We start from the raw sequence: 144,179 nt of genomic DNA on the forward strand, positions 1-144,179 counted from the left end.
ATTCCCCAGCGTCTGAAAATATTGGAGAATCTCAGCAAGTATGGCAGCCTCTGTCAGGAGAAAAACAGATAAAGTTTCGAATCTCGTGATCCTATATCTCAACTGAAAGCAACTGGGAAGTAATGTTATTTATATCAGGGTTGGCCGGATGTGTGAGGGGAAGGTTAGTTGAATGGATGGAGAAATGCCCAGCGAAAAAGAGAGAGAGAGAGAGAAAAAAATGAAAAGCAAACATAGGAACTGCTGATGATGAACCAGAAGGAAAATAACATGGGAGCTTATTCCAAAATTTCCCCTTTTCCCATATTCCTGAATAACATGTCAATTTAGATGTGTCCCTGTTTAAATTGAGTTATAATCCCTCTGTCTTTCTTCTATGAGTGTGATCATCAACTTCATCGGCAATACTGGTGCCGCCCTTATGGTTGCTGAGATACAAAGAAACGGAATGTAACATTGTCAACTGATTTTTTGGAGAAGGGGACTATAACAGTAGGGCAGTGCAGAGATGTAACTGTTTTGTTCTGCTAAGAACAGAAACATTTTCAACACGGAATTGGTGCAACATTTGTGTGAAAATTTGACTTGCTGCTGTCATTACAGATAAAGGGATGTTCTGTGGACTCTTTTCACGGGTTTGTGTTATCAGCTGCCGCGTCCATTCGGAGAGATGCAAGGGTGTGGTGACCACACTCTGGACGAGATATGAGCACTGCATTTACAAAGTGTTCTGCGTACATGGAAAACAAATGGAGTCGGGGTTACACAGAAGGGAAGCTCTGTACACAAGGAGGGGCAGGGCACTGCATGATGCTGCCAGGAATTTCCAGGAAAATTTGTCTAATCTGGACCCATTCCAAGTGTAAAATGTGAAACCAGCGTCTTTAAAAATGAGGTGGCCACTGAGCTGTGTCCCCTCCTTCAAACTCACAACAGAACTGTGCTGACACTCACCATGAAATGAACTGGATTGATTCTGGAAATTTCCAGGCAATAGTGGGTGACATATCCATCACAATGAAGTGTTTTGGATTAAGTCTGGAAATTTCCAGGCAGGAGCGAGTAACATATCCGGAGTGCAGTCCTCCGATATACCACTAGCTGATAGAAGCCACCTGCCTGCTGAGAGGAATACATTAGTTCTGCCTCCACAGAAGAAGGTGCAGAAACTAACTTCCAGAAATATTAGGGAACAGGGTCCCTAGTGAAAATCAGGGGCTGCACGAAATTAGAATTAATGAAGAATATGTCTTTGAAAACCTAATGGAATTGAATATTGGTATGTTGCTGGAACTGATGAGCGACATCCCCGAGTACTGAGGGGGTGGCAACAGAGATGGTGAAAGAATTACTGACAATTCGTCAAAGCTGGTGAAATACTGGAAAAGATCCTGCAGACTGGAAATCAGCTATTGTAAACCTAAACATTTAAAACAGGACGGAGAGGGCAAACATAAAATTAAATAGCTTGATGTCAGCTGTGAGAAAAATATTATAACCTTTTATAAGGAATGTGACATCAAGACACTTGGAAAATAATGATATGATTTGGTAGAGTCAGCAGAGATTCAGGAAAGGGAACGGATCTTTGATTATCCTGCTGTAGTTTGTGTAGATTGTCCGTTTTGATATCGAACATTGACAACCAGTGGGTGTAGAGGATTTGATTTTTCAGAAAACGTTTGACACGGTTGAATACTGGTGAGTAGGGAATGTTAGAGTCCATGGGTAGGTAAGGGTGGAACACACAGAATGGATCAAAAATTGGATAATTGGCAAAATGAAGAGAGTCATGTTTTCTCTGGGTGGAAGGCTAATGGGGTATCAGAAGGATCAGTGCTTGGGCAATAACTGTTCGCAAGGTATAACGTGATTGAATGGGAACAACAAATAAAATGATTTTCTTTTAAGTTTATTAAATGGTGAGATGTTAGGAAGTTCTGTTGTTGAAGAGGACCTGGATATCCTTGCTTATAAGTCACTAACACAATTCAGATGGGACGGTAAGTAATTATAACTGGAAATGATATCTGGTCTTTGATGCAAAATACTTGAGTATCGCAGTAAATATACCTTACTCAATGGTAGTGCTTTGTTGAAGGAGAATTTGGTGTATTGTGTACAGAATGAGTCTACTTCATAAATAATGATCGCCACGTCACCGAGACAGTGCAAACGAATTTCACCAGACTGAACTCTGGCATGATGGCACCATCAGGAGAGAGGGCGTTAACTATGTGGCTAACCTATCGCAATGTGAGAGAATACGAAGGTGAAACTTGACGGTTATGGACGGACACTCATTTTGTTCCAAGCAGCCGTTGATAAGGCGAGAAATTTCGTACTTTCCATTAGATTCTCGATTCCCAATAGTTTATGTGCCAGTGCATAGACCTCATTTCGATTAACAGAGAGGTACAGGCTCTGAATGAACTCTGAACATTGTAATGCACAGTTAGCGTGTGACCCTCCACTCAATGTTACATTGTCCATAATTCTGTCAGCAGCCACAATACATTCATTCTGAAACAGTTAGCCATTCCCCACCAGCTTCTGAATTCCAGAGAGAACATAGGTCTGCCATCTCTGCGATGGATGATGCCTTTGAGACTCGTTAAAAATGGTTTCATTCCCACTGCCAGAAAAGCATGCTAACAGAACACGGATGCACTACGAATAATGAAGCCACGAGGAATACCATGGAGCAGTCCATCTGTGCTGCTCCTGCTCCAGTTGTTTGTTATGCTGAAGCATCTCTGGCACTTTCTTGTTCCTGTGTTAGTGACTTGAGAAGCTGAATGGCCTCTTCCTGTTCCTTTGTAAGTGACTCCATGTGTAAAATGTTCACTTTCTGATCCTGTGTAAGTGATGTGTGGGCGTGAGCAGACTCCTTGTCTTACTGTGTAATGGCATGAGGGATTGAATGGGCTATCCCTCTTCTTGTCCAGTAGTTTTGATGGGCCGAATGACTTTACCATATTCCTGTGAAGCCAGATTGAGATAGTGAGTGAACTCCTCCATTTACTGTGGAAATGTGCAGCGCTGTCTCATGAATGTTACCGACAGTTTAACAACACAGGCTTGAACGTTGTCTCAGTCTTGTTGCACATGGACATCAGGAGGTCAGGGATGACGAAGCTTTCTGAATATTGTGTAAAGCACAGCGAATATCCCCATTTCTGATCGATGTGGACTCAAAGGGATGAATATCCTGCATCCTCACAGCAGGGATTCCCTGCTGAAAAACTGGGGATGCCTGGGCTGAGGTAGCTACTCTGACGATTTCCTGCAGAGATGTCCCACGGCTGAGATGATTGGTGCCGACCGATGGCAAACATATTCCATTGTGCTGTAGATGACTCCAAACACTGGAGAGTTTGCAATGGATTCTGAAGAAGTGCAATTTTGCTCAGGCTCCTTGATGTCATCCTCAGTTAAATACTGCCTTGATGTCAAGGGCAGTTGTTCTTTGCTGAGTCCTTGTATTCACCTCTATAGCTCATATCAATAGGTCATCGTATAGTAGCAGGCAGTGATTTCTTCAAACAAGGGGTGGTGAATGTCAGGAATTCTCTATCCCAGAGAGTTAGGGGAGCTATAGCAGGAGGTGGCCTCACACTGCACCTATGTAGCAAGTTGGAGGGTCTGAATGGAACATCAGAACAGGAGCAGGGTTAGATCGTTAGACACTATTAACCTTCTCCACCAGGCACTACGATTGTGGCGGATCAGGTTGTGGTCTCGGCCCCACTTTCCTGTCCAAATCCCATCGTCTGTGACTCACTTCTCTGTCAAATATTTAACTAACTCAGCTTTGGATAAATATGAAAAAGAGGTGCTACACACCTCTGGAGAAGCGAATTCCCACTCAAACTGTCCTTTAGAATTTCTCCTCATCTCCCTTACAGTGTCATGCAGCATGGAGTCCTGTCCACATAATTCAGACATTCCAATCTGATCTAGTTCCATTTGCCAGCATTAAGGCTATATTCCTCTAAGTCCTTCCTATTAATATGCATATCCAGATGTTTTTTAAATGTTGTAACTGTACCAGCCTCCATCACATTCGCTGAGAGCTCATTCCATACACACACTACAACATGCATGAAAGCATTGACCCTTTACTATCTTTCTCCTCTCACCTTAAGCCTTTGTCCTATAGCTTTGGACTCCCCTAACATGGGAAAAAAGACCCTGGCTATTCAGATTATCCATGTTCCTCATGATTTTATAAACCTCTATAATGTCACGCCTCAGCCTCCAATGCTCTAGAGTAAACAAGCCCCAGTCTATCCAGCCTCTCCCTGTAGCCTAATCCCTCCATGCCCAGCAATATCCTTATACATCTTTTCTGCATCCTCTCAATTTTAACAACATCCTGCCTATAGCAGAGCGAACTGAATTAAACACAGTATTCTAAATCTGACCTCACCAACATTCTGCCCAGTCGCAACACGATTCTCCAACTCGCATAGTCAATGCACTGATCAATAAAGGCAAGTATACCAAACCCCTCCTTCAACACCCTATCTACTTACGATTTCACTTTCAAGGATCAATGATCCTGCGCCCTTTTGTTCAACAACGCTCCCGAGGACCTCACCATTAATGGCATATGTCCTGCCCTATTTTACCTTACCAAAATGCAATACTTCACACTTATCTAAATTTAACTCCATCTGTCACTCCTTGGCCCAATGGCCCATCTGATCAAGGTCTCATCATACTCTGAGGTAAAACATGCTAGCAACAGCAACTCCAATTGTAATGTAATCTGTAAACATAATAAACAAGCAAATATTCATATTAAAATCATGTATATAAATAATGAAAAGCAGTGGATTCAGCACGGCTCCGTGTGGCACATCACTGGTCATAGGCCTCCAGTCTGAAAATCAGTCTTCTACCGCCCTTTGTCTCCTAGCTCCCCCTCATTTTGTAGCCATTTGGCTAGCTTATCTTGGATCTATTTATGACCTAACCGTACTAACTTGTCTGCTATGCGGAATCCTCTCGAACGCCTTGCTGAATCTTTATGGACAGCGTTTACCGCACTGCCATCAGTAATCTTCATTGTCAACTCTTCACAAAATGCAATCAACTTTGTTCGAAATGATTCCCCATGCAAAAAGCCATGTTGACTATCCTTCATTTGCTGTTGCATTTGCAAGTACATGTAAATCCTGCCCCTCTCAATGCTCTCCAACAACGTGCCCACCAATGACGTCAGGCTCACTGATCTATAGTTCAGGGTATTATTCCCTTTCCTCGTCCAACGCTTCCGCTGCTCATTGCAACTGTTAATGTAACCGGGTTGGTGATATGATCAATAGTATAGGTCTCAGAGCGTGTGAGGATTAGGAACGAGTCAGGCAGGATTCTTTAACCTGCTCAAATTAACAAGTTTATGACCGAAACAAAGTTACTCAAACTAGGATGGAAAGATGAATGACAAACAGTTTGACGATTGCAAATCTGTGCGTCGATGTTTCCCTCTTTAAAATACAGACACATGCACAGGTTTGATGACAAACTGAAAAATATAATCTCTGTAGAACGTTAATTTGGAAGAACTGTGCCCAAATATTAATTGAACTAACGACGAAAGGAAACATGAGGGATTGTTCCAAATATCATTCAGCTTATATAGCTATTCTGCTCTTACAAACTACTGGCAATGAGATTACTTCCTGGAACAGGTGGATTTAGCTGAATTGCCTTTACTTCAGGCCGTGGGGCGATTCCAATGAATCCTCGACAGGAATTCTCCATGAGTGGCATTGACGAATGAGGAGTTTTCAGCTCACACACATTGCTGGGAAGAGGAACACAGAGAGAGAGAGAGGGAGCAACAGGCTGTTCCTTCTCAGGAAGGATGCATTTTCTCCCTCTCTGAGTTGAATCACACAATAACAGTATCCGGACCCAAACTGGACCAAATGAAGTCTGTTTGAACGCTATCTGAACTATAGGACTCCAGCACACTCCCTGCTCCATGTAGGTACATCACTGTTGCTGCTGGACACCCAGCGATTCCTTTCGGAACAAATAGCGCCACGAGATTTGAAGATGTGTTTATCTGTTCCCGTATACTTTTATAATACAACTGGTAACATCTTCACAATATCTGTGTTTCAATGAATGCATCTTATTCTTAAAATAGCTCCCCAGTCTTATTGTCCCATAGAGGATAAAATATTCATCAGGTATTCACCAGCTCCAAAACTTATATGGTTAATAAGAACATTTGTCATTCTCAGGCCTAAACGTTTAATCATTCAATGCCTTCATCGGAAGAATGAGTAAAGAGAAACACCTTTGAAACACTTCAAAAGTAATTTGTTTTTCTCTTCAGGGGAATTACAACCATAGACAGTACGTCAGATGTGGTCTCAGCAACGGCCTGTACAGATGCAGTGAAACATCCTTAAGATCAGCCCCAACTCTCTTTGCAAGAAAAAGTATCATTTCATTTAATTTTCCAATCACGTGCTGCCTGTACAGACTAACTTCATGTGAATCCCTTTGTACCACGGAGTTCTGCATTCTGCCTCCAATTATATAATTTATGGTCGTTTTATGCTTTTTCCCAAACAGAAAGTTCCCATCACCCACAATGTACTGTTTTTATTTTGGCGAAGATTTACTCACTGCCCTCCCCTGTCTGTATTCCATTGCAGACGTCCTGCCTCCACATGAAATCTTGCTAAATGACTATCCTGGTGTATGTGCAAACTGAGCTCCAACCCACTCAGCCCCTTCATTCAAATCATTGTAAACTGTTGATGACCTCACATTGATTCCTGAGGAATTCTACTAGTTACAGCTTTCCAACCTGAAACTAAGTAATTATTTCTACTCTGTATTTACTGGTAGCGGACCAGGGCTCTCCTGTTCCTGTTTAACAGCCTAGAAAGGTTGCATGGCCTCCTGCTATACTGTGGAGCTGATTGTCGCTGATCATTTATTTCTGATCTCAGCGATCCTCCGTTCGGGCCATTTGTTGTCATACTTTCAATGATCCTGATCCCTGAGGGTTTAAAAGACGAGCACAGAATACAGATTAACATTTGAGGGAATCGCTATCCGGTCAAAAATGATGTCTTTCTGATGCAACGATAGAACAATCTGCAATGTCAGTCATGTGCTCAATTTTGATCTTCAGACACTGAGGGGGGGGGGGTGAGTTCCTATTAGCCTGATGAACATGCGTCCCCTTAACAACACAACCAATAATCTCCATTATTAATTTCATTTTTGGCTGTTGTGTTTAAAATTGCTGCAGTCACTACACATTAATGTAAGTGATTGTCTTTTAGAGGTGACCTTATTGAGGTTTATAAAATCATGAGGAGCATGGATAGGGTAAATAGGCAAGGTATTTTCTCTGAGGTAATTTAGTCCATAACTAGAGGGCATAGGTTTAGGGTGAGAGGGGACATATATAAAAGAGACCTAAGGGCAACTCTTTCATGCAGAGGGTGGTACGTGTTTGGAATGAGCTGCCAGAGGAAGTAGTGGAGGCTGGGACAATTGCAACATTTAAAAGGCATCTGGATGGGAATATGAATAGGAGGTGTTTGGAGGGATATGGCAGGTGGGACTAGATTGGATTGGGATATGTGGTCAGCATGGGTGTGTTGGACAGAAAGGTCTGTTTCCGTGCTGCACATCTCTCGGATTCTATGATTGTATCACCCAGTTTTCACTGTTTCTTGTGGATGAGAATACCATAGACTGCTCAACCCTAAGGAGATAAGAACATCCTTATCTCAATCTTAAATAGTAGAAACTCGAAATTTAGAAGTGTATGAACCTCACAGCAAGTCAGCCCCCCATTTTAAAAACGAGGGCACAAACAATAGGAAAGACATAGTCCATTCAGCCCCTCAAACCTTCCCCACATTCCCATTGACTCTGTTTAGGAAAGTATTCTTCAAAATCAGCCTTCACTTTTCTCTTGGGTAGACATTTCTCATAGTGTAAACCATAGAGCGTATGAAATTGGTGCAGAAATAGACTGTTTGCTCCATCAAGTATGATTTGCTGTTCAATCATGGCTAACATGTTTCTCAAATAAATTCTTCTGCCTTCTCACTGCAACCTTGATCCCCTTATCAATTAAAACGTATCCATCTCTGTCTTAAAGGCAGAACTGTGTCTCAGTCTCTATGTCTGTATACGTGTGTGTGTTTCAGCTTATTGGAAGGAGGCAGAGAGTTGTGGAGGATGGTTGTCTTTGGTTCAGGAGGCCTGTGACCAGCGGCATTCCACAGGGATTGGTACTGGATCCACTTTTGGTTGTCATTTATAGCAGTGACTTAGATGAGAATTTTGCAATGTATGTCGAGCAAGTTTACAGATGGCACCAAGTTTACTCATATATTGGAAAGTGAAGAAGGTTAAATAATATTACAGAGATTTTTTTTAATAGGATCAATGAACCATAGAAATTTACAGCACAGAAACTGACCCTTTAGTCAAACTCATTCTGGCCAACCAGATGTCATGAATCAACTTAGTTTCATTTTCCAGAATTTGTACCATATCCCTCTAAACCATTCCAATTCATGACCCCATCCAGATGCGTTTTAAATGTTGTAATTGTACCATCCTCCACCACTTCGTCTGGCAGCTCACTGCATACATAAACCATGTGTGAAAATGGTACACTTAGGACCCATTTAAATATTGGCCATCTCACCTTAATTCTATGTCCACTAGTTGTGGACTTCCTTACACTGGGGTAAAAACCCTGACTATTCACCCTATCCATGGTCTTCATGATTTTATAAACGAATAGAATGCGCAAATGTGACTCCAATCAACACGAATGGCTGTGTTTTCAGTAAACCTGGGGCCAAATTCTGAAATTCAATACTGAGTCCTCATCCTTCTTCATCACACCACAATTATAAAATTATTTTACCAACTTGTTCAGCAACATTATGAAACACCTATGTGGAATTTGTATCTAGACTTGCACAGTACACCAGTCCGTTTTGCACAGTGCTCCCTGCTGAACACATATCTCATCTGGGTTTATAGAACAATTGACTGCTGTCGTGTGCACTGTGTTCCGCTCTGGACTGATTGCAGGGTGGTGTTCAGCAGTACACTAGTCTGGTCTGCGCAGTGCTCCATGCCGAACAGATATCTCCTCTGGGTTTATGGTGTCTGGTCTGGTTCGCGGAGGTGGATTGAGAATGTGATATAACTAATCCTTTCAGTTGATATGGCAAAGCCTTTATTTTTGTTCTCATTCATGTGATTGGACCCTCCAAATTCTGATTCCTCCGGCCAGTCCCATTCTTCAGTTTACCTCCATCTTTCGCCAACATGTTGTCGACGAGTAATTGTCCAGTTTCAATGTGAATAACTGTTCTGTCTATTTCCGGGTCATTGGCATTGCTCACCCTGGAGCATCGGGATTCACCGCAATAAACCTCAGTAAGGTCACTCCCCAGAACCAATGCTCCATGTATCATAGCCCCAGTCCATTCATACTCTCCACGTAGCTCAACATCACTCGCCACCACCACCCTCCCCAAAACTGTCAATAAACTTGGAAATCTTTTCTGCACGGTTTCAAGTTTAACAACATAATTTCCGACAGCAGTGAGAACAGAATTAAAGGCAGTATTATAGAAGTGGCTGAACCTAGCGTGTCGGCAAAAGTGAATATTGCAGATGTGGGAGATTAAATTCGGGAGTGTGGTGCTGGAAAACAACAGCATGTCAGGCAGCATCTGAGGAGCAGGAAAACTGATATTTGCAGCTAAAACCCGATTCCTGATGAAGGACTTTTACCCAAAACGTCGAATTTTCCTGCTCATCGGATGCTGGCAGCCCTGCTGTGCTTTTCCAGCACCACACTCTGAACCCAGTGTATATCCCACATGGCCTCATTCTTCAAAGACAGCAATTTCCCCTCCCACATGGTGGACGATGCCATCCAGAGCATCTCATCCTCTTCCCGTATATCTGCCTTCAACTTTTACCCCTCCAAACTCAATAGGGAAAGAACACCCTGTTCCTGCCCTTCCATCCCACCAAGATACAACGCATTATCCTCCCACATTTGCGCTACCTACAAACAGACCCCACCACCAGGAATATATTTCCCTCCCCACCCCGATCTACATTCCATAAAAATCATTCCCTGCGCGGCTCCCTTGTCGGGTCCACGTCACCCACCAACCCACCCTCCATTCCTGGCATCTTCCCCTGCCACCGTAAGAATTGGGAGACCTGCATCCTCACCTCGGTCCGAGTCCACAATTGATCCCTCCACACCATTCAGAGTTTTACATGCACTTCTACACACGTCGCCTACAGTATCCATTGCTCCTGATGTCTCTCTACATTGGGGAGACAGGACGCCAATGTGTGGAACAAATCAGAGAATATCTCTGGGACACCCGCACCAACCAACCCCACCACCCCGTGGCTGAACACTAGAACTCCCCCTCCCACTCCATCATGGAAATGCAGGTCTTGGAGCTCCTCCACCACTCAGCTTCTGCCTTGGGACCCTGCAACCACATGGGATCAATGTGGATTTCACCAGTTTTCTCATTTCCGCTTCACCATCTTATCCCATATCCAATCTTCCAACTCAGCATCTCCCTTTTGACCGTCTTCCTTCCCACCTATCTACTCCGCCCTCCTCTCCGACATATCACCTCTAACCCCAACTTCATCTACCTACCACATTCTCAGCTACCTTCCCCCAACTCCATTCCCTTCTCATTTATCTCTTAGCATCTTTGGGCGACAAGCCCATTCCAGATGAAAAGCTTACACAACAAATGTCGATGCTCCTCTGATGCTGCCTGACCTGCTGTGATTTTCCAGCACCACATTCTCGACTCTGATCTCCAGCATCTGCAATCCTCACTTTCTCCCTTGATTTAGTGTATCCAGAAATTTCCCCACCAGACATCTTTTGCAGTTGGCCTGTTATTTTATCCCTGTCCCCTTTACAAACAGGGTGGGACACATACAGCCCTGCAATGCTCTGGCAATATTTCCACTTACACGGAAAAAGTAAAAAAAAATGGAAGATTTATTGTCCATCCGTCAGTAACCCTCATCCATTCCATCCAGACTGAGTAAATGTTCCCTTTTAGTGCGATATGAAATGTTATGGAAGGAAGGGGTTAACTGAAACTGTTTGTTCAGTGACTGTGATTAATGTCAGTCTCCATGTTTTGTAATTATCCCAGTGGAAGGTATCTTCCAATGATAAATGGGTTCCATTAAATGTGTTATGCCATAGTATGAGCGGGAGCATCACCGACAGCACTGAAAGGGAGCAGCAGCTCCAGAGAGAGTGGGAGGAGAGATCTGAAACCGAGAATATTTGACTGGAATGTTCCAACAATGGATCAGAATCCGAGAACATTCGACTGGAATGTTCCAACACTGTATCAGAATCTGAGAATATTGGACTGGAATGTCATAACAATGGATAGGAGTTTATCTGGTTATGTTTGGTCTCTTTCAACATATTATGATTGGTTATCATTGTCATCACGGATCTATTATGCTCTTCGTATTATTCAATATTTTTATTATCCTCTCCTGTCTATCGTTGGTGTCCCTGGTAAGTCTCAACGTCCAGACTTGTTTTTCTATAACCCAGTTATGACTGCATTACTGTTCTTTCATATAGTCTTCACTTCTTGCCACTATTATTGTTCATGTTGAGACTCCGAATCCAGATATTCACTCTGCAAACCGCTACTAACGGCACCATTGAACTTGTTCAATTGCTGTCTCCCTCCTTGCTTCTGGCAGTGTGACTCATGGGTCTCTACCTTGACCAGCTCATGTTCAGATGTGAACCATTGTCTCTCACTCTTGTTATCTAAATATTGGGAGCGTGGAGGTCATTGTCCTCTAATATCTTTATAAACTCCATTTCCTTCCTTGACAACCCTCTCATCCTGGCCAATCTCTTATTTTCATTCATTTGTGGGACTTGGGTGTTGCTGGCTAGCCAGCATTGATAGTCCATCTCTGTTTGCTCTTGAGAAGGTGATGGTGAGCTTCGAACTTAAATTGCTGCAGTACACATGCTGTGGGTTGCCCCACAATGCCATTAGGGAGGGCATTCCAGGATTCTCACCCAACAACTGTGAAGGCACAGCGATATATTTCCAAGTCAGAGTGGTAAGTGGCTTGGAGGGGAACTTGCAAGTGGTGGTTGAAACAGAAGAATCCACAACTTTGGTGATCCTTTTGGCCTTGAGCTGAGTTCTGACACCATTCCTTGACCATTATTAACTATAACTACTCACTGCTCCAGAATGTACTTCACAGGCTTAACCCAACTGCTGTTTGAACCTTGGGCTGTGAAATACAGGTTTAATGATGACAACATTTGCTGCTGACATTCTTGAGTTGAAACCTGCAGGAACAAACATGATTCGAACTCAGACCGAAATCGCGTCCATCTGTCCTTCATGTGTGCGCTCTAATCAATATCGCTATTGTGTGTGGCAATGCCATTATTTTCTCAAACACTTTCACTCATCTGTCCATGAAACTTCCCGCAATCTCTCTGTGTCGATTATCCAAATCCCTGCAAGTTGTTCATATTTAACCTGGTTTCCTTTAAGTGTATTTTCTCTCAAGCAATAATTTTCATATTCAACCACCCCAAATATACGCCCTCCCAACTCCAACCCCGCCCCCCACCCCAACACCCTTATACTGGTCCAATGGAGATAGAAATCTTTCCCTGCTGTGTGCATTTGATGCGTGTATCTATCCTATATGATAGTAAACGTTTGCAAATCTCCTCAAGATAGACAGATAATCCAGATTACTGAGCAATGCACTAGCATGGCCTGCTCAGCTCTCCATGTTGGTTTGTCATCTTGTCCCAGCTAATGTTGTTTGAAGTGTTCTGTGAAACCGATTCATAACTTGATGAAACAAACCATTTCAGCTGATCTGAAAGGAGGGCTTTCCTGAAGAAGGGCTTATGCCCGAAACGTCGATTCTCCTGTTCCTTGGATGCTGCCTGACTTGCTGTGCTTTTCCAGCAACACATTTTCAGCTGATCTGAAAATACCGTTATTCAATGTTCTCATTCATATAATTTCGTTCTCTAAAGGTTTCATCCTCCATTTAGTCCCACTGCCCTGTCTTTTTCTCCATATTTCCACAACATGTTCTCAGTTAATTAACTGTTTCTGTATTTAATGTGAATCTCTCTGTCCCTCTGTATCTTTCCCTGGCCTTGGTTTTTGGTTGAAAATGTGTTGGTGGAAAAGTGCAGCAAGCCAGGTAGCATCCAAGGAGCAGGAGAATCGACATTTCGGGCATGGGCCCTTCTTCAGGAAACTCATGCCTGAAACGTCTATTTTCCTGCTCCTTGGATGTTGCCTGACCTGCTGCGCTTTTCCAGCAACACATTTTCAGCTTTGATCTCCAGCATCTGCAGTCTTCACTTTCTCCCTGGTTTTTGGTTCCCGAGTGTATCGAGTGCTGGCATTGTTAAGCGCAGAATCAATGAATTGGTATGTGTCAGGTTGCTGTTCACTTCCCGGTGCATCCCATGTGGTGCTCCATGGACAAGGGGGTGGGGTGGGGTGTTGGGCTGTTGTTCACTTTCCGGTGTGTCCTATGTGCTGCTCCATGTTGGATAGGGATTTCAGCAGCTTTGACTCACGTCTTTGAATCTGCGCCTGTCCACTAAACTTCTGACTTCTGTATTTGTCCCTTTGAACTGATATGCAAGACTGAATGGCCTTGGACGTTTCTTTTTGTCAAGGGATGTGTTTATGGGATGTTAGTATTTTGGAATAGTTCATTAGTAGAAGGTACTGTATCTATTATTCTGTAACGATTTCCAGTAGTTAAGTTATTCTATATTCATCTTCTTTTTGTATATGTTATTATTAGAGTTTTTAAAATAAATTGTGTGTTGCTTTAGGCTGTGTGGTTTGACCAGCCACATCACATCTGTAACACTCATTTCGCATCTACCTTTACTATAAGACAAGGTTAGTATCCAGGCTCCCATCTTAAAGTATTTTAAGACAGTCTGGTCTGGTCCATAGCAAACTTTGCACTCTTGTCTGGTTCGAAATCGACAAGACCAAATTGGGTTCAGAATTAGAATCCCTACAGTATGGAAACAGGCCATTTGGCCCAACAAGTCCACACCAACCCTCTGTGAGAAAAGGAGATATAATTACAGCTGTGCCTTGGCATTTACATTTTGGTTGAAACACCATCAGAATTTTTGGAAATGGCTGGAATTCAATTGTAGATGAGGCAGCTTGAACACAAAAAGGAATTGAAACAGATTGAAATATGATTAAAAGTAAAATTAAAAGAAAAGTAGAGGACTAAGGAAGATAGAAAAATAAAGAAGAAAAGTAGAAAGAGGGAGAGAGTTTCAACTTCAAAAGTTAACAATTTGAGAGGAAAGTCGACTTAAAAGGCAGAGATGAAGGTAGATGGTACCTGACACGGGAGGATAGTGAGGTGGAGCAAATCTATGGCAGCTAAAGGTCTGATGTGGATCTGTTTAAAAACATCCAGTCATTGTCTACATTTGATGAGAGGGATGTAAAAGCCTTTTTAATTTCATTTGAGAAAATGGTTAAACGAATGCACTGACCAGTGACCATATGAATTTAGTTGATCCAAACAAAGCTGGTAGGTATAAGGAGTGAGGTATTTGCATCCCGATCGGAGGATGTATCTGACCAGTATGAGGGGGTGAAGAAAGCGATCTGAAGTGCAAATGAGTTTGTGCCAGAAGCCCACAGGCAGCGTTTTAGGAATCTAAAGTAGCGTCACTAGTTAAACGTACATTGAGTTTGAAAGAATCAAACAAAGTAATTTTGAAAGGTGGTTAAGGCTATTAAAAAGAGAACAACCTATGACACTCTTAGACAGAACCTTACTTTGGAGTAGTTCAAAAATTCACTTTCTGCAGTCGTGAGAACTCGTGTGGAAGAGCAGAGTTACAATGGCGAGATTAGAAGCTGAAATGGCTGATGATGATAAGATGATCCATGAGTGAAAGTTTGGCTTCTGTTAGGCATTGAGAAGAATATGCAAGATCTTCTTAAAACATATACCTGTGAGAGTAAAGTTTACTTGTGTAGGCCAGGAGTATCAGGTAAAGAGGTTACAGCATTGAGAGGTACAGAAGCATGTAATTAATTTATGCTGAGACATAAGGCGACTTGACATTGAGAAGGATTATTCGTGAGATACTATTTGCTCCTTTATGTAATGTTTGGTTGGAGTGTCCGGTGAAACCATCAACAGAAATATTCCACAATTGGGAAGGAGGCCTTGAGCTTGACGTTACAACATTTCAGCATTTAACTTGTTAATAACCTATCTGAGACAAATCGTTATACTGATCACAACACCTAAACATTTTTGGAGAAATTTAAGGAGAAACTTCCAGTCTGTTCATATAGCACTTATTATTGATGCCATCCAATTTGGAAGTTATACAGGTGACTGGACGAGAAACCGTGCTTGATGATAAGGTGTCAAGACTTGGATGAAGAAAGACAGAGGCGTTCTGTGGCAGGAGTAAACTGACTGAAATAGAATGGAGTTGTGAATGTTTGCATGGTTAGTGTCAATACAATATATAAATATTGTAGTCTACATTAACAGTAAGAAAATGGGTTTAAATGATGCTATCTGTGAATATTGAAGGGTCATTTTTTTGAAAGTGGAAGGTGTGACGATACTGTCACTTTAAAAAGGTTATTTTCTTGTGGGTTTTTTTGAAGAGAGGACTTAAATACAGAAATGCCGAACTGCTGTCTGAAATGGCAGAAGTAAATAACTCAGGAGGCCTTTAGGTTTTATTAAAATGGTGGGAACAATGGAAGGGCAGTGACAGCTCTCTCAGACCAGGTCTTCTCGTTTTGTTTTTAGCTGCACTAATCAGAAGCTGCTGGGCATCCCACAAGGGTTGCAGGTTTCACTACATGATCCCGAGCTGCTCTTCTCTCTGAAAACTCCCTTGAATTTGCTTCCTCCTGGATTGGAGAACTGCACATAAGATTCTGAGTTTGAATTTACCTTTTTGTCAAGGGGCATGTTTATGGGATGTTCCTGTATTAGAACAGTTAATTAGTAGAAGGTACTGTATCTATTGTTTGCGTAAGTGTTCCAGTAAAGAAGCTTTCCCCAATTGTTCATCTCTTTGAATGTGGTTTAACTAGAGCGTTTGAATGGATTGCATTTTGCGTAATGTTGAACGGGTTGACCAATCACAACACATCGGGAACATCCAATTTACATCTACGTTTAAAAAAATAAAAATATTTTGTGGTGGTCTGGCCTGGTACATAACACGTGCAACTGAGGGGCTTCTGACTGTCTCCTGTTATTGAAAAGTTCGTGATGGTGCTGGGCATAATTTGCTGGAGGTTGTGCTGTGAGCTGCCTCGGACATTCAGGGATACCCGAGGATTTTGTGATTCAACTCTGAATGGAGCATGGGGACTGTAATTACAGCATCTGGGCCTGCAACATGAACAACAAATGGTGCACAGGCTTCAGAGAGGGAAAGCTCTGAAACTACGGAGTGGGCGTGTGTAGGGAAAGGGATCTGCTGTATCCACTCCGAGTTTTCCAAGACCAGCTACCCAGGGGACACTTAACCCAGGAGCAGGGTGTGAGGGGACCCTGACTGAACAAGGAGCTGGTCACAAAGCGGTGTCACCTCCGTCAACACGACTTAAAGCTTCACACCAGGGGGAGGACGGTACTGCCAGTGGCTGTTAGTGTCACTGCTTCATTCAGCTTCTGTGATCCGGAACGTTTCAGGCAGGAGTGGATGACATATCCATCATCTCCCAGTATCTCAGCATAATGTCACCGTTCCGTGATGGAGGATCTATGTGGTGGATGAGGTGAATGTTTTCTCCTCAGCAGGGTGTATCCTTGTTTTCCCAATATAATGGGATTCCCGATGGTGTACATAGCTCTGTAGTGTCCCATGTCAATGGGGAGAGTTAGAAGAACTGAAGGAACTCTCACTTCATTAATGTTGCAGTGTGCCCATTCATCGTGTTGGTGAATACCCACTGTCCTGGCAGCAACCACAGCCTCTTTATTCAGAAACAGCCATTCCAATCGTCCTCGGATGTCCATTTGGAAAGAAAGGATGGAATCTCAGATAAAGGCCGTCCCCTTCGTACACGGCTCAAAACACCCTCCCCCTCACCACTCCGCACCACCCACCAACTGCATAAAAATATCCCATTTGCACTGACAGCATTGGTGCCACTGTGAACATCAGATGGATCAACACTTCCCATGTCTGAACGGGCCAGAGAGAAACCTCCAGAAAAAGCTGTTTCACTCAGCCCTGTAATCCCTCTCCACTACAGGATAATACTGCCTTATAAACTTCCTGAAACAGATTGCAAGTTGTATATTAAGTTATATTCCACATTGTAAACTATTATTCATTGACTTTACCTGTGTATATCAATTTTCAGACTCTCCACATTCTCTTGCTAACTTACTGTCTTGCCAACTCAATGTCATCACCAAGCTTAGTAGCAGTATATCTGTTCAACTCCTCCTGATCATTGATAGAGATTGTGAAGAGCTGAGGACTCAGCGCTGGTCACAGTGTGACTCCACTGGCTACGCTCTGTCGAACGGATTGAGACTGATGTATTCGGAGTGCCTGCTTCCTGTTTGATAACCAGTCCTCCCCCATTCCTTTGTAGCACTGTCGAAGGACTGAATAAGAACGAGGAGCATCAGTCTGCAATCCAGCCCCGCGAGCCTTCTCCGCCATTTAATACAATCATGGCTGATGTCAACGTGGCCTCAGTCCCACGTTCCTGGCCGCTCCCCTTATTCCATCATTTAATCAATGTCCCAGCACTCACTGCACTCCGAGACAGTGAATTACACAGATTCACAACCGTTTGAGAGAAGTAATTTGTCTTCACCCCGTTTTAAATCTGCTCTGCCTAATCCTAAAACTATGATCTCTTGTTCTAGTTTGCCCAACATGAGGAAATATCCACTCCACACCGACATTGACAATCACCTTTAACATCCTCCGGACCTCAATGAGGTTTCCTCTCATTTTTCTAAACTCCAGAGAGCATAGGTCTGAATTACTCAAACGATCTTCAAAAGACAAATTCATCTCTGGAATCAATCTAATGAACTTGTTCTGAACTGTCTTCATTGTAACTAAATCCCTCTGCAGTCAGGGCGCTAGAAGTGTACACAGAACGCCAGTTACAGTCTCACTAATACCTTGCAGAGTTGCAGCAATTCTTCCCTTCCTCTATATTCAATTCGATTAGAATTAAATGCTGAAATTTCACTTGCCTTTCTCATTCCCTGCTGTACCTGCATGTGGGCCTTCTGTGATATGTACAAGAACACCCCGATCCCTCTGCACGTAAGCACTCTGAAGTTGCTTTCCATTTCCATAACAAGTTTGATTCCTCTGATCGAAATGGATAATCCCATACTTATCTACATTAACTTTTATCTGCAAGATGTTGGCCCATTCAACTAAACTGTTCATGTCCATTTGTAAGTTTTCTACATCTTCATTGCATCAACCGACTTTGCCACCTGTTCTAGTATCAGCTGAAAATGTGGCTGTCAAATTTTCTTTCCCCTCATCCAAATAATACAATAGATGAGAAATTGTCGGGTCATGTTGTCTGAACTCAAAAGAATCCCAAAAGGTGCCAACCGTTAAACGAAACATCTATTCCATCTCTCTGTATTTTGTTGGCTCACTAGCCCTCTATCCAAGCGAATAACTTCCTCCCAAACTCACGTTCTCTTATTTGGCAGCTTAATATTTTGTGCAGCTCTTTAATAAATGCTTTCTCAAATATCAGATACTTTTCGCCTCCAGGATCCCTTTTGTCTACTTTGCTAGTCACATATTTAACGAACTCTAATAAATAAATTCTTTAAGAAACCATGCTGATTCTGATCTATTCCATTTTGACTTTGCAAATCTCGTGTTGTTAATTAATTAATAATTGATTCTCACAATTTCCCTTAATTCCCAACAATTTGCTCACTAATTTTATTCATGACTGAAAATGATTATCCTAATTCCTACACTTTCTGTAACCTCTACTTTCCCTTTCCAGTGTTCCTGTGGAACAGACACAAAGCTTTAAAAGATCTCCAATCGCTGTGTAAGAGGCATGAGTGTTTGAATGGAATAATTCTGTTCCTGGTTTACACACTCAATGCGCTGAGTGTTCACATCGTGTTCCTACATCAAAGTCTCAATGGACGGAACATCCTCATTTACATATTCAAGACCTGCTTCTCCTCCTTCTGATGATGCGTCAGGAGCTTGAGGGCTTGTGAAATCATCCTGTTGCTGTGTAACTTTTTGAGGAGCTGAAGGGTCTCTTCATATTCCTTCATAATAGGCTCATACTGAACAACACTTCCTGCTTCCCTGAAATGGGATCAAGGGAGTGATTGGTCTTCTCGTGTTCCCATATAACAGATACATGTGTGAATGAACTCTTCCTTTCCATAACACGTCTCAAATACTTTTACCACCTTCTCTAATTCTCATGCTGAATGACCTCTTCCAGTCTCTTCCAATTCCTGTGTTACAGACATGAGGAGGCTGAATGGGCTGGTCCTTTCGCTGTGAAACAGGATACCGGTGCTGCACAGCCTACTCTGGGTCCAGTGTTATAGGATCGAGGAGCTGTTAGGCCTCCTCCTGGAACTGTATATCAGGCTCCAGGGGCTGAATAGCCTCATCCTGTTCTAGTGTAACAGGGAGCAGGAGAATCGACGTTTCGGGCATGAGCCCTTCTTCAGGAATAAGGGGAGTGTGCCAAGCAGGCGAAGATAAAAGGTAGGGAGGAGAGACATGGGGGAGGGGCGTTGGAAATGCGACAGGTGGAAGGAGGTTAAGGTGAGGATGATAGGCGGAGTGGGGGTGGGGGCAGAGAGATCAGGAAGAAGACTGCAGATTAGGAAAGTGGTCCTGAGTTCGAGGGTTGGGACTGAGACAAGGTGGGGGGAGGTGAAATGAATAAACTGGAGAAATCTGAGTTCATCCCTTGTGGTTGGAGGGTTCCTCGGCGGAAGATGAGGGGCTCTTCCTCCAGCCGTCGTGTTGCTATGGTCTGGCGATTGAGGAGTCCAAGGACCTGCATGTCCTTGTTGGAGTAGGAGGGGGAGTTGAAGTGTTGAGCCACGGGGTGGTTGGGTTGGTTGGTCCGGGTGTCCCAGAGGTGTTCTATGAAATGTTCCACAAGTAGGCGGCCTGTCTCCCCCAATATAGAGGAGGCTACATCGGGTGCAGCGAATGCACGAAATGATGTGTGTGGAGTTGCAGGTGAATTTGTGGCGGATATGGAAGGATCCCTTGAGGCCTTGGAGGGAAGTGTGGGGGAAGGTGTGGGCGCAAGTTTTGCATTTCTTGCAGATGCAGGGGAAGGTGCCCGGAGTAGAGGTTGGGTTGGTGGGGAATGTGGACCTGACAAGGGAGTCTCGGAGGGAGTGGTCTTCTCGGAACGCTGATAGGGGAGGGGAGGGAAATATATCCCTGGTCGTAGGGTCCGTTTGGAGGTGGCAGAAATGACGACGGATGATATGATGTATATGGAGGTTGGTGGGCTGGTAGTTGAGCACCAGTGGGGTTCAGTCTTGGTGGCGATTGGAGGGGCGGGGCTCAAGGGCGGAGGAGCAGGAAGTGGAGGAGATGCGGTGGAGAGCATGGTCGATCACGTTTCGGGGGAAATTGCAGTCTTTGAAGAAGGAGGCTATCTGGGACTGGTATTGGAACTGGTCCTCCTGGGAGCAGATGCAGTGGAGACGAAGGAATTGGGAGTATGGGATGGCGATTTTACAGGAGGCAGGGTGGGAGGAGGTGTAGTCTAGGTAGCTGTGGAAGTCGTTCGGTTTATAGTAAATGTCCATGTTGATTCTGTCGCCCGAGATAGAAGTGGAGAGATCTAGGAAGGGGAGGGAGGAGTCTGAGATGGTCCAGGTAAATTTGAAGTCGGGTGGAAGGTGTAGGTAAAGTGGATGAACTGTTCAACCTCCTCGTGGGAGCATGAGGCAGCGCCGATACAGTCATCGATGTAGTGGAGGAAAAGGTGGGGGGTGGTGCCAATATAGCTGTGGAAGATGTACTGTTCCACATATTCTAAGAAGGGGCAGGCATATCTGGGGCCCATGCGGGTGCCCATTGCTACTCCTTTGGTTTGCAGGAAGTGGGAGGATTGGAAAGAGAAGTTGTTCAGAGTGAGGACCAGTTCAGTCCTCGAAGAAGGGTGTCAGGGGAAGGGTACTGCGAAATCACTCTGACGCCATTCACCACGCGGTCGCTGCAGCAACCGCCGCCGCGAAAAATGACGTCACTTCCGCTCCAACTGACTTTGCAGCCTCCGCGATCGCCGCCCAGACAACCGCATCCACGATCGTCAGGTAGACCATCGCCGACTGATTCGCGGCCTCCACGGGGTCCACGGCTATCGGGAACAACCCAGTTTCTGCCGTCGCCACTGCCACTTCGGCCCCGGGGTTGCCGTCGCCACAGCCTCTTCCGCCCCGGGGTTGCCGTCGCCGCAGCCACTTCCGCCCCCAGTTACATCACGCACATGCCCAACGACCACGCGGCATGCGTCTCCGCACCCACGCCGATCTCCGTCACTACGCCTAACCCCGCCCCCACGCCGATCTCCGTCCGCAACCTAACCCCGCCCCCACGCCGATATCCGTCCGCACGCCTAAACCCGCCCCCACGACTCACCCCACCACCGCCCAGATCTCTGTTCCCGCCCCCTCGCCTAACTCCGCCCCCACTCCCAGCTCCAGCCCCACACCAGGTCCTCGCTCCCAGACCTGCCGTGTTTTCACCATCCCTCCAGAACTACCCCTCTCTGAGGATGAAAGATCAGTCCTCGGCAGTAGCCTCACCTTCATTCCCCTACGCTCTCGGATTAATGAGTTCAACACGCGGCGAGACATCAAACAATTCTTCCGCCGCCTTCACCTCTGCACCTACTTCTTCAACCAGGATTCTGCCCGCCCCCTCTGTCGACCCCTTCTCCTACCTCCAACAGACCCAATCCACCTGGACACCCCGTGCTGGCCTCTTACCTGCCCTAAATCTCTTCATAGCCAACTGCCACTGCGACATTAACCGCCTCAACCTCTCCACCCCTCTCACCCACTCCAACCTCTCACCGTCGGAACGTGCAGCCCTCTACTCCCTCCGTTCCAACCCCAACCTCACTATCAAACTGGCAGACAAGGGATGAGCGGTAGTAGTTTGGCTCACCGACCTTTACACCGCTGAGGCTAAATGCCATCTCACGGATAACTCCTCCCGTTGACCATGACCCCACCTCCCATCACCAAACTATCATCTCCCAGACTATTCACAACCTCATCACCTCAGGGGATTTCCCATCCACTGCCTCCTACCTAATAGTTCCACAACCCCGCACCGCCCGTTTCTACCTCCTGCCCAAAATCCACAAATCTGACTGCCCTGGCCGACACATTGTCTCAGCCTGCTCCTGCCCCACCGAACTCATCTCTGCATACCTCGACACGGTCCTGTCCCCCTTAGTTCAAGAACTCCCCACCTACGTTTGGGACACCACCCACACCCTCCACCTTCGCCATGATTTTCGCTTCCCCGGTCCCCAATGCCTTATCTTCACCATGGACATCCTGTCACTGTACACCTCCATCCCCCATCATGAAGGACTCAAAGCCCTCTGCTTCTTCCTTTCGTGCCGTACCAACCAGTACCCATCCACTGACAACCTCCTTCGACTGACTGGACTAGTCCTCACTCTGAACAATGTCTCTTTCCAAACCTTCCACTTCCTCCAAACCAAAGGAGTAGCCATGATCACCCGCATGGGCCCCAGCTATGCTTGACTCTTCGTAGGATATGTGGAACCGTCCATCATCCACAGCTACACTGGCACCATACCTCACCTATTCCTCCGCTACATCGATGACTGTATCGGCGCTGCCTCGTGCTCCCACGAGGAGGTTGAACGGTTCATCCACTTTACCAACACCTTCCACCCCGACCTCAAATTTACCTGGACCGTCTCAGACTCCTCCCTCCCCTTCCTAGGCCTCTCCATTTCTATCTCGGGCGACCGAATCAACATGGATATTTACTATAAACCGACTGACTCCCACAGCTACCTAGACTACACCTCCTCCCACCCTGCCCTCTGTAAAAACGCCATCCCATATTCCCAATTCCTTAGTCTCTGCCGCATCTGCTCCCAGAAGGACATGTTCCAATACGGAACAACCCAGATGGCCTCCTTCTTCAAATACTGCAATTTCCCCCCAGACGTGATCGACGATGCTCTCCACCGCATCTCCTCTACTTCCCGCCCTCCGCCCTTGAGCCCCGCCCCTCCAATCGCCACCAGGACAGAACCCCACTGGTCCTCACCTACCACCCCACCAACCTCCATATATATCATATCATCCGTCGTCATTTCCGCCGGCTCTAAACGGACCCCACGACCAGGTCCCTCCCCTCCCCTATTAGCGTTCCGAAAATACCACTCCCTCCGTGACTCTCTTGTCAGGTCCACACTCCCCACCAACCCAATCTCTACTCCCGGCACCCTCCCCTGCAACCGCAAGAAATGCAAAACTTGCGCCCACATCTTCCCCCTTACTCCTCTCCAAGGCCTCAACGGATCCTTCCATATCCGCCACAAATTCACCTGCAACTCCACACACATCATTTACTGCATTCGCTGCACCCGATGTAGCCTCCTCTATATTGGGGGAGACAGGCCGCCTACTTGCGGAACATTTCAGAGAACACCTCTGGGACACCCGGACCAACCAACCCAACCACCCCGTGGCTCAACACTTCAACTCCCCCTCCTACTCCAACAAGGACATGCAGGTCCTTGGACTCCTCAATCGCCAGACCATAGCAACACGATGGCTGGAGGAAGAGCGCCTCATCTTCCGCCGAGGAACCCTCCAACCACAAGGGATGAACTCGGATTTCTCCAGTTTCCTCATTTCCCCTCCCTCCACCTTGTCTCAGTCCCAACCCTCGAACTCAGCACCACCTTCCTAACCTGCAGTCTTCTTCCTGACCTCTCCGCCCCCACCCACACTCCAGCCTATCACCCTCACCTTAACCTCCTTCCACCTGTCGCATTTGCAACGCCCCTCCCCCAAGTCCCTCCTCCCTACTTTTTATCTTAGCCTGCTTGGCACACCTTCCTCATTCTTGAAGAATTGCTCATGCCCGAAACGTCGATTCTCCTGCTCCTTGGATGCTGCCTGACCTGCTGCGCTTTTCCAGCAACACATTTTCAGCTCTGATCTCCAGCATCTGCAGTCCTCACTTTGTCTTAGTGTAACAGGGGCCAAGGCTGGAATATCATTCTGCTGTTCCTGTGTATCAGGCTGGAGAAGTGGAATGGATTCCTCCATTGGCTGTGTAATTGTCTTCTGTTGGTGACTCTTTCCAGTGCTCTATGTAAAAATACGCTCATCTTTCATTCTCATAAACTCCAATGGATATTGGATCAATCTGATCATCCTTTCCTTATAACTTAACACCATCATTGAAGGAATCAGTTGAGGTAACCTTCTCTAAGCTGCTTCCAATATAATAATATCGTTTCTTCAGTGAGGAAACTAAATAATAACACCAGACCCCAGATGTGATCTCACTGGGATACTGTAGAGCAGCAGCAACACTTTACCAGCCTGCTGTAAGCTTCCCACCCAGTTAAGAGCAGTCTCAGCTCTCTGGGGGAAATACACAGCATTGCTGAGAGACCATTCCCATCCTCTTCTCCACCAGCATAACGGGAAACCTAGTGAAAAAACACAATGACACTTGGGAATAACGAATAACGTGACGAGATTATTTCAAAGTCCACAAAAGCCTCACAAAATGTCTCACATGAATCTACCATTCATCTCCCCAGCGGCCACATCGCTCAGATTCCACAGAACCTGGTAAGAGACAGCAAGGAGAAACAGACATTGATGCAAGTTATATATCAAAGTGAAAGCTGCAATACAGAGGTTGGGTATGTTATAAAACAGGGAAATAAATACGTAGGCTTGTAGGTACTAAAGTGATAATGACCAGCTACATCTAAACTGTGTTAACCTATGTGAATGCAAATGCTGGGAAAATGGATTTCATGACCATGTTTGAGATGGTTTCCTTTAACAATATTTTGAGCACTGGGGTAGAGGTCAGGCAGTTTTCGAATTGATGTTATGTGATCAGAACAGCTAATTGAAAACACTGCTGTAAAGGAGGTGCTGGGAATATTAATCTAAGGAATTGAATTTTATATGACGTCTGAATACAATAGTTCTCTGAAATTGTGGTTACAAACCTGAGTCATGAAAGTGATGAATGCATGAGGGTCAAATTCGCTTCAGTGAATTGTAGAAGTACATGAAAAAGATTTACTGGCAGACAGGCAATGGTTGTTGTTTAAATAAACACTATAACATGTACAATATATACATGCCCACCACAGGGCAAACAGCCAAAGGGTAAGGTGACTTAACAATAGTTAACAAAAGAAGTTAAAGATTGCATTCGATCAAGGGAAGCAGCTCATAAAAATGCCAGATATTATGGTCAGCAATGGATTCAGAAATATTTGGGACTCAGCAAAGGAGGATCAATGAACTGATAAGAAATCCAAAAAGAACAAGAATACAAACTAACAAGAAACATAAGGATGACCAAACGCTTCTATCGATACTTGATGGGAAAGTGAAGGTAAAGAGATGTGTTGAATGGTGAATATCCACACAAGATAAATTCATGCAGAGAACTAGGAAATTACAGAGAAACTAAACAATTACTTTCATGTCTATTTTATTACAGGCAATATTAACTGATGGAGAAACTCAGTTTGTGTTCTCCAGTGATTGACAAAATGAAAGGTCATCGCAGTGAAGCTTAGAAAGTTCACACAGAGAGACGGACTGACACAGAGGCATGGAGCAGTGCTGCCAGGCAAGGTTAGGACGGGTTGCACCTGAACCAGAAGGGCACCAATATCCTGGGGGGGTAGGTTTGCTAGCACTCTTCGGGGGGGTTTAAACTAATTTGGCAGGGGGATGGGATCCGGACTTGTAGTCCAGCAAGTAAGCTAGCTGTGTGTCAGGATGCCCAAGACTGTAGGGAGGCTGTGGAGAAGGTAGCACTGACAGGGACTACTTGCGGACACAGAGATGGGCTCAAGTGCGTATACTTCAACGCAAGGAGTATCAGAAATAAGGTGGGTGAACTTAAGGCGTGGATCGGTACCTGGGACTACGATGTTGTGGCCATCACGGAAACGTGGATAGATGAGGGACAGGAATGGCTGTTGGAGGTTCCTGGTTACAGGTGTTTCAGTAAGATTAGGGAGGGTGGGAAAAAAGGAGGGGGGGTGGCATTGCTAATTAGAAATGGTATAACGGCTGCAGAAAGGAAGTTTGAGGGGGATCTGCCTCTGGAGGTAGTATGGGCTGAAGTCAGAAATAGGAAAGGTGCAGTCACCTTGTTGGGTGTTTACTATAGGCCCCCCAATAGCAGCAGAGATGTGGAGAAACAGATTGGGAAACAGATTTTGGAAAGGTGCAGAAGCCACAGGGTCGTAGTCATGGGCGACTTCAAATTCCCAAATATTGATTGGAAGCTCTTTAGATCAAGTAGATTGGATGGGGCGGTGTTTGTGCAGTGTGTCCAGGAAGCTTTTCTAACGCAGTATGTAGATTGTCCAACCAGAGGGGAGGCCATATTGGATTTGGTACTCGGTAATGAACCGGGACAAGTGGTGGGCTTGTTACTGGGAGAACATTTTGGTGATGGTGACCACAATTCTGTGACTTTCACCTTGGTTATGGAGAGAGATAGGTGCGCACAACAAGGTAGATTTTATAATTGGGGGAAGGGAAATTACGATGCTGTAAGGCAGGATTTGAGGAGCATACGTTGGGAGCATAGGCTATCAGGGAAGGATGTGGTGGAAAGGTGGAACTTTTTCAAAGAGCAGATACGACGTGTCCATGATATGTATGTACCTATCAGGCAGGAAAGAAATGGTCGTATGAGGGAGCCTTGGTTGACGAGAGAGGTTGAATGTCTGGTAAAGAGGAAGAAGGAGGCTTACATAAGGTTGAGGAAACAGGATTCAGACAGAGCAGTGGAGGGATACAGGATAGCCAGAAGGGACATGAAGAAAGGGATTAGGAGAGCTAAGAGAGGGCATGAAAAATCGTTGGCGGATAGGATCAAGGATAACCCCAAGGCATTTTATGCGTATGTGAGAAACCTGAGAATGACGAGAACGAGGGTAGGTCCGATCAAGGACAGTAGTGGGAGACTGTGTATTGAGTCGGAAGAGATAGGAGAGGTCTTGAACAAGTACTTCTCTTCAGTATTTACGAACGAGAGGGACCGTATTGTAGAAGAGGAGAGTGTGAAATGGACTGGTAAGCTAGAAGAGATACCTGTTAGGAAGGAAGATGTGTTGGACATTTTGAACAACTTGAGGATAGACAAGTCCCCCGGGCCTGACGGGATATATCCTAGGATTATGTGGGAAGCAAGAGAGGAAAGTGCAGTACCGTTGGCAATGATCTTCTCGTCTTCACTGGCAACGGGGGTGGTACCAGGGGACTGGAGAGTAGCGAATGTTGTGCCCCTGTTCAAAAAAGGGAATAGGGATAACCCCGGGAATTACAGGCCTGTTCGTCTTACTTCTGTGGTAGGCAAAGTAATGGAAAGGGTACTGAGGGATAGGATTTATGAGTATCTGGAAATACACTGCTTGATTAGGGACAGCCAGCACGGATTTGTGAAGGGTAGGTCTTGCCTTACAAGTCTTATTGAATTCTTCGAGGAGGTGACCAAGCATGTGGATGAGGGTAGAGCAGTGGATGTAGTGTACATGGATTTTAGTAAGGCATTTGATAAGGTTCCCCATGGTAGGCTTATGCGGAAAGTCAGGAGGCATGGGATAGAGGGACATTTGGCCAATTGGATAGAAAACTGGCTAACCGGTCGAAGGCAGAGAGTGGTGGTAGATGGTAAATATTCAGCCTGGAGCCCAGTAACAAGTGGAGTTCCGCAGGGATCAGTTCTGGGTCCTCTGCTGTTTGTAATTTTTATTAATGACTTAGATGAGGGAGTCGAAGGGTGGGTCAGTAAATTTGCAGATGATACGAAGTTAGGTGGAGTTGTGGACAGTGAGGAGGGCTGTTGTCGGCTGCAGAGGGACTTAGATATGATGCAGAGCTGGGCTGAGGAGTGGCAGATGGAGTTCAACCCTGCCAAGTGTGAGGTTGTTCATTTTGGAAGAACAAATAAGAATGCGGAATACAGGGTTAATGGTAGGGTTCTTAGTCAGGTGGAGGAACAGAGGGATCTTGGGGTCTATGTACATAGATCTTTGAAGGTTGCCACTCAGGTGGATAGAGTTTGTAAGAAGGCCTATGGAGTATTATCTTTCATTAGCAGAGGGATTGAATTCAAGAGTCGTGAAGTGATGTTGCAGCTGTACAGGACTTTGGTTAGGCCACAGTTGGAGTACTGTGTGCAGTTCTGGTCGCCTCACTTTAGGAAAGATATGGAAGCTTTGGAGAGGGTGCAGAGAAGATTTACCAGGATGTGCCTGGAATGGAGAGGAAGTCGTACGAGGATAGGTTGAGAGTTCTCGGCCTTTTCTCGTTGGAACGGCGAAGGATGAGGGGTGACTTGATAGAGGTTTATAAGATGATCAGAGGAATTGATAGAGTAGACAGTCAGAAACTTTTTCCCCGGGTACAACAGAGTGTTACAAGGGGACATAAATTTAAGGTGAAGGGTGGAAGGTATAGGGGAGATGGCAGGGGTGGGTTCTTTACCCAGAGAGTGGTGAGGGCATGGAATGCGCTGCCCGTGGGAGTGGTAGAGTCGGAATCATTGGCGACCTTTAAGCGGCATTTGGATAGGTACATGGATGGGTACTTAATCTAGGTTAGAGGTTCGGCACAACATCGTGGGCCGAAGGGCCTGTTCTGTGCTGTATTGTTCTATGTTCTATGTTCTATGTTCTATGTTCTATGTTCTAATCCCAAGATGTTCTCCACGTACATTAATCAGAACATAATAACCAGGAAACAATTAGGGCCCATTCGAGACCAAGGGAGCACTCTGTGTGTGAAGCTGGAGAACATTGATCGATTGTTACATGAGAGCTCCATATCTTTTTACTTGGGAGAAGGAGGATGCAGGGACAAAATACAAGAAGATGGATTGGGAAGCTCTTGAACAAACTGATGTAAGATGCGCTTCTGTGCTCGGTCCAAGTTTTGTTGGTCGGAACGTTGGACGGTTGGAGGAAGAGCGCCTCATCTTCCGCCTGGGAACCCTCCAACCACAAGGGATGAACTCGGATTTCACCAGTTTCCTCATTTCCCCTCCCCCCCACCTTGTCTCAGTCAAATCCATCGAACTCAGCACCGCCTTCCTAATCTGCAATCTTCTTCCTGACCTCTCCGCCCCCACCCCACTCCGGCCTATCACCCTCACCTTGACCTCTTTCCACCTATCGCATTTCCGACGCCCCTCCCCCAAGTCCCTCCTCCCTACCTTTTATCTTAGCCTGCTGGACAGACTTTCCTCATTCCTGAAGAAGGGCTTATGCCCGAAACGTCGATTCTCCTGTTCCCTGGATGCTGCCTGACCTTCTGCACTTTTCCAGCAACACATTTTCAGCTCTGATGTAAGATGCGAACAGGGATTGGAGGTTTTGACTGGTATAAAATTGGAATGATTGCCAGGTCTGGCTGAGTTGTATCACGGGCTGCTATTGGAGACAAAGGACAAAAGGCCCTGAGTCAAATCTTTAAGTCGAATCTGGCCACAGGGAAGTTGGAGATGCCAGATGACTGGAGGACAAATAATGCGGTCCCACTTTCTGGGAAGAGTGGTGGAAATAGTCCGGGGGATTGTAGGCCAGTCAGTAGTAGGTCAGTATTCGGCCAAGTATTGGAGAAAATAGGACAGGAGAAAATTGATCTTCATTTAGAGAGGCAAGGTTTGATCAGGGATAGTCTGCATGACATCATCAGGGGAAGCCATTCCAAATGAAATTTATTGTATCCTTTGAAGATGTTGTTTATGTTTTTTTTAACAAGACAATTGACAAAGCCCCATGTGGGAAACTGATTTTAAAAAGTCATGATATCAAGGGTAAGTTAGTGAGTTACATCAAACATTGTCTTAGTGGCAAGAGACAGAGGGTGGTGGTGGAAGGCTGTTTGTGTGACTGGAGACTAGTGTCTGCTGGTGTACCACAGGGATCAGTACTCTGTCCCTTATTATGTGTGACATTCATAAATGATCTAGATGTGAATGTATAGGGGGTGGGGGAGTGTGATAATTAAGTTTGTGTTTGACACAAAGATTTGCCGGGTGGTTGGCAGTGAGGAGGAAGGCCTTATGTGACAGGAAGATATAGATGGAATGGTCAGATGGTTAGATGGAAAGTAACCCTGATAAATATAAGGTGATGTACTTTGGAAGAAAGAACCAAAAATAGGGGTATGCAATGAATGGCAGCACATTAGGAGGCTCAGAGGGTGTTTCTCCACAGATCACTGAATGTGACTGCACAGGTTAACGAGTTAGGGAAAAAGTGAGGACTGCAGGTGTTTGAGAGAATCACGAAGTGTAGTTCTGTAAAAACACAGTCAGTCAGGCAGCATCCAAGGAGCAGGAGAGTCGACGTTTCGAACATAAACTTTTCATCAGGAATGATGGCCACATTCCTGCTGAAGAGCTTATTCTTGAAACATCGACTTTCCTGCTTCTCGGATGTGGCTGCTCTGATGTGCTTTTCCAGCAACACACTTTTTGACTGAGGTTAATAGGTTAGTTAAGAAGGCAGAGGGAACCGTAGGCACAGCCTGCATTCACCAACATATACATTGTCAGAGCTATACAAGTCTATGATTAGGCCAAGCTGGAATAATGCGTGTCGTTCTGGGAACCTTATTACAGGAAGGGTGTGATTGCACTGGAGGGGTGCAGAGGACATTCACCAGGATTTCCCTGGGATGGAGCATATCAGCTACGGAGAGAGGCTGGGTAAGCTCGGGTTGTTTACTTTGGAGCAGAAAATGCTGAGGGAGAGATGATTCAGAAGGATACGATTACAAGGGAGATTTTCAGAAAGAGTTTTGCTGAAGTCCCAAGGCCAATGTGCAAAATCAAATCTTATGGGATTGTGGCAAATATTTGGACATGATTTCAGAATGGGACAGCTGGCAGTAAAAAGTGAGAAAAAGCTTTTGATTTTGATTTTATGACCAAGTGTATTTTACAGGATCAATACAATAAAATACAGTGAAAAGCTTTCACGTGCTGCCACAAAGTGGTGCCATTTTCAATAATTGAAGAAAATGGAATAAACATAGGATACATTTTGAAAAGAGTTGATGGGTTGTGAGCCAGGTCCTCACCATGGACCACCCCTGCAACCCAATCCCTCCATGACAGCTACATCACCATCTACATCAGACCCCAGCAACATTGCAAATGCTGATCCTCAGGCACCATCTTTGCCACTGGGCAGATACTCCTCCATCACCGGCTCATTGCCCCCTGTGCCAGAACACTCAAATGTCAGAGACATGTCTCTTACTGCTGGACCCACCTCATTGATGTTACCATCATGGCCTTCCACTATCCGCTTCATCACCACCAGTGCAGGACCCAACCAACAACAAGTCTCCAATCCTCAGACATCACCTTTTGCTGCTGGGCCCTATCTCACCCACGTTGACCCTGCTGATGTAGCAGCTGCCAATTCCAGGTGCTGTGCTTGCTCCGGAAAATAAGTAAGGACTCACTCTTCTCCGCAATGGGCTCAGCTTGAGGTCCAAACCCTGGGTCCAGCTTGAGGCCAGTAAGTTACAGAGCGAAAAGTGGGGGAGTAAAAAAGAGAAAGGAAGCATGTCAGAGTGTACAAGCTCCAGTAAAGGAGCCCTTGGACCGGAAAACTGGAATAAAAGGATAATTTTATTGGAGACGAAGGCTTGTGGAGTATCTCAGGAATATGTCCTTTGGTTCCAGCTATTCGCAAACATCCCAAACATTTGGTTGACGGAATCAATCGCAATATATCTCAGTCTGCTTTAGGAGAAATGCATTGAGGATATCCTCGGCCATTATGAGTTCGTGGGAGGCTCACTTGATTGAATGACCTACTCCTTTCCTGATGTTTCTGTGCAGTGTATGGGAAATCTCTGTAAATGTTGTCACAAGCTGACGGGAAACAGATGGTGTGGAGGCGCAATGGCACTGACATATGATTCAGATGATAAGACAAACGATTCACAAAAAGGGCAAGTTCATTGGGAGACCAGGAGAAGGAATGCATGAAGATTTGGGAACAGCCATAATGGCATCAGGCTGTGAAGTTATGGAATTGAATATTAACTCCTACAGGCCGTAACGTACCAAAGTGTAAAGTGAGGTGTTACTCGAGCTTGGGTTATGCTTCATTGGAACAGTGCAGCAGCCCAGGACCAAAATGTTAGCATGAGAGCAAGGTAGGTTATTGAAATGGGAAACAATGAGATGGTCAGGGTTATTCCTACAGACAGAATGGTAGTGTTCCTCAATGCAATCTCTGTTTGGTCTCCCCAGTGTAAAGAAGACTGCATTGTGAGTAGGGAAATGACACGAGACTGTGTTGAAAGAGTACAAGTGAAATGCTGCTTCACCTGGAAGGGGTGTGTTGGGTTGTTAAGAAATGAGAAATGAGTTAGCGATCTTTTCAAACGTCCAAATGTGTTTCTTCTTATATGTAGACTACATAGTTGCGCAATTTGGAGAGAGTAAGTACTACAGGTGCAAGAGGTCATAGTTAATAAACGTGGAGCTGGATAAACGCAGCAGACCAGAAAGAATCAGAGGGGCAAAAAGGCAATATTTTGATCTTGGGCCTTTTGTCAGGACTGACAAGGGGGAGGGGAGCCCAGAAATGGAGTGTTGGGATAAGGAAGGGCGAAGGATAGGTATGATTGTGGTGCATACATGTAGGTATGAGGTTACTGTGATTGGTCAGTGGGAAGGGTGGAGCGGATATGTGAGTAAGAAGATGGACAGGTGGGTCTGGTCAGGGAGAAGGGACAAGGAGGAATTTTGAAGCTGCTGCAGTCAATATTGAGGCCCTTGTGCTATCAGCTCCAAATGTAAAACCTCAGATGGTGATCCTCTGACAGTGGACAGGCTAAGGATGTGGATGACCCGGACGAGTTGGAGGGGGAATTAAAATTGAAGGCAACTGGAAAGTCGGGTTGGTTGTTGCATGAAGAGTACTGGTGCTCCATACATAGCCTGATCCTGCCCCACCAAGAACGTCTTCATCTCCCAATGTGGTCTCCTCTCTATCAGGGAGACCAAAGGGAGACTCAGGAACATATTCATGGAGCATCTGCTCTCTGCACTCTTAAACCAACCCAACATTCCAGTTGCCATCCTTTTCAATTACTCCCCCACATTCCTCTAGGCTCATCCGGCCACAGGTCCATCCTTGCCCTCCTCCACTGTCAGAGTGAGGCAAAACAGAAACTAGGGAACACAACCTGATCTTTCAGCTGGAGAGCTTACAGTTTAATAGTCTCAATATTGATTTCACTGGCTTCACTATCTCTCCACCCGCAGCCTTATCCCATGTCCACCTTCCCTAACCTGACCTAAGTTATCCATCATTCCATTCGCATATCTGCTGCACCCCTCCCACTGACCAATCACATTATACCCCTACTTTCATCCCCTATCGCCATCCCATCTACCCTTCCCCCAGCCTCACGCCCCCCTCCCTCTATTTACTTCCTGGCTCCCCTTCCCCCGGCCCAATCCCGATGAAGTCTTTTAGCCTGAAACGTTGACTTTCCTGTTCCTAGGATGCTGTTTGACCTGCTGTGCTTTTTCAGCCTCATATGTATTGGCTACATAGTTGCACGTTGAGACCTCAGCACCAACAGATTTTATTGTGTTTTTTATAGATTCTTTTAGTCTGTTTACTGACTAGCTTATCTCAACATTCTCACTACAGGATCAAGGAAACAGTCTCTTTGTCACTCATGTCCCTGTCTGCTTCGAAATGATTTCCTTTGTTTTAACCATTGCTGATCGCAATACCATTGTAAATGTAACACTTGTTATGTTGTATCTTAATCACACCACGTCCAATATACTTCACAACTTCCGTGTTCTTATACTCCACGCATCTATTCATAAACCTAAGGATCCATTAAGTCCTTCTTTACAACAGTTTCAAATTGCCTGGCCATTTATAATATCCTGTCTTCTGTGTCCCTCTCTCCTTAAACAGGGTGGTTACATTTACCAGTCCTCCCTCACTTCAAAGTTTCCTGAAAATTCACTAGCAATGCCTCCACAATCACCTTCAGTATCTCTTTAGAACTATGGGGTGTTCTCCAAATGGTATCGTTGCTTGATCCAACTTCGCCTTCCCCAGCTCCTTCTCCTTACTGGTGGTCACTATACTCACCTCGACCCTCTGTCTTGAAGTTCGGACATTTTGCTGGTGTCTTCCACCGTGAAGACTGCTGCAATATATTAAATTCCTCTGTCATTCCATTGCTTTCCATAACTATTCAAGCTTCATTTTCCAACATTCATTTGTTTGTTCTTTATTCCCTGTCTTCTTTGTTATATATCTAAAAATCTCTTTCAATGTTATTTTACATGATTAATAAGCGTTATATCATATTTCACCCTCTCATCTCATTTGCTGTTATTAGTTATCCGTGATGGAAGTTATAGACTTCGTAATCGTCTAGGTTCCCAATAATCTTCACGGCATTGTGTGCATTTTTTTTTGCTTATATGCTTTCCCTGAGTTCGTTATCACGCACGGCTGCCTTGTCTTCCGCTGAATATCTTTCTTCTTACTTGGGATGGATTTCTGATGTGCTGCTGAATTGCCTCCAGAAACAACTGCCATTGCTGCTTCACCATATCCCCGTGCTCAGCTCCCCTTCCAATTAACTCTGGCCAACTCCTCTCTCATGTCTTTGTAGTTAAATTACTCAATTATAAGCCATCTCATCCAAAAGTAAGCAATAGATGTAAACTGAAGGAGGAAGGTTTGAGACATGGGGCACAAAGAACGATTGGAGGATTTATTAACTAGATGGAAAGACAGAGTGTGTGTGTGTGTGTGTGAGAGAGAGAGAGAATTTAGACGTGGAGATGTTAAAATAGAGAAGTCTACATGATTGATAGAATGGGATGTACTTCCATATTTGGTTTGACAATTCATGTGTGCTGTTGTCCTTTGTACAGTGTATGTGCAACAGATTAATATGTTGAAATCCTGGATTTGATGCCAGAACGTTTATCTCCATCAATATGACAGGCACCAGCTGTTGACATAATCCAGCAGGCCAATGCATATCTTTCCTGGTAGAAAATGGATTAATTGAAACAAGTTGGAACACCAGAAGCAGGAATGTATAACATACATGCCGATAAGAATGAGAGATTAGATTAGGGAATGCCAGAAAGGGGCAGGAGACAGAGCGTACGTTGAGAGAAGAGGAACATAACATCTCAGCTGAAGAATAAGAAACATATTACCGTTTTATAAATTTTGTACACCACATGCATCATTTTTATTAACTATGTCTCCCTTGTTCATTCTGAAAATGTTGCACACATATAAACAATATTATCTATCTGAACACACACAGACACACACATACTCTCACATACACACTCTCTCACACACGCAAACTCTCACACACGCACACTCACACACATGCACACTCACACTCACACACACGCATACACACACGGACTCACACACACTGATCAATCATTGTTCAGCCATTCCATTTAAAATTATCATGTTTTGTTTGCATTGTCACTTGCCATTCCTTCTTCTGAATATTTTCTGTTTCTTTCTCTGCATTTTACTTTATTCTGTTTGTCAAGAAGACATTGGGGACTGAGGAATATCACTTACTCCTCATCAGTCTCCACAGCCACTGTCTTCTATTCCTTTCTGTTCCTTAAACCATGAAAAATACATACCCTGTCTGACCCTTGAATCCCAATAAATAGGTCAATTTTAAACAGAACATTTACTTTTGTGCTAAGGTGACAAAAAAATCTAAAAATGAAAAGACATACAAACTGCGCAATAAGATGTTTGCATCTTTACAAACAGATTATAGAATTGCATTGTATAAACGTTAAACAATTAACTGGTAAGAACTGTGAGAGTAAAATCCAGACAAATCCGTATTTCATGTGTATGTTCAGGGCAGTTGTACCCAGAGACAGTACTTCTATTGGAAGTTGTTGTGGTGGAAGAGACGTCAGTGTAGTAACAACATCTCAAATGGCTCTGTGTACTGATGATAATTCAGGCAGGTTACTATCCCATCCTCGCTATTGTTGGTGTTCCTGGTGAGTCTATCTCTGCCCATTTACTATTTCTCTAACCCGTTGTAATGTCATCGTTTTCTCTGTATATTTGGCAAATATATTGTCTTCCCTTTCAACCACAATCTCAATTTCTATTCCATGAATTTCATATCCTGCGCTTACAAACATCTGAGGAGAAACAAAAGTGTTCATAATCACGATTATCCCATTTTATCCTGAACTGATTTATATCTCAATATTCCGTCTATCACAAAACCTGTCCACTCCCACCTTCACAATATCCCCAGTCTTCACTTCTGCGTCAATGCTGTTTCTGAATAATCCATCATTTACACCTTTTTCAGTTACGATTCTCTTCTGGCAACTCTTCTTGTTACACATATTTTGATCGTGAACTTTTTTCTTACTTCGACCTGGACCTATGCAAGGTGCAAAGTGTGAGGTCAGTATGATTCTGAAACGAGGAGGTCACAGCTTTGTGTCACCTGTTTCAGCATAACCTGTAACCTCACACAAGGGAAAGGACTATGCTGCCAGTGACCAGGAAGTGACAGTTTCATTGAACTGTCTTGATTCTGGAACTTTCTGAGCAGGAATGTGTGTCACGTCCATCATCTCCCAATTACAATGTTCCAATGTATTCACACTGTGACGGAATGCATCTCTGCCTCCTGCTGAGGGTAATACCTTCATGCTGTCTCCACAATGGAAGGTACCGAAAATCTTCCAGAAATATTGTGGGACAGATTGACTGGTGAAAATAAGAACCTGTGCATGATTAGAATTAATAAAGTGAACTTACTCAAAAAACTAATTGAATTGACGGTTGGCAAGTTTCTTCACCAAATGAGCTCCATCCCAAAGTTTTCAGGGAAGTGGCAATACAGCTAGTGAAAGTGATATAGAGTCATACAGGACAGAAACAGACCGTTCGGTCCAACCAGTCCATGCTGACTATTCCAATTAGAAACTAACTTAGTACTACCTGCCCGCGCTTGGCCCATATCCGTCCAAACCTTTCCTATTCATGTACTTATCCAAATGTCTTTTATAACGACAAGAAAGAAGTATTGATTACCCTTCACATTTCTTTAGACTCTGGAAGTTCTGGTTCCTGCAGACTGGAAAGTAGTTATTGTAATTCTAAATATTTAAAACCGGAATTGGAGGGAAAATAAAAAACAATGTGTACCTTGATGTCACGCCTGAGGAAAATATTAGAACCTACTATGAGAAATTTTATAGCTCGACACTTGGGAAATCATGGTGTGAGTTGACAGAGTCAGCTCAGATTTAGAAACCGGAAGTCATCGTTGAGAAACTTGTGGAGTTTGTGTTAGTTGATGCATCCACAAAAAAGAACCAGTGGGAGTGGTGTATCTGAATTTGCAGAATAATGTTTTGTATTGTTGCTAACAACTGAACGAAGGAAGTTAGAGTACATTGATAAGGTGCGGATGGGGGAAACTGGATATACCACATGGATTGAGAATTGGTCAGTGGAAGCAATACAGAGCTACTTGCACTTTTATGGACTGCAGAGAGTTACTCGTGGAATATCACATGTTTCAGTGTTTGAACCACAACAATTTGCAAGGCATAGAAATGATTTGGATGAGAGAAATAAACAGCGCATATCTCATTTTGTATTGATTAAATGGTAAGGGATTGAGAAGTGTTGTTGTCCAAAAGGACCTGAATATCCTTCATCATGAGTCACCAAAAATAGCACATCCAAGGCGTAAGTATTGAGCATCTTATATGGTATATTGCCCTTCATTTTAATATGATTCAAGTGCATAAGTAAAGCCGTCTTCCTGTAATTGTAAGGCCTTGATGAGAGAGTATTTGCGGCACTGCTAACAGGTATGATCTCCTCAAATAATTATAACCAGTCTATTCTAAGAAATGATGATACCATGAGGAGAGAGAGAAGAAACTGAATTTTTACTTGATAGTGCCGTGAGACAAGGAGAAACGTCAGCGTTGAAACGTGAGGGTTAGCGACGATCATATATTTCTAAAAGAGACATTGTTAGGGTGAGAAATAATTAATTGATTGGATTTATTGTCACATGTACTAAGTCCAGTGAAAAGCTTTATTTGCGAGTTGTACATGCAGATGATAGTAAGCAAGATCACACAGATCATAGGTTGAAAAATAAACTTGGGCAGAGTAAGGCGTATATGTTACAATGCGCAGGACATTCAAAAAACTCAAGATCAGCATGATTTGGAGTTAGTTAGCCCATTCATCAGTCTAACATAGTATTCCTAATACTTTGTATGCCTGAATGAACTCTCTCCACATTAATGTGCCGTCTTTTGGATGAGGTCCCAAAGGAAATGGTTAGACAGTTAGGAACCAAGTTAAAAAGTAGGACCTCAGAGATAGTCATCTCAGGATTGCTACCAGTGTCACGTGCTAGTCAGAGGAGGAGATATAGAATGATCAGGAAGAATGTGTGCCTTGGGAAATGGTGTAGGAGAGAGGGGTTCGGATTTTTGGGACATTGGGACCGGTTCTGGGGGAGGTGCGACTATTACAAATTGGATGGTCTACATATGGGTGGAACTGGAGCCAATGTCCTAGGGGTTGCTTTTGTTAACACTGTTGGGGGGGGGGGGCGCGTGTTGAAACTAATGTGGCAGGGGATTAGGAACCAAATGAGCTGGTGGCCAGGAAGGAGGGAGAAACTAGATAATGAAATCAGCACGATTAAGAGGACGAATAGACAGGAAGCAGAGGATGAACACAGAGGGGCTGGTAGTTTAAATGAAGAAGTATAGTCGGTAAGGCAGATGAACTTAGGGCTTGGAATAGTGCCTGGGAATATAATCTTATTGCTATTACTGAGACTTGGTTGAGGGAATGGCGTGATTGGCAACTAAATATCCCAGGACATTAATGCTTCATCTGGGGTAGAGAGGAAGGTAAAGGGGTGTAAGGAAGCGTTACTGGTCAAAGAAGATATCATAGTTGTGCTGAAGGAGGGCACCATGGAAGATTCGAGCAGTGAGGCAATATGGGCAGAGCTCAGAAATAGAAAGGGTGCGTTAACAATGCAGGGGCTGTACTACAGGCCTCCCAACACCCAGCATGAGATAGACGGACAAATATGTAGATAGATCATAGAAAGATGTAAGAGCAACAGCTGGTGGTGATGGGAGATTTTAATTTTCCCAACATTGACTGGGATTCATTTAGTGTTAGAGGTCTAGATGGAGCATAATTTGTAAGGAGCGTCCAGGCGCGTTTTCTAGAGCAGTATAGAAATAGTTCAACTGGCGAAGCGGCCATCCTAGACCTGGTGTAGGGAAATGAGCCCGCCCAGGCGGTTGAAGTTTCAGTAGAGGATTACTTTGGAAACAATGATCACAATTCCATAGTTTTACAATAGTCATGGACAAAGATGAGAGTGGTCCTAAAGAAAGAGCGTTAAACCGGGGAAAGGCCAACTATACCAAACTTCGGCAGGAGCTGGGGAATGTAGATTGGGAACAGCTGTTTCAAGGGAAATCCACATTCGATATGTTGGTGGCTTTTAAAAAGAGGTTAATTAGAGTTCAGGAGAGATATGTTCCTGTGAAAATGATAGATATAAATGGCAAGGTTAGGAAACGATCGATGAAAAGTGATATTGTGAGTCTAGCTAAGAGGAAAAAGGATGCGTACATAATGTCTAGGCGAATGAAGATAGAGGAAGCCTTGGAGGAATATCCTGAATGTAGGTCCAATCTGAAATGAGGAATTAAGTGTTCTAAAAGGGGCCATGAGGTATCCTTAGCGAGCAGGATTAAGTAAAACCTCAAAGCCATTATTCGTACATAAAGAGCAAGTGGGTAACGAGAGAAAGGGTTGACCCACTCAAGGACAATGGAGGAAGGATATGCTTGCAGGGAGAGAAAATGGGTGAGATTCTTAATGAGTACTTTGTATCGATATTCACCAAGGAGTGGGACATGGCGGATATTGAGTTTAGTGATAGATCTTTGATTACTCTAGGTCAAGTCAGCGTAAGGAGGGAGGAAGTGTTGTGTATTCTAAAAGGCATTAAGAAGGACAAGTCCCCAGATCTGGATGGGACCTACCACAGGTTACTGAGGGAAGTGAGAGGAAATAGCTGCGGCTTTAACAGATATCTTTTCAGCATCCTTGAACACGGGGGAGGTCCCAGGGGAATGGAGAATTGCTAATGGTTTTCCCCTCATTTAAGGAATAATCTAGGTAATTATAGACCTGTCAGCCTGACGTCAGTGGTAGGGAAGCTATTAGAGAAGATACTGAGGAATAGTATATATACCCATTTGAAAGAAAATGGACTTCTCAGTGATAGGCAGTATGGTTTTGTGCAGTCAATGTCATGGCTTACAAACTTAATAGAAATCTTTGAAGAGGTGACAAAGTTGATTGATGAGGAAGGCATGTAGATGTCATATACATGGACTTTAGTAAGGCGTTTGATAAATTTCCCCGTGATAAGCTGATGAAGAGGGTGAAGTCGCATGGGGTCCAGGGTGTTCTAGCTAGATGGATAGAGAACTGGTTGGGCAACAGAAGACAGAGAGCAGTCGTGGAAGGGAGTTTCTCAAAATGGAGATCTGTGACCAGTGGTGTTCCTCCGGGATCCGTGCTGGGAGAACTGTTGTTGTGATGTACATAAATGATTTGGAGGAAGGTGTAGGTTCTCTCATTAGGAAACTTGCAGGTGGCACTAAGATTGGTGGAGTAGCAGGTAGTGAAGGGGACTGTCCGAGAATACAACAGAATATAGATAGATTAGAGACTTGGGCAGAGAAATGGCACATGGAGTTCTATCTGGAGAAATGCAAGGCGATGCATTTTGGAAGATGCAATTCCAGACAGAACTTAACAGTAAATGGAAAAGTCCTGGGGAAAATTGGTGTAGAGAGAGATCTGGGTGTTCAGGTCCATTGTCCCCTGAAGATGGCAAGGCAGATCAGTGGAGCGAATAAGAAGCATACGGCATGTTTTCCGTACTTGGACAGGGTATTGAGTACAAGAGTTGGCAGGTAATAGTTGTATCAGACTTTGGTTCAGCCACATTTGGAATACTGCATACAGTCTGGTCCCCCCTTAGCAAAATGTGTGGATGCTTTCGAGAGGGTGCAGAGGCGGTTCACTAGGATGTTGCCTGGTATGGAGGGCGCCAGCATTGAAGAGAGATTGAATAAATTAGGATTATTTTCATTAGAAAGACGGTGGTTGAGGGGGGTCATGATCCCTGGGTGACGAGGGATATTGAGGCTCTGTTAAGGAAAACAAAGAAGGCATACATTGGGTTTAAGATATCAGGCTCAAGTCAATCCTTAGATGACTACACAAAGTGTAGAAGCACCTTTAATAGGGGAATCAGAACCGCAAAAAGAGGGTATGAAATGGCTTTCTCAGGAAAAGGTTTAATAAAAGCCCCAAATGTCCCTAGCTATATTAATAGTAGAAGTGTAGCGAGGGAGAGAATAGGTCCCCTTAACGATCAGCATGGCAGTCCTTGTGTGGAATCACCAGGAGGTGGTGTTAATTTTTTAAATGAATATTTCTTTTCCATGTTTACGTAAAGCACAATAATGTGGATAAATTCCCTGAGCATGTGCATGTCCGTCCTCGGATGTTATGGGAGACGAGGGAAGAAATTGCAGAGGCCCTTGCAGAGGTTTTGCTTCATCTTTTGCTAATGGAGAGGTTCCAGAAGACTGGAGGGTGGCTATTGTTGTTCCATTGCTTAAGAAAAGTAGCAAAGACAAACCAAGGAACTCTTAGCCAGTGAACGTAATATCAGTGTTAGGCAAGTTTTTTGCAGACGGTAATAAGATCAACCAACATCTGGATAGTCAAGGTCTGTTTAGGGATAGACAGGTAGATTTCTGTGCGGGAAATCATGTCTGACAAATCTTTTAGAGTGTTTCAAAGAGGTAACCGTGAGGATAGACAAGGGTAAGACAGTTGAGTATCTGTATATGGACTTTCATAAGGCTTTTGACATAGGGCAGGTTGGTCAGTTATTTTTCGTTACGTGGGATCCAGAGAGAGCTAGTTAATTGGATACAAAATTGGCTCGATTGTAGGAAGCAGAGGATGTTGGAAGAAGATTGTTTCTCAGACTGAAGGCTTTTCTTTTTCCTTTTTCTTTTTTTTTGTACAAATCTTTATTCAGCTTCCACCACCAGACAGAAAGGAAACACCTGAGTGCAGACTGAAGGCTTATAGCTAATGGTGTGCCACAGGAGTGGGTGTTGAGACCTTTGTCATTTTTTATTTACATAAATGACCTGGATGTGAATATATAAGGCATGATGAGGACCATAAGACATAGGAACAGAAATTAAAATATTCAGCCCATCGAGTCTGCTCCACTATTCAGTCATGGATGATACGTTTCTCAACCCCATTCTTCTCGCCATGACCCTTGATCCCCTTGACAATCAAGAAGCTGTCCATCTTAGTCTTATATATAATCAGTAACCTGGCCTCAAAAGTCTTCTGTGGCATTGAATTCTATGGATTCACCACTCTCTGGCTGAAGAAATGTCTCCTTATCTCCGTTGTAAAAACTGTTCCTTTTACTCTAAGGCTGTGCCCTCGGGTCCTAGTCTCTCCTACAAATGGGAACATCTTCACAACATCTATTCTATCCAGACTAATCAGTATTCGGTATGTTTCAATTAGGTCTCCCCTCATCCTTCTAAAATCCATTGAGTACAGATCCAGAGTCCACAAATGTTCCGCATGCGTAAAGCTTTTCATTCCTGAAACCATTCTCGTGAAACGCCTCTGAACAAGTTCCAAGGCCAGTGCATCTGCTCTGTGATATGGGGCCCAAAACTGCACAACATACTCCAAGTACTCCCATAAAGGTTACTACATTTACGGATGATACTAAATTAGGAGGCATCGTTGATAGCAAAGAACGTTATCAGAAATTAAAGAGGGATTTTACTCTGATGGGGAAGTAAGCTGAGGATTGGCAATTGCAATTATATACAGATGAGTGGGAGATGTTACACTTTGGAAAGTAAAACAAAGATAGGACTTATACAGTAAATGGTTAGTTTCTGAGGAGTGTTGTGGAACAGAAGGACCTCGGACCACAAGTCCATATTTCATTGAAAGCGGCATCACGGTTAGACAGAGTGATAAAGAAGGCATTTAGCATGCTGGCCTTCATCGTTCAAGGCATTGAATGTAGGATTTGGAACACTATGCTACCATTCTGTAAGTCGTTGGTGAGGCCACACTTGGAGTATTGTGTACAGTTTTGGTCACCCTGTTAACCTGAAAAGTGTGCAAAGAAGTTTGACAAGAATATTGTCAGGACTAATAGGCTAGAGTTATAGGGAAGGGGATGGCCAGGTTCGGATATCATTCCTTGGAATGTAGGAGAATGAGGGGGTGTTTTTAAGGAAATGCATAATATCATGAGGGCCATAGATAGGATGAATGCATATAGTCATTTTCCCAGTGATGAGGGATTGAAAACTACAGGGCGTAGGTTTAAAATGAGAGAGGAAAGATTTAAGAAGGACCTGAGGGGCAACTTCATTATGCATAGAATGTTTTTGAAATGGAATGGGCTGCCATAAAAATGGGTTGAGATAAGAACAATAGCAACATGTAAAAAATGAATTGATACATAGATGGGAAGGGTTGAGAGCGATATGGTTCAAATGAGGGCAATTGGAATTAGTTGAGTGGGCAGCATGGTCAGCACGGACTAGTTTGGGCCGAAGGTCCAGTTCCCATGATCGATCACAATATGATACAATGACACTCCATTTAAATCAGTGACACAGTGACACTGTGGGTTACACCAGCCAATATCACGTCACTTTCAGGGGGACACTCTGGGCTACATCAGCTCACACCATGTCACTGTCAGCGGGACACTCCAGTTTACACAAGTCCACACGATGTCACTGTCAGGAGAACACTTTGTTCTACACTAGCCCACACCAAGTCACTCTCAAGGAACCACTCTGGGCTATACATTCACATCATGTCACTGTTATGAGGACACTCTGGGCTATACCATCCCACACCATATTGCTCTCAGGTGGACACTCGTGAATACAGCAACCCACATCATCTCGCCATGCAGTGCCTTCTATCATTTGATTGTCGAAGGTGCAGATGTTATCCACCTGCTTGGTAATGTTCTCTTTGAGGTCAGTAATCCCCATCATACACTTGCCCTTTACTATGGAACAAATCCAACTCTCTTTGCCGTGCAGGTAGTCGAGGGCATACCGGTTTTGCTGGGAAGATTGACGTCATTCTGAGAACATGTCCTTACCTCCTGCCATGTTCAAGCGGTCCCCTTGCCCAAGAGGGTAAGACCACAAATAAGATCGTTTCAATTTTATTGGCTTATAATTCCTGCAGATCCCCCTCAGGAAAAGGTACTGAGAAATGTGTAAGCCAGAAACTGGGCTTTACTGTTACCCAAAGCCTTACCACCCCTTCAATGCGCGCAGAATACAGGTGAAACTGAACGTTTTGTCGGGAAACCCCAACCACATTCCCAGGTAGTTGGACAGGGAACAGTAGTATTGAAAACTGCCCCTACAGGTACAGCACAGGGATTACCTATTTCATTAAGAACAATGAAGTTAGTCACTTGGTCTTGGCTGAAAAAAAATAATATCTGGGTTTAGTTTAGATAATGGATGGTGCTTCCCAATAAGAAACAGGCCTGTCTTTGTGACTACCCTGAAAGTATGGGGAGGAAAAAGTGAGCACTGCAGATGTTGGAGATCAGAGCTGAAAAATGTGTTGCTGGAAAAGCGCAGCAGGTCAGGCAGCATCCAATGAGCAGGAGAATCGACGTTTCGGGCATAAGCCCTTTTTCAGGAATGAAGAAGGGCTTATGCCCGAAACGCCGATTCTCCTGCTCTTTGGATTCGGCCTGACCTGCTGTGCTTTTCCAGCAACACATTTTTCTGCTCTGAAAGTGTGGGAAGTCCATAGTTACAAAATATAGAAGCACTGGGCTCTTAGGCTGAATGCTGTTCAATACAAAGTAATGGGTCTTTCAGTAAGAGATGTGATTATTGTCCCAGGCTGGTTCCTTCCATCCCACGATTAAGAAGATGGAGGTGCCATTAGGGGTCTCATAGTAAGGTGTGAGCCATTACCAGTATCACAAAGAGCCTGAATACCCACAATACCAGACAAACACTCCTCCAGTAGGCAAGCACATGTGATGCGAGGCACCACAGGGAAGCAGTTGCGGTTAGTACATTGGACCAAGGCACATGGAATAAACTTAGTCGCATTCAAATAAGTGCACGCCCATCCCGTACAGTTGTAACAAAGTGGCTTTCCGGACTTATTAGGGGAAATCCAAAGGCAGCCAGCAGGTGGGGAAAAATAAAAGTGAAGACAAATAGGTGCTGACTGTCTTCATGAAGAGGCAGAGAAAAAAAAAGCATGTTGCAGGTCGACAACAGTAAAACATTTAGCGTCTAATAGTACCAAGGCCAGAATATGAGCTGGATTTAGCACCAAGGCATGATCAAACTGTGCAATACCATTGATAGCTCTTAAATCTGAAACCAGTCGATACTGGTCTGGCGTGCCAGATCTTTGGACATCTTCCTGGAGTCCCTGACTCCTTTTTTGCGTTTCACAATGTATTCTTACCAGGACATTTTCGGGCTGGACTTGGACGATAGAGAGCGAGGGGTCGAGTCAACCACATTTGAATGTGAGGAAAACCAAACGGAGAAAATATTCACGTCTGGTCGGCCAATTTCTCTTCATTCAACAGTGGAGGACTGAAAGCTCTTATACCATTGTCTGCAATCCGTCCATACCAAATCCGGGTCACAACACCAGATGAAGATCTGGACCTCGGCAACGTCTCTCGGTTCCACGATCGGTCGTAATTCATCTGGCTGTTAAGACTTCACTCTTTAGTTTTCATATGGCCGAGTCCAGAGCGTGCAGAAACTCAGAAGGTATACACTTTCGTGTTCCGTGGAGGAACTGTGCACAAAGCTTAAACCAAGGACATGATCAAATATTACATTCGGGCAATTATCAATAAATGTACGATATTGATTTATAAAAGTTCCTTGGTCTAATGATATTTCCTGGAATCAACTTTATTTTCCAACAATCAGGTCACCCTTATTTAACTAGCACAGCCATTGCACCTGCACCTAAAGGTCGGCTAAAACTGTCTTATCTAGCTGAGTTATTTCTATGCTTTAAAGGACACATTTTCTGCTAAACACTACTGCAGCAGACTGTTGTTAGTCACTTATTCAGAATTACCAGTTGGTAACTTAAAAGCCATTTTCTACAGCTTTAGCAGAATTGTCAGTTTGCAGCCTAGAAGCCATTTTGTCATGTTATTTGCACCGAGAAGCCATCTTGTTGTCACCTAGGTTACGAAGAGCATCTGTTAAATGGTTGCCCCTGACTACAACCGGTCACCTCAGCCTGTATTTAGATGTCAGATCCAAACCTGTCCCTCTGTAACAGGTTCGAGAGGCTGAATGGCCTCCTTCTATCCCTGTGTAACAGACTGCACAGGCTGAATGGCCTCCTCCTATCCCTATGAACTGACTAGAGAGGCTGAATGGCCTTGTCCTATCCCTTTATAACACATTCAAGAGGCTGAATGGCCTCCTCCTGTCCCTCTGTAACAGTCCCGAGACATTAAATGACACAGCAATCTGTGGATTAAGAGAGGCTGGTAAACTGTATCGAATGATGGTCCCTCCATTCTCAGTTACAGAGACATAAAGAACACAATTTACTCCAGGTGCTCTCTCAGTAACAACTCATTCAGCTGCAGTAACACTTCTCTTCGATAGTTCCCGTTGCATCTTCCCACCTCTTCAAGTGGGAATAGGCTAATGAGGGCTGAATGGCCTCTTCCTATTCCTCTGTAATAGGCGCATTGGGAGAGAATTGCTTCCCCCGTTCCTGAGTAGCCATCCCAATGCTTTGTCAAAGTTATGAACGGATTTGATAGCTGGGCACTTTTACCCAGGAGTAGCCTCACACAAAGTCGTTTGGCAATAAGTACAGTACCTTGGGTTAAAGTCTCTAGAAATTTACCCTCCAGTCATTTTTTGTAGCTGCCATGATATTTTATTCTTGTGTCCTTTTATAAACAGGGTGGGACTTATACAACTCTGCAGTTTTCCGGCAATACTCTCACATACAAGGAAAAATGATTAAATAGATTGAAAGATTTATGGTCCATCCGTCAGTAACTCTCATCCATTCCATCCAGACTGAGTAAATGCTGACTTTTATTTTGATATGAAAAGGGATGTAAGGAAGGGGTTAACAGAGTCTGTTTTACGGTAACTGTGGTTAATGCCAATCTCCATGGAATCTAATTATCCCAGTGGAGACTTTACATCTTTTAATGATAAATGGGCTCTGTTGAATGTGTTATCCCACAGTATAAGCAGGAGCATTACTGACTGCACTAACATGGATCAGAAGCTCCAGGGAGAAGGGGAGGAGAGATCAGAATCTGGGAACATTAGACTGGAAAGTTCCAACAATGGACAGGAGTTTATCCTCTGATTTTTCTATTCTTTCTCCATATTATGATGGGTTGTCATTATCATGGCGGATCTATTATGCTCTTTGCATTATTCAATACTTTTATTATCCTCTCCTGTCTATCGTTGGTGTCCCTGATAAGTCTCACTCTCCAGCTATTTTTTCTATAAGCCAGTTATGACTGCATTACTGTTCTTTCATAAAGTCTACATGTCTTGCCACCATTATTGTTCCTGTTGAGATCCTGAATCCAGATATTCACTCCACAGACTAGAACTAACTGCATCACTGAACTTGTTCAATTACTGTCTCCCTCCTTGCCTCTGGTAGTATTACTCATCGGTCTCTATGTTAACCTACTCAGCAGTGAATGATTACTTCACTGACCTTGCTATTTAAATATTGGGAGCATAGGCGTCACTGCCTTCTGTTACGGTGACAAACTCCGTTTCCTTCATCTGACTCCATACCATCCCTGTCCAAGAGCTTTTTAAAATATATTTGTGGGACTTAGGCATCGCTGGCTGGCCAGCATTGATATCTCATCCCACTTTGTCTTTGAGGAGGTGGTGGTGAGCTGTCTTCTTCAATCACTGCTGTCCACTCGCTGTTGGTTTACCAATTGCAGTATTTCAGGAGGGAATTTCAGGATATTGATCCAACGACTGTGAGGGAATGGCGGTAGTACCAGAAGACTGGAGGAGAGCAAATGTTGACCCCTTGTTGAAGAACGGGCGGAAATACAACCGTGGAAATTATAGACCAGTGAGCTTTGCTTCGGTTGTGGGTAGAGTATTGGGCAAGGTTACAAGAGAAAGTCCTTATAAAAATCTCGAGAGGAATAAGTTGATTCGGGATAGTCAACACGGTTTTGTGAACTGTAGGATGTGCCACACAAACCTTATTGAGTTCTTTGAGAAGGTGACCAAACAACTGATTGAGGGTAAAGTGGCTGATGTGGTGTATATGGATTTCAGTAAGGTGTTTGATAAGGTTCCCCACGGTGGGCTATTGCACAAAATGCAGAGGCATGGGATTGGGGGCGATTTAACGGTTTGGATCAGAAATTGGCTCGTTAATAGAAGACAGAGAGTGGAGATTGATGGTAAACCGCAAGGATCTGATTTGGGGCCATTGTTGTTTGTCATTTTTATATATGACCTGGATGAAGGCGGAGGAGGATGGTTTAGTAAATTTGCAGATGGCACTAAGGCTGTTGGAGTTGTGGATAGTGCTGAAAGATGCTGCAGGTTACACAGCGGCATAGATAGGCTCTACAGACAGGCTGAGAGGTTGAAAATGGAGTTTAATGCGTAAAAGTGTGACGTGATTCACTTCAGAAGGAGGTACAAGAATAAGGAGTACTGGACAAATGGGAAGATTCATGGTATGAGGATGAGCAGAGAGATTTTGGTGTCTATATGCAGAGATCCTTGAAAGCTGCCACCCAGGTTGATACAGTTGTTAAGAAGGCATACGGTGGGGTGGATTCAAGATGGTGGCAATTCCGTAGATCTGCCCTGCTGAGCTGTGCACCAGGACCCAGACAAAGTGGAGCACTCACTCTCGCTTTATTAGTCATTGCGGTCGAAATCATAAGTTTTTGATTACCTGAATTGCTGTGTTTGAGTTTAAAATTGTTAGCAAAATGACTAAAGGGAAGGGACTGCGAGGATGGCAACAAGCAGGACACTCTCCTGCAGCAAGGGACAAATCTGCGGCCGCATCATCAACCTCGGCGAGCTGTGGAGCACAGCCTGGTCTTGGAGTTGGTGAAACTCTGAGAGAAGATCAATTCAGCGATTGAGGAGACCCGGGACAGGCTTGAACCGATCTCATTCATGCTGCAGTAGCGTGACCAGGAGATCCGGCCTCTCAGGCAGCACATCATAGAGGTGGAGCAATGGACTGCAGCCCCTGAAACCGGGGTGGAATCCTTGGCGTGGCAGGTCCAGGCCCTGAAACAGCAGATACGGCCTTTGGAAGAGCAGGTCGATGAGCTCGAAAATCAAGGCTGTCGGAAGAACATGTGCCTGGTCGGGCTGCAGGAACAGGAAGAGGGATTCCAGCTGGTCAGCTTCTTGGAGCAATGGCTCCCGCAGTTATTGAAGCTGGGAGCCGGGTTGGGCCGGGTTCGGGTGAGTGGGCCCACCGGTCACGTGCACAGGCCCGAAATGAACCAGCGCCCCCACCCGGTCCTAATGTGAAACCAGCATTTACAGAGATAAGTAACCTGTGCTGAAAGGAGCCATAACCTCTGGTATACAAAGGATGCGAATTATGCTTTTCCAAGACTTTTCTGCGACCGTGATTCGAAAAAGGAAGGCATTTGATGAGTTAAAAAGTCAGCTGAGGGACTTGAATATCCAGTACTCTGTAAGATACTACATTTCAGCCATGGAGCATCCGTGTTTAATTTTGACTCACCATAAAAAGCAAAGGACTTCCTGGAAACCTTATAATAGACTGGCTGGCTGGAATAATATGGACAATAATGTTTACTTTATTTTTTCTCTGTGGTTTACCTGTTATTCCTTTATATATATATATATATATATATATTTGTGGGTGTTCTACTTTTCTTCTTTTTTCTATCTCTTCTCCCTTCTCTCTCTCCTCCCGTTATCCTTTATTTTTATTTTTATCATTTCCTTTTCATTTCTCTCCCTTGATATGGGATGGGGATGTGGTTGGGGGAAGCAGGGGGTATTTTGATTTGTTTTGTTTTTTTACCAGGAGTTCCGAGGTTTAAAGCATGGATAGGACAGGTTGAGTGCACACTTTTAATTTCCTTGTTATAAGATGCTTTCTGGCTTTGGGGCACAGCTTCAGCTGGAAGGAGCCATGAAGGTGTTAGTGGGTAGTATTAGCGCTCCCTGTGGGCAAGGGGGCAAAGTTTCCTTTCAATTGTGTTCGATGTTGGTCTGTTGTAGACGTAGATGTTAGAAGTTTTGATCTGGTGAGTTTGGAAGTTGCATTTTTAAATTTATGCAAACTGCTTGCTGTTTTCTGTCAGCACGCTATGAGTGGGGTTCATCCTCCCAGGGGGTCATGTACTATTTCAGACGGGTATGGCTAACCGTTCAGTTAAATGGTGCACCTGGAATGTTAAGGGGAGTCATTCAACAAGTAAAAGTAAAAAGATGCTTTCAAGCCTGAGAAGAAAGAGGGTTGATGTCGCCTTGCTGCAAGAAACACATCTAACCAGTAAGGAGCACTTCAATTTACAGCAGGGAGTACAAAGGAGAACAAAGAAGAAAGAAAATTTCCAGCCCAGGAACAGGCCCTTCGGCCCTCTAAGCCTGAGCCGATCCAAATGTACTGTCTAAACCTGTCAGTCAATTCCTACGCATCTGTATCCCTCTGCTCCCCACTTACTCATGCATCTGTCTAGACGCATGTAAAATGAATCTACCATGCCTGCTTCTACCACCTCTGCCGGCAACGCGGTCCAAACGCCCACCACCCTCTGTGTGAAGTACTTGCCACGTGTATTCCCCTTAAACTTTCCACCTCTCACCTTGAAAGTATGACCTCTTGTTATTGAATCCTTCACCCTGGGAAAAAGCTTGTCTCTATCCACCCTTTCTATATCCGTCATTATTCTATAAAGCTCAATCAGGTCCCCACTCAATCTCCTTATTTCTAATGAAAATGAACCTACTCAACCTCTCTTCATAGCTAGCACCTTCCATACAAGGCAACATCCTTGAAAATCTTCTCTGCACCCTCTCCAAAGTGTCCACATCCTTTTGAAAATGTGGAGACCAGAACTGTACATAGTATTCTAAATGCGGCCAAACCAATGTCTTGACAGCTGTTATACACAATACCCCGTCCACTGAAGACAAGCATACTATATGCCTTCTTGACCACTCTATCCACCTATGCAGCAACCTTCAGAGTACAATGGATCTGCACTCCCAGATTTCACTGCCCATCAACTTTTTCCAAGGTTCTTCCATTCATTGTATAATTCGGTCTAGAATTAGACTTGCCTAAATGCATCACCTCACATTTGTCTGGATTGAAATCATCTGCCACTTTTCCGCCCAACCCTCCAGTCTCTCTATATCCTCTTGTATTCTCGGACAGTCCCTTATGCTTTCTGCTACTCCACCAATCTTCGTGTCAACTGAAAACTTGCTGATCATACCAACAGTGCCCTCTTCCAAATCATCTATGTATATTACAAACAACAGTGGCCCCAACACTGACCCCTGTGGAACACCACTGGTCACCTTTCTCCATTGCAAGAAACTCCCTTCAACTACTACTCTCTGTCTCTTGCTGCTCAACCAGTTCTTTATCCAACCATCTAGAACACCCTGTACACCATATGACTTCACTTTGTCCATTAGACTACCATGGGGAACCTTATCAAACGCCTTACTGAAGTCCATGTATATGACATCAACAACCTTTACTTCATCTATCATCTTGGTCACTTCCTCAAATAACTCAATTAAGTTGGTAAAGTACGATCTCCCCCTCGCAAAACCATGTTGCCTATCACTGATAAGCCCATTCCTTTCTAAATATAAATAGATGCTATCCCTCAGTATCCTCTCCAGCAACGTTCCCACCACCGAGTCAGGCTCACTGGTCTATAGTTACCTGGAATATCCCTACTACCCTTCTTGTACAGGGGGACAACATTAGCAACCTTCCAGTCCTCTGGCACCTCACCTGTATTTAAGGATGTCACAAAGGTATCTGTCAGGGCGCCAGTCATTTCCTCTCTCGTCTCCCTCAGCCACCTGGGATAGATCCCATCTGGTCCTGGGAATTTGTCGCTCTTAATAACTTCTAACCTACCCAACACATTTTCCCTATTTATGTCAACGTGATCCAGACTAATCAAACTTCTATCTCTAATCTCAACATTCATTATGTCCCTCTCCTCTGTGAACACTGATGCAAAGTAATCATTTAGAATCTCACCCATTCTCTCAGGTTCGACACACAGCACTTCTTAGTTATCCTTTAGTGGACCAATCCTTTCTCTAGTTAACTGCTGACTTCTTCTATAAGAATAAGATGCTTTGGAGTTCTTCTAAATTCTGCTCGCTAATGCTATTTCATGACCCCTTTTAGCCCGCTTGATTCCTTGTTTAAGACTTGTCCTATCTTCCGATATTAGTCCAGGGCCCGTTCTGTTCTTAGCTGCCGAGACCTTATGTATGATTCCCTTTTCCTCTTGGCTTGTCGTACAAATTCTGCTGCCATCCATGGTTCATGAATCTTGCCCTTCCTATCCTTTGCCATCAACGGGACATGCCTATTGTGCACTATCTTTAGCCTATCTTTGAAAGCCTCCCACATCTCAAATGTGGACTTCCCTTCAAATAGCTGTGCCCAATCCACATTTCCGAGTTCCTGCATAATTTTGATATAATTGGCTTTGGCTCAGTTTAGTACTCTTCCCTTAGGACCACTCTCGACTTTATCTATGAATATTCTAAAACTTACAGAATTGTGGTCACCGTTCCCAAAGAAATCCCCCACCGCAATTTCTACCACCTGTCCTGGCTCGTTCCCCAGTACCTGGTCTAATATGGCCCCTTCCCTCGTCGGACTATTGACATACTGCAGTAGAAAACGCCCCTGGACGCTTCTTCCAAATTCTACCCCAACCAGACGTTAAGTGTATCCCAGTCAATGTTGTGAAAATTAAAATCTCCCATCACCACTATCCTATTGCCTCTACACCTTTCCATAATCTCTTTACCCATTTGTTCTTCTACTTCACGCTCACTGTTGGCAGGCCTGTAACACAGCCCCAACAATGTAACTGCGCCCTTCTTATTTCTCAGCTCCACCATAATGCCTCACTATTCAAAACTTCCATAGTGTGCTCCTTTAGCATAGCGTGATATCCTCCTTGACGAACAATGCAACTCCAGCCCCACCCTCCTTTTGCTTCCCTCTCTGTCCTGTCTGAAGCGTGTATATCCTGGAAAATTTCATTGTCAATCATCATGCCCTTCCTTCAACCAAGTCTCTGTGATTACAATAACATCATACTCCCAGACACCAATCCAAGCCCTAAGTTCACCTGGCTTATACACTATACTCCTTGCATGAAAGTAGATGCATTTCATGCCACCAGAGTTTTGTGCTCATCTGCTCTCTGCCTACCCTTTCCTTTATTAATGTTATCTTCACAATTCTTACAGTCTCCAGTTTCGACCTCACCGCCGACTTTTTTTCTCTTCTGGTTTCCAGCTCCCTGCCACATTAGTTTAAAAACTCCCCAACAATAGGATCAAAAAGTCCCCCATGGACATTGGTTCTGGTCTGGTTCAGGTGTAGACGGTCCATTTTGTAATAGTCCCACCTTCCCCAGAACCGGTCTTATTGTCCAATAAATCTGAACCTCTCCCTCCTACCCTATCTCTCCAGCCATGTGTTCATCCTGCCTTTTCTTTCATTTCTCCACTGGCTAGCACGTGGCACTGGCAGTAATCCCAAGCTTTAACTTCTCTCCTAGCTCCCTGAATTCTTCTTTCAGGACCTCATCTCGTTTCCTACCTATATCGTTGGTGCCTATATGCACCAAGATAACTGGCTGCTCACCCTCCCCTTTTAGAATGCCTTGCAGCCAATCGGTGACATCCTTGACCCGAGAGTTTGGGAGGCAACATACCATCCAGAAGTCCCATTTTCGGCCACAGAACCGCCTACCTACTCACCTTACAATAGAATCCCCTATCACATGGCCCTACGAGTCTTTTTGCCGCCCTTCTGAACAGCAGTGCCCACCACGGTGCCATGATCCTGGGAACTACTGCCCTCCCCTGGTGAGCCATCTCCCCCAACAGTATTCAAAACGGTATACCTGTTTTGGAGGGAGTTGACCGCAGGGGACACCTGCACTGCCTTCCTGCTCTTTTTCTGTCTTTTGGTCACCCTCACTGTCTCCCTCAGTAATCCTAACCTGCGGTGTGACCAGTTCACTAAACGTGCTATCCACTACCTCCTCAGTATTGCGCATGCTCCACTGTGAGCCCATCCGCAGCTCCAGAGCCGTCATGCGGTCAAACAAGAGCTGCATCTGGACATGCTTCTTGCAAGTGAAAAAGCCAGGAATGTCAGACACGTTCCTAAGCCCCCATATCAAGCAAGAGGCACATGCCACGGGTCTGAGGTCGCCTGCCATTGTAAGCTTAGCTTTCTATGAACTAACTAAACCTAAACAATGCACTTAAATATATGAAAAAGAAAGATAAAGAAAAAAATAAAAGCCTTACCTTACTGAGTCTTCCCATTCCGATTAGAGGATGGGGGCAGAGGGTGATACTACACGTGTAGTATCTCGGGTTTAGACACTGCCCAAATATAAATTAAGCCTTTACCTTCCCGGTAGCCCTCGCTTCATTCCACTTTCTCTCCACACCGCTTGGTCTGAGTGTTCAGACGTGCGATTTTTCTTATCCTTTAATTCGAAAAGCAGAGGGGTTACTAACTCATCAAGAGGTATCCTCCATTTCAAATGTGAGAACAAATTAAGGACGAATATGGGTGGTTTATAATTCTTAACGCTTTAATGCATGGAGATATGTATGTGAATTGGAATGTGTCCTGCGCCCGGCACATTTCCTCAAAATTTTAACAGGTGCCCTTTCCAGGTTGATGTCCCTGGGGAGCATGTCATACAGTAATAGGGGGATACTTTAACCGACTTATTAACCCCGAAGTGGACAGGATGCCGCGGGGTCTTGCGGGTATGTCTCCGCAATCCAGGCAATTGGTGTACCTGAACAGAGAGCTGGGAATGGTGGGTGTGTGGAGTTGTTCCCACCCTGAGGAGAGGGACTTCACCTTTTTCTCTCAGCCACGTAAGTGCTTTTGGAGGATTGGCATTTTTTGCCCTGTTGACCTTTTTGAATTCTGTGCTGTCCTGCAGAATTGGGAAGATAGTCATTTCTGATCATGCAGCAGTGTACATGGAGGTAAAAATCGGTGGTGATGAGACAGGCTCACGAAACTGGCACATGGCTCATTTCTTCCTGAAGGATAGCAAGTTAATTGAATATTTTTCGGGGGAATTTAATTTTTTTGCCGGCATTAATTTGGGTACGTCCCGTAATCCTTCGATGGTCTCGGAGACTGCCAAGGCCTATGCGAGGAATTTGATTATTTCTTACTTTGCGACGCAGAACTGGCAGAAAGCAGAGCAGCTGCGTATGCTCGAGGCTTGCCTGAATGCCGCTGAAACAGCATACCTTGCCAGACCGTCTGTTATCAAGTTGCAGCAGATTACACGCCTCAGGGCTAGTTCGAATGCTGGGCTCACCCAGACAGCAAAAATGGAAATCTCCATTCCGAAACAGAGATTATTTGAGAATAGTGATAAACCGGGTAGATATCTAACATACCTGGCCATAAAGAAGAACGCCTCCTAATTTATCACATCCAGAATGAGAGAGTGCAGGCACTCTTACTTGCGATGCCAAAAATTACTTTCGAATATAACCAATTAATTTCAATCATGCCCAAGATACCACAAACCACTGGAAGCTAAACTTTATTGTTTTAACACCTGGAAACCAATCAAACAATGAGAATTCAATGTGTCATGGTAAGTATATAAACCTGGTATTTTGAAAATTAATGGGAAAGCTAACTGGACAGCTAACATCTTGGTCTGAAATCAGAAAAAATATTCTATCGAATATACTTTATTTACAGTAAAAAAAAACAGAAAGAAGATGACCCACGGAGATCAGTAGCTGGAAGACTGAAGACAGCGGGGAAGACAGAGACTGTGCGACGTTGAGATTAAGTTAATGTAACGTTCAATAAGTGGATTAATGGAACAGCATATTTTCGGAGTTGTAGTCAGATCGTAAGCAGTTAAGAAAAGGGGGTCTTGTACTTGTGAATAGTTGTTGTTTAATGTTCACTATTCGTGTTCATAAAATACTTTATTATTTTTCTTTGAATGGTGGAATTTGGGAGTTCTCTGTCACTCATGTTTTAATAGATTACTAGGTGAGTTTTTTGATGTTTGGTTTTTATTAACAGAGGGGTTCGACGTCGATGTCATAACAGTTTAAGAGCTTGTCATTCAGGATTGGGACATATGAGAACAGATTAGGGGTACAAAAAGTCTCAGCAGATTCCAACATTTGGCAATTATTGTCAGAGATCATTAAATAAAACTTAAAATATGTTTAGTTTTGGTTACTTGTGGATGATTAAATGAAAAGTGAGAGAAATGGGATTTAACATTATTAAAGAGGTTTTGGGGTTTGAAAATGATTCCCAATTAGCCAAGAAAATTTAGAAAGACAGAGGAAGGGTGTATATTTAGAATTAGAAAATAGGTTCGAATTGGGTTTAACCAGGGACAAAAGGAAAGCTGAAATTGCAATGGAGTTGGTCAAGCACTTTGGTGTACCGGAGAAACTGACAGTGACTGCAGTAGAATTAGAAAAAAAAGGATTGCAAATGCAGTAACTGGAGTTAGAAGATTAAAGAATGAGACAAAAAGGAAGAGATAAGAAAGAGAAAGCGAGGTAGAAGAGAAAGAGAGAGAGAGGGAAAAGAAAGAGAGAATTTGAACTTGAGAAGTTGCGAATTATTCAGCAAAGTCAAGTTAACAGGATAGAGATTAAAATAGAATGTAGGGAATATATATATATATGTATATATATATATATATATATATATATATATATATATATATATATATATATATATATATAACTATGTTAAAACATTGCCATATTTTGTTATTAGATTACTTTACAATGTGGAAACAGGCCCTTCGGCCCAACAAGTCCACACCAACCCGCCGAAGCGCAACCCATCCATACCCCTCACCTAACACTACGGACAATTTAGCAGGGCCAATTCACCTGGCCTGCACATCTTTGGACTGTGGGAGGAAACCTGAGCACCCGGAGGAAACCCACGCAGACACGGGGAGAAGGTGCAAACTCCACACAGTCAGTCGCCTGAGGCGGGAGTTGAACCCAGGTCTCTGGCGCTGTGATGCAGCAGTGCTAACCACTGTGCCTCCGTGCCGCCCAATATATATTTACATATATAACTATTTTACAACATTGCCATATTTTGTTAAGTAAAATGTGGTTGCATTTGCTATTTCATTTGAAACATTGGATAGATGGATGGAGTGGTCAGAGACCATGTGTGTAATGCTAGTTCAGACTAAGCTGGTAAGCCGAGCTAGTGAGGTATGTGCAGCGCGGTCAAGAGGTTATGCAGATGTCAAACAGGCTATTTTGAATGTCTATGAATTGGTACCAGAAGTATACAGAGAGCAGTTCAGAAACATAATAATGGAACCAGGTCAGAATTATGTTGAGTTTGAAAGAGTTAAACATAGTACTTTTGATAGATGAGCATGGGCCTGAAAAAGAGACAAGACATGTAAGGCTCTGAGACAGATCATTCTGCTGGAGGAATTTAAACACTCACTTCCAGAGATGATCAGAGTTCATGCGAATGAACAGGAAGTTCAAGATGTTGAAGAGTGGCAGAGATAGCAGGTCAATTTGCATTGGTGGATGAGCTGCAACTTAGCTTCCGGTAGGATCTTCCGCCTGTGAGGGATAGAAATTGGGAGAAGGAGATATCCTACTCTACAAAACAAAGATTGAGAGCACATTGAGAATGGTTTATTTAGGTTAATATTGAAGCCCAAGAGGGTTGAAAGGTGATGAAAGGCCTCGGGTGTTTTCACAATACCGGAGTGGAATATATCGAATTACAGTGCAGGTAGTTTAAGAATCGCACTGAGAAAAGATCTCTTAACTGCCATAAGTGGGACACACATATTCACAATGCTAGTCGTGGAAGAAAGGCGCTGTGTGAAAGGATGTGGTAAAAGAGGCTAAGCCAGTGGCATTTTTGAAAGTAGTAAAGGAAACCCCAAGAAATGTTGAGGAGCTGCAGGAGAGTGCCCAGGCATGGCAGGGGCTGGGTATGGAGTTAGTACCTGATTTCAATAAAGAATTCACCTCTGTGGGTAACGTTTACTCAGAAAGAACAGAGAAAGAAGGACAACAAGGTATAATTTTGCGTGATATGGGATCTGCATCGTCTCTAATATTTGAAAAGTGTTGCGCTGGTAAAGCACAACAGGTCAGGCAGCATCTGAACATCGACATACCAGGCACACGCCCTTCATCTGGAAAGTGGCATGTTGGGGGGAGAAGGGTGGATAAAAGATAAATAGGAGGGTAGGGGTGAGGCTGGGGTGAAGGTCACTACGAAGGCGATAAGAAAATGAAGGTGTGAGTGATTGTGATAAGCCGGAGAGGAGGGTGGAGTGGACACGTGGGAAGGAAGGTGAACAGTCAGGAGAGTTGAAGACGGCGATGCTGAGTTGAAGGGTAGAATCTACGATGAGGTTGGGCGAGGGAAGAATTGGAAACTGGTGAAGTTGACGTTGATGCCGTGTGGTTGGAGGGTCCCAGCTGTCCTACCGCCTATCTGCTTCACCCTGCCCTCTGACCTCTCACAATCACCTCCCAATCTGCATCTACCTATCGACTTCCAAGCTACCTTCCGCCCAGCTCCACTCCCACCCACCTATGTATCTCTCAGAACGCTTACCCTAGCCCCCGTTTCCTTATGAAGGTGTAATGCCTGAAACGTGTATTCTCCTGCTCCTCGGCTGCTGCCTGACCTGCTGTGCTTTTCCAGCGCCACCACTTTCAACTGTGATGTCCAGCATCTGTAATCCTCACATTCTCTCAGCCTCTAAAAGTAAGTGATGAAAGTATTTGCACTCTTTCTGACATGTTACCTGAGAGAGTGATCATTTGTGGAATGGGGACATAAATGTAGTGCTCCCCTGTGTAAGATCAGGTTGGAGATCCAAATCAAGATTGGGGACGTAACAGTGGGAGTGAGTGACAGACCATCAGTTTCAGAAATACAGTTTTATTCTTGAGAACAATTTATCAGGATCCAAGAGAGGAGTGACATCTTTTGTGGTAGAGAACTCAAAGGAAGACCAGGAAATTAAAAGACAAATACCCAGGAAATTTTCCAGACTGTGTAATATCTAGGTCTCACTGTCATAAGCTACAGCAAGAAGCAAAACGTAAAGAGAAAGACAAAGGAGCGGAAGTTTAATTTGCTGGCCCACTGTTTCATGAACAAGCAGTGGGTCAGGTAGACGTGTTTAGTCCTGAAAGGCTAATAGCCTTACAACAGAAATTTACATAAATTGATGCATACTCAGAAAAGGAATCAGAATATATTGTCGAGCGTTAGCAACTTAAAGATAGAATCCTAAATGAAAATAGAGACCATAGCATATTAGTGCAGAGGGGAAATGGGCCAAAGTTAACCAGATTATTTTGGCGGTAGCATACAGACAGGAAGTATTATGGGTATCACATGAACTACCTGCGGGAGGTCATCTCAGTATACCTGCAGGAAATCACCTGGAAGACTAAGGCTAAGGTACAAAATTATTTCTACTGGCCTGGAAGGCACAAGGATGTGTTTTTGTTTTGCTATGTGTGTCATACATGCCGAATTGTAGGTAAGCCACAGGCAGGACTAAAACCAGAACATTTGTTGCCAATTCTTGCATTTGACGGACCTTTCATGTGGGTTATAATTAGTTGTGTAGGCCTTCTATCTAAACTAAAAGTGAAAACAAATATTTGCTGACCATAATGGATGTGTCTGTCAGATTACCAGAGGCAATTCCATTGCGGAGTGTTTAGGCAAAAAGGGAGGTGGAGGGGTTGGTAGCTTTGTTTACTCGGTACGGGCTAACCAGAGAGTTTCCGTCAGTCCAAGGTAGTCATTTTACCGCTCGGTTGTTTAGGTAAATCATGGATAGCTTAGGTATACAGCAATTCAAATCAAGTGCGTCCCATCCTGAATCCCAGGGAGCCTTGAAAGTTAGCATCAGGCACTGAAGACCATATTAACAACGTACTGTCAGGATTGAACAAATGTTTGGGATGGAGGTGTCCCATTAAAATGTTTGCCATTAAAGATGTCCGAACGAATCTACTTAGTTTACTCCCTTTGAGTTAATATTCGGACATGAAGTGAGAGGCATTTTGGAATTAATTAAAGAGAAATTAACAGAACTGAAGTCGGAGATCACGCACTTGGATTATGTATCTGAGGTGAGGGAGAGATTAACTGGAGTACGTGAGTTAGCTGAACAGCACCTGAAGAGGGCACAGCATACAATGAAGCAAGTGGCAGGTAAAAAAGGATGAAAATTGTTGGGTATTTCTTCCATGAGGATGTCACCAGTGGTAGGAACTCCCTTCAAAGGTTTACTGGCCCTCTTCCAAATGGAGAAAAAGTAGAGTCAGGTAAACAATCTGGCAAAGATGCTGGATATAAAAAGAGGTAGCAGGTATGTCATTTGAATATGTTGTAATCTTACTAATATGGAGATAGAGAACTGGGGAAACAGGTGTTAGTTACTGCCCCGCAGAGTGAGGAACCAAATACAGATGTCATGGAGTTTGATGTGCCTCAAAATACTTTAAATAATAAGGAAGTCCCTGAGGAGTGGGATAGGATAGCGAGCTGTCTGTTGTAGGAGCAATGAACCCAGTTGATCGTTCATTGCAGCAGTATGAGGACATTTGCAGAACCATGATGGGAGGACTGACACTTTTGTGTATGGGTTGGAAGGAGGGAATGCTGTTCTGATAAAGAACGCTCCTGCAGGCTTAATCCTCACAAAGCCACCGAGGCCCAGAAGGGAGTGAATGTGATGCTCAATGAACATATCATTGAACCGAGTCAGAGCAAGTGGAGTACGTTGATTCTGTTAGTTGCCAACCCTGATGGGGCTCAGTGATTTTGTGTGCGCTATCAGAAGGTCAACACTGAAACAAAATCAGACTTCTATCTAATACCCAAGATTCAAAGACTACATACGTAAATTTTGACAAGCAACACACATCACAAAGTTGGACTTACTGCATGGTTATTGGCAGGCAACTTTATCAGAGAAAGTGAAAGAAGTTTCTGCGTTTGAAACCTAAATGGGCTACATCAATTCAAAGTGATGCTCTTTGGAATGAATAATGCACCAGCCACATTCCAAAGACTCATGAGCAGAGTTGTGGCCAGATTAACAAATTGCACAGTTTATCTGTTAGATGCAGTGATCTTTAGCAAGTCATGGAAAGATCACATGTTACAGTTGGCAGAGCTCGTTGAACAATTACACGAAAGAAAATTAATAATAAACGAAAATAAAACAGAATTTGCAAAGACAGAGGTGACGTTATTGGGACATTAAATTGGACGTGGAAGGTTGACCCCATGGAACACAAAGACGAAGTGCTTTGAGGAATTTCCACAATCACCCTCGTTGAAAGAGGAGTTTCGATTTTTGGGACTGAATGGATTCCATTGGAAGTTTGTTCCAAACTTCACTAGCGTCGTGGAACCACTGATGGATTTACTAAAAAAAAGACACAAAATATTGGTGTATAGAACAATTCCAGCAGGTATTTGAGAATTCAAATTCCAGCATTAACTACCGCACCAGTTTTAACTACACCAAATATTTTGAAAACCTTCAAAATTACGATTGTTGCTATGAGATAGCGGTTGGAGATATATTGATGCAGGAACGTGAAAATAGAATGGAATGGCCAGTTGTCTACCTGTCAAAAAAATACTGAACACTCCCCGGAAAGAAAATGCTTAACTATTGAAGAAGGATTATTGAGTTTGGTACTAGCCTAACAATATTTTATTGTTTATGTGTGAAACTGGTTGTCGGAGATGAATATATAAAACTACAATTGTTTTGCATGTGTTGAAAAATTTGAAGACCAAAATTTGAGAATATTTCATCAGGGCCCCAGCTTCTAAGTTGTGCTGGGGGAAATTGAACTGCCAGTGGGTTTAAAGTGAGAATTGCCCTTCAGTGAACATTGCCCATTACTTGGTCTATGGGATGTGGATGTTTCAGAAGCTCCACGCAAAGTGTCCCTGTCCACTCTGGCTCGTACCAGGGTCCGCCCCACATTGCGGGGGGGGGGGGGGGTTTAGGGAATAGATATCGGACACTCCACCCACCTGCTTGGCCCTTTCTGTCCTATTCTAGGCTGTTTCTCCTGGAACAGAAGAAGGGGAGGGAGGGAGTGAGGGTGGGAGTGGGTGGCCCTGCTGCTCATGCTGGTGTCGGTGGGGGTGGGAGGAGATATGGTGAGGTGTCTGGACGGCGTCAGTCCAAAATGTTGTATCCATGCAGTGTTATTGGTGTGGGAATAGGATAAAGTGGAGGGAAGAGAGAGAGAGGGGGGGGGGGGGAAGAGATGGAGAGAGATGTTGGGGGTGGAGAGAGAAGGTGCTGCATGTAGTAGTGAGTGATGGACCATGAGCCTTGTTCGGAGGTAGGTGGTATAACAGATATAAGGTGAATGTGAGGGAGCTGAGAGAATACGGTAACCCTTATCCTGACAGAGCGGGGAAGGTTATTGATGCTTGTCCTGTATTCCTTGACATTTCCTCAGACCGCAGATACTGCACTGAGCTGTGTGGTGAGCTCATACCATGCTCGGTGTGTCTAGTGGTGTGGCCCCTATGGGAAAAGAATGGTCCCCCTCTGTACTAGCCCATCCACCAGGACCTCCGTGTCCCTGTTGACAAACCATGGTGTAATTGCCCCTTATTTACAATGCTCAGGATAAACTGTGCAGGGCAGCTCCAAAAGCTCAAACATGTGTCCATTAGCCTTTTAAAGATGGCACCAGTGTCAGCGATCACAGAATATCCAGGGGTACCCGGGCGATGGTGAGTACCTGAAGCCATGATGGGTGGGAGAATCGGGCTGGCATTGAATTAGAGGGACACAATGGGGTGGGCTGGGTAGTTAATGAGGTGAGTCCGATAAGATAGCACCAGGAAATTAGCTCAGCCTCGTGTGGACGATCCCTCTGTCAAACTCAATGAAAATGTCACTGAGAGAAATTATTGTTAGAATCTGCCCAATGAGACATAGATTCTGTTGAAATCAATTGCAGTTACAAAGCTGCAGAACAAATGCTCATCTGACGTCACACCAATATCCCTTTTTCCTATCTTTCCAGGGAAGACTGGCTCATGTTACAGGATGCTATCGAAGTGTCTACATTACAGCACTCTGAAACCTGGGAACACATCCTTCCATAACACTGTCTTTCAGTCTACCCCTCTCTGTCTATACCCAAACCCCTCCCATGTGGTGATGTTCCCCTTGTCATGGCACAATGGAGATATGGAGCTGTAAACGGATGGGAGCTGCACATCCTGTCACTTCTAGCATGAGCTGCAAGTTTCCCAATACTGCGCAGTGATCTAACACAGTGTTACTGAGCAATGCACTGGGGTGGTGTACGTAGTCCTACATGCTGGGAGGGTAACTGCTCCTGGTTTATAGATCGATGCACTGGGGTGGTGTACACAGTAATACACGCTGAGAGGGTAACTGCTCCTGGTTTACAGATCAATGCATTGGGGTGGTGTACACAACTATACATGCTGGGATGGTAACTGCTCCTGGGTTACAGATCAATGCCCTGGGGTGGTGTACACAGTCCGACATGGTGGGACGGTAACTGCTCCTGGTTTACAGATCAATGCACTGGGGTGGGGTACACAGTCCTACATGCTGGGAGTGTAACAGCTCCTGGTTTACAGATCAATGCACTCGGGTGGTGTACACAGTCCTACATGCTGTGAGGGTAACTGCTCCTGCTTTACAGATTAATTCACGGGTGATCACTGCACAGGTCTCTGTGCTGGTCATACTATCTGGTTGAGGTTTATAGATAATGCAATGATGTGGTTTGTGTAGCTCCTTATGCTGGATGGATATTTGTTTCAGGTTCACACATTAGTCCCCTGCTGTGGTCTGCACAGCTCCCTGTGCTGGACAGATATATGGTCTGGATTTGTAGATCCATACCCTGATCTGATCTGTGCAGTGTACCACTCTGGACAGATTGCTGGATTGTATTGACCAGTGCAATGGATGAATTTGGACAGATTGCTGGGTTGTACTGAGCAGTACACTGGCCTGGTCTGCACAGTGTTCCACAGTGAACAGATATCTCCTCTGGCTTTATGGGGTCTGGGCTGGTTCTATGAGGTGGATTGAGAATATGATATATCTAACCATTTCAGCTGATCTGGCAATGCCTTTAGTTCCCATTCCTGTGATTGGACCCTCCGTCTCTCACCCCATTAATTTTTCAGTGTGTCCAGGCACAGTACATCATGTTGGTGGGGTGGGTAGGGGGAAAAAGCGATGGACAGGTCAAGGAGTTCCCCGGAACGTTTTGTCCCCGACATTCTATAACTGACATTCCCCGGAACGTGCTGTCCCCGACATTCTATAACTGCCATTCCCCGGAACGTTCTGTCCCCAACATTCTCTAACTGCCATTCCACGGAACGTTCTGTCCCCGACATTCTATAACTGCCATTCCCCGGAACGTTCTGTCCCCGACATTCTATAACTGACATTCCCCAGAACGTGCTGTCCCCGACATTCTATAACTGCCATTCCCCGGAATGTTCTGTCCCCGACATTCTCTAACTGCCATTCCCCGGAAAGTTCTGTCCCCGACATTCTATAACTGCCATTCCCCGGATCGTTCTGTCCCCGACATTCTATAACTGCCATTCCCCGGAACGTTCTGTCCCCGACATTCTATAACTGACATTCCCCGGAACGTTCTGTCCCGGACATTCTATAACTGACATTCCCCGGAATGTTCTGACTCCAACATTCTATAACTGACATTCCCCAGAACGTTCTGTCCCCGACATTCTCTAACTGACATTCCCCGGAACGTTCTGTCCCCGACATTCTATAACTGACATTCCCCGGAACGTTCTGTCCCTGACATTGTTTGTGAACGGCCGGACGTCAGTGCATTTGACAAGCGATAAGATCCCGAGGGAAGAGATCCCGTTCCAGGGAAAAGGAGACACTGTTCCGAAGGCCCCTCAGTCAGTTATAGCGATGAATACGTTTTCCCTGCGTTTACATTTCTTCACGACACAGGATCGACGACAAGTTAAACCAAAATACAGGAATTTCCAAACTCCGTTTGTCTTCAGGCAAGTGGGAGAGAATCCTTCAGGACAGCAATGTTGAGATCCTCCGCATTAGGAACTGGGAAGGAGTGACCTGTGTCTGCTCTTGAGTGATCGATTGTGTGGGAATGTTCTAGAAACCATCTGTCCTTATGGATGTGTCTCTGTGTGTTTGGGGAGGGAGGGTTTCTTCTGGTTTATGTCACATTTTTTTCAGTAATTCCGACCTTCCCATTTGTTATTCCAGCTCCAATTATTTTAATAAATCCCTGAATACAGGGACACATTTGAAAATCTCACTGGGTCCCCAATCAAATGGGTCCCTTTGCCTCCAGGCTGATGGATAATGGGTTTGTTTTCCTTCCTCACAGTTAACGTAGTGACCATCTACATCCTGCTTTATAAAGATTGTGGATTGTCTCCATGTGTCAGACGTTACCTGGGGGCCATGGCAGCGGCGGATCTCCTGGTCATTATCCTCGACCTGATGCTGAGACACATTCCCATTGTTTATCGGGAACAGTTTTATTTCCTGAGGGACTCTGTCCCCGTGTGTAATATCCACGCCGTCCTGCTTTATGCAGCCACTGACTGCTCTGTCTGGTTCACCGTCACTTTCACCTTTGATCGGTTTGTGGCCATTTGTTGCCAGAAGCTGAAAAGTAAATATTGCAGTGAGAAAACGGCGGCTGTGGTTCTGGGAGCTGTGACTGTGCTGAGCTGTCTAAAGAACATTTTCTGGTATTTTATGCTCACGGCTCGATATTGGCTGGACAACCGCCCCTGGTTTTGTGATGTAACACTCGCTGTTCGATGGTCCATTGTCTGGGCCACAATCGAGTTCCTCCACAACATTCTAACCCCGTGTGTCCCATTTCTCCTGATTCTGCTGCTCAATGTTCTCACCGTCAGACACATTGTAGTGACCAGCAGAGCCCGCAGGAGACTCCGCGCTCACACCAATGGGGACGCTCAGTCTGACACAGAAATGGGAAACCGAAAAAAATCCATCATTTTACTGTTTGTGATCTCGACCAATTTCATCCTGTTGTGGTCAACGTTAATGCTGTATTCTATGTGGTACCGGATGTGGAATATTGTGAATACCCCTGTGTCTCTCCATCCCTTTGTGCAGGAATTGGGCTTCATGCTGCAGCTTCTCAGTTGCTGCACAAACACCGCGATTTACGCCGTGACCCAGACTAAGTTCAGGCAGCAGCTGAAGAATGTGCTGAAATATCCCTTCACCCAAATCCATCCATCACTCAAATTCCCGCATTAATCAATCCATCATTTCAGTTCAGTGTTTCAGCGATGGAGCAGCCTGTCGCTATGGTAACAGACTGAGGGTAGCGCTGGTTTGTCCATCCTTATCCCACAGGGGGGGTTACAGGGAAACATTTCAATGTTTCTCACAACTCAGGGGCCAGTGAGTAAAGGCACCATCCCACTGACTGAATCCATCACTTCCATTTGTAAACAATAAAAATGCTGATTAAAGCGTGCCGGGCAGCAGTGTGACCGACATTGTTGTGTGTTTTTGTGTTGGAGAAGCTGAGCTGGAGAGAGACAGACTCAGCCCAAGTCCTGGTCCTCAGGGAAGGGGAGGGCACCGCGCCCTGAGCTCAGGAGCTGGGTTTAAATCCCTCTGTGGCCCCACTTTAACCTGGCCTCCCATTTCCTCTCCCCTCGTCTTTCTCCTCATTTCTCTCCCTCTCTCTCACTGCAAACACTTCCTCTCTCACCACCTCAGGGGGAAGGGAAGAACCAGGGAGACAGAGTGCATCAGACAGAGAGGGAGGGATGGAGGGGGAGAGAGATTCAGTCAAAGAGAAACGGAGGAAGGTGAGGAGAGAGAGCGAGAGGAGGGGTGGGCCGGTGACAGAGGGAGAGAGTGCGAGTGAGAGAAGGGGGAGGGCAAGAGAGGGAGAGAGGGTGAGAGGGCGAGAGATGGAGAGAGGGCGAGAGAGGCAGAGAGGGCGAGAGAGGGAGAGGGTGTGAGAGGGCAAGAGGCCAAGAGGGCGAAAGAGGGATATAGGGTGAGAGAAAGAGAGAGGGCGAGAGAGGAAGAGGGAGGGAGAGAGCGGGAGAGGGAGAGAGGGAGAGAGGGCGAGAAAAGGAGAGAGGGAGAGAGAGGGAGAGAAGGATAGTGGGAGAGAGAGGGAGAGAGGCCGAGCGGGCTAAAGAGGGAGTGAGGGCGAGAGACAGAGGGCGAGAGGAGAGAGGGTGAAAGAGGGAGCGAGAGGGAGAGACGGCGAGAGAGGGAGAGAGGGAGAGAGAGGGAGAGAGGGGGACAGAAGAGAGGGAGAGAGAGGGAGATTGGGCGAGAGAAAGAGCGGGAGAGAAAGGGGGCTAGAGGGCGAGAGAGGGGATAGAGGGTGAGAGAGGGCGAGAGAGGGAGAGAGGGCGAGAGAGAGAGAGAGGGCGAGAGAAGGAGAGAGGGTGAGAGAGGGAGAGAGGGCGAGAGAGAGAGATAGGGAGAGAGGGCGAGAGAGGGAGAGAGGGCAGGAGAGAGAGAGGGCGAGAGAGTGAGAGAGGGAGAGAGAAGACGAGAGAGGGCGAGAGAGGGAGAGAGGGAAAGGGCGAGAGAGGGAGAGAGGGAGAGAGGGCGAGAGAGGGAGAGGAGGCGTGAGGAGAGAGGGCAAGAGAGGGAGAGATGGCGAGAGAGAGAGGGAGTAAGGAAGGGAGAGGGAGAGTGAGATCGAGAGAGGGAGAGAGGGCAATAGAGAGAGGGCAAAAGAGGCTGAGGGGCCGAGAAAGGGAGAGATGGTGAGAGAGGGTGACAGATGGAGAAAGGGAGTGCGAGGGGGTGGACGAAAGAGGGTGAGAGTGAGAAAGAGAGGGCAGCAGGCGAGAGGGGGAGAGGATGAATTAGGAAGAGAGGGCGAGAGAGTGAGAGAGGGTGAGAGAGAGAGAGGGTGAGAGAGGGAGAGAGGGCGAGAGAGGGCAAGAGGACGAGAGGGAGAGTGGTCAAAAGAGGGCGAGAGGTAGAGAGATGGAGAGTGGGCGAGAGAGGGAGAGAGGGCGAGAGTGGGAGCGAGGGCGAAATGGAGAGAGGGCAAAAGAGAGAGAGCGCGCGAGAGAGGAAGAGAAGGCGAGAGAGAGAGAGCGGGGAAAGACTTAGAGAGGGCGAGAGCGGGAGAGAGGGTGAGAGAGGGAATAAGGGCGAGAGAGGGAGAGAGGGAAGGAGATGGAGAGAGGACGAAAGAGGGAGAGAGGGCGAGTGAGGGAGAAACGGCGGGAGAGGGAGAGAGGGCAAGGGAGCGAGAGAGGGAGAGATGGAGAGAGAGAGAGAGGGCAAGAGAGAGAGAGAGCAATAGAGAGGGAGAGAGGGAGAGAGAGGGAGAGATGGCGAGAAAGGGAGAGAGGGCGAGAGAGGGAGAGTGGGAGAGAGAGGGAGAGAGGGCGAGAGAGGGAGAGAGGGAGAGAGAGGGAGAGATGGAGAGAGAGGGAGAGAGGGCGAGAAAGGGAGAGAGGGCGAGAGAGAGAGAGAGGGCGAGAGGGCGAGAGAGTGAGAGAGGGTGAGAGAGAGAGAGGGTGAGAGAGGGAGAGAGGGCGAGAGAGGGCAAGAGAACGAGAGGGAGAGTGGTCAAAAGAGGGCGAGAGGTAGAGAGATGGAGAGAGGGCGAGAGAGGGAGAGAGGGCGAGAGTGGGAGAGAGGGTGAGAGAGCGAATAAGGGTGAGAGAGGGAGAGAGGGAAGGAGATGGAGCGAGGACGAAAGAGGGAGAGAGGGCAAGTGAGGTAGAAACGGCGGGAGAGGGAGAGATGGAGAGAGGGAGAGAGGGCAAGAGAGGGAGAGAGCAATAGAGAGGGAGAGAGGGAGAGAGGGAGAGAGGGAAGGAGATGGAGAGAGGACGAAAGAGGGAGAGAGGGCAAGAGAGGGAGAGAGCAATAGAGAGGGAGAGAGGGAGAGAGAGGGAGAGATGGCGAGACAGGGAGAGAGGGCGAGAGAGGGAGAGAGGGAGAGAGAGGGAGAGAGGGCGAGGGAGGGAGAGAGGGAGAGAGAGGGAGAGATGGAGAGAGAGGGAGAGAGGGCGAGAAAGGGAGAGAGGGTGACAGAGGAAGAGAGGGAGAGAGACGGAGAGAAGGAGAGTGAGGGAGAGAGGCCGAGCGGGCGAAAGAGGGAGTGAGGGCGAGAGACAGAGGGCGAGAGAGGGAGAGAGGGTGGAAGAGGGAGAGACAGGGAGAGAGGGTGAGAGAGGGAGAGAGGGAGAGAGAGAGGGAGAGAGGGGGACAGAAGAGAGGGAGAGAGACCGAGAGAGGGAGAGAGGGCGAGAGAGAGAGAGAGAGGGAGACAAAGGGGGCTAGAGGGCGAGAGAGGGGATAGATTGTGAGAGAGAGCGTGAGAGCCTGACAGGGCAATAGGGCGAAAGAGGGAGAGAGCGTGAGAGTGGGCGAGAGAGGGATAGAGGGCGAGAGTGGGAGCGAGGGCGAAATGGAGAGAGGGCAAAAGAGAGAGAGCGCGCGAGAGAGAAAGAGAGGGCGAGAGAGAGAGAGGGTGAAAGAGTGAGAGAGGGCGAGAGAGGGAGAGAGGGAGAGAGGGAAGGAGAGGGAGAGAGGGCGAAAGAGGGAGAGAGGGCAAAAGAGGCAAAGAGAGTGAGAGAGGGCGAGAGAGGGAGAGAGGGCAAGAGATGGAGAGAGGACGAAAGAGGGAGAGAGGGCGAGAGAGGGAGAAACGGCGAGAGAGGGAGAGATGGAGAGAGGGAGAGAGGGCAAGAGAGGGAGAGAGCAATAGAGAGGGAGAGAGGGAGAGAGGGAGAGAGAGGGAGAGATGGCGAGAAAGGGAGAGAGGGCGAGAGAGGGAGAGAGGGAGAGAGAGGGAGAGAGGGCGAGAGAGTGAGAGAGGGAGAGAGAGAGAGAGATGGAGAGAGAGGGAGAGAGGACGAGAAAGGGAGAGAGGGCAACAGAGGAAGAGAGGGAGAGAGAGGGAGAGAGGGAGAGAGAGGGAGAGAGGCCGAGCGGGCGAAAGAGGGAGTGAGGGCGAGAGACAGAGGGCGAAAGAGGGAGAGAGGGTGAAAGAGGGAGAGAGAGGGAGAGAGGGCGAGAGAGGGAGAGAGGGGGACAAGAAGAGAGGGAGAGAGAGGGAGAGAGGGCGAGAGAGAGAGAGAGAGAGAGAGGGAGACAAAGGGGGCTCGAGGGCAAGAGAGGGGATAGAGGGTGAGAGAGGTCGAGAGAGGGAGAGAGGGCAAGAGAGAGAGAGAGGGCGAGAGAAGGAGAGAGGGCGAGAGAGGGAGAGAGGGCGAGAGAGAGAGAGAGGGAGAGAGGGCGAGAGGGGGAGTGAGAGCGAAAGCGGGGGAGAGTGGGTGAGAGAGGGTGAGAGGGTGAGAGAGGGAGAGAGTGAAAGGGCGAGAGAGGGAGAGAGGGCGAGAGAGGGAGAGAAGGCATGAGGAGCGAGGGCGTGAGAGGGAGAGAGGGCGTGATGGCGAGAGGACGAGGGGGGAGGGAGGGGGAGTGGGCGGGTGAGGGTGAGAGAGGGTGAGATAGCGAGAGAGGGAGAGAGAGGGAGACAAAGGGGGCTAGAGGGCGAAAGAGGGGATAGAGGGTGAGAGAGGGCGAGAGGGCAAGAGAGAGAGGGCGAGAGAAGGAGAGAGGGCAAGTGAGTCAGAGAGGGCGAGAGAGAGAGGGAGGGAGGGAGAGACGGGGAGTGAGAGCAAAAGAGGGGGAGAGTGGGTGAGAGAGGGCGAAAGAGGGAGAGAGGGAAAGGGCGAGAGAGGGAGAGAGGGTGAGAGAGGGAGAGTGGGAGAGAGGGCGAGTGAGGGAGAGAATGCGTGAGGAGCGAGGGCGAGAGAGGGAGAGAGGGCGTGATGGCGAGAGGACGTGAAGGGGAGGGAGGGTGAGTGGGCGAGTGAGGGCGAGATGGCGAGAGAGAGAGGGCGAGAGGGCGAGAGAGAGAGGGAGTAAGGAAGGGAGAGGGAGAGTGAGGGCGAGAGAGGGAGAGAGGGTGATGGAGAGAGGGCAAAAGAGGGAGAGGGGCCGAGAAAGGGAGAGATGGCGAGAGAGGGTGACAAATGGAGAAAGGGAGAGAGAGGGGGTGGACGAAAGAGGGAGAGAGTGAGAGCGAGAGAGGGGAGCAGGCGAGAGAGGGAGAGAGGGTGAGAGAGGGGGAGAGGATGAAAGAGGAGAGAGGGTGAGAGAGGGTGAGGTAGAGAGAGAGAGAGAGGGAGTGATGGCGAGAGAGAGAGAGAGGACGAATTAGGGAGAGAGGGCGAGAGAGTGAGAGAGGGTGAGGGAGAGAGAGGGTTAGAGCGGGAGAGAGAGGGTGAGAGAGGGCGAGAGAGGGAGAGAGGGCGAGAGCGGGAGATAGGGTGAGAGAGGGAATAAGGGAGAGAGAGGAGGAGAGGGAAGGAGAGGGAGAGAGGGCGAAAGAGGGAGAGAGGGCGAAAGAGGCAAAGAGAGTGAGCGAGGGTGAGAGGGCGAGAGAGGGAGAGAGGGCAAGAGATGGAAAGAGGACGAAAGAGGGAGAGAGGGCGAGAGAGGGAGAAATGGCGAGAGAGGGAGAGAGGGCAAGAGAGCGAGAGAGGGAGATATGGAGAGAGGGAGAGAGGGCAAGAGAGGGAGAGAGCAATAGAGAGGGAGAGAGGGCGAGAGAGGGAGAGACAGCGAGAGAGGGAGAGAGGGCGAGAAAGGTCGAGAGAGGGAGAGAGATGGAAAGAGGGCGAGACTGAGGGAGATGGATTGAGAGCTAGAGAGGAGAGTGGGCGAGAGAGTGAGAGAGGGCGAAAGAGGGAGAGAGGGCAAAAGTGGGAAAGAGGGAGAGAGGGCGAAAATGGGAGAGAGGGCAAGAGAAAGACAGAAGGCAAGAGAGGGTGTGAGGGCGAGAGAGGGAGAGAGGGAGAGAGGGAGAGAGAGGGGGACAGAAGAGAGGGAGAGAGAGGGAATAAGGGCGAGAGAGGGAGAGAGGGAGAGAGGGAAGGAGAGGGAGAGAGGGCGAAAGAGGGAGAGAGTGCAAGAGATGGAGACACGACGAAAGAGGGAGAGAGGGCGAGAGTGGGAGAAACGGCGAGAGAGGGAGAGAGGGCAAGAGAGCGAGAGAGGGAGAGATGGAGAGAGGGAGAGAGGGCAAGAGAGGGAGAGAGGGATAGAGGGCGAGAGAGGGAGAGAGGGCGAGAGGAGAAGAGAGTGCTAGAGCGGGAGAGAGAGTGCGAGAGAGGGAGAGAGGATGAGAGAGGCAGAGATTGAGATAGGGGGAGAGAGGGCGAAGGAGGGATTGAGGACGAGAAAGGGAGAGAGGACGAGAGAGGGCGAGAGATGGAGAGAGGGCGAAAGAGAGCGAGAGTGCGAAAGAGGGCGTGCGGGCGATTGAGGGAGAGAGGGCGGGAGAGGGAGAGAGGGAGAGAAAGGGTGAGAGACGGCAAGAGAGGGCAAGAGGATGAGGGAGGGAGAGTGGGCGAAAGAGGGAGAGAGGGCGAGAGAGGATGAGAGGGAGAGAGAGGGAGAGAGGGCGGGAGAGGGAGAGAGTGCGAGAGGACGAGAGAGAGAGGGAGTGAGGGTGAGAGAGGGAGAGTGAGTGCAATTGGATGAGAGAGGAATAGAGGGCGAGAGACGGGGCGTGGGCGAGACAGGGAGAGAATTCAAGAGGTCGACAGAGGGTGAGAGAGGTAGAGGGGGAGAGAGGGAAAGAAGGTGAGAGAGGGAGAGAGGGCGAGAGAAAGGGGTTGGGAGATAGAGAGAGAGAGAGAGTGAGAGCGAGTGAGTGGGGGTAGGCCAGAGAGGGAGAGAGGGTGATAGAGGGAGAAAGGGCAAAAGAGGGAGAGAGGGAGAGAGAGGGAGAGAGGGGGAGAGCGGAAAAGAGGGCGAGAGAGGGAGAGAGGGAGAGAGGGCGAGAGACGGAGAATGGGTGAGAGAGGGAGAAAGGGCAAGAGGGTGAGAGAGGGTGAGAGAGGGCGAGAGGGAGAGAGGGGGAGACAGGAAGAGAGGGTGAGAGATAGGGGTCGGGCGAGAGAGGGAGGGAGTGAGACCGAGAGATTGGAGGTGGGCCAGAGAGGGAATGAGGGTGATAGAGGGAGTGAGGGCAAAAGAGGGAGAGAGAGGGAGAGAGGGCAAGTGGGAGAGAGAGGGAGAGAGGGAGAGAAGGCAAGAGGGTGAGAGAAGGTGAGAGGGTGAGAGAGTGAGAGAGGGGGAGAGTGGGAGAGAGGGCGAGAGAGGGCGAGAGAGGGAGAGAGGGAGAGAGGGTGAGAGAGTGAGAGAGGGGGAGAGTGGGAGAGAGGGCGAGAGAGGGAGAGAGGGAGAGAGTGGAAAAGAGGGTGAGAGAGGGAGAAAGGGCGAGAGACGGAGAATGGGCGAGAGAGGGAGAGAAGGCAAGAGAGAGCGAGAGAGGGAGAGAGGGAGAGCGTGCGTGAGAGGGAGAGAGTACGAAAGAGGGAGAGAGGGCAAGAGAGTGAGAGAGGGTGAGAGGGGGAGAGAGGGCAAAAGAGGGAGTGAGGGCGAGTGAGGGAGTGAGGGCGAGTGAGGGAGAGAGGGCGAAGGAGGGAGAGAGGGCGAGTGGGGGTAGTGGGGTAGAGTGGGAGAGAGGGCAAGAGAGGGAGAGAGGGCGAGAGAGGGAGAGAGGGCGAGAGAGGGCGAGAGATGGAGAGAGGGTGAGAGAGGGCGAGAGACGGAGAATGGGCGAGAGAGTGAGTGAGGGCGAGTGAGGGAGAGAGGACAAAAGTGGGAGAGAGGGTGAAAGAGGCAGAGAGTGTGAGAGAGGGCGAGAGGGCGAATGAGGGAGAGAGGGAGAGTGGGCGAGAGAGAGTGAGAGAGGGAGAGAGGGAGAGAGAGCGAGGGAAGGAGAGAGTACGAAAGAGAGAGTGAGGGCGAGAGAGGGAGAGGGCAAAAGAGGGAGAGAGGGAGAGAGAGCGAGGGAAGGAGAGAGTACGAAAGAGAGAGTGAGGGCGAAAGATGGAGAGAGGGTGAAAGAGGTAGAGAGTGTGAGAGAGGGCGAGAGGGAAAGAGAGGGAGAGAGAGTGAGAGAGGGAGAGAGTGCAAGAGAGGGAGAGAGGGAGAGAGAAGGAGAGAGGGCGAAAGTGGGAGAGAGGGTGAAAGAGGTAGAGAGTGTGAGAGAGGGCGAGAGGGAAAGAGAGGGAGAGAGAGTGAGAGAGGGAGAGAGTGCAAGAGAGGGAGAGAGTGCGAGAGAGGGAGAGAAGGTGAGAGTGGGAGAAAGGGCGAGAGAAGGCGAGAGAGGGAGAGAGGGCGAGAGAGGGAGTGAGGGCAAGAGAGGGAGAGAGGGCAAGAGAGAGTGACAGAGAGGGAGAGAGGGCGAAAGTGGGAGAGAGGGTGAAAGAGATCGAGAGTGTGAGAGAGGGCGAGAGGGCGAGAGAAGGAGTGAGTGTGAGTGAGGGAGAGAGGGCGAAGGAGGGAGAGAGGGTGAAAGAGGCAGAGTGTGAGAGAGGGTGAGAGGACAAGAGAAGGAGAGAGAGGGAGAGAGGGAGTGAAGGCAAGAGGGCGAGAGAGGGTGAGAGAGGGAGAGAGGGAGAGAGGGGAAGATAGGACGAGAGGGTGAGAGATAGGGGTAGGGCGAGAGAGGGAGAGAGTGAGACCGAGAGAATGGAGGTGGGCCTGAGAGGGAATGAGGGTGATAGAGGGACTGAGGGCAAAAGAGGGAGAGAGGATGAGAGAGGGAGAGAGGCCGAGAGGGAGAGAGTGCGTGAGAGAAGGAGAGAGGGGGAGAGAGGGCGAGAGAGGGAGAGAGGGCGAAAGTTGGTGAGAGGGCGAAAGAGGGAGAGATGGCGAGAGTGCGAGAGAGGGAGAGAGGGCGAAAGTGGGAGAGGGGGGGGAGAGAGTGATAGAGCGCAAGAGAGGGCAGAGGGCGAGCGATAGAGAGCGAGAGAGCGAGAGAGGGAGAGAGGGTGAGAGAGGGAGAAAGGGCGAACAATAGTGAGAGAGGGAGCAAGGGAGAGATGGCAACAGAGGGAGAGAGGGCGAAAGAGAGGGAGAGACGTCGTGAGAAGGAGAGAGAGCGAGAGAAAGCGAGAGAGGGAGAGAGGCTGAGAGAGGATGAGAGAGGGAGAGAGAGGGAGAGGGCGAGAGATGGCGAGAGAGGATCAGAAGGCGAGAGAGGGAGAGAGGGCAAGAGAGGGAGAGAGGGCGAGATGGAGAGAGGGCGGGATGGGAGAGAGTGCAAGAGTGCGAGAGAGAGAGGGAGTGAGCGTGAGAGAGGGAGAGTGAGTGCAATAGGGTGAGAGAGGGCAAGAGGGCGAAAGAGGGGGAGAGAGGGCGAGAGAAGGAGAGAGGGCAGGAGGACGAGAGTGGGAGATAGGGCAGAAGAGGGAGAGTGGGTGAGAGTGAGAGTTAGAGAGAGTGAGAGCGGGAGAGAGGGTGAGAGAGGGAGTGAGGGCGAGAGAGAGAGAGAAGGCGAGAGAGTGCGTGAGGACGAGAGAGAGTGAGAGGGTGAGGTTGGATGAGACGGTGCGAGAGGCAGAGAGAGGGCGAGAGAGCGCGAGAGAGCTAGTGTGCGAGAGAGAACGAGAGAAGGAGAGAGGGCGAATGGGTGAGACAGGGTGAGAGAGAGAGAGAGAAAGTGGGGGGTAGAGAGAGAGAGGGTAAGAGAGGGAGAGGGGGCGAGAGAGGGAGAGAGAGGAAGAGAGGGGGAGAGTGGGAGAGAGGGCGAGAGAAAGGGGTCGGGCGAGAGAGGGAGAGAGTGAGACCGAGAGAGTGGAGGTGAGCCAGAGAGGGAGTGAGGATGATAGAGGGAGTGAGGGCAAAAGAGGGAGAGAGGGCGAGAGAGGGAGAGAGGGTGAGAGAGGGAGAGAGGGAGAGAGAGGGAGAGTGGGAGAGAGAGGGAGAGAGGGCGATAGAAGAGAGGGAGAGAGAGGGAGAGTGTGGGTGAGAGAGGGTGAGAGAGGGTGAGAGAGGCGGAGAGGGCGAGAGAGTGTAAGAGAGAGAGAGGATGAGAGAGAGCGCGAGAGAGGGAGTGAGGGAGAGAGGGCAAGAGAGGGAGAGAGGGCGAAAGAGAGGGAGAGGGGGCGAGAGAAGGAGAGAGAGGGCGAGAGAAGGTGAGAGAGGGAGAGAGGCTGAGAGAGGGCGAGAGGCCGAGAGGGCGAAGGAGTGAGAGCGGGCGACAGAAAGAGAGAGGGCGAGAGAGTGAGAGAGGGCTAAAGAGGGAGAGAGAGGGCGAGAGTGGGAGAGAGGGCCAGAGAGGGCGAGAGAGCGAGAGGGCAAGACAGGGAGAGCGGGTGAGAGGAAGAGAGAGGGAGAGAGGTAGAGAGAGGGCGAGAGGGAGAGGGAGAGAGGGCGATAGAATAGAGGGAGAGAAAGGGAAAGAGTGGGCGAGAGAGAGTGAGAGAGGATGAGAGAGGCAGAGAGGGTGAGAGAGGATGAGAGAGGCAGAGAGGGTGAAAGGGCGAAAGAGGGAGTGAGGGCGAGAGAGAGAGAGGTCGAGAGAGAGAGAGTGGGCGAGAGAGGGAGAGAGGGTGAGAGAGGGAGTGAGGGAGAGAGAGGGCAAGAGACCGCGAGAGAGGGCGAGTGAGTGCGATAGGGCGAGAGAGGGCGAGAGGGCGAGAGAGCGCGGAGGGCGAGAGAGGGAGAGAGGGCGAAAGAGAGGGAGAGCGGGTGAGAGAGGGAATGAGGGTGAGAGAGGGCGAGAGATGCAGAGAGGGCGAGAGAGATAGAGAGAAGGTGAGAGAGGGCATGAGGGTGAGAGATAGCGAGAGGGCGAAGGTGGTTTAGACGGCGAGAGAGTCAGTGAGAGGGCGAGAGAGCGAGAGAGGGCGAGAGAGCGAGAGTGGGCGAGAGTGCGAGAGAGGGCGAGAGAGGGAGAGAGGGCGAGACAGGGCGAGAGAGGGAGAGAGGACGAAAGGGCGACACAGGGCGAGAGAGAGAAAGAGAGAAAGTGGGGGAGAGAGAGAGGGCAAGAGTGGCAGAGAGGGAGAGAGATCGAGACAGGGCGAGAGAGGGAGAGAGGGCGAAAGTGGGCAAGAGGGCGAAAGAGGGAGAAATGGCAGGAGCGGGAGAGCGGGAGAGAGGGAGAGAGAACGAAAGTGGGAGAGAGGGCGAGAGAGAGTGACAGAGGGCAAGAGAGGGAGAGAGGGTGAGAGAGGGCGGAGGGCGAGAGAGAGAGAGGGCGAAAGAGAGGGAGAGAGGGCGAGAGAGGGAGTGAGGGTGAGAGAGGGCAAGAGAGGCAGAGAGCGAGAGAGGGAGAGAGGGAGAGAGAGGGCGAGAGACGGCGAGAGAGGATGAGAGGGCGAGAGAGGGAGAGAGGGCAAGAGAGTGATAGTGAGTGCGATAGGGCGAGAGAGGGCAAGAGGGCGAGAGAGGTAGAGAGGGCGAGAGAGGAAGAGAGGGCGAGAAGGAGAGAGAACGTGAGAGAGTTAAAGAGGGCGAGAGAGATAGAGAGAAGGTGAGAGAGGGCGTGAGGGTGAGAGATAGTGAGAGGGCGAGGTTGGTTGAGACGGAGAGAAAGTCAGTGAGACGTCGAGAGGGAGAGAGGGGGAGAGAGCGAGAGTGGGCGAAAGTGCGAGAGAGGGCGAGAGAGGGAGAGAGAGCGAAAAGGCGAGACAGGGCAAGAAAGAGAGAGAAAGAAAGTGGGAGAGAGAGAGTGGGCAAGAGAGGCAGAGGGGGTGAGAGAGGGAGAGAGAGGGCGAGAGAGGGAGAGAGGGCGAGAAGGAGAGAGGAAGAGAGACAGAGTTAATGAGGGTGAGAGAGAGAGAGAGAGAAAAGGCGAGAGAGGGAGAGAGTGTAAGAGATAGCAAGATGGCGAGGGTGGTTGAGACGGCGAGAGAGGCAGTGAGAGGGCGAGAGGGAGAGAGGGCGAGAGAGCGAGAGTGGGCGAGCGTACGAGAGAGGGCGAGAGAGGGAGAGAGCGCGAAAAGGCGAGACAGGGCAAGAGAGAGAGAGAGAGAAAGTGGGGGAAAGAGAGAGGGCAAGAGAGGCAGAGGGGGTGAGAGAGGGCAAGAGGGCGAGAGAGATAGAGAGAAGGTGAGAGAGGGCGTGAGGGTGAGAGATAGCGAGAGGGCGAGGGTGGTTGAGACGGCGAGAGAGTCAGTGAGAGGGCGAGAGGGAGAGAGGGCGAGCGAGCGAGAATGGGCGAGAGTGCTAGAGAGGGCGAGAGAGGGCGAGAGAGGGAGAGAGGGCAAGACAGGGCGAGAGAGGGAGAGAGGGCGAAAGTGGGTGAGAGGGCGAAAGAGAGAGAGAGTGTGAGGGCGAGAGAGGGAGAGAGGGCGAAAGAGAGGGAGAGAGGGCGAGAGAGGGAGTGAGGGTGAGAGAGGGCGAGAGATGCAGAGAGGGCGAGAGAGATAGAGAGAAGGTGAGAGAGGGCGTGAGGGTGAGAGATAGCGAGAGGGCGAAGGTGGTTTAGATGGCGAGAGAGTCAGTGAGAGGGCGAGAGGGAGAGAGGGTGAGAGAGCAAGAGTGGGCGAGAGTGCGAGAGAGGGCGAGAGAGGGAGAGAGGACGAAAGGGCGAGACAGGGCGAGAGAGTGAAAGATAGATTCGTACCAGTCGCCCAAGGGAGCGGACCAAACCAGGGCACGAGACCGCTCCTCAATGGGGAACGGGATGCATCTTCCCAGTGTCCAAGGCCAGCCACTCCCACCGGCAATGGAAGAAAATCCCGGACAGCCCCCAATTGTGAGAAACAAAGCTCACTCACTTCAATAATTTCAGTCCGAGACAAAATCTGAATCAGTAGTGTCATTTATTTCACACTTGCAAGTGGGTGTGATGTCCAGTGCCTATAAGGCAGAGGACATACACAAGCCAAATTTAATTCATACAAAATAATATATAATTTGGTTTCTTTTGTTTTACATTGCTCCTCCCCTGTTTACATCCTCCACTTCCCTAAGCCTGGCCCCATTACTCCTGTTTATCTCTTGCCTTATCCGGCCTTGTCTGTGGCAAAATGCTTTCTTCTGGCCTCACAAGGCCGTTTGACCCCATCCCGCTCTAGGTCATTGTTAGGCATATTCTTTCTTCATCATTATCTACTCCATTTGTACCTTCCCCTGATCCTTATGACCCTTTTAATTGGGGTTTGTTCCTGTGTCTCTGTAAAAGTGGGAAACATATGTTTATACCTACTGTTTGTAAAGGCGTATCTAGCTTAACTTCATCCCCTTACAACATCTTATCTATTTGCCCGTAATATCTACCATTGTTTTGCTGTCACGTTTCATTCTGGCATACACTTTTAGCAAATACAAAAACAATTATATATTTCCTCCACATCGTTTCCTTTCTTGTTGACTCAGCTCTTGGCTAAAACAATTACACATTGGTGTGAGTTCATTTACCTTGTATCAGAAATTATAATTGCGGAATTGCAGAAGTAACATTAATTTACCTATATCCCACAGACACTCAGTAGCAGCAGTGTGCACCATAGACAAGATGCACTGGAGAAATTCCCCAAGGAAAAGTGTTATATGGATGTTTGTAATACTTAGGAACTCTGACTGTTTTCAGGCTGAAGTTTATCCTTGTATAGATTTGACACATTAATCCTCCCTCCCCACCACGAACAGCCTGATTTCAGTGCTGTAAAAACTCTACAGTAACATGGCTCCCTGAGTGCACAGACAACACCTCTCCATCCATTTCATTCACAATAAGGTCAATAACAGGACAGATTCAAACAAATACAAACTGTGATGAATGCTGCATGTAGGGAGGCATGTTACTGTAGAGTTTTTACAGCACTGAGATCAGGCTGTTCGGCCCATCATTCACATACCAGTCTAACCGTCTGGACTCCCTCTCTAAACCTCTCCAATTACCCAGATCCGTGTCTGATGGAAAGTTCTCTGTTTGGAGTTTGCACATTCTCCCCGGGTCTGTGTGGGTTTCCTCCGGGTGCTCTGGTTTCCTCCCACAGTCCTGAGATGTGCAGGTTTGGCTGGGTTGGCCATGCTAAATTATCCATAGTGTCCAGGGATGTGTAGGTGAGGTGGATTAGCCATGGGTTATAGCGATAGGGTAGCGGGGGTGAGTCCTGGTGGGATGCATGATGGGCCGAATGGTCAGTTTCCACACTATAGGGAGTCTATGATTCCATGCTCCTTCCCCTCTGTCTCTATGGATGAGGGAGACTATCACCTGACCCAATATCCCCTTCGGTGGCTCAACGTTTGCTTTGTTTCCAACCAAAGAACTGCAGATGCGACAGATCTGAGAGACAGCACAGAAATTGCTGGGGAAACGCAGCAGGTCTGGCAGCATCTGTGGGGAGGAAACCTTTCAGATCCAGGGATTGTTCTTCGGAACTGAAGGCTTCTGATTCTGGTGCTGTCAGACCTGCTGAGCTTCCCCAGCAATTTCGTGTTTGGATTTCAGCCCCAATCCAGTTGGTGATGATCACGGCCTTGTTAAGTGTGTTTGGGAATGGGGAGAGAGTTGCTAGCAGGGTGATGGTGGGATAGTTGGGAGCATAGCTGCCTTCCCAGCAGTTAACCCAGGTTCGATTCCCGGCCAACGCAGTGTTGTGGGTTCGTTTTGTGGTAAACCGGATCTGTCAGATTGCTCCTTGCTTTTCCTAGCGATGGTTTCCGTGAACTGCAGTGTGGAACCGGGCAGCATTGCTCGACATCTCGGAAGCTTTCTCCTCTGCTGCTTCCCATTTCTTATTGAAATATTGGTTGCAGCACAAGGATGGGTTTAGTTTGTTTGAAAAGTGAGAGACTGCTCCCGTCAGGAACCTGAAATAATTACAGAAGCCGCTGGAAACACTGAACAGTTCCAACAGCTTCTGCAGTGGTGGGGAGGGAGGATTAATGTGTAAAATCTATACAAGGATAAAATAAACTCCAGCCACAAAACAGTCAGAGTTCCTAAGTTTTACAAACATCCGTATAACATTTTTCTGAGCCATCAATTCCCCTTAAACCCTTCCAATGTGGAATAGCATCTTTCTGATTCTCACTTTGAGAGATGTCCCTCAGTGAGCTCCTCCACCATTCTTTCCATTTCACTGGGGACCCGCCAATCAAATGACCTGAACTCAGACACACAGAGATCTTAAAGAGTGACACAATGCAGATAGGAAGTTGATTTCATTTCTGTTTCTGAGTCCAATCTTCACTCAGTGAGACAGAGTCAGGTATTCAAGGCTCCAACAAGAGCTGGATTCTGCTTCTGGTGATTGTCTTCATTCAGTGAGAAGGAGGGCCGTGGGCCGGAAGGAGCTCATCATTGTGCTTCGGGTTGTCTGCTCAGTCTGCAGCATTGCAGGCCGTGGGAGCAGGGCAGTGGGAAAGGTACCTCGTGTGCACTGCAATAGGACTTTCCACACATTGTTCCATTGCTCCAGGAATTCTGAATGAGGATCTGAAAAATGCATTGATTGAAGGAGGAGGATCAGGAAAACAGGATAAAGCTGATGAGATAAGCAGGATTTCTCGGTCTGACATTATGATCTGCTTCAAAAATATACAATCTGGAACTCAACCCACTCAGAGCAATATAAGCTCAGAAACAAATCATTCAGTCCAACACATCCATGCCAAACTGTTTTTTTTATTTCAAAAAATTTTATTTTTATTCATAAATACTTTGATCTATACAACTAGACATGTCATACATATGTACACATTCCATTTCTTTGCGTATCGAAACAGAGTAATCATTCTTATTTACAGCTTGGTGCGATTACATTGAGCTGAGGCGTCAGCGGAGCCCAAATGACTGCGTGGGCTCCCTGTTCTTCTTAGGCAGGCAGATGTTACACGGTGGTCCTTCCCCACCGCGCATTGGCAGCAGCTGCCCCAAGCTTCAGCGCATCCCTCAACACATCATCCTGGACCTTGGAATGTGCCAGTCTGCAACACTCAGTCGGGGTCAACTCCTTCAGCTGGAAGATCAACAGGTTTCGGACCACCCAGAGAGCGTCCTTCACCGAGTTGATGATCCTCCAGGCACAGTTGATGTTCGTCTCGGTGTGCGTCCCGGGGAACAGACCGTAGAGCATGGAGTCCCGCGTTACAGCGCTGCTCGGGACGAACCTCAACAAACACCACTGCATTCCTCTCCAGACTTCCTCTGCATAGGCACATTCCAGAAGGAGGTGTGTGACAGTCTCGTACCCCCCGCAGCCGCTTCGAGGGCAGCGTGCGGTGCGGCTGAGAGTCCAGGCGTGCATTAAGGATCTCACAGGCAGAGCCCTTCTCACCACCAGCCAAGCCATGTCTTGGTGCTTGTTGGAAAGTTCTGGCAATGAGGCATTCTGCCAAATGGCTTTGACAGTCTGCTCAGGGAACCGCTCGATAGGATGCGCCCTCTCCTTTTCCCGAAGGGTCTCAAGGACAGTACGTGCTGACCACTTCCTGATGGACTTGTGGTCAAAGGTGTTTTTCTTCATAAACTTCTCCAGGAAGGACAGGTGATATGGAACGGTCCAACTACTCGGAGCGTTCCGCGGCAGCGAGGCCAGGCCCATCCTTCGCAACACCGGGGACAGGTAGAACCTCAGTACGCAGTGACACTTGGTGTTTGCGTACCGGGGATCCACGCACAGCTTGATGCAGCCACACACAAAGGTGGCCATCAGGGTGAGAGTGGCATTGGGTGTATTTTTTCTCCCGTTACCCAGATCTTTATACAGTGAGTCCCTTTGGACCCGGTCCATCTTTGACCTCCATATAAACTGGAAGATGGCCCGGGTGACTGCAGCGGCACAGGTTCTGGGAATAGGCCAGACCTGTGCCACATATAACAGCAATGACAGTGCCTCACACCTGATGACCAGGCTTTTTCCCGCGATGGAGAGCGACCGTAGCGTCCATCTGCCCAGTTTCTGCCTCACTTTGCTGATACGCTCCTCCCAAGACTTGGCGCATGCCCCAGCCCCCCCCGAACCAAATACCCAGCACCTTCAGGTGGTCGTTCCTGACGGTGAAGGGGATCGAGGATTGGTCGGCCCAGTTCCCGAAGAGCATGGCCTCGCTCTTGCCTCGGTTTACCTTGGCCGCCGAGGCCCATTCGAACTGGTCACATATGCGCATGAGTCTGCGCACGGACAGCGGATCCGAGCAGAAAACGGCGACGTCATCCATGTACAGGGAGGCCTTAACCTGCAGGCCCCCGCTGCCAGGAATAATCACCCCTCTCAGGCTCGCATCCTTCCTGATTGACTCGGCAAATGGCTCTATGCAGCACACAAACAAGGCAGGACAGAGAGGACAGCCTTGCCTGACTCCAGATCTGACTGGGAAGCTATCTGATTCCCACTCATTGATTGAGACTGCACTGACAATGTTGGTGTCGAGCAGTCTGATCCAATTGCAGATTCCCTCCCCAAAGCCCATTTTGGAGGGAACATCTCTCATATACCTGTGTGATATCCTGTCAAAGGCTTTCTCCTGGTCCAGGCTGATAAGGCAGGTGTCCAACCCTCTGTCCTGCAAGTAGGCGATCGTATCCCTGAGGAGTGAGAGACTCTCAGCGATCTTCCTGCCCGGCACAGCACAGGTTTGGTCAGGGTGAATCACCAACCCCAGAGCAGACCTGACCCGGTTGACGATTACCTTTGACAGAATTTTTTAATCCGCATTCAACAGTGAGTTTGGTCTCCAATTTTTGAGTTCCTCCCTCTCCCCCTTCCGCTTGTAGACGAGGGTGATGATGCCTTTCCTCATGGATTCACTCATGGTACCTGCCTGAAGCATACTGACATACACCTCCAGCAGGTCCCGGCCAATCAAGTCCCACAGAGCGGAATAGAGCTCGACCGGTAAGCCGTCGCTTCCGGGAGTTTGATTATTTTCGAAGGACTCGAGGGCCTTGGTCAGCTCGTCCAGATATAGCGGCTGGTCCAGCCTCTCCCGTGTTCTGTCGTCTAAGACCTCCGTGATAGAGGACAGGAACGACTGGGAGGCCGTGCTGTCGGTCGGCTTCGCGTCATACAGACTGGCATAGAAGGATTTACTGATCCTCATGATGTCAGCCTGAGATGACGATACCGAGCCCTCTTCTTCCTTCAGGCTGCTGAGCACGGAGCTCTCTTTGTGCACCTTCTGGAAGAAGAAACGTGAGCACGTCTCGTCCTGCTCCACCGAGCGGACCCTGGACCGGAAGATTATCTTGGAGGCCTCCGAAGCAAAGAGCGAGGCTTGCTGGGCCTTCACCTCCTTGAGGTCCTCCGTGACATCGACCCCCAATGTCTGCAGCAGGAGCAGGTTCTGCATACTTTCCTGGAGCTGGGACAGTTTTCCCCACCTCTCTCTCGCCTCCTGAACACCTTTGAGGATGAAGAACCTCTTGATGTTCCCTTTTACTGTTTCCCACCAGTCCGCTGGGGACTCAAAGAGGGGCTTCACGGTTCTCCAACCTGCGTAGTCCCTCTTGAGCTCCTCAATGTTTCCCAGGGTCAACAGCTTTGTGTTCAGTTTCCACACTGCCTTACCAGCCCGCTGGTCGTCCTGTAGGTGATAGTTGGCCAGCTGGAGGCAGTGGTCAGAGAAGAACACCGGCTTGACGTCGGTGGATCTGACCGAGAGCGTTCGGGACACAAACAGGTAATCTATCCTTGAGCGGATAGACCCGTCTGCCCGTGACCAGGTGTATCTACGCTGCGCTCCGTCTGCAGGGGCGCTGAAGACGTCATGCAGCTTGGCATCTTTTACCGTGTCCATCAGGGCTCTGGACGTGGTGTCCAGTTTACTGTTCCCCCCCGCCGGATCGTCCATCTGCATCAATGATACAGTTGAAGTCTCCGGCCAGAGTGACCGGCCTGGACGTAGCCAGCAACAGTGGAAGCTGCTGCAGGACGGCCAACCGTTCATTCTTACCCACTGGGGCGTACACATTAATCAGTCTCAGGGGAGCATTCCTCTACATGACGTCGGCGATGAGGAGGCGCCCGCCCACCACCTCCTTAACCTCGGAGATGGTGAAGTTGCCTCCTCTCAACAGGATACCCAGGCCGGAGGCGCGGCTATCGTTGCCCCCCGACCAAACTGACGGCCCATGGGCCCACAAGCTCGACCATCTCCTGTCGCTGCTGAGGTGCGGTATCCCACACTCCTGCAGGAACAGGACGTCGGCTTTAACGTTGGCCAGGAAGGCCATCGTAGAAACACATCGCGTAGCCGATTTGATGCTACGCACATTGATGCTGGCAATTTTTAACCACATTTTAACAGTTTAAAGGTTGACATTGTCCATTTGCTGCTGGTCTTGCACCTCTGGGGTAGTTGTGTGCATCCCCGTGGTGACGGCAAACGGCTGGACCCTCCCAGGGCTGAGGTAGCTGTCCAGCTCCACGCTGGAGCCATTTCCCCGCTCTGGTGTCTTCGGGTCGGGCCCAGGGTCCGTATAGTTCAGTTCTCCATCTGACAGCAGGGCTGTCACAGGACCGCTGTTCCCAGTTACCTGGAGCTGTGCGCCGGTGGGTACCTCTTGGTTCTCACCGGGTGGGGGGAGGCCTTTACCCATCCCCTCAGAGGGATCGTCTTTTCCTGCTTGGGTGGTGCTGTCCTCCTTTTTCCCCGCGGCGCTCTGTCTCTTCCTCTGGTGACGACCCTCCTTGCGCCTGTCCTCACCGTCGGAAGAGCTGCCTGTATTCTCGCCGTGTAGGTGTCGCTTCCCCCCTCGCTGGGTGGCTTTGGGAGGTTTCCTCTTCCTGCTTTTCACGGTAATCCAATCCTCTGCCTCCTTTGATCCCTTTCCTTCCCTTTCCTCCGTCTGTCCTGAAAGAGCTTGGATCGGCTGCTGCACCTCCCCGCTGTCTGCGTCTGCTCCGCTACAGCCTGCCCTTCCTTCTGGGTGCCTCCAGACACCGTTCCCGTGCTGTTTTGTGGTACCTTGCTGATCTTAGGCGGTCCACGGCTCGTGTTGCCACCTCCGGCCATCTGTGCGTAGGTGGTGGCCCCTCGTCTTGGGCAGGGCTTGTACATGTGGCCCGCCTCTCCGCACAGATTACAGTTCTTGGCCTCCTTACATTCCTTGGTCGGGTGGCCTTCCTGCTTGCAGTTTCGGCAGACGGTCGCCTTGCAATCCGCCGCCATGTGTCCTGACCTCCCGCAGGTTCGGCACACTTTTGGCTGCCCTGCGTATGTCAGGTAACCTCTGCTTCCTCCGATGGCAAAGCTGGAGGGTGAGTGAAGGATGTTCCCACTGGCATCGACCCTCAGGGTTACCCTGACCTGTCGTTTGCTGGTCCAGATCCCGAAAGGATCGACAACATCGGTACTCTCTCCCTCGACCTGGACATATCTTCTCAAGAAGGTCAGGACATCTGCTGCTGGGACGTGAGGGTTGTACATCTGGATTGTTACAACCCGACTCTTCTGCGCAGGAAGTACACACAACGGGACCGCCGACAAGATAGAGAACAGAGGCTCCCCTTCCTTCTCCTTGAAGGCCTTCAGGAGCTGCTCGCAATTCTTCACGCTCCTGAAGATCACATCGAAATAGCCTGCCGCAGGGAAATCCTGCAGGCAGTACACGTCCGCCGCTTCGAACCCGCAGCACTCCAGCAAAATCTTCTTCACAATCACTGTCTGATCGACCGGTGTGTGCTCCTCCACCTTCTTCACAGTCACCCTGACTGTGTTGCGAATGCCCTGGCCAGGGCTGCGAGTGGCTGCTGAGGCCATAGCTCTGAGGTTGGCTGGTACCTGAATTGGCGTTAGGCCGAAGCCAGCATTAAGATCCACTAAGAGCAGGTCAGCACAACCAAACGATCCTCCAACGTCCAATCACGATCCAGCGATGGTCTCCAGCAGCTCCGACGACTCGCAACACGATCCCCGCGGTTTCTCCCCCGCCAGCACACGTCTGCTGCGTCGAACCGACAGCACTCGAGCAGAATCTCTTCCTCCGGTCCTCAGGAACTACCCATATTCCGAGCCAAAAGGCCGAGAAGCGCACGTCCACTGCTTCAAACCCACAGCACTCCAGCAAAATCAGTCGCTGGTAAATAGAACAGTGAAGAAGGCATTTGGTATGCTTCCCTTTATTGTTCAGAGCATTGGGTAAAGGAGCTGGACAGGACATTGGTTAGGTCACTTTTGGAATATTGTGTGCAGTTCTGGTCTCCCTCCTATCAGAAGGAGGCGCAGAAACTTGAAAGGTTTGAGAATTGATTTTCAAGGGGTTGCAGGACTTGAGTTGCAGGGAGAGGCATAATAGGCTGAGGTCGTTCTCCCTGGAGTGTCATAGGCTAAGGTGTGATGTTATAGAGGTTTATAAAATCGTGAGGGATATGGATCGTGTAAATAGACAAGGGTTGGTGGAGCCCAGAACTAGAGGATATAGGTTTAGGGTGGGTGGCCGGGGGGCGGGTGGGAAGTTCAAAACGAGCCGAAAGGGCAACTAAAATTGTAACATTTAAAAGCATTTGAATAGGAAGGGTTCAGAGGGATGTTGGCCATGTGCTGGCAAATGGGAATAGATTAGGTTAGAATATCTGGTTGGCACAGATGGGTTGGACCGAAGATCTGTTTCTGTGCTAGACATCTCTGACTGTGGGATCATAAAAGTGAACATCGCTCTGATTCATCTCTGGGCTCCTTGATGTCCACTTGTTTGTTATCCAGCTTCCTCAGTCTCTCGTGTGTATTTTTGTTCTGTATAGTATTTTACTATTATATTCACAGATCTTTTTGTAAATGAAGTCTTCACTGCTGCCCAGGTCCTGACCATATGGTCCATTATCAAGTTATTTTTTCCACAATATCTTTGACAGCCAAGAGTTCTTTTTTCCAGTAAGTGAGTGGATTTTCCTTCCATTTCTGACAGTCAAATTCTGCACCATTTTCATTCCCTATAATTCATACTGCACTCTCTGAAACATGTATATTTCTCCTTCCGCAGATACCAGTGATCAAGGCCAAAGCTCTGTTACCTGTTGAGAAGGTGATGTTTGACTTCCTTGTACTGCTGCAGTTTGTGTGGTGAAGGTGCTCCCACAATGTGGTTGGGTAGGAGACATTACAGATTATTCACTCAGCGATAGTGAAGAGTAGAAGATATCTGTGCAAATCAACACGTTTTAATTTCACAAAAATATTGAGAACTTTTAACATAAGGCCACAGCTGGAGAATATTATGTCCGGTGACCAAAACCTTTGTGAAATAAGCAATTTTTCAGGAATGACTGAAAGGAAGAAAGCAGATCTTAGAGGGTGGGAATTCCAGACCGTGTTGCCTTGGAATCTATAGAAACAGTCACACAGCTGAACTCAAAAATAAACATATAATTGGGAGTCTAAACTAAAATGAGTTATTGAGATATGAAAGGGTGTGTGGTGCAGGAAGATAGGAATGATTACAGCCCGGAATTAAGTCAAGGGTGTGAAAGTAAATTGTTGTTGCTTATAAATGGGAGCCTTTTGACGGATCAGCAAGTTCTGGTACAAGTGAACACTTGGGCGGTAGAGTTTTCAATATTCTGGAGATTAAAGGGAGGGTGATTGTGGGATGCTGGCCAGGAGTGGGTTTAGATAATGAAATCTAGAGTTAACAAAATGAATGAATGAGAGTTTCAGTAAATGAGCTGAGACTGTGGTGAAGTCAGGTGATATCACTGAAGTCGAAGTAGTGGTCTTGGAGTGGGACTGGGCTATCACCCTCACCTCACCTCTGGAATTCAGCTGTTTGTCAGTTTGTGAATCAAATCTGTAACAAGCTCAGGAGCTGAGTGGCCCTGGCAGAACTCAAACTGGGTGTCACCGAAGGTTATTGCTGAGCAGCTGCGTGACAGCACTGTTGATGACACCTTCCATCACTTCACTGCTGAGCGAGTGTCGACTGATGGAGGGAAATTGGCTGGGTTGGCTCTGTCCTGCGTTTTTGTGTTGAACATCCCTGGGAAATGTTCCACAATGTCAGTAGGTGCCAGTGCTGGACTTGTCTGGTGGACAGCAATTTCTGGAGCACAGCCATCAGTATTATTGCCACAATGTCGGTAGGGCCGACAGCCTTTACACGACTTCTGCATTTCTTGATCTGATTTGAAATAAGTTTCAACCAATTCGATTCACATCTGTGATGTGAGGGACCAATGGAGAAGGCTCGTCCACTTGGCACTGCTAGCAGAAGATTGCTGCAAATGCTGTCCTCTTATCTGGTGCATGGATGTGTGAGGCCCCTCCATCAGTAAGGGTGGGGATATCTGTAATGCTTCCTCCAGTGAGTTGTTTAATTGCCCATCACCATTCCTGACTAGGTGTGGCAGAACTGCAGAGCTCAGATCTGATCCATTGGTTGTTGGATCACATAGTTCTATTTGGTGTTGCTTGCGCTGTTTAGCGTGCAGGTGGGTAGCTTCACCAGGTTGGCACCACATTTTTAGGTATGCCTGGTATTGCTCCTGGCATGCGCTGTGGAACTCTCCATTGAACTAGGGTTGATCCCCTGGCTTGATGTTAATGGCTGAACGGGGGATATACCAGGCCATGAGATTTCAGATTGGGCTGGAGTACAGTTAGAACATAGAACAGTACAGCACAGAACAGGCCATTCAGCGCACGATGTTGTGCCAACCACTGATCCTCATGTATGAACCCTCAAATTTCTGTGACCATATGCATGTCCAGGAGCCTCTTAAATGTCCCCAATGACCCTGGCTCCACAACTGCTGCTGGCAACGCATTCCATGCTCTCACAACTCTCTGTGTAAAGAACCCACCCCTGACATTCCCTCTATACTTTCCTCCAACCAGCTTAACACTATGACGCCTCATGTTAGTCATTACTGCCCTGGGAAATAGGCTCTGCCTGTCGACTCTATCCATGCCTCTCACTATCTTGTATACCTCAATTAGGTCCCCTCTTCTCCTCCTTTTCTCCAATGAAAAAAGTCCGAGCTCAGTCAACCTCTCCTCATAAGATAAGCCCTCCAGTCCAGGCAGCATCCTGGTAAATCTCCTCTGAACCCTCTCCAAAGCATCCACATCTTTCTTATAAGAGGGCGACCAGAACTGGACGCAATATTCCAAGTGCGGTCTAACCAGAGTTTTATAGAGCTGCAACAAGGTCTCACGTCTCTTAAACTCAATACCCCTGTAAATGAAAGCCAAAACACCATAAGCTTTCTTAACAACCCTGGCCACTTGGGTGGCCATTTTAAGGGATCTATGTACCTGCACACCAAGATCCCTTTGTTCCTCCACACTGCCAAGAATCCTATCCTTAATCCTGTACTCAGCTTTCAAATTCAACCTTCCAAAATGCATCACCTCGCATTTATCCAGGTTGAACTCCATAAACAGCAGTTCTGCTGCTGTTGTTGGCCCACAGTGAGGCAGAAGTTGCAGGGTCAAGAGGGGTGATTGTGTTGTTGTATTTTATGGTGCATTGGTAGATGTAATGTGGTTCATCCAGTTTCATTCCTTTGTTGAGACTGTGCAGTGATTAATACAATGAGTGATTGGGTGTGCCACTGTCAGGAATGCACCTTTTTAAAAAGGATTTTATGATTTACACATGAAAGAAATGAAACTATCATGGTATTCGAACATGAAAGGTGAAAGACTCAACAGACAATCAATGGATATTTCAATGGATAATTTCAGTTACATCACACTGTAAGTTTTTGCTATAAATTCTGTGCCTTAGAATTGTGCCCTCCACAATCACCTGATGAAGGAACGGCGCTCTGAAAGCTAGTGTGCTTCCAATTAAACCTGTTGGACTATAACCTGGTGTTGTGTGATTCTTAACTTAGAATATTACAGCACTACTAACAGGACTGCATGTAAACAGGCTCAGTGCAGTTAATCAATACATTCGGAAGGATTTCCTCCAAGTTTGATGACGCAATATTAGTCAAAACCGTCACCTTCAACCTGCAATATAGCTCTTAACAAAAACTTCAGGCTGACACAAAGCTCCCCACCCCACTGCAATGTGGTAACCGGGCCCGGCCCAGGAATTGGAACTCGGACATTTGTGGACTGTGATCTCAAAGGAAGCGAGCAAACAGAATTCTGACAGATTAGTCCTCAAAGGTGAGTAGCAAGTTTGTGACAAGGCAGGTGGTATGCCGCCTTGCACTTAGCTTAATTGCATTTCTTATTTACAGTCGTGTTTTGCAATGTATAAAGAACCGGTGTGTTTTCAATGTTTGGGAAGTTTTATCCTCGTTGATCACAGGTGCTGCCTCTCGCTCCCCAAGTCAAAACAATAAACTGCAGATGCTGGAGATCTGAACCCCAGAAACAAAGTGCTGGAGAAACTCAGCAGTTCTGAGGGCATCGGTGAAGAGAAAAATATGTTACATTTCAAGTTTACTGACTCTTCGTCTGAACGGATAAAAGGTCATGAGACTTTGAATTACAATGTTTTATTCCCCTCAGAGATGCTGCTGGACCTGCGGTTCTCCAGCACTGTGCTTTCTATATTGAGCTTTATTTACAAAACACATCGGAAAATTACTGATCTTCACATGTGAAAGGTTCAATGCAAACACGAGCATAGTTTCCACACTTGAGTTACACAAGCACGCCTCAGTTTAAAAACAAGATTTAACTCAAAGTGACATTCCATCTCAAAATTAGCCGAGTGACACCAGTAATAAAGCTCATCCACCCAATGAGGCACTTCAGCACAACATCCTGCAGTGTTGCACACAGCCACCTTGACCAAAGAATGATCACATGTCACAAAACTGAAGGCCAAGAGTATGTCTCTTTAAAGGAGCTGAAGTCAAACTCTCAATTTTTGAAGGATTTATATTAAACCTGATTGAACATTTAAATCTCAGAGCATAATCTTTGCTTTTTTAAACAAAGTGTGTGGGAAACATCCCACATCTTGCTAAAGGTTCAGTTCAGTCTGATACAAAGAGCCAAAGGTCAAGCAAACATCACACTTTCCATTCACCGCTACAAAGGGCTGACATCACATTTCTTCAGGATTTAAAGTATTTTATAAATTGTTTGTAAAATCATTGTCACGTTAAAGAACTGGACAATAAATGTCATTGTATGCAATAAGAGTGAAGCCTGTGACAGCAGATTTAGCTTTGGAGGGTAGTGTGTGCGCTTCCTAAATTCTGGGAGCATTTTGGGAGACTGCTCCCAGATGGTGATAGTGAGCATATCTGGAATGCACTGTTTAGATTTTGGAATCCTTGGGAGACTATCTGTGGTTTCAATAGTACTTGGCTTACGTTGTTGGTGTACAGTAAGCAATTCAAAAAAATATTTATGTATTGTTTTTGACGACCTGAATGGTATTCAAATCTGCCAGGTTGCCTCAATAGTGTAAATGCATCTATTGTAAATATTTGGAATATTCCAGAACTGCCCAGTGCTTGGAAAATTCAGTGGGGACAAAAATCACATTGAGTAATTCGAAATTAAGAATGCACGAGGACTTACGTACTTCAGTGATGAATTCAAATAGTTAAATGGAGTGCTCACATTTAAAATATCTCTTATCCATAAGAATGGATGGACCGACAAAACAGGAACCAAATTCCTAGCTGGGAAGTGTGAAATGTGTTTTGATAATGTCACCTGCATTTAGCAACAATAATTTGGCAAGTTTGGAAATTTAACAAACAATACTAACTTCGGCGATGCTCTCGTCAGGTCCCAAGCTCTATGAAAAAAATAACAATGTTCAGGTTTATTGCATACACTCTGAAACACGTGTTTCTTCTACAGATCCTGCAAGTTTCCCCAATGAGCACAGTCCATCCAAATGATGTTGCTAACTTTGGCCAACTCATTTCTTTCCGAGCCTCTATAGCCTGAAGAGTGACCAGAAGCAATTACTCCACAAATGTGGGAACATTACTGACGAGAATTTTTTCCATCAGAATTGACTTCCATATATTCAGTGCTCAGAAAAAATAAAAAGCTTGTCACCTTTTATAGAGCAATGATTCAGTGGGAGTAAATCACTAACCTGTTCTTGCTTAATAATCAAACTGCTTAAATTTTAAACATGAACACTTCTTAATAGTTCACTAGATCCTAACGAAATATTTTGTATGAAATAAATCACATGATACATAGTTATTCAGATAACAAAACAAGTTTGGTCATTGAAGAATCCAGAGGAAAAAGTAATGAAACAATGTGAGTTTGATATACATCAATCATCATTTCAGGTGCATTTTATACATAAATCCTTTTCCTCCTCGAAGTATTCAACTTCTTGAATAATTGAGAGAATGAAGTCACAATTGTACAACACACAATCAGACCCTTCAGTCCAACTTGCCCATGCTGACCAGATATCCTAAATTAATCTAGTCCCATTTGCCAGCATTTGTTCCATATCCATCTTAACCCCTTTCTACTGATTAGGGGTAAAATATTTTACTTTATTAGCACTTGAAACACTGACGTTTTTCTCCCAACATTGGTTAAAGAAATCATAAGTTCATTCATCCAAGTTAATTTTGTAATCTTTCACAAAGAAACAAGTGAGAACAACAAATAGCTGAGTGCAAAACAAAATACTGCAGCTGTGCGATATCTGGAAACGCTCTAAAGGTCAGGGAGTATTAATCTTTCTGGTCAATGACCTTGTACTCGCTAAGTACAACATACAGGCAAAGCAGAAGGAAAGTAGAATTTGGAAGGGTGTGTAATGACCCAATTGGCACTGCCCATGGCACAGCTTTATGTAACCTAACAATAGTTGAATGGCATTACATGCAGTTTGAAAAGAACAACAAATCAACAGGAGGAGATGGGGAAGGTGGGTGCAAAAATGACTATTTCAGCGATCTGCGTAATACAGGGTTACTGAATCACTGATACTGCACGAGTTTGTCAGTATGGTTTCAATTATTGACAATAATTTGGTAATGTCTTAGCCTTCACATAATTAGGGTAAATGTGCAATATCTGAATTTCATGAATTGGTTCCTATTGCACTTTGATCAATGAAATATTTTCTTGGTTTAATCGACTCAAAGGAGAAAGTGACGGCGCAGAAGCTGGATTTCAGTGTCGAAAAGTGTCATACTGGAAAAGCACAGCAAGTCAAGGCAGCATGTGAGAAGCAGGAGAGTCGATGTTTTGGGCATAAGCCCTTCATCAGGAATCATAGGCTTCAGAAAAATAACTCGCATAGACTTATGCCAATACACACGTAAAACGGTCAGAGCATGTTACTATCAGATTAGAGACTAATCTCAGATTTGGTACCATTCAGTGCAACATTTCAGTATGGTAATTACATATGTACCGAAAAGAGAAGTTGTCAAAAATTACAAGCTCTAGAATGATTATAGCATTAAACCTGGATATAAAGTTGGAGAACAAGAATGGCAAAGTGAAGTCCCAACAGTATCGCCTTGGGCAGTGTGAAGGTAAACATTTGAGAGCAGAGTTGCAACTTTGGTGTAATCTTCAGTCTGGCCAAATTGCAGCAAACATCTGTTCAATTTTATCTGCAAACTACTGAATGCGAAATCCTCCTTGCACAATAATGAGGTAGCATTTTGGGATGTCATTTTTAAAATATATTATTTTCAAAGTTACTCACAATTAAGAGTGATCACTTAGTGCTGTCTGAATAAAACAGTAGGAAAAGGAATTAATGGAGAAAAAACATTATAACCCAAATTCAGAGTCCCGAATTCATTGATATTGCACGGGTCCAGCATTTACAAGTAATCGATTTTTAAAAATATATACACATACATTTACTAACTATATTGGAGTACAGTCAAGTTTCTTCCTGAACAATGACAGGATTGGACTGAGTCCGCATGGATTTAAGAGAGGGGAATCATACTTAGCAAATCTACTGAAAGAATCCACAGAGTCGAATATTAAAGTAAGAAATTGCAGGACATTTATAAAAGCTTATTATTAAACTTGGTAGACTGAGTTTTGTGAAAGAGAAACTATATTTTACAAATTTGCGGCAATTCATTGAGGAGATAACAGGCAGGGCTGATAAAGGGCAACCAATGATGTTCTGTATTTGGATTTTAAAAATGCAAATGATAAGATGCTACATAAAAGTTAATTGCACAATATAGGAGCTCATGGTATTGGGGTAATGTATTAGCAAGAACTGAGAATTGGTTAACCACAATGGCTGTTGCTGAGACCTCACTTGGAGTACTGTATACGATGTTAGCTCCCATATTTAATAAAGGATAAACCAACATTTGTGACCATTTAAAAAAGGATTCACTTAGCTGCTTCGAGGATGAAATGGTTGACCTACCAAGAATAGATAAGCAGGTTAGGACATTATTCAATAGAACCTTGATGAATAAGGGGTGATCTTATGTAAAAAAGATTGAGGAGCTTGACAGGATAGATGTTGACTAGATCTTCTCGCACCAGTGAAATCTCAAACCAGGGGACATTACATAAGGGAACATTTATTTATTTTTTAAAATGTAAAGATTTTTTTCTCTGTGAATGACTATAATTTTCTAGCCCAAACAATTGTGAAAGTTAAATGTGAGAGGGGAATGGTTGAGTTCCTCTTTGGAGGGTCAGTGTGGATTGTTGGGCTGTAGGTCCTGTTTCCACGCAGTAGGGAATCTATGATTCTATCTCAAATTATTTTAAAAGAGAGCAGATAGATTTTCGAAATATTGAGCAGTTGAGGGCTATGCGGATCAAGCATAAAAGAGGTGTGGAGGCCTGGGTTGGCCCAGCCATAATCTTATAGAATGGGGGAACAACTGAAGGCGATGAATGCCCTACTCCTGCTCCGATTCCTTGAGGCTTCATTTCATACTTTTTTGTCTCCAAAGAAGAGCTTGAAATAATGTGTAAAGATCTCAGATGTTGTGAAGGAGTAAAAATTGGGTGTTTATGTATCGATTCAGATGGCATTGATTCAACAATCACAACTATGCAGTCATGAGTAGGAAGACAATTCCCTCCATGAATAAAGGAAATCTACTGCAGAGTTCACACAAAGGGAATTCTTCCCCTCAGTAAACTCTCCCATCACATTACCCAACATATCAGCAAACGCAGGACGCACTGCGTATGCTCTCGCCAACAAAGTGACCCCCGGTGATTGATGTCAGCTCCGGACCAATGAAAGGACAGTGGGCGGAGCTGGAGGACCTGGCGGGAGGTTGGTCCAACCATTCAAAGTGAATGTAGGGTAGAACTAGACCGCGTGATCACCTTCGTGTCCGGCGCAGAGTCACTGTAATGAATGCTCAGGAAGTTATAGAGCGAAAGGATACGGTAAGGAAATAAATCTTTGTAGGGGGCAAGATGCAGGGTTTTGAAACTGTATGCTAGGTCACACATCAGCTATGATCATCATGAATGGCAGAGCAAAGTCGAGGGGCTGAATGGCCTTCTCCTGTTCTAAGGAAAGTTATCCATCGTCAGCTTGTGGTAACATTTCCCCTCACTGCTCACTTCACCTCCATGTCGAACACACTGTTACTGACTGAACAAACCTCCTGTGTTTGAAATAAACTTGCTAATTTCAGTGGCTCCCTTTCCTGCCACCCGGGTTTAACTCTCATCATGGAATGCTATCTCGTATTACTGCGGGAATGCCCAAAAGGACTAATCCTGGAGTCTGTATCCCCTGGGATCCACAATCACCGTTTATTTCCTTCTTCCTATTTCATTCTGGCTATTGTACTCTCGGTTTCAATCCAATCTCCTGTCATGCTCTTCAACATGCCCATGTGGGTGGACTAGAGCCAGCTGGGATTTAATGAAGGGAAGTGGGGATTAGGCGGAAGCACGAGAAGCGGTGACAGCAAAGACAGTTCTCATTGTAACGGCAAAGTTTCTCCATGACCCAGTGAGTGGTGAGGCACCTGAGTTTGTGGGGGAGGCAGATTCAATCAGGGATTTGGAAAGACACTCAGACATTGACCTGTCCATCTGATTGTTAACTCAGAGAGATAGGAAGAAAGATGCACATTTAGACAGCACCTTTGATGATCTGGAGTAATGAAACATATTTCCAACCCAATGATTTCAACCTCAAATCTCTGAAAACACAGACACAAAGCTTGTAACAGGTTGTCTCTGAGCCTCCTCTTTTCTTGAGGGGTTTTGAGCTGTTCAGCCTTTCCTGGTGATTATAACCGCTATGTTCCTCTACGATTTGTAACTGAACCTTTATTTTCCTCTTCCTTGTGAGTGCTGAAAGTAGCAGAAACAGTTCCTGACTTGTCAGGGGTTTTGGTTGGAGTATTTATATTTACAAATCCATTCCCACCCTCACATACAGTGTGAAATTGATGTAAAACTGAAGGGAAGGAGTAGGTGAGCACCCACACATCATATGTATCTGAGTCGAATGAACCTGGCATGAGGAAACCATGACAACAATCACAACTAGTTAGAATCACAGAATCCCGTGGGTGCAGCAAGAGTCTATTCGGCCCATCGAGTCTGCAATGACCTGCTCACCCACCCTACCCCCATAACCTCACATTAATCATGGCTAGCCCAACCCACCTAAATTGCACACTGCGGCCATGTTAGCATGGCCAATCCAGTAACGTTACACATCTGTGGGAGGGTCATAAATTACATCCAAATGCTAGGAATTGTGGATGAAGGCTCACAAATACTTGACTCTGACACAAATGCTTTGCTTTTCAAAATAAAATCTGGGGGAACACTGCAATCGGAAAAATTTCTGATTATCTCAGGAGGAAAATAATTCAAAACTCGTGCCATTGACCCAGGGGGCGCAGTGAAAGTTACAGAGGTCTGGGAACCATCAGAAATGTGAGCAAGGTGGGGGTGAGACAAGGACCAAAAGACAGTCTGTCTCACACGGGGGATGTCAGGAGAAATTAAATAGCAGAAATGGTAGTCCCTCAAGGCCACGGGGAATGGAGCTTGAGCTGGGAAAGAAACAAGGAAAGAAGGTGTGCAGCTGCCAAAGAAATATGTTAAAAAAACAGATTATAAAAGCATAGAGGGCAGAGTTCAGTCTGAAATTTTTACTCTCAATGGTGAGTACAAGAAGCTGTAAAGCCTGGGGAGTTCTATTACAGCCAACACATACCCAGGATTGGCCAAGTGTGCTGTAACTTTCTGATAATCTTTTTACTGACATTTGTAGTTCAAGTCTGATGACGATAGTAACTTTTCAAATTCGACTGGAGTTTAATATTCTGGAGAAATGTCAAATAAATCACATTGATCACATTCTGCAGATCTTAGTCCATAACCCTGCATGTTCCAGCATTTCAGTGACATCCATGTCCTGCTGGTGGGACAGGACATACAGGGATGGTGACGGTGGTGTCTAGGACATTGTAAGCTATGATTCTGTGCGTATGACTGTGTCAGGTTGTTGATTGACTAGTCTGCGTTCCAGCTCACCCAATAAGATGTTGGCCGGATGAGACACGACAGTTGGAGCTCCTCTGCTCGCCAGTTCCTTTCCTTTCTGCTTTTTAAAAAAATTCTTTCTCTCTCACTCTCCCCTTTGCAGACACTGACACACCTGTCTCAACCTTGAATCATGACAATTAAAAAAAAACATGTCTCTACAAGAAAACCAATGGAGGAAGATATATTATTCTTGCATAACTGCATTTTTAAACAAAAACAATCCTGTTCAATAAATACTGTCTCATTTTTTCCTTCAATTCTATCAAGCGAGCTATTATATTTTGTCCCTCAGTTTACTGATCTTAATAAATATCCAATCAATTTCAGAGCAACATGCTGACAAAGTATTGAACCAATTTATCTGTTTAAGTTTTAGCATTAGTTATCAAGTCATTACCATTACAATAATTGCATAATAATTGTTCCGGGTAACAAGCATACTGAGGTTCACAATTTAATTTATTGACTGTTTGAAAAATGGTACTACATATATTTTTTTAAGGATTCTAAGAGTAATTGTTCAGGCATTTGCATGACAATAATTATAGTATACTTTAGTTTAGTCTTGCTAACAACAACAGTGAAGTTTATATTTGAATTTAATCCAATCTTCCCTAGTACCTATACAGTAATATAAAAATCCATTTTATTTCCAATCAACACACCTACAAAAGAATCAATTATTTCTGATGCAACGTGCACTGTTAAAAATATGACTTTTCCTCGTTTGAATGATCTGTGTAATCTCAGCCTTATAAACTTAGAAACACCTAATTGCTTTCCCTGCAACAATTCCTGTTTATTTTTGCAGATAGCACAGTCAATAGCAAGATGACATTTATCATTATTCTTAAGTATGCTAATAGAATTTTGAAAATCTATATGTTGCTAATATATAATAATTGTTCATTTCAATCCATAGAATATAGAACAGTACAGCACAGTAGGGCCCTTTGGCCACGATGTTGTTCCGACCTTTTATCCTACTCTAAGATCAAACTAACCAACATGGCCTTCATTTACTATCATTCATGTGCCTATCCAAGAGTCGCTTAGATGTCACTGATGGATCTGAATCTACTACCACCACTGGCAGTGCATTCCACACACTCACCACTATCGATAAAGAAACTGTCTCTGACATCTCCCCACAACTTCCCCCATTCATCTTAAAAATATGCCACTTTGTGTGGAAAAGTCTTTCATTGTCCACTCTACCTATGCCTCTCATCGTCTTACACAAAGCTATGAAGTACACTCTCATCCGCTTTCACTGCAATGACCAAAGCCCCAGCTCTGTCAACCTTTATTCTTAAGACATGCCTTCCAGTCCAGGCAACATCTTGATAAATCTTATCTGCACCTTCTCTAAAGCGTTCGCATCCTATGTCTCATGAGGTGATCAGAACAGAACACAATATTCCAAGTGGAGTCTCACCTGGGATCCATCGAGCTGCAGCATAACCTCGTGGCTCTTAAACTCAATCTCACCGCTAATGAAAGCCAACACATTATGCACCATCTTAATAACCCTATCACCTTGGATGTCAGCTATGAGGGATGTATGGACGTGCACCCCACGATCCCTCTGTTCCTCCATATTGTCAAGAATCCTGTATTTAATATGAAAATATGCATTCAAATTTGATATTCCAAAATGAATAACTTCACAAATCACAAACAGCAGAGATCCTAGAACTAATCACTTCAGAACACCATTGGTCATCGTGCTCCAAGCTGAAAACTATCCATTTAATCTCACCCTGTCTTCTATGGGTAAGCCAATTTATTATCTAACCAGACAGGTTTCCCTGTATCCCAACCTCATTACTTTCAAAATGAGCCTACCATGAGGAACCTAATCAAACACCTTGCTAAAGTCCTTATACACCACATCCACTACTCTGTCCTCATCAATGTGTTTGCCACAACCTCAAATAATTCAATGAGGCTTGTGAGGCATAACCTGCCGCTCACAAAGCCATGCTGACCATTTCTAAACAATCTATGTTTTTCCAAATAATTATAAATCCTGTCTCTCAGAATTCTCTCCAAACATTTGCCCACAACTGATGTAAGACTGACTCATCAATGATTCCCAGGATTATCTCAATTGCCTTTCTTGAATAAGGGAATAACTTTTGCCACCCTCCAATCATCTGGTATGAATCCAGTGGACAGTGAGGATGCAAAGATCATTGTCAAAACACAGTAATCACTTGCCTCCCTTCTCATAACAACCTAAGTTATATACTTTCTGGCCCAGGGGACTTATCTATCCCCATGGTTTTTAAATATTTTCGGCACATTCTCCGCCTTAACATCAACCTGTTCGACCATATCAGCATGTTTCACGTTGTCCTCACAAGGAACAAGGTCCTACTCACTCGTGAATACTGAAGCAATGTACTTATTAAGGACCTCCCCTACCTCCTCTGACTCCTGGCACAAGTTTGCTTCACAATAAGGGGTATAATTGTGGAATTATGTCTCAGCACTGAATTAATGTAAAAATATTACAGTGTACAATCACTCGACTACTTTGAATATTGAACGGTATTTTAACTGAGAAAACACAGTTGAATTGATTTGATTATATTTCACGTCATGCTAACATTTATTGTATTTTGAACCACAATAAGAGTTTCCTTTTTACATATATGAAACTTATTTAAATTATTCACACGTTTATGTGAAGAAAATAGAATTAGCATCTGCTTGTTACTTCCTTTATCAATGACTGTTCATTTTGAAATTGTGGAAGTTGTACATTGTTGAAAGGAAGGGAACTTGTCTTCGGCTGAATATTCACATTGAATGACTGATGCATTTTTAAAATCAAAGTACAATGATCACGCAGTTTTGTCAATTTGTCTTTCAAAGAATTGTCATGAGATTCCTCTTTATTTAAGACTATCATTCATTTATTCTATTGTTATTGTAAAATATTGTTTAATTTCCAGTCCATTACACACAGAAACTACCTAATTATTTCCCATTCAAATTACTGCAATAAACAGCTGATTAGTTTTCATTTGTGGAACCACTTTAAACATAATATTGCCGTCCGGCCGTCCTGAGTGGGAAAATTATGAAAGGAGCCTGTGGAGCTGTGGCATTGTCTCTATTACTCGACCCGAGGGAAGGTTTCAAATCACACCTTCAACAGAAATATATCAAGAGCTATCTGAATGGTGATTAGAGAGCACCGAAGCACAGATTGAACTGCTTTTCAATCCAATATTAGATCTGCTTTTATCTATTACATCAATAATCACAAAATCTGATACTTATTTGTGTCAGGTTACCAAGAAACATGTGTTGGAAAATTCGCATTAGCCACTTTGCTTTTACAAAAGACTTACATCTGTCCCGGCTTTCTCTAACTGAAAGAAATCTGAAGAGGATTTTCACTTTTACGAAAAAAGGGGAGGTGTTTCCCGTATAAATTAATGATTCTTCGATCTACGCCTTTTCAGTTTATGTAAGGTTTCATAATAACGCTCTATTTTCGGATAGTGGGGATACCTGTATCTAATTCTGTTGCTTATAAGTTCCTGGAGAATATTTGAAAATGTTGCAGAATTAAAGATTACGATGTCCACGTAATGAAATTAATCTTTTTTTGTTGCAAAGGGGCAAGTCCAAAAAAATTGAAACACATTGAACGTTATTCTCTCGTGCTATAAATTGGAAATAAAGTTGATATCTTCTTCACTAAACTAACAAATACTACCACCTATTATTTGTCAGTCAGCTGATTACCTACTTTGTAACTAAATGTTGTGATTCATCTAAATATCCTCTGTCCTTTGATCAAAGTGAATATGTAATTGTTGTTCAGTTTATGAATTGTCAGAAACTTGTTTTTATTTTTCCATTCACCTGTTCATTTTGACCGTAAGATTGAAATGATTTGAAAATATTGGAGTTTGTTAATTTAAATATAAGGTTTGCACATCTCTCACAAATCTCACTTCTTGTCCTATGATTCAAGAATGTTTTCTGGTGGAATTCTAGTAAATACCAAACATTTGTTGGCTTCAAATAAGGTCTTTAACACCCAGTTATCAATCTGTTGTTAATGTTTCAGCTGTTACATTGACATTGATTAGGTACTCATTCAGAGAGATCAACTGACAATTATAAACTATTTGCAGGATTATTGAATTGAGAAAAAGATATAGACATGGAAACATTTTTGTAGAAGGAATTGCTTTTCCATTCAAATGTGTAAGCTGTTCAAGAATTCTATATCGCCTTCTTTTGGTTTTCTTGTCGCGAACGTAAATGTATAATTCATGTGAATTATAATGTGTTCTTTATTTAGAAATTTGTATCAGATTTAAGAAGAAAAAGAGGAACAATTAACATGAAAATATCAGTGAATTAAAAGCACAGTAAATTAAATTGACAGAGGTAACTTCTGGTATTGTCTCTGAATACTCAGTCTCATATTTCAAATGGCAAGAGTGTTGTGCCGGTAAAGCACAGCAGGTCAGGTAGCATTCAAGGAGAAGCAGAATCGACGTTTTGGGCATAAGCCCTTCATCAGGAATCTTTTCGATACTCCTGCTCTTTGAATGTGCCTGCACTTTTCCAACACCACAGCTTTCCTCACTTTCTCCATATATGCTTAATGAACATGAACTGAAAATGTTAGGATCAGCAGTTGAACAAGACCAAATAAACACATTTTTTGCAATATTTATAGTGAAAACTTGTTTGAGAACGTGCAACAAATCAGATCGAACAACATCCCTTGCCCTCGGAAACCTTGGCCCTTCATAATAAAGAATAACCATGATTTGAACAGCCAGTGTGGTGTATAACGACTGAACTGAAATACGAGAGGACAACGATTGCATTTATTGAAGGGAATGATAGGGGGATCCTTACTGTGATAGTGGGAATTGATCTCAGAAGCAATAACATTTTACTGTGATTATTCCACTGAACAGTAATTAGGTGGTCATGAAGATCTTTGTGTGGCTTTATGTGCAGTGTTTTGTTTGAACATTGATTTCAGTAACATTGAGACATTTTACAAGATTGACAATTGACAGTTAAAGATAAGTTTTAAATACAACATTTTAAAAAAATGTCAGTTTTGTTTAGCGAAACACAATTCTACGTTTATGGAATCCCTACTGTGTAGAAACAGGCCATTTGATTAGAATACTTACAGCGTGGAAACAGGCCCTTCGGCCCAACAAGTCCATACCAACCCGCCGAAGCGCAACCCACCCATACCCCTACATTTACCCCTTTTAACCTAACACTACGGGCAATTTAGCATGGCCAATTCACCTGACCCGCACATCTTTTTGACTGTGGGAGGAAACCGGAGCACCCGGAGGAAACCCACGCAGACACGGGGAGAATGTGCAAACTCCACACCGTCGCCTGAGTCGGGAATTGAAGCCGGGTCTCTGGCGCTGAGAGGCAGCAGTGCTAACCACTGTGCCACCGTGCCGCCCCAACAAGTCTACACTGACGTTCCAAAGAATGATCCACTCAGCACCATTCTGCTCTCAGATTACTGGACATTTCCCCCTGACTAATGCACATAATCTACAAACATGTGGCCGAGGATGGAAACAAACCCAAGTGCATAAGACTGTAAGACACGAGTGCTAACCACTGATCCTCTGTTCTCACTGCCCAACCCCATGTTCAAGAGGTCTATGTAGGTGTTCATTGGTTCTCTTGTCAGATACTAATTTATAATTCATATCGCTTTTATTGTGCCCGGAATTTTGAGATTTGACTCAAAGTTAAGAAGAAAACGAAGAGCAATTAATATGAGAACTTGAGAGAATAGAAAGCACAGTAAATTTAAATTACAGACTGTGAGGTAGAGGAATTGAGTTCCGGAGCCCTGAGGTCATGTTGCAGTTGTATAAGACTCTGGTGCGGCCGCATCTAGAGTATTGTGTGCAGTTTTGGTCGCCATACTATAGGAAGGATGTGGAGGCACTGGAACGGGTGCAGAGGAGGTTTACCAGGATGTTGCCTGGTATGGTAAAAAGATCGTAGGAGGAAAGGCTGAGGCACTTGAGGTTGTTTTCATTGGAGAAAAGAAGGTTTAGGGGTGACTTGATAGAGGTGTACAAGATGATTAGGGGTTTAGATAGGGTCGACAGTGAGAATCTTTTCCCACGTATGGAGTCAGCTATTACAAGGGGGCATAGCTTTAAATTAAGGGGTGGTAGGTATAGGACAGATGTTAGGGGTAGGTTCTTTACTCGGCGAGTCGTGAGTTCATGGAATGCCTTGCCAGTAGCAGTGGTGGACTCTCCCTCATTATGGGCATTTAAGCGGGCATTGGATAGGCATATGGAGGATAGTGGGCTAGTGTATATTAGGTGGGCTTGGATCGGCGCAACATCGAGGGCCGAAGGGCCTGTACTACGCGGTATTCTTCTATGTTCTATGTTCTATGTTCTATGTTCTATGTTCTATCAATATGGTTGGGGAAAGGGAGGAAATGTCACAGGTGGGGGATTTAGATAATAGTGATGGAAAATATTCCTAACAATGGGCCACAGCAGGATGTGGTGAAATGGCCAAGTAAACCTTGTACTTTATTATGTACAGGCCGGATAAGGCAAGCGAGAAACAATAGTAATGGGCACCGGATTTAGAGTAGTGAGTCCTATATAAAGTATGTATTTGCTAAACTCTGTGTGCACAAAAACAAACCCCAATTAAAAGATCATAAGGATCAATCATAATTTGTGCCATGTGGTTTTCTTTATCATTAGGTATATTGGGCTATGCTCTTTATCGGGACAATTGAGAGGTGATCGAAAGGTGGCCCAGTGTATTGTGACAAGACCATTATACCAAGTACCATACTCAAAGGACTTAAGATGTATCTCTGAGCTGCGGTACTGTCTCTGATTATCTACATCCCCACAATTTATTAAGTTACATGCATCAGGTCTATTACTTGCTGATTATCAGACTCAGGGACCGTTAATAACACATATGAAAATTATCTTTGACAAAATTTCAATACCAAGAGAGCGAGCATCGTAACTCTAAGCATCCCCAGCATTCTAAAAATTGTGCTGAAGCACAAAAAAACTTAATACACAATCCTACAGAAATAATCCCGTGCTCGCGTCGCCACTGTATAATCAGTTACTCTGAGACTCTTCACCCTGAGTTTCAGCGTGTCTTGCGTTGATTTGGCTGTCCAGACTTGTTCCTCTAATGGAAATTTCACTGGCCCTTTGATCCGAGTGTAGTCAGTCCTGCCTTTCTCCGCTGTCCTTATTGTCGTTTCGGTAATCAAAGGATCCTGATACGACCCTTCCCAGTCCGGCTGCAATTCAGTCTCTGTCCATGATTTTACTCAGCCCCAATCTCCCGGCCGGATGGGATGAACAGTGAATTCAAGGGGTGGAGTCTGTGCCAATAAACTCTGTTTCCTGAGGAGAGACAAAGAGGCGGACAAGCCCAGTATATATTTCTTTAGAGCAAGTCTTTAGTTTCGGGAATTGTCAATTATCCTTTCGTTCCCAGATAAGGTAATCCAAATATGATTTCATCGGAGGATAGTTCCAAATCTTACCTTGGGGCTGTTCGTACTCGCAAGAGAGCTATAGGTAAACATTTGGTCCAAGGGAGTCTGGTTTCTCTTATCAATTTAGAGAGCTGTCGTTTGAGTGTTTGGTTCATTCTCTCAAACCTTCCTGATGATGTTGGGTGCCATGGAGCATGGAACTCCCAGGAAATTCCCAACCCTTTCATTATCTCCTGTAACACTTTAGAGTAAAAAGAGTTCCTTGGTCGGATTCTATACGGTTCACTAGCCCATATCGGGGAATTATGTGCTCTAATATTGTCTTAGACACTCCACTCGCAGTGGCAGTAGCTAGAGGGGTATGCCTCAACCCAACCAGATAGATGATCTACAATGACCAGCATATATTTTAGTCTTCCTACTCTGGGTCGTTCAGTATAATCTCAATCCCGGGTCGCTTCCTTCCGGGGTTGGTTTTCTCAAGACTTTCTTATTTACCTTTGTGCATATTATACATGCCTCACATATTTATTTAGCAATTGTATATATTCCTTTACATCCATATTCCCTAAGAACTAAATCACATATTGCTTGTACTCCCCAATGGTTGCCTTGATGTAGGACAGCTATAATCACTCGCATCATCATTTGGTTTAACATTTCCCTTCCATCAGGTAACACCCATTGCCCATCTGCTGTTTTTTGCAGCCCCCAAATCTTTCAATTCTTTTTCTTCTCCTTCAGTAAGTATAGGAGCTTCCGGGGATCAGGGACAGTAGGTATTAGGGAATGAATCAGCACTCCTTGTAGGTCCAGGCCTGCTTCCTTAGCCACTTCATCGGCTAATCTATTCCCCCTAACGTCTGGTTCATTTCCTTTCTGATGACCATTTACATGCACTACCACTATTTCTTGGGGGAGTAATAGGGACGCCAAGACCCGTTTAATCAACTCCTCATGTGCTAATTCCTTCCCCCGGCTATTGATCAGTCCTCTTTCCTGCCATATCTTTCCAACAGTGTGCACAACACCAAATGCATATTTAGAGTCACTGTATGCTGCTCCCTCTTTATTTTCTAACGCCCTAAGGGCTCTTTCCAATGCATACAGTTCGCAGGTCTGAGCTGACCACCCATTTGGGAACCTTCCTGCCTCCACCACACTACCTTTTGTCCCCTCTACGACTGCATACCCATTATGTCTTTTCCCTTCACTCACCCGGGATGATCCGTCTATAAAAAGTCAGGCTCCTGCATAAAGTGGAACGTCTCTCAGGTCCATGCAGACCTTAGTTTGGTATTCTATAATGTCAAGGAAATTGTGCTCTGGATTCTGAGGACATTCTCCTTCCCCTTTCCAAAGAAAGGCAACTGGATTTAAACAATTGTCCGTGACCAACACTAGATCATCCTTTTCTATTAATATTGCCTCATATTTCAGAATCCGCGAGTCTGCCAACCATCGCCCAGCTTTTTGGTTCAGGATCGTTCTCACTTGGTGTGGGGTGCTTACTATTAGGGCTCCCCCAAATGTAAGCTTCCTGCTTTCCTCCACCAACAGTGCAGTGACAGCCACGGCCTGCAGACACTCAGGCCACCCCCGGGATACTGGATCCAATAGCTTCGAAGGATATGCGACTGGCTGTGACATTCCTCCCCACCTCTGAGTTAATACTCCCAAAGCCGCTCCCTTATCTCCGGTAGCAAAGAGCTGGAAAGGTTAATCTAGAGAAGGTAAGGCTAACATGGGGGCATGGATCAGATCTGGTTTGAATTACTTGAATATTTATTTTTCCTCTTCTTCCCAACTCAGACACTTTGGTTCCTCCTCTATTAGTTTGAGACATAATTTATTCGTCTTTTGAGCATTAGAATTAATCCACAATCTGCAATAACCCGTTAAACCCCTCAAAATTACGTAATTCCCGTTTAATCTTGGGCAGTGGAATCCCCACTATTCCCTCTAACCATTCTGGGCTGATCTTTCGATTTCCCTCACTAACTAAATGTCCAAAGTATTGCACTTCCCCCTCCACATATTGTAGTTTGTTTTTAGATACTCGCAGTCCCTGCTGACTCAGGAAATTCAATATTCTTTTAGTGGCTTCTACTACTCTTTCTCTTCTCTTTCCTGTTACTAAGAGGTCGTCTACATACTGCAACGGGGTAGTTGCCTTGGGGCTGCTAAATTTCTCCAATATTTGTTCTAACATCTGTCCAAATAAATTCGGGGATTGCGTAAACCCCTGGGGGAGCACAATCCACCGGTATTCATGTTTCTGTCCTGTCTTGGGATCTTCCCATTCCCTACTTTCCTCCCCCAAGGAACAAGCCCAAAAGGCATCTTTTAAATCTATCACGCTAAACCATTTGTGGTCATGAGGGATCTTACTTAATAACGTATAGTGATTTGGCACCACTGGGTGCCTGACCTGTTCTACTCGATTCAATATTCTCAAATCCTGCACCAATCGATAAGTTCCATCGAATTTTCACACTGGTAGAATTAGGATATTATAAAGAGACATACATGGCTCCAACAGTCCATCTCGAGCCCCTCAATTACTGGCTGCAGTCTTCGTTTGCCTTCTATGGAAATGGGATATTGTCGCTCATAAACAACGTCCCCTTTCCTTTTTAAACTTATTTATAGGGGACGGATCTGTATTTTTCAAGATTGCCTTCTCTCGCCCATATAATAGAGTCCATCTCTCTCTCCACAACTTCTGTCAACATTGCCATTTCTGCAACCAGTTCTTTTTCCTGAATTCAAATCTCCAGTCCTAAGAGGATAATTAAATCTCTCCCTGGTAAGTTACTTCCTATATCAGGGATATACAACAGTTCCCCTGTCACTGTATCCTTCGGACCTTCTATCATCATAGGTTCAAATACTGGAACAGTAAATCCTTCCCCTTTTAACCCGGAAACAGTAATTGACCGTGTTGACATTCCTACTTTCTTTGATTTAAAATTCAGCGATGATGGTGCTGCCCCCCGTATCTATTAGGAAGACTACCTCAGGCGACTGACTGTATGGAGTTTGCACGTTCTCCCCGTGTCTGCGTGGGTTTCCTCCGGGTGCTCCGGTTTCCTCCCACAGTCCAAAGATGTGCAGGTCAGGTGAATTGGCCATGCTAAATTGTACGTAGTGTTAGGTAAGGGGTAAATGTATGGGTGGGTTGCGCTTCGGCGGGGCGGTGTGGTCTTGTTGGGCCGAAGGGCCTGTTTCCACACTGTAAGTAATCTAATCTAAAGTAATTCCCCACAGGGTCTCACCTTCAAGTTGATCAAGAGTTCCTGATGGCTCCCCAGGGGCAGGAACCGCTGAAACCCCTATTCTACATCAAAATTCATAAGCGGAATTGCCCTTTCTTCCCTTTGTAGATCAGGACACTCCCGCTTAAAATGCCCGAGTTTCTGCAATAACAGCATCCTGCCTGTGGAGACTTCCATCTCTGCCCCTGTCGCCCGAACCCTCTATCAACCCCCTTTTCCTCTCCCTCTCCCTCTCCCTCTCTGTCCTACATGCTGCCACCCACCGCTCTGGTTGCTCACGATTGGTTCCATTATTTTCTTAACTACTTCATCAACCGTAGCTACCACCATTTTCACCTTCTGTTTTTGTCTCTCATCCTCTCTCTTTGCAAACACTTTCTGTGCCTCTCTTAACAATTCATCTAATGGTGTTTCACTCCTCCCTTCTATCTTCAGTATCTTTCTCTGTGTCTGGCCATGCCTTTGTCACAAAATATACTTTCAAATGACCCTGTGCCACTGGGTCCTCAGGGTTCATTCCACAGTATTTCCGCATTGAGTCTCTTAATCTTTGCAAGAAAGCTGACGGAGTCTCATCTTTCTCCTCTTTTACCTTAAAGGCTTTAGTCAAATTCTGCGACTTCGGAACTGCCTCTCTTATTCCTTTGAAAATCAGGTATTTCAATTCCATCATTTCTTCCCTATGCTCCGGGTTTTGATTTTCACACTTGGTGTCTCTGAAGGGAAACTCCGTCTCTCCCTGTCCAGTATCCCCATCTCCAATGGGAAGTTCGTTGTCGCATATTTTAATGGTTGCTCCTGGTATAATTCCCCTTTCTTCCCCTGTAAATAGTATATTCAAAATAGACATTAACTCAGTCCACGTATACAGACTGGGCCCCAAGAATTGATCAATTTGTTCAGTCACCCCTATCGGATCCTCAACCAGGACCTTCATCTCCTTTTTAAATGTTCTGACCTCCCCACTGGTGAGGGGGGCACTTATAAACCCAATCTCTTTGTCCCCTATTGGTACCTCCCGAAGGGGATAAGACTTTATATTCTTCCACTTTTTTGTTTTGTTTTTCCCCTTAGCCTTTCGTTTAGATACTCCAGAGGCCTCCTCTACATCTACTTTATCCTCCCTTTCTTTTGTTGCGGATTGATGGGCGGGAACAACAACATCCCCGTCCACCGCCCCTTCGTCCTCCTCTTGTGGGTCATCCATTCCCTGTCCCTGTATGTCTGTCTCTCCACCTCCCCCATTTTCACCTAATCTGATTTTATGTTACGGGGGGAGGGAGTGCAAACAGGCAAAAGGATCCCAGGGACTGGGTGGGGCAGAGGGGGAATCCTTTGTCTTTACTACCATCATTCCCAAACTGCCCTTCCAACAGGACACATAGTCCGCCTCTTCTTGACTAAAAGGTTGTTTTTATTCACATACAAATCTAAATACTGACAGACGCAATCTTTACCCGAATCATACTTTGGCCAGAAGACAGCTGGATGAAGGATTGGTTCTTTGGTCCATACTAAACAACAATATTTAATCATTTTCTATTTATCTTTTTCCCTTGTACAAGTGTTACTTGTCCATTCCCTCAACATCCTTCCCAACGGAGTTTCAGGAGGAATGTTACCAGGGAATTTTTCTTCCTTTACTCCGTGACAGTTCGACTTACTCTGCCTTACTCTATCTATGCTCCCCTTCATTTTTTGACAGTCTCCTATGTTTTCTGGCTACTCCACCAATCTTTGCGTCATCTGCAAATGTAGTGGCGAGATACTGGGCTGGCAACCCTTGGAGATTGGAGCATGGCAGTTGTTCATCCCATGCAGCAAGGAACCATGTTTGGATGCTTATTCCCAGTGAAGTACCACTGTCTCCTGATGTAGATCAATAATTCAAACTTTTTTATTAGGAGTCATGATTTAGAAGTTTACTGACGATACATAGTCGTGTAGTTGACTATGATGAATAATGTCTGGGACCGCAGGGATGTATCCATCAGGTGGAGAGGAAAAATGGCGAATGGAAATGAATCCAGACCAATGAGTGGTGGTGAATTTAACAATAGCAGTGAGGTTTCTGAGTGGCGTACAGGAACAAAGAGATCTTGGAGTGGACATTCACAGATCCCTGAAGATTGTTGGACAGAGAGATCAGTTGTTCGAGAGGTTTATTGGATATTTTCTGTTGTTGACCACAGACTGTGGATGATATTCGATGTTTAGCAGCCTCCAGTTTAGGAAACAAGTAAAGGAATGAGCACAAGTCTGGTCCATGCAATAATCTACATTTTTAAAAATTGAAAGATGAAAGATAGAGGGCTGAATTATAAATCTTTGCCCATCAAACTACTTCACCACTCAATGAATTTACCACTGATTCCTCTCCAGGTCATGCTGGTATGTGCCTTGGAGGGTAATTTGCAAATGGTGAAGGTTCAGTGTATCTTCAACCTTGTCCTTATAGTCGGTACAGTTTTTGAGCTTTGAAGGTTCTGTCAACTAAACTTGGATGACTTACTCCAGTGAATCTTCTAGGTGGTGCACTCTGCTGCAATTGTGCCTGAGCAGTTCAGTGAATAAATATTCAGGTGTTGAACAATATACAGTTAAGTGACTGCATTGTCGTGGAGGGTGCCCAGTTCCTTCAGTGGCATTGAAGCTGCACCCACCGAGGCAAATGGAGATAGTTCTGTTAAACATCTAATTTGTGCGTTGCAGACGATGTAGGCTTCACGGAGACAGGAGTTGAGTTAATAATCAAACAGAGTCGACCCACGGACAGTTTTTTGTCGTCAACTTCTTTATATGGGCGGTCAGGTTCTATTTTTCCTAAATGCGAGCTCCCAGGACGATTACATGGAGGAATTCAGTTACATTGAAGACAGTGAATGTCAATCGAATATGATTAGATTCTCATTTGTCAGAGTCATCATTGCTGTATTTGGTCCTTCTGTGGGTCAATCCGATTCTAATCGCTTTCTGATTTCAAGTTTCAATTCCCGTCTGCGCGTGAAATTTCAACCCGTTTCCTCACCGAAATTTCTCCACCTGCCTTAATAATCTTGCAGGACGCTGTAAGAGACAGTGCATACTTACTAACATGTTGCCAACTCTATACAGTAGAACTTCGTGGAATGATTGGTTAGGCTGGGATTATTGTCCTTGAAACAAAAGAGGAGGAGGGGAAATTTATAATCACATAACAACAATTATAAATGTACAATATTCTTGGGATCTTGACAGGGTAGATACGGGCAGGTGTCTTGCCCTATGGTCTCAGGAGAGAACCAGAGGACATAATCTCAGAATTAGATATTGCCCATTTAATTCAGAAATGAGGAGTAATTTCTTTGCTCAGGGGTCAAACAATCTGTGGCATTTTCCAGTAACCGCTGTTGAGACTGTGTGGTTGGGTATTTTCAAACTGTGCCAGATAGTTAATAAGAAAGATGATGAAACTTTGTCGAGCTAAGTGAGCAGAAAGGAATTCAAGATTATCAGATCAACTATGTTAAAAATCACACAACACCATGTTATAGTCTAACAGGTTTAATTGGAAGCACACGAGCTTTCGGAGCGACGCTCCTTCATCAGGTGCGAGTCAGGTGACTATCATCTGAAGGAGTATCGCTCCGAAAGCTCGTGTGCTTCCAATTAAACCTGTTGGACTATGACCTGGTGTTGTGTGATTTTTAACTTTGTACACCCCAGTCCAACACTGGCATCTCCAAATCAGATCATCCATGAGTTCGTTGAATAGTTAAGCAGACTCCTTGGGCTGAATAGTATACTTCTACTAGGTTTAACATTTCGTCTAACGCCTTATTTTATTCATAAGTTCAGAATTGTGGGGGGATGGGATGAAGTGACAGAAAAGGTTTATTAAACAGATCAGACAGATCAGGAACAAAGCTCATAAACTCAGCAAGAAGAAATGTGCTGTGACCTGTGGGCAACAAATGACACTGGGCACAGCACAGGTGGCTGTGTACAGAAGCTGTGAATGCTGAAGGAAGTTGCTCGATCTTATACAGTTGGTAAGTCAGTGAACACGCTGGATGATGGATCGTTGTATGATTCGCACACAGCAGAAATTTGTGAAAAAATGAAATGTTTGTTTCATTGGAGAAATTTTCTGCGGTTCCAATTCCGAGTGACTGTTTGAAATACTGATCAGATCTTTGTGTGAAGTGTTAGATTGAAATACTCATGAACAACCCCACTGGAGAAACTTGTGCTCCCGATCTCTTGTTACTTTTTTCTCTTTCTTTCGATGTAAATTGAGAGAAAAACAAGTTGGAAAGTTGGGCTGAAAGAAAAATGCGTTCCTTCTCATTATACCAATTTAATCTACAATTGAATAAAATTACTGCTCTCACTCTTCATTTCGACTTTCATGAGGTGTCGATTATTTGTGAACCTCCCATGCAGTGAATGGCAAGAACAAGATTCTCGATCCAGTGTATACCAGAGTGTGAGGTGCAAAGGAAAACTGCAAAAGCGGTGCGTAAAGTTAGCAATCAGTGTGTGACTCGAACCCGTGAATGTGGAGCACAGCGGTATAATAACCAACTACCATAATCTCTCGGTCTCCTCTTCACATTTTGTAGAGGGGTGACATGTGACCTCATCAGGTTACATGCAGTGAAAGTCATGGATGAGAAAGTTCCAGAGCGGAATCGAATCCACACCATTGTGTTTCTGCTTTCACTAGAATTATAATAACAGCAAATTCCAATAAATAGCCATGCTGGTCAGAATGAATAGCTGTCAGTAATACATTCTGAGTCAGAACTGTGTCAGAATTAAACAGGACAAGAATTTTCCTTCATATTTACACCTACGTTTGATCCATAATTTCTTCAGTCAATTTCTCTCTCACGTGAAGAAGCAGCCATGGTGAGTGAAATAAAGGCAATGTTGTTGCTCAATGGTCTTTCTCATATGAAGCTGAATTGGATTAAATCGCAAGAAATGCTGATTTGTTCATTTCATTTTAATTTTGCTGAAACCTCACAATGTTAATTGTAATAATCAGAAGTGAATTAGATATACCTCATTGGAACGATTAATGTTGTATTCAAATTTGTTCTGACTTTATTTCAGCTTAAGGAAAATACTGCTTAGAAACACAGACGGTTAAAGTGCAAAAGAAAACCCACCAGTTTTGTTGCTCGTTGCTTTGGCAGATTTCACTGAGTATTAAATGGACCAAACATCATGGTGTTTGTTCTCACATCTTTTACGCATGTGATGAAAGCAGGAAGTCGATCTTCAAACAACTGGTCACTTCCTATTCATTATTTAATATCTTCCCTTCACAATAAATAAAAATCCACTCAGTTCCATTTACAATGCTTTAGGTGGAATATTATTTCAAATCTTTCAAAATGCAGCTTTTTGGAACCGAACCTCATTCAGCTGCACACATTAAAGAAATTTCTTTACATTGAAAGTCAACCAACTTAGACATTGTTTCCCTGCAACTTCCGACCGACTACACCCCACCTCTGCACTTTACCTAGCCACACGCTAGGTCTCTCTCCTTGTGAAATTTATTCCTTGTATGTCACCAAATGTGCCTTTCCAAATATTTTGAGAAACAGATTCTTGGAGTGACAGCGATTCTGTTCTCATCATTTCTTTGTCCTTCAAAGGTTTTATCAAAGGTTTTGAATGTCTAGCGTCTCGATGTTTACTTATTTGAAAAGGGTATTTTCCACCTATTTACTCTGTCCCAACATTTTATAACCTGAAAAAAACCCATTAAGTCTTCCTTGGTTCAGGGATAACTGTTCTCAATTTTCCAAGAAGACAAGTGAATAAAATCTCATCCTCAGTACACCCCCATCAGCATCTTCTCTAATGACTTTACACCCCAGTAGACACCGTCATTATCAATTCATAGAATCACATAATCCTACAGTGCAGAAAGAGCATTTCAGTCAATCGAACCGGTGTCGACTCTCTGAAGTGCATCTCACCCAGACCTAGCTCCCCTCCCTATTTCCTTATATTTCACCTGAAGAAGGGGAATCCCTCCCCCTTATGATTTCAAATAAACCTGTTGGAATATAACTTGACGTCCTGTGACTTCTGACCTTATCGCCGTGGTACCCAGGGCTAATTCACCTAATTTACTTAATTCACTCCCTGGACACGAGAGGGCAATTTAATTTTGCCAATCAACCTATCCCTCCCTCTGAGCAGCAGTGCGAATTACTGAGACAATGTTCCATCATACTGAGCAAATGCTGTATCATTTGTTAATGGTTTTATACCCTGGTAACAACCTCATCAAAACAAATGAACCCAAATTCAATGTATCGAAACGCTACTCTGTCCTTTACAATTTCATTCGTGCTGAGGGAAATGTTTCTGCCCTCATATTTGAATACGTTTATGTTGTTCCTTCCTCAGCTTCCTGCGTCTAATAAACACTTCAATCCGGAACAAGTCTGTCAAATGCTTTTCATTCCAACACAGTCGCAAGGTGAAGTTTGCAGAAGTCACGTGTTTGCACTTTCACTGACACTGCTTCCCTGAGAGCTGCAGTCCTTCCCCACCTTTATTCAGGCAGCACTGTCCTTCCTGTGACATTCCCCATCAAGAATGGAAGGACAGGTATCAATACACGCACTTGGGAATGGAGCGACAGTTTTAAAACGTTTACACTGTCCCCAGCGGAGAATTGAGCCCGGTGACAGGAGGGGACACTAACCATTATATTACCGAGGACAAGAGTGTCAAAGGAGGCCCTTCAACTAATTGTGGCCACACTTGTCAAAAACAACTGCCTAATGAACGGAATCCCATTTCAGAATGCTTACTCTACAGCCTTATATACCTTGGCATCAAAAGTTCACATCTGAATATTTATTCAGGTTATAAGGGTTTCTGCCGCTCTGAACAATGCAGACAGTGCATTCCAAATTCTAACCACCCACTGGCTGATAAAGCTTTTTTGCACATTTTCTCAAGCCTTTCTGTCTTTCTCCTTAAGTGCTGGCCCCTGCTGATCGATCCCTTCATCAATGGGGAAACTCGTTCAGTCAACCTTGTCCGTACCCTAACTCAATCATGTCTTGTCTGCATCTCCTTTGCACTGCGACAAACACTCCACTCTGTCCTGTCTTTCTTCACAACTGAAACTCTTCAGCCCAAACAGTATCCCGGTAAATATCTCCTGCAATTTTCTCAGTGTGATCCCATCCCTGCTATAATGTGACTTGCAAAACTGCACACAACACTTGCTTGAGCCTAATGAACATTTGTTTTAAAATTTCTGGATTAGTATGAGGGCGATTCTGGCGAAGCAGAATTTATTACCCATTCCGAATTGCCCAGAGGGCAATTGAGACTCAACCATGTTGCTATGAATCTGATGTCACATGCAGGCCAGACCAAGTAAGGATAGCAAATTCCATCCCGAAATGACATATGTGGAACAGATTTTTTTCTACAATTGCCAGTGGATCTATTGTAGTCATTAGATTCTTCCCTGCAGACATTTTTTGAATCCAAATTGGACAATCATGGCATAGTGGGATTCAAGCCCGATTACCCAGAGTATTACCTCGGTCTCTGGATTATCAGTCCTATGAAATTATCACAAAACCAACGCAGAAAGCCATAAAAGCTGATCTTTTCCAATAAAATGTCTTTTCACCAAAACTGCCCTGGGAATTTTCCATGAGTCTGACGCTCCAGTTGTCTCTGACCAATGTCAGTAAAGGCTGCTACATGGGGAGTGATTTCACAACCGCGGTATTCAAATGGATCGACTTGTTTGAAGGTCCCGATTGTGGTATTGGGGCACGTTCACCCAACAACAGTCACCGCAGCAGCAGCACAGACAGAACAGTATGAATGTGAAAGAGAGTGATAGACGGTGCATTGCCTCAGAGAAATGGGGGGAGGGACGGAAAGGAGGTTTAATGATCGTGGGAAGGAGAGAAATCTCCGACAACGGCTGTGTTTGAATCCTGATATATGAAACGCAGAGATGTGAGAGAGCGGAATTTGAAGGTATAACAATTAATTTCTTAGCATGTGCCACAAAAAGGACAACGGAGAAAAAACCGGAGGTAGCATTACAATCCGAGAACGACAGTTCACATTGTGAGGATGCTCTGACCTCGGAGCCAGCTCGAGATGCCACTTTCCTTGCCTTTTACCTTAACCGTGCAATTTGCTGCAGAGATCTTAATTCCTGGGATTCGAGGAGAAGCGACTCAATAAATTTTGCTAAATTCCATGGTGCTTATTAGAAATGCAGTTTGTGTTCACGTCAATCTAAAAGGCAGTTTCTGAACATAGTAACAGAAGTCAAAAGATAATTACCTCACACCACCCCCACTCCGGAAGAGGTGCTAACTGTCCTTGAGTGCTTTTTGTTCTCGATGTGAAGAGCTCTCACGCCTGAGTCACCTTCACGTCTCTGGTTGCTGAGTGAATCACAAAGAAGGAATTTCACCAGAGCTGCAACTGCCTCATTTCCCCATTCGCCCTCCCCGTGTACATTTTCATGCTCGTCAGTGATTTAAAGAAAACCAAATGGATGCGATGTCATTCTGTAGCCTCTCTGTCGATTCCTCCGTTTCAGTTCCGACGTGGCTTAGATCACGTGGCGCACCTGAATACTAGCGACGCTATGAAAGCACAGGTCCAGAGGTTCCTCTCACAGTGTAATTTCTTTCGTTGCTGTTGCTGATTGAATGAGCCACTAACGTGCGAACTGCTCCAAAACATGATTCAGGACCTCTGGTGCCAACTCTCGCACGTTGAATAACGACAGACAGCTTCCAAATGAGGTCTTTCAGAGACGACTTTGGGCTACATTTGACAGACAGACGAGTTCAGGAATCCGTGGTGCGCTGTGCACCAACGCATCGGCTTCTTCCCTGTCTTTGAACCGGGCCGCTGCGCAAGGAATGCAAATGCGGTACTGCTCTTCGTGAAAGGATCAGAAGGCGGTAACTACACTCTCAAACGGAATGGCATATGAACAGAACCAGGTTGGAGAAAAACTTTACAATGCTTTGCACAGTAATTAAATGGAGTTGAATTACATTTCACTACGAGAGCACATGTGTTCAAGCAAATTCGAAGGCAGGTTTGCAGATGGGAAAGCAAGCAAGAAAACTCCGTTCTTGACCATGTAAAAGGCCGCAGTTGAAGAACAAAGCAGTTTCTGCGCACTTTCGAAACGGGCACCTTTCGCGTGTAAGGCGAGCGTGATGACCACTACACTACAGAAACCAGCCTCAGCCAGCCGTGCTGCGGCTCAGTGGCATCCAGCACTGAAAGTTGAAGCCATTTTCCCTTTCACCTTTCTGTTCCCAATAGCTCGTTGTTTCATGGGACTTGTTTAATTTTGACGATGTGGTGAGCATGGACGAGATACACCGAAGTATCTGTTTCCACGCGGTGTACCCCAATAACGTTGTGTTGCTTACACCGGCGTGAAAGGATTACTTTTTAGCGGAGTTTGCCATCGCAGTCTGTGGCACAATCATTTAGTCTGTTCGACTGCTCACGGGAAAGGTAGTGTTGTGAAAAACTGCAGAAACGAACGACTTCCTTACTTTTGCTCCGACTGACCATACTTTAAGGTGAGTATGCTGAAAGTGACAAAGGACCTGAGGCACATTTCTCACAAAGAAGGTTGTGCATGTTTGGAATGATCTACCAGAGGAAGTGGAGGAGGCTATTACACTCAGAAAATTGCAAAGGTAATCGGTTGAGTTTCTTGATAGGATGCGTTTCGAGGGATTGGGGCCAAATGCTGGGGAACGCGACTTGTTTAATTTTGGCTATGTGGTGAGCATGGACGAGGTCCACCGAAGTATCTTTTTCCACGGTGTACCCCAATAACGTCGTGTTGCTTCCACCGGCTTTAAAGGATTACTTTTTGGCGGAGTTTGCCATCGCAGTCTGTGGCACAATCATTTAGTCTGTTCGACTGCTCACGGGAAAGGTAGTATTGTGAAACACTGCAGAAACGAACGACTTCCTTACTTTAGCTCCGACTGACCATACTCTGTGAAATTTTCCCAGATCCTCAGCTGAGGATTTTTGCTGCTGAAAGTTACCTCAGAAACCCTGTTAAATCGAAATGTATTGAGCGAATCGCAAAACAGAAAGCATTTAACACGGAACAGAAACAAAACTGGCATACGTCATGCATTTTCAGACACAGAGATGCATGAATGCTAAATGTGATACAGTCCGAGGGCATGAGTCATAAAGTAATCTCACAACTAACAACAGGACAGTTCCAAACGACTCTTTCAAACATACTGCAGCCTTAGTGCACCACCACTTTCCAGACAATGCTGAAAAGAGAGAAAGAAAGAACATAATAAGAATTGACCGTAAAAAGTGAATTTCACCAATCACAGTCTCGATTAGATTACCTTTCCCTTCTGATGTTTCCAGGTCGGAAATGAAGGAAATGGGAGAAATTCAATAAGGTATGACATCGAAATTCATTGGAACGATTTTCCCATTAGCTAGAAACCCAAATAACAACGAGTAGAGTCACCGTAAGACTTCGTTTCACAACAGCTATGAAATGACAGTCTCCATTCGGTTCCAGTAAAAGCTCAACTTGCCTGGGACGGCAGAACTGTTTGCGATTTTCCGCGCTGGAGGTGAACACGATCATGACAGTAGAGACATTTTGAAATATTTGGCAGTATCCCACACCACAGTTAATTCCCTGGGAAGCAAACCCATTTTACTTTTGTTTTCAACATCAATACACAGTGGGCACCGAAACAGCATTTTAACAAGCTGCAGCGTTGGAGTTGATTAGCAGAAATGGCAGTGGTGGGATTCGAACCCACGCCCCTTTCGAGACTGGAACCTGGATCCAGCGCCTTAGACCGCTCGGCCAAAGTACCAGCCGCCGGGCCGCCTTATTCTCTTGTATTTCTAATTGTGCTCCTGCATAACAACAGATGCAAAGTCACATGAAAAGGGTTCCATGATTCCTTTCGGACTCGCACAGCTGCTGGGATGTGCCCCGCTACAATGTCAATTTCGCAGCAGATATTGATAGCCCATCAATCCAGACAAAAGTCAATGGTAAGCTGAGTCTATATTCTCAGACTCTTTTCAGCTACAAATGTATCTGTGAGTGCGTGAGAATATGGGTTCGCTTATGATTTGGTCAAATAACCATGAGCTGCTTGACATTAGGGGAATTTCCATTCTTGCTTTGCTAAATGATTTCACCCATTGCTCGAAACAGGACGACTTTCACGTTTACACGGAACACGAAACACACCGGACTACAGTGAAAATGCACAAACCTGAGCAGGCCGTGTTCCACACCATACCGTGCAGCATAGTTTCAGTCACTGGGTCTGTTTTTTTTTCTCAGAATAAGAGTCCCAAAGAATGTTCTCCACCCTAAAACCGGAGGTAGCATTACAATCCGAGAACGACAGATCTCATTGTGAGAATGCTCTGACCGCAGAGACAGTTCGAGATGCCACTTTCCTTGCCTTTTACCTTCACCGTGCAATTTGCTGCTGAGATGTTCACTCCTGGACATGAGCCGCATGGATACCAACTGAGTTGGAAACCTGTGTGGGAATCGAGGAGAAGCGACTCAATATATTTTGCTAAATTCCGTGGTGCTTTTTAGAAATGCAGTTTCTGTTCACCTCAATCTAAAAGCCAGTTTCTGAACATAGTCACAGAATTCACAAGGTAATTACCTCACCCCACCCCCACTCCGGAAGAGGTGCTAACTGCCCTTGAGTGCTTTTTGTTCTCGATGTGAAGAGTTCTCACGCCTGAGTCACCTTCACGTCTCTGGTTGCTGAGTGAATCACAAAGAAGGAATTTCACCAGAGCTGCAACTGCCTCACTTCTCCACTCGCCCTCCCGGTTTACATTTTCCTGCTCGTCAGTGATTTGAAGAAAACCAAATGGATGCGATGTCATTCTGTAGGCTCTCTTTCGATTCCTCCGTTTCAGTTCCAACATGACTTAGATCTCGGGGCGGACCTTAATACTAGAGACGCTATGAATGCGCAAGTCGAAAGGTTCCTCTGAGAGTGTAATTTCTTTCATTGCTATTGTTGATTGAATGAGCCACTAACGTGGGAATTGCTCCAAAACATGATTGATGATATCTGGTGCCAATTCTCGCACGTTGAATAACGATTGACAGCTTCCAAATGAGGTCTTTCTGAGACGACCTTGGGGTACATTTGACAGACAGACAGGTTCAGGAAATCGTGGTGCGCTGTGACACCAGGGCATCTGCTTCTTTCCTGTCTTTGAACAGAGCCACCTGCGCAAGGAATGCAAATGCGGTACTGCTTTTCATGGAAGGATCAGAAGGCGGTAACTACACTCTCCAACAGAATGGCATGTGATCAGAACCAGGTTGGAGAAAAACTTCACAACGTTTTGCACTGTAATTAAATGGAATTGCATTACATTTCACGACCAGAGCAGAATTGTTCAAGCAAATTCGAAGGCAGATTTGCAAATGGGAAAGCAAGCAAGAAAGCGGAGTTCTTTTACATGGAAAAGGCTGCAGTTAAACAACAAATCAGTCTTTGCCCAGTTTCGAACTGGGGACCTTTCGAGTGTTCGGCGAACGTGATGACCACTACACTACAGAAACAAGCCACAGCCGGCTGTGCTGCGGCACACTGGCGTCCAGCACTGAAAGCTGAATCCGTTCTACGTTTCACCTTTCTGTTTCTAATCGCTCGTTGTTGTCCAGCGTAATCGACATCTTGAAAACGTAAAAGAAAGACACGTTAAATTGATGACAAAATATAGACAAAGATGTCGTCGATGTTTGTACCGTAGGGCGAGGTGGAATAGGCTGGGACGACTTTCCCTGCAGCGGAACAGCTGCGACATGACCTTATGGAAGGGTGGTTAACTGAGTATTTACGTGTTTTACCCAAGTTGGTGTGAGTTGAAAACTCGATAGCATAGCTTTAAGGTGAGTGGACTGAAAGTGACAAAGGACCTGAGGCACATTTCCCACAAAGAAGGTTGTGCGTGTTTGGAATGATCTACCAGAGGAAGTGGAGGAGGCTATTACACTCAGAAAATTGCAAAGGTAATCGGGTGAGTTTCTGGATAGGATGCGTTTCGAGGGATTGGGGCCAAATGCTGGGGAACGGGACTTGTTTAATTTTGGCGATGTGGTGAGCATGGACTAGGTCCACCGAAGTATCTTTTTCCACGATGTACCCCAATAACGTCATGTTGCTTCCACCGGCTTCAAAGGATTACTTTTTAGCGGAGCTTGCCATCGCAGTCTGTGGCACAAACATTTAGTCTGTTCGACTGCTCACGGGAAAGGTAGTATTGTGAAACACTGCAGAAACGAACGACTTCCTTACTTTAGCTCCGACTGACCATACTCTGTGAAATTTTCCCAGATCCTCAGCTGAGGATTTTTGCTGCTGGAAGTTACCTCAGAAACCCTGTTAAATCGAAATGTATTGAGCGAATCGCAAAACAGAAAGCATTTAACACGGAACAGAAACAAAACTGGCATACGTCATGCATTTTCAGACACAGAGATGCATGAATGCTAAATATGATACAGTCCGGGGGTATGAGTTATAAAGTATTCTCACAACAAACAACAGGGCAATTCCAAACTACTCTTTCAAACATTTTGGACCTTGAGTGCACCACCACTTCCCAGACAATGCTGAAAAGAGAGAAAGAAAGAACATAAGAAGAATTGGCCATAATAAGTGAATTTCACCAATCACAGTCTCGATTAAATTACCTTCCCCTTCCGATGTTTCCAGTACGGAACTGAAGGAATTGGGAGAAATTCAATAATATATGACATCGAAATTCATTGGAGCGATTTTCCCATTGGCCAGAAAACCAAATAACGACGAGTCGAGTCACCGAAAGACTTTGTTTCACAACAGCGATGAAGTAACTGTCTCCATTCGGTTCCAGTAAAAATTCAAAATGCCTGGAACATAAAGCAACAGTAGAAGTGCTGGCGATTTTTCACACGGGAGGCGAACACGATCATGACAGCACAGATACTTCCCCACACGTCAGTTAAATCCCCGGGAAGCAAAGCCATTTTTATTCTGTTTAAACATCAAAACAGCTGGGATCCTCATAGTATTTTTAGAAGCTCGGTCGTGGGAGCTTGTCAGCAGAAATGGCAGCGGTGGGATTCGAACCCACGCCCTTGTCGAGACTGGAGACTTCAAAATTTGGGACAAGATTTGTAGCTCGGGTGCTCGTTGTTGTAGTTTTATTTGCCGTGCTGGAAATTTGCGTTGCAAACGTTTCGTCCCCTGTCTAGGTGACATCCTCAGTGCTCGGCAGCCTCCCGTGAAGCGCTTCTGTGGTGTTTCCGCCGGTGTTTATAGTGGTCTGTCCCTGCCGCTTCCGGTTGTCAGTTTCAGCTGTCCGCTGCAGTGGCCGGTATATTGGGTCCAGGTTGATGTGCTTGTTGATAGAGTTTGTGGATGAGTGCCATGCTACTAGGAATTTCATGGCTGTTCTCTGTTTGGCTTGCCCTATAATTGTAGTGTTGTCCCAGTCGAATTCATGTTGCTTGTCGTCTGCGTGTGTGGCTGCTAGGGATAGTTGGTCGTGTCGTTTTGTGGCTAGTTGATGTTCATGGATGCGGATCGCGAGCTGTCTTCCCATTTGTCCTATGTCGTGTTTTGTGCGGTCCTTGCATGGGATTTTGTACACTACATCAGTTTTGCTCATGCAAGGTATCGGTCCTTCATTCTGGTGAGTTGTTGTCTGAGAGTGGCTGTTGGTTTGTAGAAGAACATAGAACATAGAAGAATACAGCGCAGTACAGGCCCTTTGGCCCTCGATGTTGCGCCGATCCAAGCCCACCTAACCTATACTAACCCACTATCCTCCATATACCTATCCAATGACCGCTTAAATGCCCATAAAGAGGGAGAGTCCACCACTGCTACTGGCAGGGCATTCCATGAACTTACGACTCGCTGAGTGAAGAACCTACCCCTAACTTCAGTCCTATATCTACCCCCCCTTAATTTAAAGCTATGCCCCCTTGTAATACCCGACTCCATACGCGGGAAAAGGTTCACACTGTCAACCCTATCTAACCCCCTAATCATCTTGTACACCTCAATCAAGTCACCCCTAAACCTTCTTTTCTCTAATGAAAACAGCCCCAAGTGTCTCAGTCTTTCCTCATACGATCTTCCTTCCATACCAGGCAACATCCTGGTAAACCTCCTCTGCACCCGTTCCAGTGCCTCCACATCCTTCCTATAGTATGGCGACCAGAACTGCACACAATATTCCAGATGCGGCCGCACCAGAGTCTTATACAACTGCATCATGACCTCAGGACTCCGGAACTCAATTCCTCTACCAATAAAAGCCAGTACGCCATATGCCTTCCTCACCGCACTATTTACCTGGGTGGCAACTTTCAGAGATCTGTGTACATGGACACCAAGATCCCTCTGCTCATCCACACTACCAAGTATCCGACCATTAGCCCAGTACCCCATCTTTTTGTTATTCTTCCCAAAGTGATTCACCTCACACTTAGCTACATTGAATTCCATTTGCCACCTTTCTGCCCAGCTCTGCAGCTTCTCTATATCCTGCTGTAACCTGCCACATCCTTCCTCACTGTCAACAACTCCTCCGACTTTCGTATCATCCGCAAACTTGCTCACCCAACCTTCTAACCCCTCTTCCAGGTCATTTATAAAAATGACAAACAGCAATGGTCCCAAAACAGATCCTTGTAGAACACCGCTAGTGACGGCACTCCATGCAGAAACTTTGCCATCAACTACTACCCTCTGTCTTCTTCCATCCAGCCAATTCCTAATCCAAACCTCCAACTCACCCTCAATGCCATATCTCCGTATTTTCTGCAGTAGCCTACCATGGGGAACCTTATCAAACGCCTTACTAAAATCTATATATACCACATCTACCGCTTTCCCCTCATCAACCTCCTTCGTCACCTTTTCAAAGAATTCAATAAAGTTTGTGAGGCACGACCTGCCCTTCACAAAACCATGCTGACTATCCTTGATCACATTATTCCTATCCAGATGTGCATAAATCCTATCCCTTACAATTCTCTCTAAGACTTTGCCCACAACAGAAGTGAGACTCACCGGCCTATAGTTACTAGGGTTATCCCTACTCCCCTTTTTGAACAAGGGAACCACATTTGCTATCCTCCAGTCTTCTGGCACTATTCCTGTAGACAAAGAGGACATAAAAATCAAGGCCAATGGCTCTGCAATCTCCTCCCTTGCTTCCCAGAGAATCCTAGGATAAATGCCATCAGGCCCAGGGGACTTATCTATTTTCACCTTTTCCAGGATTTCCAACACTTCTTCTCTACATACCTCAAAGCCATCCATTCTACTTATTTGTGACTCAGTATTCACATCGACGACAATGCTCTGTTCCTGAGTAAATACTGAAGAAAAGTATTCATTCAGTGTCTCCCCAATCTCTTCCGCCTCCACACGCAACTTCCCACTACTATCCTTGACTGGACCTATTCCTACCCTAGTCATTCTTTTATTCCTAACATACCTATAGAAAGCCTTAGGGTTTTCCCTAATCCTACCGACTAAGGACCTTTCATGTCCCCTCCTTGCTGCTCTTAGCTCTCTCTTCAGGTCCTTCCTGGCTACCCTATAACTCTCAATCGCCCCAATTGAACCTTCACGTCTCATCTTGAGATAGGCCGCCCTCTTCCATTTAACAAGGGATTCCAATTCCTTATTAAACCACGGCTCCCTCGCACGACCCTTTCCTCCCTGCCTGACAGGTACATAATTATCAAGGACACTCAATAGTTGCTCCTTGAACAAGCTCCACATATCATTTACACTCTTGCCTTGGAGTCTTCTTTTCCAAGCCACACATCCTAAGTCATGCCTCACCGCATCATAATTTCCCTGACCCCAGCTATAACTCTTGCCCTGTAGTACACACTTATCCCTCTCCATCACGAGAGTAAAAATCACCGAATTATGGTCACTATCCCCAAAGTGCTCACCTACCTCTAATTCTAACACCTGGCCTGGTTCGTTACCCAGAACCAAATCCAGTATGGCCTCACCTCTTGTTGGCCTGTCTACATCTTGTGTCAGGAAACTCTCCTGCACACATTGAACAAACACTGAACCATCTAACGAACTTGAGCAAAAGCTTTCCCAATCAATATCAGGAAAGTTAAAGTCCCCCATAACAACCACCCTATTACTGTCACTCATCTCCTGAATCACCTTCCCTATCCTTTCTTCAATGATTCTAGGACTATTAGGAGGCCTGTAAAAGACTCCTAACAGGGTGACCTCACCTTTTCTATTCCTAACCTCAGCCCAAACTACCTCAGATGGCAAGTCCTCATCCATCGTCCTTTCCACCACTGTAATACTATCTTTGACAAGCAATGCCACACCTCCCCCTCTTTTACCCCCTCTGACCCTACTAAAACATTTAAATCCTGGAACCTGCAACAGCCAATCCTGTCCCTGTTCTAGCTATGTCTCCGTAATAGCCACAACATCGAATTCCCAGGTACCAACCCACGCTGCAAGTTCACCTAACTTATTTCGTATACTTCTTGCATTGAAGTATACACACTTCAAGCCACTTTCCTGTTTACAGGCACCCTCCTTTGAAATTGATGCCATGTTCCTAACCTCCCTACACTCCAGGCCCTGCACCCTGAAGCTACAATCTGGGTTCCCATGCCCCTGCAGAGTTAGTTTAAATCCCCCCCCCCCCCGCCAAGAGCACTAGCAAACCTCCCCCCAAGGATACTGGTGCCCCTCAGGTTCAGGTGTAGACCATCCTGTTTATAGAGGTCCCACCGTCCCCAGAAAGAACCCCAGTTATCCAAAAACCGGAATCCCTCCCTCCTGCACCATCCCTGTAGCCACGCATTTAAGTGTTCTCTTTCCCTATTCCTCGAATCTCTATCACGTGGCACGGGTAACAAACCAGAGACAACAACTCTGTTCGTTCTAACTCTGAGCTTCCAACCTAGCTCCCTGAAAGCCTGTCTAACATCCTCGGCACTCCTCCTACCTATGTCGTTGGTGCCAATATGGACCACGACTTCGGGCTGCTCCCCCTCCCCCTCCAGGACCCGGAAAACACGATCAGAGACATCACATACCCTTGCACCTGGGAGGCAACATACCAAACGTGAGTCTCTCTCGTTCCCACAAAACCGCCTATCTGTGCCCCGAACTATCGAGTCCCCAATTACTACTGCTCTGCTCTTCTTCACCCTTCCCTTCTGAGTAACGGGGACAGGCTCCGTGCCAGAGACCTGAGCCCCGTTACTTACCCCTGGTAAGTCGTCCCCCCCACAAGTATCCAAAACGGTATACTTGTTCTTGAGGGGAACGGCCGCAGGGGGTCCCTGCACTGGCTGCTCTCCTTCGCGCTTTTAAAGGGGGAAAAAACCTACCCAGGTAAGCTTACACTAACTGCTTCCGGGTCTCGGCTGCCCCTCTGGTCGTCGTCACTTCCCCCTGGTACTCCCGCTTTTTCTGTGAAGAGAGAGTGAAAGAGAAAAAAAAACACCGCTGACCGCTACCGGTAAGTACTTTTAAAACCAAACGGTCTTACCTTCGCTGCTGCTCGCACTGGAAATGTGTGCAGTTATAAGTCGTAATGGGAGTAGTAGTGTGGCTGTCAGTTCGGAAATGCTCCTGATGTATGCTAGTATGGCTAGTCCTTTGGGTTGCGGCATGTCCTCGTTCCGTTGTCTTTCTCTTAGGTATCCGTTGATGAAATTGCGGGGGTATCCGTTTTTGGTGAATACATTGTAGAGGGGTTCTTCTTCCTCTTTTTGCAGTTCTGGTGTGCTGCAGTGTGTTGTGGCCCTTTTGAATAGTGTCTTGATGCAACTTCGTTTGTGTGTGTTGGGGCAGTTGCTTTCATAGTTCAGGACTTGGTCAATGTGTGTGGCTTTCCTGTATACCTTTGTGGTGAAATCTCCGTTCGGTGTTCTCTGTACCATCTCGTCTAGGAATGGGAGTTGGTTACCTTACCAGGTACAACAATCAATTCAGAAAGCAAATGGAATTTTGACCTTCATTGCTGAAGGGATTGTGTTCAAAAGCAGAGTTTATGTTCCAGCTATATTGGATGCTGTTAATGCCACACCTGGAGTACTGCATGCAGTTTCTGTCTCAAGGATGTACTGGCACTAGAGGAGGTGCAGAGGAGGTTAACTAGATTGATTCCAGAGTTGAGGGGGTTGGTTTAACAGAGACTGAGTAGATTGGGATTATATTGATTGGGATTCAGAAGAATGGGAAACATATAAAATAATGAATGGAATGGATAACATAGAAGAAGAGAGAATGTTTCCACTGGCTGGTGAAGCCAGGACAAGAGGGCATCACCTCAAGATTAGAGGCAGCAAATTTAAGACTGAATTAAGAAGAAACTTCTTAACCTCTATGGAATTCATTGCCCAGGGAAGTAGTTGATGCTAGTTCAGTAAACGTTTTTAAAGCTAAGATAACTCTTTTAAAAATAACTAAATAATTAATTGATTAAGGGATATGATGAGAACGTTGGTAAATGGTTCTGCGTCCACAAAATGATCAGCCATGATCTTAATGAATGGCAGGACGGCCTTATCGTGTTCCTAGTTCTTTTGTTGTTATATTTTGCATTCCTCCCTCACTCTTGACTTTCAGCTGCTGGTGTTGGATAAGAATGGACAAAATAAAAATTCACAGAACTGGGACATTTGTGGACTGTGATCTCAAAGGAAGCGACAAACACAATTCTGACAGATTAGTCCTCAAAGATGAGAAGCAAGTTTGAGACAAGGGCGGTGGGATAACACCTTGCACTGAGCTTATTTGCATTTCTTATTTACAGTCGTGTTTTGCAAAGTATAAAGAACCAGTTTGTTTTCAGTGGTTGGGGAATTTTATCCTCGTTGATCACAGTTACTGCCTTTCGCTCCCCAAGTCAAATCATAGGATCTATAACAAAACAATAAACTGTAGGTGCTGGAGATCTGAACCCCAGAAACAAAGTGCTGGAGAAACTCAGCAGTTCTGAGGGCATCGGTGAAGAGAAAATAATGTTACATTTCAAGTTCACTGACTCTTTGTCTGAATGGAGAAAACGTCACTGGACGTGAAACTTACAATGTTTAATTCCCCTTTGAGATGCTGCTGGACTTGCGGTTCTCCAGCACTGTGCTTTCTATAGTGAACTTTATTTACAAAACAGATCGGAAAAATACTAATCTCCAAAAGTGAAAGGTTCATTGCAAACATGAGCATTGTTTCCACACTTGAGTTACACAAGCACGTCTCAGTTTAAAAACAAGATTTTACTCAAAGTGACATTCTGTCTCAAAATTAGCCAAGTTACACCAGTAATAAAGCTCATCCACCTAATGAGGCACTTCAGCACAACATCCTGCAGTGTTGCACACAGCAACCTTTACCAAGGAATGATCACATGTCACAAAATTGAAGGCCAAGAGCATGTCTCTTTAAAGGAGCTGAAGTCAAACTCTCAATTTTTGGAAGGATTTTTATTAAACCTCATTGAACATTTACATCTCAGAGCAAAATCTTTGCTTTTTTAAACAAAGTGTGTGGGAAACATCCCACATTTTCCTAAAGGTTCATTTAGGCCTGATACATAGAGCCAAAGGTCAAGCAAACATCACACTTTCCTATCACCCCTACAAAGGGCTGACACCACATTTCTTCAGGATTTAAAGTATTTTCTAAATTGTTTGTAAAATCATTTGTCACGTTAAAGAACTGGACAATAAATATCATTGTATACAATAAGAGTGAAGCCTGTGACAGCAGGTTTAGCTTTGGAGGGCAGTGTGTGCGCTTTCTAAATTCTGGGAGGACTTTGGGAGACTGCTCCCAGATGGTGACAGTGAGCATATCTGGATTGCACTTTTTAGATTTGGGAATCCTTTAGAGACAATCTGTGGTTTCAATAGTACTTGGCTTGCGTTGTACAGTAAGCAATTCATAAAGTTACTTATGTATTGTTGTTGACTACCCGAATGGTATTCAAATCTACCAGCTTGCCTTCAATGGTGTAAATCCATCTATTGTAAATATTTGGAATATTTCAGATCTGCCCAGTGCTGGGCAAATTCAGGGGGGACAAAAAATCACATTGAGTAATTAGAAATTAAGAATCCAAAAGGACTTAACCACTGAAGTATTCAATTCAAATTGTTAAATGGAGTGCTCACATTTAAAATACCTCTTATCCATAGGAATGGATGGACTGACAGAATTGGGACCAAATTCCTTGCTGGGGCATGTGAAATGTGCTTTGATAAAGTCACCTGCATTTACCAACAATAATTTTGCAAGCTCGGAAATGTAAGAAACAATACAAGGGTCATTACTGCTCCAGTCAGGTCTCAAGCTCTGTGAAAAAATAAAAATATTCAGGTTTATTGCATACACTCTGAAATAGGAGTTTCTTCTACAGATCTTGCAAGTTTCCCCAATGAGCACAGTCCATCCAAATGATGTTGCTAACTTTGGCCAACTCATTTCTTTCCTAGCCTCTATAGCCTGAAGAGTGACCAGAAGCAATTACTCCATTACTGACGAGGTTTTTTTTCCTTCAGAATTGATTTCCATATATTCAGTGCCCAGAAAAGCTAAAAAAGCTTGTTATCTTTTATAGAGCAATGATTCAGTGGGAGTAAAACAGTGGGAAGGGATTGAACGTTTTCTTGCTTAACAATCAAGCTGCCTAAATTTTAAAAATGAGCACTTCTTAATAGTTCACTAGATCCTAATGAAATATTTTCTGCGTAACAAATCACATGATACATATGTATTCAGATAATAAAACAAGTTTGTTCATTGAAGAACTCAGGGGAAAAAGTCATGAAATAATGTTAGTTTGATATACCTCAATCATCATTCCAAGTGCTGTCTGCATAAATTCTCCTTTTTCTCCTCGAAGTATTTAACTTCTTGAATAATTGAGGGAATAAAGTCACAGATGTACAGCACAAAATCAGACTCTTCAGTCCGACTTGCCCATGCTTACCTGATATCAAAAATTAATCTAATCCCATTTGCCAGAATTTGTTCCATATCAACCTTAAACCCTTTCTACTGATTATCAGTTTATTTTACTTTTTCATCACTTGAAATACTGACATTTTTGTTCTCCCAACATTGCTTAAAGATGTCAAAAGTTCATTCATCGAAGTTAATTTTGTAATCTTTCACAAAGAAACAAGTGAGAACAACATATAGCTGAGTGCAAAACAAAATACTGCAGCTGCGCGATATCTGGGAACACTCTAAAGGTGAGGCACTGATACTGCACAAGTTTGTCAGCACGGTTTCAATTACTGACAATAATTTAGTAATGTCTTAGCCTTCACATCGTTAAGGTAAATGTGAGATATCTGAATTTCATGAATTGGTTCCTATTGCACTTTGATCAACAAAAGTTATTCTTGGTTTAATCTTCTCAAAGGAGAAAGTGATGATCAAAGAACCTGGACATCAGAGCCGAAAAGTGTCATGCAGGAAAAACACAGCAAGTCAGGCAGCATCCGAGAAGCAGGAGAGTTGATGTTTCGGGCATAAGCCCTTCATCAGGAATTATAGGCTTCAGAAAAATAACTGGCATAGACTTATGGCAATACATATGTAGAAGGGTCAAAGCACGTTACGATCAGATTAGAGACTAATTTCAGATTTGATACCATTCAGTGCAACATTTCAGTATGATATTTACATATGTACCTAAAAGAGAAGTTGTCTAAAATTACAAGCTCTAGAATGATTCTACGATTAAATCTGGAAATAAAGCTGGTGAACAAGAATGGCAAAGTAAAGTCCCATCAGTATCGCCTTGGGCAGTGTCAAATAAGAATTTGAGAGCAGAGTTGCCACTTTGGTGTAACCTGCAGTCTGGCCAAATTGCAGCAAACATCTGTTCAATGTTATCTGCAAACTATTTAATGCAAAATCCTCCTTGCCCAATAATGAGGCAGCAATTTGGGAAGTCATTTTTAAAATACATTATTTTCAAAGTTCCCCGCAATTAAGAGTGATCACTTAGTGCTGTCTGCATAACACAGTAGAAAAGGAATTAACAAAAAAAAACATTATAACCCAAATTCAGAGTCACTAATTTATTGATATTGTATGGGTCCAACATTGATAAGTAATCGATTTTTAAAAATAAATCCAGATAAATTTACTAACTACATTGGAGTACAGTCAAGTTTCTTACTGAACAGTGACTGGATTGGACAGAGTCCGCATGTATTTAAGAGAGGGGAAATCATACTTAGCAAAGCTACTGAAAGAATCTACAGAGTCAAATATTAAAGTCAGAAATTGTAGGACATTTAGAAAAGATTAGCATTAAACATGGTAGACTAGGTTTTGTGAAAGAGAAACTATATTTGACAAATTTGCGACAGTTCATTGAGGACATAACAAGCAGGGCTGTTAAAGGGCAATCCAATGATGTTCTGTATTTGGATTTTAAAAATGCAAATGATAAGGTGCTACATAACAGTTAATTGCACAATTTAGGAGCTCATGGTATCGGCGTAATGTATTAGCATGGATTGAGGATTGGTTAACCACACTGGCTGTTGCTGAGTCCTCATTTGCAATTCTGTATATAATGTTCGCTCCCATATTTAATAAAGGATAAACCAACATCAGAGACCATTCAAAAAAGATTCACTTACGTGCTTCGAGGACGAAAGGGTTGACCTATCAAAAATAGATAAGCAGGGGTGATATAATGGAAACAAGATTCTGAGGAGGTTGACAGGGTTGATGTTGACTAGATCTTCTAGCACCAGTGAAGTCTGAAACCAGGGGATATTACATAAGGGAACATTCATTTTATAAAAAGTAAAGATTTTTTTCTCTCATTGAACGGCAAGAATTTTCTCACCCAAACAATTGTGAAAGTTAAATGTGGGAGGGGAATGGTTGGGTTACTCTTCAGAGGGTTGTTCTGGCTTGTTGGGCTGAAGAACCTGTTTCTACACTGTAGGCAATCTATGATTCTATCTCAAATTATTTTGAAAGAGGGCAGATATATTTTTGAAATATTGAGCAGTTGAGGGCTATGCGGATCAAGCATAAAAGAGGTGTTGAGGTCTGGGTTGGCCCAGCCATGATCTGATAGAATGGGGGAACAAGCTGAAGGGAATGAATGCCCTACTCCTGCTCCGATTCCTTGAGGCTCCGTTTCATGTTTTTTTTATTCCAAAGAAGACCGTGATACAATGTGCTAAACATTTCAGATGTTGTGAAAATGGGGTGTTTATGTACTGATTCAGATGGCGTTGATTCATCAATCATAGCTATACAGTCATGAGTAGGAAGGCAATTCCCTCCATGAATAAAGGAAGTCTACTGCAGAGCTCACACAAAGGGAATTCTTACCCTCAGTAAACTCTCCCATCACATTACCCAACATATCAGCTAAAGCAGGACACACTGCGCCTGCTCTAGCCGACAAAGTGACCCGCGGGTGATTGATGTCAGCACCGGATCAATCAAAGGACGGTGGGCGGAGCTGGATGACCTAGCGGGATGTTGGTCCTCCAACCAATCAAAGTGAATGAAGGGCGGAGCTAAATAACCATGTGATCACTCTAGCGCGCGGCGAAGAGTCGCTGTAATGAATGCTCGGGAAGTTATGGAGAGAAAGGATATGATAAGGAAAGAAATAAACAGGGAAACGGGAGAAAAACTGTGTTGCTATGAGCGGACAGGTTTTCAAACAAATTATGCACGTCGGAAAACACAAATGTGAACGTCCCAGTCCCGTGTTTGCAGTAAACGGGGAATTGCCTCAGCGCGGCTGCAGGCCTGAGTGAGCGCCGCCATCTTTATTCGGGACAACGATTCACTGGACACGTGCGTAGCCGCCATCTTTGTAGGGGGCAAGATGCAGCCAGGCGCATGTGCAGCCTTTCTTTCGTCGAGAGTCTTTGGGATCACAGCAGCCAATACTGCTCTGATTCACCTCTGGGTTCCCTCATGACCACTTTGTCAATATCTGGCTTCCTTAGGTATATTTTTGGTCTGTTTGCTACTATATTATTACTTTTTTAGACCATTTGTAAATGAGTTTTTCACTGCAGCCCAGCCGCTGACCACGTGCTGCTCTATTATCAGATTATTTTTTTCTTGAAGATTTTTGACAGTCAAGAACTTTTTTTTTCCAACAAGCAAGTGTATTTTCCTTCCAGTTCTGACTGTCAAATTCTGCACCATTTTCATTCCCTGTAATCGATTTTGCACTCCCTGAAACATCAACTGTGTTTCTCCTTCCACAGATTCAAGTGATTAATGGCAAAGCCCTGTTGCTTTTGGAGAGGATGATGTTTGACTTTCTTGTACAGCTGCAGTTTGTGTGGTGAAGGTGCTCCTACAATGTGGTTGGGTAAGTGGCATTATAGATTATTCATTCAGCAACAGTGATGATTTGAAAATAATGTCCAAATCAGCAACAGTTTGTATTTTTGTTATCATACTTATAATTTCACAAAAGTACTATTGAGAACTTTAGGCCAGAGATGGAGATATTAGGTCAGGTGACCAAAAGCATTGCCAAAAAGCAGGTTTTGAGGGATGTCTTAAAGGCGGAAAGCAGACCTTTGAGTTTTGGCTGCAAATTTCAGACCATGCTGCTTCAGCAACTGTGGAAACAGCCACACAGGTGAAGTAATGAATTAACAAATGGTTGGGATTCTTGAAGAAAATGGGTTGTCGAGGTCTCAAAGTGTGTGTAGTGCAGGGAGCTAGGGATGAATTAAATCAAGTGTGAGAATTCGAAATTGAAGGATATTCGCCAGGTGCTGGCAGGTGAGACTAGATTGGGTTGGGATATCTGGTCGGCATGGATGGGTTGGACTGAAGGGTCTGTTTCCTTACTGTACATCTCTATGTCTGTGTGCTGTTGATGATAATTAGGAGCCTTTTGATGAATCAACAAGCAGAGATTTAGACTTTCTTCAGATTATAGGGAGGTTTAATGTGGGAACCTGGCCCTGAGTGTGTTTGGAAAATGAAGTCTGGGGATAACACAAGGTGGATGAAAGTACATGAGCAGAGACAAGGATGGAATCAGCTAGGAATAGTGGTCTTGGAGTGGGACTGAGTTATCACACTCACCTCACCTCTGGGATTCAGCTGGTTGCCAGATTGTGAATCAGGGCAGTAACACAATCGGAAGCTGAGTGGCCCTGATGGTGCCTAAAATGAGTGTCGCTCAGCTGGCTGTTGCTGAGCAGTTGATGCTTCGTAGCCCTGTTGATGACATCTTCCATTACTTGACTGCTGATCAAGTGGGGACTGATGGATGGAAATTGCCTGGGTTGGATGCCCTGTGCTTTTGTGTTGAACATCCCTGGGCAATGTTCCACATTGCCGGTAGATGCCAGTGCTGGAGCGGTACGAGGCTTGGTGGGTGGCAAGTTCTGGAGCACAAGCCATCAGTATTATTGCCAGAATATTGGCAGGGCCCGTAGCCTTTGCACTACTTAACCTTTATAACATTTCTTGATGTTATACAAACTGAATCGAACTGACTTAAAACTCACATCTGTGATGTTAGAAACCACTGGAGAAGGCTAAGATAGATCATCCCACTTTGCACTTCTGGCTGCAGGTTGCTGCAAATGCTGTCATCTTATCTGTTGCATGGATGTTTGAGGCCCCTCCTTTAATAAGGGTGGGGATTTCTGTGATGCTTCCTCCAGTGAGTTGTTTAATTGTCCATCACCGTTCACAACTCGGTGTGGCAGAACTGCAGAGCTCCTATCTGTTCCATTGAATGTAGGATCATTTAGCTCTGTTGCTTGCTGCTGATGCTGTTTGAAATGCAGATGGTCCTGTTTGATAGCTTCACCAGGTTGGCACTTCATTTTTAGGACTGCCTGGTGCTGCTCATGGCATGCCCTCCTTTCCTGTCCATTGTGGTGGGTGAGAGCAGGATTTACAAACCCATGAGATTACAGATTGTGCTGGAGAACAGTTCGACTGCTGTTGATGTCCCACAATGCCTCAGAGATACCCAGTTTGAGATCCTACATCTCTTCCAAATCTGTCCCGTTTAGGACTGTGATAGTGCCACTCAACACAATGGAGGTTTTTCTCAACTTTAAGGCAAGACTTTGTCTCCAAAAGGAATGTGTGATGGTCACTGTTCTCGATACTGTCATGGCCAGATGTATCTGCAGCTGGTCAATTCTTAACAATGAGATCAAGTATGTTTTACACTCTTGTTGGTTCCTTCACCACCCGTTGCAGACTCAGTTGAGCAGCTATATCCTTTAGGACCTGACCAGCTCAGTCAGTAATTCTGTTGCAGAACTGGTCTCGATTGTGGACATTGAAATCCTGTACCCAGAGTACGTTTGACACCATTTTACTTCCTCAGTGCTTCCTTCAAATGTTGTTCAACATGAAGGAGAACTGATCCATCAGATGTGGGATCAACAGGAGCCATGAGACTTTCTGGTCTCCAGTGCCAAATGCTGCGTACTCCCAGGGCAAATCCTCCCTGTCTATGCCACCACCTCTGCCTGGTCTGTTCTGCCAGTGGGACAGGACATATCCAGAGATTTCAGGAGAAGGTGAAGACTGCAGATGCTGGAGATCAGAGTCAAGAGTCTGCTGCTGAAAAAACACAGCAGGTCAGGCTGATGAAGGGCTTAGTCTCGAAACGTCGATTCTCCTGTTCCTCGGATGCTGCCTGACTGTTGTGCTTTTCCAGCACCACACTCTCGATATCGAGGGATAGTGATGGTGGTGTCTGGTCATTGTTTGTAAGGGATGATTCCATGAGTATGAGTATGTCAGGCTGTTCCTTGACTAGTCTGTCAGACAGCTCTCCACATTTTGGCACCAAAAACCATATGTTAGTGAGGAGGACGTTGCACCATCGAGAGGGCTGCTTCTGTGGTTGTAATTTATGGTGCTTTGTTAGGTGCCAACTGGTCCATCCAGTTTCATTCCTTTATTAAAACTTTGCAGTGATTAGTACACTGAGTAGCTGGCTGGGCTGCTGTCAGGTTGGCAGGATTTTTTTGCCTATTGACAATGGTTTCATGGAGATCAGGAGATTCCTAATACGTTGTTATTTTTCTTGAATTCAGATTCCACCATCTGCCAAGACGGGATTCGAACCTGGACTTCAGTCGTTTGTTTTAATATTCTGGATAAAAGCTAAATACATCATGTTTGTTCACTCATTTTAAATATCAAAATATCACTAACCCTGGTTTTGTTTCTGTGTAAAACACTTTTCATCATACTGTCTCCTCCAAAGAACATTACAGCACAGAACAGGCCCTTTGGCCCACGATGTTGTGCCAAACATTTGTCCTAGCTTAAGCACCCATCCATGTACCTATCCAATTGCTGCTTAAAGGTCACCAATGATTCTGACTCTACCACTCCCACAGGCAGCGCATTCCATGCCCCCACCATCCTCCCTTCCAACAACGAGTGAGGAGCACATGGAGTTTTTCTGTCACTAAGACTGAGATAATCCGATCTGCTGCTTCTCTCCCTCCCGCTGGCCCACTGAGCCAAACTACCTCACGTGATGTTCTTGGTTTTTGTCCTAAACCTACAAATTTCTCCAATCTCTTGTCAAGCCTTATCAGAGCTCATCTTGATCCTTTACCCTAATCTCGCTGAACTCACTTTCCAACTCTCTCTCCTCCGCTGCCGCCTCATCACTCCCCCTCGCCAATTCATAGATATTGTTCCTTGTTCTGTCTGTTGGTCTTTTTTGGTTATGTCCTTCTCTCCCATTCTGTGAAAAACTAATATTTGACCTCTCCATTGTTGGAAAATCCTGCTCCATCTCCACTCTCCCTTTACTTTCTGAATTCCTTGCATTTGGTGTCCCTCAACGATCTATCCTCGGTCTCTCCTGTATCTCACGTACATAGTGCCAGGAGGTGATATCATCCAAAAACGCTGTGTTAGGTTTGACATGTACGCTGACGATACCCAGCACTCCCTCCCCATCATCCCTCTACATTACTCCACTGTTACTCAGTTATCAAACGGCTTACCACATTCCCACTACTCGATTAGTTGCAGTTTCCTCCAATGAAACATTGTCACGGTTAAACCCATTGTCTTACCTTTACCTTTCTGCTGAGCCCCTCCTTCCCACTGGGAACTCTCTGAGGCAGAACGACACTCTTCACAATATTGCTGTTATATCTGACCCCAAGGTGACCTTCTGATCAGACATCCACACAATCACAACAGCAGGAATTCCAATCTCTTAAAAGTTGCTTTTCTCCACCTCACCCCAGCTCCATTGCTACTGAAACTGCTTACCCGCGTCTGTGTTGCCTTAACCTTGAATCCAAAACAGAACCCTTGATTCCGTGACTCAGAATCTGGTTTCAGACTCCCCTCTCAGTATTTACCCTCAGACACATCCTCTCTGTATTTATCCTGTCAAACCTCTTAAGAATCCTCTCTGTCTCAATGAGATAACCTCTCTTTCTCCAAAATCCAGTGAGTCGAGTCCCAACCTTTTCAGCCTTTATTTAAAAGATAATCCATCCAAACCAGGAATCATCTAATTGAATCTTCCCTGAAATGCCTCCAATAAAGTGACACATTTCCTTATCTAAAGGGACCAAAACTGTTCTCATTACTGCAGATATGGTGGTCTCACCAGAACTTCCACACGTTACTCTCAGGTATATACTCCAAACTCTAATACTAAAAACCTTTGAAACAAAACATTCCATTCCCCTTCCTGATTCCCTGTTGTAACTGTGTGGTAGCTTTCTGTGTTTCCTGAACAATTACCTTTGGTCCCTTTGTTGTGCAGCTTTCTACAGTTTCCACCATTTAAATAGTACTTTGTTCTTTAATTATCCCCTCCAAAATGAGCAACTTCCCATTTTCTCAAGTTACACCCCATCTGGCAACTTGTTGCCCCCTTCTCCTGTGCATCTCTATCTTTTCATAATCTTCTTAGACCTTTACAGTTATGCCTTTTCTCGGAGATAACCCCCTTCCCATTCTTCCAAACATTTACTGAGAGCACTGGGCAGTGGGAAGCAGACAGAGTTGCTATCTTTTTAGATATACGCATTGGAGTTATTAAGAGGATCTTTCTCCCCATTGGTCAGGGTGGAGACAACTTGCCCATCGTTAGGCATTAGCCTTTCACACCCATGTCTTATTAATGAGGCAGAGCAGCAGCACGGAATGAAAGAAAAGAAAGTAATTCTTGTTCCCCATATCTCACTGACTCTTGGATCATTTTCTCCAACGTGTCAAAGAACTGCTCTGTTCAGTCACATGAGATCTCAAGTTGGAATGTCCCGGAAACCCACAGATTTCCCCCTGAGTTGACTGCTGATGTACTCAAGGGTAATATGTACCGTCATCCTGGGCCACGAGGAGGGGATGGTGTGGGTTTCGACCTTGAACTGAGAGTGACAGATTATATAAACTTGTATTACAGGATATTACAGGTGGACATTCAGATGGTAAATATTCTGCTAAACTCTGATTGAATTACTCAGTATATCAGGACCTGGATATTCGCATTGTGTGTGTGAGTATTGTGTTCCAGATCAATCCCATTTGCTGCTTAAAAATTCTCCTTTGAATCATCGCATTCTCCCAAACATTCAATGTGTCATGTAATCCTTTTATGATGACCTGATGAGTGTAAGGTTTTTTATTCGAATGTGTAATATTTGTATAAGGATGTCTCAGAGAGGGATCAGAATATTCTTAAAGAGGAGAATAACCATTTTGAGAGGAGGCTGTAGTTTATTGGTATCAATGACATAGGAATAGAAGAGTTCACATTATTGGATCATCATTGAATTTCTTGTGGGGTAGAATTGACCTCCATCAGAAGGATGGATTGTACTGGGAGTGGAAGGGAACAGTTGCTAGTGCTATTCAGGAGGCATTAAACCAGTGAAGGAATGTGGGTAAACCCAGAGAGAGAGTGAGGGAAGAGCTAAGCCTGACGCTGGTACAGTTCAGACGTCAAACAGTCAAGGCAGACAAGGGCAAGGCATAGAATGAGCAGTTACACTGCATTTATTTCAATGCAGGAGGCCCGATAGGTCGGGCAGAGGAGCTCAGGTATGGTTTTGAACATCGCACTGGGATATTATAGCAATTACAGAGGCATGACTTAATGATGGATAGGACCAGCAGCGAAATGTTCCAGGGTATAGATGCTATAGCAAAGATAGAAAGGGGGCAACAGAGCAGGGGAAGAGGTATTTTTGATTAGGGATAACATTACAGCGAGGCTTCAAGAGGGTATTACAGGCAGGTTATACAGGTGGAACTGAGAAATAAGAAAGGTATGATCTCCTTATTGGGTTGGTACTATTGACCCCCCACCCCTACTCCCCAATAGTCAGCCGGGAGTTGAGAAGCAAATTTACTAAGAGATCACTTATCTGTAAGAATAGTATGGTTGTGTACAAGACTTGACCTTCTTTGTTATTCATTCACAGGATGAGGGTGTCACTGGCTGGGCCCAAAGGGCAGTAAAGAGTCAACCAAATTGCTGTGGGTCTGGAGTCACATGTAGGCCAAACCAGGTAAGGATGGCAGATTCCTTCCCTGAAGGATATTAGCGAATCTGATGAGGGTATTTTTTCGCAATAATCAACAATGGATTCATGGTCTTTAATAGATTCTTACTTCCAAATTTTTATTGAATTCATATTCCACTCTGCCATGATAGGATCCAAACCCTGGGCCCCGGAATGTTATCTGGGTGTCTGGATTATCCATCTAGTGATAATCTCAGGAGGCCATTTGGCAGGGTGAGTGACTGAGGTATCCGTGGGGCAGCACATCAGCACCAAAGATCCCATGGTCTCTGCGGAAGATAGAAAGGGCTGGGGAGGGAGATATATCCCTGGTGGTGGGGTCTGACTGTAGGTAGCGGACATAGCAGAGGTTAATGGCGATTAGTGGGTGGCAGGTGAGGACTGGGGGTTTATATTCTTATTGTGGTTGGAGGGGTGGGGGGAAGGTGGAGGTACAGGAAGTGGAGGATATGCGTTGGAGCGCATTGTTGATCAAGAGGAAGGGAAATGTGGTCCTTGAAAGAGGAAACCTTTCTGGGATGTCCTGGAGTGGAATTGCTTCTGCTCTGAGCAGATATGGCAGAGGCGGAGGAATTGGGAGCACAGGATCACGTTTTTACAGGAATATACTCGAGGGTAATCAGGAGAGCAAAAAGGGGACTTCAAATATCTCTGGAAATAGTTTAAGGAGAATCCAAAGAGATTCTACAAATACATTAAGGATAAAATAATAACCGGACAGAGAATAGGATCCCTTAAAGATCGACAAGGCCCTCTATGGAACAACAGGAGGTGGGAGAAATACTATGCTTTTCTATTCTAGAGAGTTTGGAGAAATAAATAGTGATCACTTGAAAAGTGTCTATATTACAGAGGAGGAAGTACTGGATGTCTTAAACAATAGCAAGGTGGCTAAACCCCTGGGACCTGATCAGGTGTATCCCAGTAATTTGTGGAAAGGTAGGAAGGTGATGGCAGTGCCCCTCCCTGAAGTATTTATATCACTGTTTGTGACAGGTGAGATGTTGGAAGATGGGTGCCATTATTTTAAAAAGGTGGTAAGGAAAGGCTAGGGAACAAGAGAACTGTCAACCTAACGTCAGTGGTAGGTAAGTTGTTGGAAGGGATTCTGAGGGACAGGATTTACATGTATTTGGAAAGACGAGGATTGATTAGGGATAGCTAACATGGCTTTATGTGTGGAAAATTCTATCTCTCGAACTTGACTGAGTTTTTTTGAAGATGTGACAAAGATGATTGATGAAGGCAGACTGTGGACGTTGTCTATATGGACACTGAACGATGTTCCACAAAGCAGACTGGTTAGCAAGGTTAGATAACATGAAATGTTGGGAGAACTAGCCATTTGGATACAAAACTGGCTTGAAGGTAGGAGGCAGAGAGTGGTGATGGAGGGTTGCTATGCGGACTGGAGGCCTGTGAGCAGCAGTGTGCTGCAGGAATGGATATTGGGTCCTTAAATAAATGACTTGGAAGTGAATATATGAGATATGGTCAGTGGGTTTACAGACGACACCAAAATTGGAGGTGTCGTGGACAATGAAGAAGGTTAGTTCAGAATGCAACAGTATCTTGACCAGATGGGCCATTGGAGCGAGGAATGGCAGACTTGGTTCAATTTCGACAAATGTAAGCTGTTGGATTTTGGAAACGCAAGTCAGGGCAGGACTTGTACACTTAATGGTAAAGTCCTTGGGAATGTTGCTGAACATAGAGGGCATGGAGTGCAGGTTCATTGTTCCTTGAAAGTAGAGTCGCAGGTAGACAGACAAGTGAAGGTGGGGTTTGGTATGCTTATATTTATTGGTCAATGCATTGAGTACAGAAGCTGGGATGTCAAATTGTGGTTGGACAGGACATTGATTAAGCCATTTCTGGAATTCTGTTTTAAATTCGAAATTCCCTGTTCTGGAAAGGATGTTGTGAATCTGGAGTAGAGTTGACCTGCATAAGAAGGATGGATTGTACCTGATTTGGAAGGTGTCTAACATCGATGCAGGGAGATTTGTTAATGCTACTCGGGAGGCAGTAAACCAGCGAGGAGTGGATGTGATCGCAAATCGATAGTGAGAAAAGAGGTGTCTCTGAGGCTGGTACAGTTCAGAAGGCAAATAGTCATTGCAGGCAAGGGCAAAGCACAGAACAAGGTGGGATTTAGCAGTTACACTGCATTTATTTCAATGCAAGAGGCCTGACAGGGAAGGCAAATGAGCTCAGGGTATGGTTTTGAACATGGCACTAGGATATCATAGGTATTATAGAAACGTGGCTCAGGGATGGAAAGGACTGGCAGCTTAATGTTTCCAGGTTTAGATGCTATGGGAAGAATAGAAAGGAGGACAAGAGGAGGGGGAGTGGCATTTTTGATTAGGGACAGCGTTATGGTTGTGCTTAGGGAGGAAATTCCTGGGAGTATGTCCAGTGAAGTTATTTGGGTGGAACTGGG

The 144,179-nt window shown here is 45.4% G+C and overlaps 1 protein-coding gene and 1 long non-coding RNA gene across 3 annotated transcripts; both read left to right on the top strand.

Moving 5' to 3' along the window:
- The first annotated feature begins 11,385 nt into the window (after nt 1-11,385).
- LOC148148441 (putative G protein-coupled receptor 139) lies at nt 11,386-67,374 on the top strand. Its single transcript, XM_087993204.1, has 2 exons — nt 11,386-11,608; nt 66,464-67,374. Exons 1-2 carry the CDS (start codon nt 11,386-11,388, stop codon nt 67,372-67,374), a joined length of 1,134 nt encoding a protein of 377 aa, XP_087849330.1.
- Nucleotides 67,375-134,870: 67,496 nt separating this feature from the next.
- LOC148148442 (uncharacterized) lies at nt 134,871-140,631 on the top strand. Of its 2 annotated transcripts, XR_015759077.1 has the most exons (4): nt 134,871-135,169; nt 135,437-135,543; nt 138,260-138,342; nt 140,611-140,631. It is a non-coding gene; the product is annotated as an uncharacterized LOC148148442 (long non-coding RNA). The 2 variants fall into 2 exon arrangements; XR_015759076.1 differs by lacking the exon at nt 140,611-140,631 and having other exon boundaries at nt 138,260-138,644.
- Nucleotides 140,632-144,179: the final 3,548 nt, after the last annotated feature.

Source organism: Chiloscyllium plagiosum, unplaced genomic scaffold (assembly GCF_037043375.1).
Source record: "Chiloscyllium plagiosum isolate Xiang-an unplaced genomic scaffold, Cpla_swu_hap1 HiC_scaffold_13, whole genome shotgun sequence".
Lineage (NCBI taxonomy): Eukaryota > Metazoa > Chordata > Chondrichthyes > Orectolobiformes > Hemiscylliidae > Chiloscyllium > Chiloscyllium plagiosum.

Coding starts and splice junctions, on each gene's coding strand:
- LOC148148441 (XM_087993204.1), top strand. CDS start 11,386: ATGGATCAGAATCCGAGAACATTCGACTGGAATGTTCCAACACTGTAT. Junction 11,609..66,463: donor GTCTATCGTTGGTGTCCCTG/GTAAGTCTCAAC, acceptor CCTTCCTCACAG/TTAACGTAGTGACCATCTAC.